This window comes from Callorhinus ursinus, unplaced genomic scaffold (genome assembly GCF_003265705.2).
Source record: "Callorhinus ursinus isolate GAN/ISIS: 27379988/994484 unplaced genomic scaffold, GSC_fseal_2.0 scaffold6, whole genome shotgun sequence".
NCBI lineage: Eukaryota > Metazoa > Chordata > Mammalia > Carnivora > Otariidae > Callorhinus > Callorhinus ursinus.
Window position 1 is genome coordinate 44,421,307 of NW_027397068.1, and position 117,533 is coordinate 44,538,839.

At 38.9% G+C, this 117,533-nt stretch overlaps 2 protein-coding genes across 7 annotated transcripts; both read right to left on the bottom strand.

Annotated features, from left to right (window-relative positions):
- Positions 1 to 22,510: 22,510 nt before the first annotated feature.
- On the bottom strand, positions 22,511 to 57,705 carry KIAA0408 (KIAA0408 ortholog). Of its 3 annotated transcripts, none has more exons than XM_025860895.2 (6): positions 57,574 to 57,705; positions 36,554 to 36,792; positions 32,229 to 32,591; positions 32,060 to 32,139; positions 28,951 to 30,280; positions 22,511 to 26,830 (listed from the first exon to the last, which is right to left on the bottom strand). In XM_025860895.2, exons 2-6 carry the CDS (start codon positions 36,686 to 36,688, stop codon positions 26,657 to 26,659), a joined length of 2,082 nt encoding a protein of 693 aa, XP_025716680.1. In that variant the 5' UTR covers positions 36,689 to 36,792; positions 57,574 to 57,705; the 3' UTR covers positions 22,511 to 26,656. The 3 variants fall into 3 exon arrangements, with proteins under 3 accessions (XP_025716680.1, XP_073750006.1, XP_073750007.1); XM_073893905.1 differs by having other exon boundaries at positions 36,554 to 36,806; XM_073893906.1 differs by lacking the exon at positions 57,574 to 57,705 and adding an exon at positions 42,870 to 43,203 and having other exon boundaries at positions 36,554 to 36,806.
- A 42-nt stretch (positions 57,706 to 57,747) lies between these two features.
- MTCL3 (MTCL family member 3) lies at positions 57,748 to 102,516 on the bottom strand. 4 transcript variants are annotated; one of them, XM_025860886.2, is made up of 7 exons: positions 101,817 to 102,516; positions 98,701 to 99,809; positions 98,025 to 98,249; positions 96,024 to 96,182; positions 66,568 to 66,639; positions 59,328 to 60,503; positions 57,748 to 57,880 (listed from the first exon to the last, which is right to left on the bottom strand). In XM_025860886.2, the coding sequence occupies exons 2-7, from the start codon at positions 99,790 to 99,792 to the stop codon at positions 57,770 to 57,772; spliced, it is 2,835 nt and encodes a 944-aa protein (XP_025716671.1). In that variant the 5' UTR covers positions 99,793 to 99,809; positions 101,817 to 102,516; the 3' UTR covers positions 57,748 to 57,769. The 4 variants fall into 4 exon arrangements, with proteins under 4 accessions (XP_025716671.1, XP_073750003.1, XP_073750005.1 ...); XM_073893902.1 differs by having other exon boundaries at positions 98,701 to 99,887; XM_073893903.1 differs by having other exon boundaries at positions 57,749 to 57,880; positions 59,337 to 60,503.
- Between the last annotated feature and the right edge of the window lie 15,017 nt (positions 102,517 to 117,533).

A 117,533-nucleotide genomic window follows, 5' to 3' on the forward strand; every position in this document is an offset into this window, starting at 1 on the left:
AGGGAGAAGCAGGCTCCCAAGGAGCAGGGAGCCCGATGCGGAACTCGATCCCAGGACCCTGGGATCATGACCCGAGCCGAAGGCAGACGCCCAACCATCTGAGCCACCCAGGCGCCCCAGCCCCTGACCAATAATCTTAAGGAGTCTGTGGACTAGAGCTTTTACAGCACTTTGTATTTTAACAGGCCTCTTCCCACCCTTCCCCCCCCCCCTTTTTTTTCTTTCTTTAGTTTCAGGAGATTGAGGGCAGTGTTTTAGTTTGCTCCTGGGATGTTTACATTTCGAAGACTTGTGAGTTTTCTCTAGGAGTCTTAGTGCCTCTGGGTTGGTTTCGGCAGTCCCTATAAAATTAATAGTGCTGCCCTGTAATTAGGAACAGTCTGTGAAAACAGTTTTCTAGGCTCATGGTCAGATGGGGTCTTTTTGGAGTTGGAAATGAAGAATGTGTCCTTTGGGTCACTGTGGTCATGGAAATGTGCCATTGGATTGTGCCAATTTTGTGCCACAAGAGATGGCTCTCATCTTAATGTCTTCCATGCATTGTGAGCCTTAGCAGTGACTGTGATAGGATGGGCACAGTGCTAGGCATTAAATATCCAAGTTAGGAAAGAGTGGGGGGGGCTGGTACAAATATTGCCCTAGGGCCCTTTGCCTTTCCATTTCCTTCTTCTCACCTGGAGATCCTCAATAATCCTGTCAGCTTTTCCCTTGGTGGCTGGGACACTTCTTGAAGCACAGATAAAGGTCTCCCATCCTCCTTAAAAGTAATCCTTTCCTTGTGCCTTTAGCCCAGAGCCTTTTCATCGGTGGTGACACCAGACTAGCAATCCAGTCTACCCTCCTTAGCTGTCCTTGGCTTTGAAGCATGGAAGACTCTCATGCACATTAATCATCAATTAAAGCTTTTCTAATTAGTGGTCTAATAGTCTCATTAGACCATGTAGCATAGATCACACTGCTCTGGGGGAAATTGCTGGGTTACTATGGCCATCAACCCTTTGAGCAGACAATACAACAAAGGCAACATGCCAAAGTGCATAGCAGCATGACAGGCTCCCAGCAAGAGGTGGTCCTTTCCCAGATGGTGATCCCCACTTGAGTTAGGTGGTTAGTAAGCAACCTGCAGGTAAAGGACCTTCCCCTCAGTTAACTGCAAGGGCAAGCACGCAGTCCTGCTGACTGTGCCAACTGTTTTGTGCTAGGTTCAGCCTAATAATAAACTATGTTCTGGCTGGACCAGTCCTGTGATTCTCATCATGACTGCAAAACCCTTTCAGCAATAACCATCAGGAAACTTTGAAAAAGAAATCAGGACTTGCAAGTCCTGAAAAATACATGGCACACCTTGGGTTATACAGTGAGGGAGAGGGAGAGAAGATATACGGGATGGGCCTGGGATTCTGGGTGGAGGCCTAGAGTTTCACAAGTTCACTCTTTATTTGGTGAATTTAAAACATAAGAGTGGGAATTTAAAGCATGGGAAGTGAAAAAAAAACAAGTGGCCCAAGTGGTTAGTTATTGAGATCAACCAAGGTCTCTAAAATAAAGGAGGCTCAGGGCAGGTAGGTGGCCTGACTTATTATCTATTGTATGGTTAGCAATGTGTTTATTTGGGATAGCCATCTTTGAAGTGGATATATGTTTCAAGTGGGTGCCTCAGCTAACAAAGCTTAAACCAGGCACCTGCATTACAAAAAGAAAGAAAAAATACCCAACTGTCAAGGTTTACACTACCCCAGTTTGGCTCTAGAATACATCCTTCGATCAAATAGCTTTGGCTATTGTGACAATTATATTTTCTACAGATATGGCCCTTATGAGTCCTGCCTTCCTAAGGTAGAAGCCAGAAAACTCACACCCACAAATTTCTTTGTATCTACAATACAGGCATAAGAAACGGGTTTGACCAATTAGATTTATGCCTTATATATATTAATAACAGAAACTTTAGAAACTTCTACAGCATCAATTATTCCTTGTTGAAAGAGATGTCAGGGCGCCTGGGTGGCTCAGTCGTTGGACGTCTGCCTTCGGCTCAGGTCATAATCCCGGAGTCCTGGGATCGAGTCCCACGTCGGGCTCTCTGCTCGGCGGGAGGCCTGCTTCTCCCTCTCCCACTCCCCCTGCTTGTGTTCCCTCTCTCGCTGTGTCTCTCTCTGTCAAATAAATAAAATCTTAAAAAAAAAAAAGAAAAAAGAGATGTCAGATCTCACTGTGGTGTCAGATCTATACTGTGTCATTTATTTACGTCTCCAAGAGCTTTCTATTCCCTTCATTCCCTTCAGATTAATACACAGTGTTGTTACATGGTCACACTCTAAGGGCTACTAGTCTGTATAGTGTGACATTGCATCAGTCCCGTTACCTAAAAGAAAGGAGCTATTAGCTTGCATATAATACTCACATTTTATTTTATTTTAAAGATTTTATTTATTTGAGAAAGAGAGAGAGAGAGCAAGCATGAGCCAGGGGAGGGTCAGAGGGAGAGGGAGAGAAGCAGACTCCCTGCTGAGCGTGGAGCCCATTGTGGGGCTCACACTGGGCTTCATCCCAGGACCCTGAGACAATGACCTGAGCCGAAGTCAGCCACTTAACTGACTGAGCCACCCAGGCTTCCCTGTAATGCTCACATTTTAAGCAACATCTCAAGATACAACATTCAGAGGCAAGCAACATTTTCAACTTTTTTACCCTTGTTAAATTAAATATAAATATTTACCTTGGCTTGTTAGTATGCCCTATTCCATGGGTACAAATTAACTATGATTTGGCAGAAAACTGTGAAATGATCGTGCTTCCATATATGTTTTATATCACATATAGATATTTTTGGATTTATAGATTTTTATTTTCTATGCCCATTCAATGGATATAAATACATTTTAAAGAGAATTTACTTAAGAGTGAGTTAGAGCTCCCCCTGTTGTTCAGAAAGTGATCAGAGAGTTCAGGAGTGAATTGTGAAGTCCTACAGAGAGGTCTTGCTTCCTGCATTGACTCGATGAATTACCACAACAGCCAGCCTGCCTTGTTCTCCCAATTACATCAAGAAAAGTGGTTACAAAACAAAACAAAACAAAACAAAAAGAATAATGGTAAGAGCAGAAAGAGTAGTAATAGTCTCTCTTCCTATTGCTATCTCCATTCTGTTGGGATGCTCAGGACTACTCTTTCCTTGTAGAGCTGAGTGTATCTGTTTGGACAAACAACACATGTTTCATATTCTACATTCTCCAGGTCAAAGATAAATTGAGGGCAAATTTGTACAAAGAATATATTGTGTGGAAGGCTGAATGGATAGATTTTGAAACACATTCTTACTTATTAAGGTAATTAAGTATTAAGAAATTGGTTTTACCGAGCTCTTGGCCAGAAACCAGAATAACAACAACTTTGCAAGGAAAACCTCTGATAATTTTCCCAGTTAGAGGGATTCTAACCATCTCTCATTCCCCTTATTGTACAGCTACTTATCAGGCCTGTGCAAGTATGAGAAGCCCCAGGTTCAATTCCATTTGTGAACTGGTACAGAGGCAGTTCTCAACAGAATGGTGACCCAATATGCCCTAGGGTCAACTTCTTGGCACCCTGCTCCAAACCAGTTTCTTTTGTGAAATACTTTGGAACTCAGTGAAATAATGGGTAAAGCCTAACTTTATTATTCTACTGGATGTTAGAAATTAAAAGGGATAAAAATATTTCTTTTGACAAAATCTAAGGCTACTAAGAAGAAAAAGGAGGGATAGACATTTACTGATGTTTAGTCTGTGGCTCACTGTGTTAGAAGCTTGACAGTTTATTACATTAAATCTTCAAAAAGATATTATCCATACAAAATATTTCCATATTTCAAAATTTCAAAGAAACCGAGTTTCCTAAAAGTGAAATAATGAAATAATCCTTCCCATTCCTAGTAAAGAGCAAACTTAGAATTCAAAGCCAGAGATATCTGATTTTAAAAATCATGCTCTTTCTACATGTGCCTTTCTTTAGTTTTGGTTTTAGGTTCTTTTTTAATTTTATTATTATTATTATTTGTAAGTAAGCTCTATACTCAGTGTGGGGCTTGAACTCATGACCCACAAGGTCAAGAGTCAAATGCTCTACTGATTGAGCCATCCAGGAACACTGTTTTTGGTTTCTTTTAAAAACTTAAAAGCTCACTTAAAATTAATTCTCAGGGTTTGTAAATTACCAATTAACTAGGAATTTCCCGTATGAAGCAAGGGAAAATGAATAAAGCAATATTTCTAAAAGCTGCATTCTAATGTCATCAGTGGCATCCATTATTGAAAATGGAGAGGAAACTTGAACTGCCAGTTTTTTAAGATGTTGGAGAAAAACATATACAGCAGAAAACACATTCCTAACTTATTTAATATTTCCATTATAGACAAGTGTCCTAACAACATCTCTCTTAGAATTTAATTCACCACATCAGACAGATTTTGATGTTCTGTTCTCCACTAGAATTAATAAGATAAATTGCTTGAAATACCTTTTGTGAAAAGAGGACAGAGACAAGCCAAAAATTGTCTTTGAATGAGAACACACACTTTATAGAGCCAAGAAATCTCTGGACATTTTAATGTGACTGAATAAGGAATATAAGGCACTAACTATAGTGTGGGGTGGGGAGTGTCACACATTTTTGCAATGCTGTAGTTATTTCCATGACCAAGAATGTGAAGTCTTGGAGCCATCGCACAGCCAGGAACCCCTCATTCATAGACTAATCGGCAGGACCAGTGCGTGCTGCATCACAGTGACTGCATGCTAACAAGTTTTAGGTGGAAACTTCCTAGCAGGAGGGGAAGGACAGTCCAACCCCTCACACAGACAACTGGTTCACCACCCCATCTCCCAAAGCTCATAATTACTTACTAGTGGTTCATCTCTGACGAAGCCTGAGACCACATGTGTGTAATGTCAATAATGCTCCCTGTCGATGTGCAACGTTCTGTCAAATAGATAGCTATTTTGCCTGTTTAACATCAAGCTGATAGGCATTCATTCATTTTCCCATTCATTTATCACATAAAGTTTTCTTATTTGGATGCTTGATGTCCTTTAAATATGATCCATAACTTAGTCAGAAGTGAAAAATGCTCCTTTCTTATACAGCTCAAATTGTCAGCATGATATCACCACCACCTGGCTATACATAATGGGCCTATCAATTATCCTGCTGCTTCCCTCACACAAGGCGGATGACAAACTCCTACCCCTTTTCTACGGAGGAAGATCTAATCCACAGTGTTCTTCTATTTTTAGATCTACAAAAACTGAGTCAGGAGACACAGGAGCTATTTAGGATATTTTGGTTCTGTTGGCCATGTTGACTCAAGGACATCTGAGAGGCCTAGTCTCCAGCACTCAAGCTGGGCTCACTGCTTGTTTCTGACACAGCTGTCTACTGAATCCAGGTGGCTCACTAGGAGCATGGCTTCTCTCAGCTCAACCACTATAAAAGTCATCTTGAGTCATTATGTCACTCTAATCTCAGAGACCTTCACCCATAGTACAGACCAGTGATTTTTAGCTGACAACTCACCAGCTAACACGTGTTATCGGCATAACCTGATATTACCATTATTAATATTAGAATCACAGACTTTTAGAGCTAGAAAGAAACTTCTGGATCATTGGCATTCCTCTCCCTTATTTTAGATAGGAGGAGAAAGGGACCCAATTAGGTGTTGGTGGAGATACAAGGCTCTCCCATGAACCAAGGTGAAGCTGTAGATTCTTATACAGAATAAGGCCATGAAATTCTTTGGTATATGACTCAGAGTGGTAAGCAAGGAATGATAAAAGACAGAGACAGGTTGTCTGCACCATAAAAATGTATGAAAACTAAGAATTGTCATTGGCCAAAAGGCAGCTCACAGTGAGTTGCTGAGCCAGAGGGGTGTCATCTTTGCGAGGAAGGCCCTTCCTACCAGGACCTGGCTGGCTGGCTTCACTTGGTAAAATCAAGCTCATGGTAACTCTGATAGGGAAAAATCAGGGCACAGCAAGAAAAAGGTAGACTTTTACTGATTTAGGCGTCCCGCTCCTCAGCCAGATTCCTGACCTCCAGCACTCGCACCTGACATATTCTTCTTATGTCTGTTCAAGAAAAAGACTGAAGGAGCAATGACAGAATATTCTATCATCTTCCCTGTCTCAGAAAAAAAATGAAAAAGGGAGTTATCTCGTATTAGCTGTAGACTGCTTAGTACCTAGTTTTATCTAAAATATGTGAAAGTAAATGCGAGTTATATATATTTTAAAAATTTCACTAATGTTTTATTTAATCCAGTATGTTCCAAAATCAGTAAGTAATCAATGCCAAAATTATTAATGAGATATTTTATGTTCTTTTTTGTAACAAATCTTCAAATTTTGTGTATATTCTCTGTGCACATCATTAGTGGTTTTGTCAAAATGAAGGCAATAAAAGTAAGTGTAATGGAAAGTATGATAATTTGTTAATTGGTGTTTGTATTTTATCACTCATCACAAGACCGGTCTATAAGCAGAACACTACACATGTGAAACTGTCTTGTAATTGAATTAAGCCAACTTTAGTATTTTTCATCATTCAAGTTGTTTAAAAAAACCATAGTTATAGGGGCGCCTGGGTGACTCAGTCCATTAAGCATCTGACTCTTGATTTTGGCTCAGGTCATGATCTCAGGGTTCTGAGGTTGAGTGTGCACACACACTTATGCTCTGTCTCTCTCTCTTAGAAAGAAAAAAAACATAGTTATACACATATTTTATAATTTTATTGTTATGAAGGTATGGAACATGTGGAATATGGGCCTCCATTTGTGCTCTTGGTCCAAGCCCATAAATGTTAAGGGTGGGATTGATTACTTTCTCTCCACCATATGACCAGGTACAGTGAAAACAGGAGAATCTATGAGTAGTCATAGACCCCCCTCTGTGATAGCACTTACCAACCACTGTACTTCTTATTCCTAAATACCTTCCCACATTCCCTATATTCCCCCCAACCTTTCCCTTTCAATAAAATAAATATTTATTGACTACATAAATTAATGTGGTGTTTTGCAATCTGTAAGGACTTTCACATACATTGTCCAGTTGGTGTACAATATACTCTGTGAGGTAGGTAATAACAGATAAGGAAACAGGTTGAGAAAGTTTAAGTGGTGTCACCGAAGTTTAACAACTACTCACCCGGGGCTTCTCATTTTAAGTTCTTGATCTTTCCACTTCATTTTGTTGCTTCCTTTTGGATCTTTTAGGAACCAGGAGAAAGGGGAGTTCTGGAAGCATTTTAGGTAGAGCAAACAGCACAAGCAAAGAAACAGAAAATAGCTGCTCAGTGTGGCTAAAGCTCACTGTCCATGTTCAGGAAAAATAGAAAATATGGGAAAGAAGAGCGCTGTAGATGAAGCCTTGGATGTCAGGTTTGGGATTTGAAGATCTTGTGTTTTACTCTGATGAGTATGTGCTATAGATTTTTTTAAGTAAGCTCTATGCCCAATGTGGGGCTTGAACTCATGACCCTGGGATCTAGAGTTGCTGAATATGTGTTATATTTTTTAAAGAAAGTAATTGAAGTAAAAAAGTCTTACTTTTTTATTAATAAAAATACTGTTTACTTGCTGTTGAGAGCAAGCTGACTTTCATCTTAATAGGAGTGGGAGGAGAAATAAGCAGTGCAATTTGCATCTGCCAATAATAAGTTCCTGAGGCCCACATCTTCCTTTCATTCTCCAGTGTGGGAAGGAAGCACATAATCCCAACCAGCTGGTTCCTCAGTGTGTATAACCGGTCACAAGGGTACCAAAGTTAGAGAGGATGGATGGATCAGTTTCAATTTCGCCACCATTTTTTAGCCACATCCCTAAATGAGGATGAATCAGCCACATCTTTGTATGAAGGACAACACATTTTCTTTTTCAATTCATATGTAATACTTTTAAGAATTATATGTTTAGACTTTTAATTCTCAACACAGCACTCAGAGCACTCCCTTTGAAACATGTGTAAGATCAGATTATTCTTTTGCTTAAAACCCTGTAATAGCTTTCTGTTCTACTTGGAATGAAAGCATAATTCTTTAAAACATTTCAGAGGGCCTTAAAAAATCTGGTTCCCCATTAACCTTCTAGTCTACTTTCTCTTTCCCTCTGTCTCCTCCTTACTCTTCTCTAGCCACATTGGCCTGTTTGGTGTGCCTTCAACACACTAGACACACTGTTGTCTCAGGACATTTGCTCTTGCTATTCCCTCTGCCTAGACAACTCTTCCTCCAGATGCCTACAAGTTCACTTTGTCACCTTTGCTCAAAATCCTCTTCCCAGTGGGGCCTCCCTAGTCACTCTATTTAAATAGAGTCCCCTTTCCATCACACCCTTTCCTCTTTCTCTTTTATTTTTCAACATATTTCTTATCACCACCTATGCCTTTTATTTATGGATTTGTTTCTGGTCTCTCTTCAGCCACTAGACTGTTAGCGCCAAGGGAAGAAATTTGATCAGTTTTGCTCATGGTTATATTTTCCAAGACCTATAACAGTGCCTGACACATACATGTGCTCAACAGATATTCTTGAATGAAAAACTGAGGTCTTTTATTCTCTGGTGATTGAGCATAGAATTTCTTTGAATCTTTTAGTTTGTTAAAGAAACTATTAATCTTCTGATGAATTTCTACAAATCTAGATAAATCTCTTCTTCCCGCTAAGTATTTGGGGTTACAGTGATAGAGGCTTCATTTTTTTTTCCCCCTTTTCAGGATTGACAATGTCAGCAGGGTTTTAGTCTGACTGAACAAAATAACCTATTTCTTCTAGGTCATAGAATGGGCTTGTCAAAGCCTAAGACTTTGAAAAAATCTCCATCTGCTGAGTGGGACGTGGGCACCATCTGTGGTCAGAGGAAATATTATTCCCCAATCTGTCTAGTTTGTTATTTTTCTCTGATTCTATTTTATATGTATGCATTTAATTTGTGCTATTACAATTTTGTTTTATGCTCACTGATGGCTAACTTTGGAAATGCTTCAAAATATGTATGTTTTTCTTTATAACCAAGTTTTAATACTTGGGGGTGAAGGACCAGGTTTCTATGATGTCTAAAATGGTGGTGTGCACAGAAGTTCAATAAATATAGGTTGACTTGGTATAGTAATGACAATCTTTTAATTATGAGAATCAAATAATGCCATAGAAATTATAATCATAGCCCATGCATATCAATTATACCAAGTTTTTCAAGATCCGTATCACAAACAAATCGTGTATGTTCTTAAAATATCATATGAGAAATCAGAGAATGGAAGAAAAGGAATAAATGAAAGGATAACTTTCTATTATATTGTTTCAGTGCTTCTCTTCAATTATTTAAGCAATGAGAGCATCTTTAGAATGTTCACTAATTTTATTCATCCTGGTATGTCTTGCTTCCATATGTTGTTATAAAATTAATTGATATAGCATTCATAAGAACAATATTAGTGAATCCCTAAAACCCATAGATTCTCCCCATGCTTCACCAATAGAGAACTTTGTAAGAAGGGCAGAGTTCTCCTGGAGAAAGTACCAGTGGTGTGGGCCTAATTATTTTGTTGCCTCAGCAAAATGGAAGCTAACTGTTCAGCTCTGATCTGGAAGGGAAAGACAAAGAAGCAATGTTCCCTAACCCTAGATCTGAATCTTTTCTTAGGTCTTGAAACTTCACTCCACAGACTCCAAACCAGTGTCGCTGTTATGCCATTCACTTCCTCTCTGCCATGCCTCTGAGTTTCTAGGGAATCTCAAGGCTTTTGAGAAATGACACTGTACCTCAGAAAATGTTCAAAGTCTTTGAAACAAAGGCTGTTTATTAGAGGTGATGACCCCAGTTACTTATTCAAAAAATGATTCTTGGAATTTCTGGGCATTGTAACAAAGAAACAGTTGACATAAATGAATATCCTTTAGCTACTATCAAACAGAATGGAAGCATCTGTGAAAGGATTTTGACAGCTCAGTGATATCTGTAAAGTTTTTGCCAAGGTTAGTGGTTTGAAAATGATTCTGTCATAGTATGGCAGTCCTGAGTTCATAGAAATAATTAAGGATTAATTGATTAATTAATCATTTATATTAATAATTAATTATAATAATTTTTTATTTGAAAGATCTTCAGACTCATGTACCTTATTGAAAGCTATTGTCATTTTCTTCAGAGATATAAAGTTACTCCCTTGTTCTAAAATTCTCATTTTCATTAGTTACCCACTGGTATACCTAAGAAAGTATGAACACTTTAGCCTTACCAGTCCAGCCTTACCTGAAGCCTCCCCTCCAAGCAAGCTGCTTTACTTACTGTTCAAATTCCAATGGAGGCCCCTAGAATTCCTATTGCCAGACCTTTGCAACAAACTTGTTTTGCATTTAATATGACCTATGAGCTTAGGTCCAGTCAAATCCAGCATCTATCATGAATGCTCCCCTGATAGGGCCATGCTCTAATTTTGATCTTGTAGACATTTAATTGCCTGGAATACTCAGAATTATGAATTTGATGTTAGACTTTATTCGTTATTACAAGTGGAATAATGGGCAACTGCATGTCTCCCTAAATCCCAGTTTCTTCATCTGTTGAATGGTAATAACACCACATTCACAGAATCATTGTGAAGATTAAATTTTGTAAACCCTAAAAAGTTATGGAAATATTAGGTATATCATAATTTCTGTTCAATATCATGTATCGTTTTTTGTTATCATTTTATGTGTAAATATCTTATTTCTCCATCTACATCCTGAATCACTGAAACTATTGTATAGTTTTTATACTTTGTCTCCTAAATATGCCTGGCCAAATATCCTTTTTATTCTACATGAACAAAAACATTTGTCTATTGATTGCCTGGATTTGACACAGTGATCAAATGTTTCCATGGTATCTCACATTTGATATCTTATTTATTATATAGTGCCTAATTCATTTTTGTTGTCATTAATTATAGTGGATTTGGGATAATTTAAAATAATCAATGTGACAAAGAAGAGCTATGTTGTACATGTTAAAAAAATTATGTACCCCTCCTTTTTGTCTCTACTAGAAACCAATGCTGAATTTGGTCAAATGCCACCTGTTATTCACTGTCTTAGCTTTAAAAGTCAAGACATGGGCGCCTGGGTGGCTCAGATGGTTAGGCGTCTGCCTTCGGCTCAGGTCATGATCCCGGGGTCCTGGGATCGAGTTCCGCATCGGGCTCCCTGCTCCTTGGGAACCTGTTTCTCCCTCTGCCTCTGCCTCTCTCTCTCTCTCTCTCTCTCATGAATAAATAAATAAATAAAATCTTTAAAAAAATAAAAATAAAAGTCAAGACACAGCCTTGATCTCTGTAGAATGAGTTGTAATTTAGCCTATTGGGGACTGGCTGTGTATCAAAACATGGTGGCTTTAATTAGAGCTTTCAAACAGCTAATAAAAGTGGAAAAGCTTGGGGCGCCTGGGTGGCTCAGTCGTTAAGCATCTGCCTTCGGCTCAGGTCATGATCCCAGGGTCCTGGGATGGAGCCCCGCATCCAGCCCCTGCTCGGCAGGAAGCCAGCTTCTTCCTCTCCCACTCCCCCTACTTATGTTTCCTCTCTTGCTTTCTCTCTCTCTGTCAAAAAAATAAATAAAATCTTTAAAAAAAGAAAGAAAAAAGTGGAAAAGTTTGAGGTGGGGTGGAACAAAAGAGAAAAGATGCTTTGTTTTAGGGACTTTTTTTTTTCCTTTTTTAATCCAATGATCACAGGAGATCAGAGGCTGCTTCAGAGACTCAGGTAAGTGGAGTTGCCAGGGTGTAGTTTCACAGGTCCCTAGGGCAAATATGACACGCTGGAGCAGAGCAAGAAAAAAATGTAACACAGCCAAATATATTACTTAAAAGGCCACCATTTGGTTATTAATATAAAATTAGGCAACTTGTTTATATGAGCATAACATTATCACAAGCATTCGTTAAGGCTTTAAAGTTGAAGAAGGCAACCTTGGATTCACCAAGTATTCTTTCTCCTCTTTGATAGCTGCTACTAGCTTGAATTTATTTTTGTGTCTCACTGTGCTTCCAATGGGGGCAAAGAGGGTTGGGCTCTCCCTAAAAGGAGGGTGAAAAATAACAGGGATATTCTTTCTCATGACTCCCAATGATTTTGAATGTTTTAGAGTATTTAATCAGGACAAGAAGAAAGAATTTTAAAAGTCACTTAAAAAAATCATAGGAACCTACAATTGCTTGAAGAACAAGGGGAAGATGAACTATTAGATAAAACATATTGTGCTATTTAGAAAAATAACTTTTAACAATTCAGCAACATCAAAACTTAAAATATTCATTCTTATTTACTTACAAATGCTATTCCTGGTAATCTTTCAAAAGGAAATGTGAAAGAATATGAAAGAATAAAAGCTTTATTCACCAAGATATTACATAACATAAATTAACTATAATGCAACTATTAAAATACTGCTATTAAATGTGATATTTATAAGAACATGCAATAATGTTAAGAGAAAAAGTTAGACATAAACTTATGTTTATATTGTATGATTAAAGCTTTAGAAAACAAACAAAATGAGATATAAAATACTATAAGAAAATACACCAAAATGCTAATGGGGTTATATCTAGGTATAGACCATATCAAAGTTAGCTCCTTTACTTTATTCTGTATTATGTAAGGACAAAGACAATTTAAAAATCAGAAGCTTAATTACTCCTATTGAAATTAAGGGAAGAGATTTCTCTCCCTTCCTTTATCTTAGAAGATTTACTTTAGAACACTTGTAATTGCAAATACTTTCTCTTCTCTTCAAAATAGATGTAATTCCTTCTGAAGGCTAGATAGGATTTTGTCAGCTTTATGACACAGGAAGTCTTTCTCAAAGATCTGAGAACCATCTCTGGAACTGGAGGAGATTGTGCTAAGTGAAATAAGTCAAGCAGAGAAAGTCAATTATCATATGGTTTCATTTATTTGTGGTACATAAGGAATAGCATGGAGGACATTAGGAGAAGGAAGGGAAAAATGAAGGGGGGGAAATCGGAGGGAGAGATGAACCATGAGAGACTATGGACTCTGGGAAACAAACTGAGGGTTTTAGAGGGGAGGGGGTGGGGGGATGGGTTACCCAGTGATGGGTATTAAGGAGGGCACGTACTGCATGGAGCACTGGGTGTTGTACGAAAACATGAATCGTGGATCACTGCCTCGAAAATTGGTGATGTACGGTATGGTGACTAACATAACATAATAAAATAAAATAAAATAAAATAAATGAAATGCAAACATCAAACCTTTCCACCGTGTGAGGACACAGTGAGAATGAACATGCTTGTCTATGGACTAGGAAGTGGGCTCTCACCAGACACAGAATCTGCCAGATTCCTTGATCTTGGACTTCCCAGTCTCTACTCCAGAACTGTGAGAAATAAATGTTTGTTGTTTTAACCACACCTCCCTCCCCACCCCAAAAGAAAATGTAAACATCAAAGTAGATAGGTGGGAGGGCAGGAACCTAACTAGTTGGGCACCTTGTTCCAAGTTGCAAAACTACCTTCTATTATAAAAATATAAGTTTGCTTTTCCTGTGGATAAGGCCAGTTACCTAGCACAGATGGCCGTTTCAATTACCAGGTGAATTCAGGGTGAACTATGACAAAGGGTACTGTCCAGTCCTCTTAGTAAGGACTAGTTATTGTCATCTTGAAAACATCTATGTAATGGGTTGAATCAGCTTGGCTATATAAAAGGGTGAGATTCCTTTCTGTGTCTGAAATCTCTTAGCAGATTTCTGTGATGTGTGGTTCAAGGCTTATTCCGTAACAAAAGTACTTTCATTCTCCATTGCTGTTTTGGGCCGGGCAAACATTGTGTTTTAATTATATCTCTTCAACAATGCCAAATTTTATATAATGAGCTTTATAATGCTTCTGATGGAAAAATATTTTACTTTATAATTAGCCTTTATTTTCCTAAATGATGACTTCTTTATCTTTTTTTTTATTAGTTTATAACTGTTTTGTTGGTTTACCCTACTCTAAGCTGTAAGTTCCTCTCGGGTCCAAAATCTTTTGACTTGGACACTGTTCCATTTTTTTCTGAGCTGCAGGTTGTAGAGTTTTAAGCCTGGAAAATACGTATCAGTACCATCTTACTACAACTAGGAGCTCCATCAGTTTCCCATGGACATCAACTTAAAACCTTCCCTGCTTTCCAAAGCATCCATTGTTGACTCTTGCCACTCCTTTTCACCATTGTACTGGATGATATCCAAGTTAATTAGTGAAGAAAAGGAAATAAAAGACATCCAGATTAGAAAAGAAGTATAACTATGTCTATTTGTAGACATAGACCCCTACCTCACACCAAATACAAAAATTAATGAAAAATGAATAATAAACCTAAATGTAAGAGCTAAACCAACAACACATTTATAAGGAAATATAGAAGTAAATCTTTATGACCTGGTATTAGGCAATGTTTTTTAGATATGACACCAAACATAAATGTCAAAAGAAAAAAAAATCTTAGTGGACTTCATCAAAACTAAGAACTTCTGTGCTTCAAAGTACACCATTAAGAAAATAAAAAGACAACACACAGAATAAGAGAAAATATTTGTAAATCATATATCTGATGAGGCACTTGTATCCAGAATATGTAAAGAATTCTTACAAGTCAACAATAAAAGCACAATTAAATGTTGGGAGAGGATTTGAACAGACAGTTCCCCAGTGAATACATACAAATAGCCAATAAACCCATAAAAAGATGCTCAATTTCATTAGTCATTAGGGACATGCAAATCAAAACCACAATGAGATACCACTTCACATCCAATGATGTGAATTCAAAAAAGATTGCTAAAATAAAAAAGCCTGACAATAACTAGTGTTGCCAAGCATGTGAAGCAATTTTAATCCTTGTACATTGCTGGTGGGATTGTAAAATGGTGAAGACACTTTGGAAAAATATTTGGCAGCTCCTCAAAATGTTAAACATAGCCTTACCATATGACCCAGAAATTCCACTTCTAGGTATCTATTCAAGAGAAATGAAACACATATTTTCATGAAATCTGTATTTGAATGTTCTTAGCAGCATTATTTATAAAAGCCCCAAAATAGAAACAACCCAAAAGTATATCAACCAATAAGTGGAAAAAATGTATACCCATACAGTGAAATATTATTTGGCAATAAAAAGAAGTACTGATACATGTTACAATGTGAATGAACTTTGAAAACATCATGCAAAGTAAAAAAAAAAAAGCCAGTTAAAAAAGCCATATAACATATGACTCCATTTCTATGAAGTCTCCAGAATAGCTCAATCTCTAAAGACAGAAAATAGATTAGTAGTTGCCAGGGTGTGTGTGTTTGTGTGTGTTGGGGGTGAGGTGGAGACTAACTGCTATCAGTGTAAGATTTCTCTTTGGGTTGATGAAAATGTTCTAAAATTAAATAGTGGTTATGGTGGTACAACTCTGTTAATAGACTAAAAACCATTGAATTGTACATTTTAAAAGGACAAATTGTATGGCATATGAATTACATGTCAATAAAGCCGCTATAAAATAAAAAAAAATTATTTGGGGGAAGACAGCTTGTTCTGGCTAAGCTGAAATAGCCCAATCTTTCTCAGGTCCTTCTTCCTTAAAAACCCTGGACATATCATTATAAACAAATACCAGAAGTCTCTGAAAGCTGGGGTGAAGACAAAAAAGTGACCAGTTACCCCAGGATGTGAGGCATGATATAGGGTTGCATTCCCTGGATTTTCCTTTTGCCTTCCATCTATCCCAGACAGGGCACTGGGGAAGCCTGCAACCTGAACCACTGATAGGTGCAAACCCAAAGAACTCCAAGAAAAGCCTATTCATCCTGGTCAAAGAACCAGGAAAAAGACAACCTAACAGAAGAGAAAAGCTTTTTGACAATACCTACCACTACTCGAGCAAAAAATACCAATACGATATTCAATCCTCTGTCCACCTCAGCCACAGCACGCATGCCATGGGTTTGGCAGACATGAGGGAGGAGCCAATTCTACCTCCTACTCGATGGTTACAGGCTGCAGTGGTCTGATATTCCTGCCAGGGTAGTGTTAGTGGGGTCCTGCTGGGAGCTAGCCTCCATCCCAACCTGGCATCGATGAAGTAGAATGAGGAAGAGCAAGTTGTGCTGGTCTTCACTCTGTATTCTCACCCATCCCATTGTCATCAGGACCCAGAGAGAAGCGGAGCCTCCCCCTTGCCTGGCATTAAGGTGGACCAAGGTGGGCTGAGGTGGGCTGGGCTGGGCACTCTGGTTCCTCCACTCTGGTGCAGCAGGGCAATGTAAATTAGAACCACAATGGGATATCATTACATGCCTATTAGACCATCTAAAATAAAAAACACTGGGAAGCCTGGGTGGCTCAGAAGGTTAAAGGTCTGCCTTCGGCTCAGGTCACGATCCCAGTGTCCTTGGATCGAGGCCCACTTCGGGCTCCTGGCTCACTGGTGAGCCTGTTTCTCCCTCTGCCGCTCCCCCTGCTTGTGCTCTCTCTCTCTCTCTCTGTATCTCTGTGTCTCAAATGAATAGATAAAATCTTTAAAAAAAATAAAATAAAATGAAAAACATCAATTATAAGTATTAGTGAGGATGGGGAGAAACTGGATTTCTCACACATAGCTGTGGGGAATATAAAATGGCACAGCCACTCTGGAAAATAGTCTTCCAGATTTTACAAAACTAAATTATGCACTTACCCTATGACCCAGCAATTGTACTCTTTTGGGGCATTTACCCCAGAGAAAATTTATGTTCACACAAAACTTGTACAAGAATGTTCAAAGTGATTTATATAGTAAAATACTGGAAACTACTCAAGGGTCTTTAAAGGGCTGTATGGTTGGACAAACTCTAGGACATCCATACAATGGAAAACCACTCAGCAATAAAAACTAATGAAATAATGATATATGCAAATAACTGGATGGACCTCAAAGACATTATGTTTAGTGAAAAAAAGTTAATTTCACAATGTTATATTGTGATGATTCCATTCATATAACATCCTCAAAATGATAAAACTACAGAGATAGACAGATGAGTGGTTGCCAGTGCTCAGGACAGGGGGAATATGGGAGATGGACAAAAATAGAAGGAGGTTACACAAGGGAGTTCTTTTGTGGTAATAGAAAATCTCTGTCTTGATTGTAGTGGCAATTATATAAATTTGTACATGGCAAAATGCATAGAATTATACACACACACACACACACACACACACAAATGAATGCAAGTTTTAAAACAGTCATGTACCAACGTCAATGACTTTATGCTACAGCTTCGTAAGATGTCATCATCAGGGGGCACTAGGTAAAATGTGCATGGGACTCATTCTATTTTCTCAGCTTCCCGTGAAACTATTAATATTTCAAGATAAAAAGCATAAAAAACTGTGATTTATATCTGCCAACAAAATGAAAATTTAGAAGTCTACATTTTTTTTTTTTTGGATGGAAGTTTTGTTGATTTTGTGTAATCCCAGAAAGCATAAGGTTTTCATGCACAATTGTTGATTGAAAAATTTGGTAACTCTGTGCTGGGGGGAATAAAGTACAGTCAATATTGCAGTTCCAAGAAATTAATCTGGACATGCTACTAGGAGAATAAAATGTTCTAAGGTTGCTCATGAGACTGCTGGAGTGGAAAAGCTTAAAAGTGTGATTTCTTCATGTGTCATCAGGGACTTGCACAGCCATTTTTTTGAGAAATTATTTTGTTATTGTAGCAATCAGTGGTTTTTTTAAAGCCTTTATTTATTTATTTGTCAGAGAGAGAGCACACAAGCAGGGGGAGTGGCGGGCAGAGGGAGAAGGAGGCTCCCTGCTGAGCAGGGAGCCTGATGCGGGACTCCATCCCAGGACCCTGGGACCATGACCTGAGCCTAAGGCAGATGCCTAGCCGGCTGAATCACTGAGGCGTCCCAATCGGTGTTTTCTTTTTAAACTTTAGATTATACCAACGCACCTCCACCCTCAGCCGGGCAAGCCATTGATTCCAAAATAGAGCTTAAGGATTTCTAACAATTATTCTCATTATATATTTTGTTTGCAAGTGCTTGATTTCTTTTAGTTCTACTTTCTACCAGTAGCAAATTAGTATTCCAAAAGTCTGTACTTGTGTGTGTGATGTTACCACATTGATCACCAGGGTTGATTTGGCTGATCTGGCTGGGTAGGTGGTGTCCCCTTCCTCCCTCACCTCTCCCTGTGGGTCCCTCCTGAAGCTGCATGCTCGGTGGAACTTGCACTATACGGGAGGACCCGTCTTCAGTCAAGGGTATAAGAGTAGCTGCACTCTGAAACCCCCAACAAGCTCTCAAGGTCCATTTGTAGGAGAACACAGGGTAGTCAAGCGTCCAAGATTCCAGACACATCCAAATAAGACGTTGCATGTGGCAGTCTGCCTTTTCAAAAAAAAAAAAGAAAGAAAAGGCCCTTCAACTATCTTCCCCTTAAGACAATAAAAGAGACATCCTTACAATATTTTCTGACATGTCACTTGACTTTTCAGCTAAAAGATACTTAAAATTTTCACCAGCAAGCATCTCTTACCTTACTATGCTTATAAAGTTTGCCCAACGATGAGAAAAACTATTTTGATTTGTATGCACATTTTTAAATGGATTCATGGTCTCAAAATACAATGACACTATGTCAAGAAGAGAAATTACTATACATGTAAATTCAGATTGCCTCAATTCTATAAAATAAGCACATTACCAGTTGTGATTAAATCAGGAAGCAGAGAGGAAAACCTTTTGCTTTCCCTGATAGCAAACGATTAAAGCATTTAAGATTTGCATTAATTTATTCAACAAATATTTATTGAGCCTACTATTTGCTGACACTTTACTAAGTGCTTGGCACAATCAGCAAATAAAGCAGAAAATATCCTTGTTTAAGAGCTGAAAAATGTTCAAGTTACAACCCTCCAAAATTCAAGAATTATAGACACCATCCCAGACCTTGGGATACCTATTTATTTTCTCTATTAGAGAACTTCCTGACACGTCAAAGAAACACTGGTCTAGATGCTCTTTTACTTCTGTAAATACCTAGGTAGTTAATTTGAGATTCAAAAGGCTGCTTGAATGCAAGTGGGAAAAGTGAGCTGTTGGAATTGGTTGACCTTGAGGGCTGTCTGTGTGGTACAAATCAGTCTAGGGGGACCTACCCCTCCCAAGACAGAATAGAATAGGCCACAGCCAGGAATTTCATCTTTTCAGACTCTGGCCTTTTCCACTAGATGGCAGTGGAATACTAAATATTCTTGCACTCGGGCTACTTTTCTTTGGCTCCAGGCAGCCCATCTCCTTTCCATTCAGACAGTGCTCAGAGTAGCTGATTAAGTTTTGCCTTTAGTTATAAACGCATTGCATTTCTTTTTCCTTGAGACAAAATTCTATTCTCAGATGCAGTTTGGGGGTTCCTTATGCTCACCCATGTCATACATACAGACAATTTTGTGTGATTTTCTAAGTTCTAAAAATGGGCTTCCTCTTTGATTACGTGCCTGTTTTATCTCATTTTTTTTCCAGTGGTTGGTTCAATTTTTTTTAAATTTTATTATGTTATGTTAATCACCATACATTACATCATTAGTCTTTGATTTAATGCTCCATGATTCACTGTTTGCATATAACACCCAGTGCTCCATTCAATACTTGCCCTCTTTAATATCCATCATCAGGCTAACCCATCCCTCATGCCCCTCCCCTCTAGAACCCTCAGTTTGTTTCTCAGAGTCCATAGTCTTTCATGGTTCGTCTCCCTCTCCGATTCCCCCCCCTTCATTTTACCCTTCCTACTATCTTCTTCTTTTTTTTAACATATAATAATTATTTGTTTCAGAGGTACAGGTCTGTGATTCAACAGTCTTACACAATTCACAGGGCTCACCATAGCACATACCCTCCCCAATGTCTATCACCCAGCCACCCCATCCCTCCCACCCCCCCCACCACTCCAGCAACCTCCAGTTTGTTTCCTGAGATTAAGAATTCCTCATATCAGTGAGATCATATGATACATGTCCTTCTCTGATTGACTTATTTCGCTCAGCATACTTACCTGGCAGGGGAGATACCATGATCACGTGCCTGTTTTATATTACTAGTGGAGAAGAACATCACTTTCCATTTCTGGGATACTTCATTTTGCTCTCATGGTCTATTATATGAAGGTGTGGGTGGCTTATTTTACGAGGCTCTCTGGATGAGGTTTTTAGATTCTGTTGATATAGTCACAAGAAAACAATCAAGCAAAGGTGGAGAGCAAAGAATATCCTTCTACATGTCATCTTTACCTGTCTTTTTAAGTTCCTCACAGAGAAGTCTTCTGATGGCCTCCTATCAATTCTAGCTCCTCAAAATATTCCAGTTGAGAGCTCAAGCTGTACTGACCCTCCATGTGTTTCAGCCTTGTGGTGGTTACACTGCTGGTTGCCTGCTAGAAATTAGTGCGTCCCTTACTTGCTGTCCAAGTCTGCTCAGCTCCCAACATCAGTAAAGATTTGGTGTGCTGGTGAAGACCTCTCCGTTCTTATTCCCGATGGAAATGTTCCAGGCCACCTTGAGCTGTATCTCTTAACCTCCCTACACGTTGGTCCCCAGGACAAGGCGTCTTGATCTAGTATCTCGCTTTTGACAATTTCCTTTCCTGATCACTTCATTCCTACCCTGGCCCTGGCCTCAGTTTCAGGTCCTTAGCTGTCTTATGAAGAATCTCCTTAAAGATCCCCACTTGCCTGAATCCTAAGCATGGTGCCCCCTTGAGTCTTTGCTGTTGGGTCTTCCCCAGGCCCTCAATTTGCCTGGGAAAACCTAGTGCTTGCTTTTGTTGAACTGAGTTTAAGTCATGAATTCATGTAGTTTTGGCTCCCTGGGCTATGCCCCCACCAGCTTCCTTTTTAACAAGGTGGCATGCTTGGTCTCAGCTCCTCTCTCCTTGCCTGGGATCTCCTAGGAAGAATCTTTATTCCCAATAATTTACCTCCTGAATTTTAGCATATAGAAACTATTGCTCCCTTTTACTCCAACATGTAACTTCTTTAAAAATAATGTAAATGGTTCTCTGGAGTTCATTGTGGATTAACTATTTCACTCCAGATATCATTAATTCAGAGCATCTTTTAACTGGGTTAACTATAACACAAAATTTCATGCAAAGTTTAAAATATATAATTCAGGTTAGATAATTTAGCATTATTTTGAGGCTGAACGGCATTATATAGAAAGAAAAATCTGCAGATCCCAAACAGCTACATTGAATTTGTTTAATGATTTTTATAAAATTACATTAAGTAAATAATTTAATTGGAGAATAAAGCCTCAAAAAGAAATTGACATATACAATTTATTTTGGAGTAAGATTATAAATTGGAAATAACTGCAAGCTCCAAGGGAAATGTTCTCATTTATTCTGGAGTACATTTAAGCCATATAGTATGAAAATTTTGTGTGATTCTTTTGAAGGGTGAAGAGATTAGGATTCACTCGGTATTACAGATGAGGATTGCTTTGGCTACTTACTAGTTTACCTTCAAGATTTTGGCCCACATACAAAATTTATACAATATCAGAGCATAGGCACCAAAAAATGAAACATATTTTGATAAAGTGAGCCTTCCTCATGACTTATTTAATACTATCTTTTGAAACCACATAAATCATGATGAACGTTGGTTAAGAAGATTGAAAACCAAAATTAAGAGAAACTTTTTTTTTTAACATATATGGGTGGGTTAGCCTGGTGATGGGTATTAAGGAGGGCATGTTCTCCATGGAGCACTGGGTGTTATACGCAAACAATGAATCATGGAACACTACATCAAAAACTAATGATGTAATGTATGGTGATTAACTTAACATAATAAAAAAAAAGCATAGAACCTTTAAAAAGTTCTTGCTACATATGCCAATTACACCATCACCTGTGATGGTCATGAATTTATATTTCAACATTGTGAATTTTCATTAATAAAAAACTGCTAATTTAATAGACAAAAAAAGAGAAACTCAACGAAATCAAAATAAACAACTGGTCATGCATAAAGTGTAAGTGAAAAAGAATTGTTCACTCTTTGCTTCCTCTTCCTCTTTTTTGGAAAAGAACCAGAATGAGGAGTCTGTAGAACCACCTATTTCTCAGTATTCTCTTGAGAAATATTTATTATCTTGGTTATTTAATTTTTCCATCTGTAATTAGAAATCACAAAGTCTGCCTTGAAGTTTGTTGGAAGAAGTCAACAAGTCAAGGAATAGAAGTGTGCATTGCAAACCATCAAATCTTAGATGCACACAGGCATACAGGGAGGCAAGACAGTGGTGTTGGAGCCTACCGTGGTGCCCATCCTTGTAAACCTGGCAGTCTTACACACCTCTGAGTTTCAGGTTTCTCTCCTCTCCATGAGATTGTTCTGCATGACTTTTATGGTCCTTCCTATTCTAGACTCTTCTCTATTTCTAGACTCCATCATAACTTCATATAAGCAGAATATTTTTTTCCAGAATTTGCCAATCGTACATGTCAGATTCAAAAGATCATTGTAATATGTATCAGATTTTAAGACTTTTGACTTTTTCCCACTGGAATGAAAAATATTTTCTATGATAAGAAAAATTCCTACAGTAAAAATTGTTGAGTAGACACTTGCTTGAAAGCTGCCCACCCCAACTTTTGTTTTTTGTTTGTTTTAATTTTTTACTAAATGAAGCGCATTTTTTGAAAGAGCATATTCCGGGCTATATTAAACAAGTAAGTTATAGTTGTACATTCTAATAAAGATACTTGCTACTTAAGAAGAAACATGCAGAATATGAAGCTAAATAATATTATAATAGAAATCTGAACCTACCTAAAATAATTACACTCACTTCACATATAAAGGCAAATTTCAGAGGAGTATCCTTTTTTCAAACAAAAATTAATCAGATTCAATAAACGGTTTAAGTGGGCAGAGTGGTTATCAGGGTATGAGAAGCTATTTGGCGTTATGTGTGGCTGGGTGCAAGAATTCATGCAGGCTTTTAGATTTTATTATGTAGAGATATTTTAGGAGAAGCTAGGCCGAACTGTGGACATATTTGAGTTTAGATTTCATAAAACTTTCAGCTTTCCTGGAGATCGCTATAGAAAAGGAGGAAAATCAGAATATTCTCAATGCACACACATGCCACAGCAGGTGTCTCCACACCTATTTTATTCGGTAACTTCCAATCACTGAAGGAGATTCTAATATCAAGTAGTTATTTGTCAGCAAATATGTCTAAAAATAATTTTAAAAATCTCTGCAGGGAAGCAGATTCTCTATCTTAGGTCCAGATATTTTCTCAGGATGACATGGAGTCTGACTACATTCTCTCTGTAGAGGTAAATCATGCATGATAGTATCTAATCATCTTCATTGTCTATGTAAAAACAAATGAAAGTTAAGGTTAATTTTTGATAAGTGAATTATGCAAACATAACTTATATTTGGCTTTGGTGATAAGGCAACATAGAGAACTCGTGCAAGTGTTGTGTGCGCACACACGCACAAAAACTCAAGCACTTTTTCTGCCTTGTTCTTATTCCTTTCTGAGATCAGACTCCTCAGTTGAAATAATATAGGAGTTTTCCCCCAAAAAGTCTGCTCAGCAAAACTTCTATTAATACAAGTGTTTCTAATCAAATATTTCTGAAATGTTTACAAATGTCTTAAATCCAGCAATGATGGCATAATAAAGGGTATGTTGTTGGGAAGAAAATAGCCATCCAAAGTAGAAAAACTACCAGTTAAAAATCACAATACATAAAAAAATATCTTTGAAGGATAATTTCCATTTACCTGATAGGTTTTCCCATAAAAAATTATAAAATATTTTAAAAGAGAAAACAGAATATTTCAATAACCTTTGTTTTAGTTTCCTCGTCTTTACAATCAAGTAGTTGGACTAGGTACTAAGTTTCTTTTCAACTCTAATATTCTATGATTTTAATCAACATAGGAAGAAGTTAAAATGTGTCCCATAAAATGTGTCCCACTGTTTCATTCAAGTAGTAATAGAAAAGGTGACTTAAAAATTGTATGCCTGATAATATAACCCTTTTCTTTTACAGGTAACAAAAGCAAGTCCCAGGGAAGTAACATGACTACCCAATGGTGCCCAACTATTTGAGTATCAATCAATGTCACTGCTTCCAAATCTCTCTAATCATCAAATATTTTGCTTTCTTTTTGTTGTTGTTATTGTTTTATTAGACTCCAGATCCCCCTCTGTACTCCTGGAAATTCTGCTTTAGTAATTATGGGATGAGGTCAGGAATCAAATTTTTGAAAAGAGATCCTCAATATTTTGACTTGTAGTTAAAGGTAGGAAGCATAGAGCCCCATCAGACTACCTGGGATATAGTGATGGAGGGGAGCAGGTATGTTGCCCAGTTCTTGGGCAGTCTCTCCAATGTAACATAGCAGCACCTTCCTAATGGGTCCATCACGGTTATGCCACAGACTACCACATAGCAGCATCTTCCTAACAGGACCATCATTGTATGCCACAGGCTACCACTTCCCTTTCCTCCCCAACCTTCTAGATGAAAAGCATATAATATAAGTGACATGACTTGGTGTCTAGGTTACTTTTCTCTGATAGGTTTCCTATGGAAAAGGATATTCCTGAAAGAAACAAGAATTAAAAGAGTGGATCTAAACACCACAGAAATAGAAACAATTATAAGAGAATATTATGAAAAACTATATGCCAACAAACTGGACAATCTAGAAGAAAGGGACAAATTCCCAGAAACATATAACCTACCAAAACTGAAATAGGAAGAAATAGAAAATTTGAACAGACCAATTACCAGCAAAAAAATTGAATCAGTAACCAGAAAACTCCCAACAAACAGAAGTCCAGGACCAGATGGCTTCACTGGCAAATTCTACCAAATATCTAAAGAGTTTATACCTATTCTCCTCAACCTATTCCAGAAAAGAGTGGATCTCTAGCCCTTCCTTATCATTTGCTCCAACTTCATATTCTAGAAGTTTAATTCATCTCAACTCCTATAAACTTTCCTTATTGGGAAGCATGAATCTGTCTATCACCATACAACAAACAGTCTCGAGCCTTTTAAGGCAGTCTGGGATTTGGAAATTATTTACTTTACCTCAGGTCATGATGTATAATGCAATGAATTTTTCTTAATTGTTAGAATATATCATAAGAAGAAGGTCTTTGAATACTTATGTCACTAGACTTTTTTAACCTTTCTGGTAGTAAAAGAAAAACTTAAATAGAATTCATATCTAATACCAAAGTTGGTTTTATAGAGAGACAATGGAGAGCAAAGTTGCTTCTAAGATCTTCCATGTAAAATTCCAAGCACCTCAACATTCATACTTCCTTCAGTCTCAACATAGATCTTATGTGTTCACTGGATGCAAACTGTGGCCAAAATACACATTTCTGTTCCTTATGCTACTCATGGATGCCAAAGTTTAGTTTAAGGCTTTTTTTATGTAGCACACTATAAGAAATATATTATAATTCAGCTCTCAAATATCATTCCTAATCTTTCTTGTTAATAAAAAAAGTGAATCAATTTTTTACCTACTAATTTTAGGGAAAAGTTAGAAAAAAGAAAAAGGAAATGACTTACCGCTAAATATGACTTCAAATAAAGGAGCTTAACTAAAATCTATACAATTTAACAAAAAAGTAGAATTCAACATAACTGAATTTCTTTTCATATCCTATTTAAGGATTCCAAGTAAGTTCATTTTTAAGTCCTGTTGTTTCTAAGGCAGTCTCACGATATGGCTCTGGGGATCAAGTACTCAGTTAAAGCCATAATAGACTACCGAATGATATACAAAAGATTTTGTGAACATTTTATGTTTGCTTTACAAGCCTGAACTATTAAACCTGTGACAATTTTATTTATTTAAGAGAGTAAACAAGGAGATTAATGATATTAGTCCATCCTTACATCGGTTAAGAAACTATGAGTGGTATTTAGAAATCTACCAAATGTTATTAATGTGTACAATTCTTATTTTTCAATGTAGTTGGGGTCAAGAAAGTGGTTAGTTAATATATGTACCTCAAATGCCTTAAGTGGATACCTATTAAAAGGTATACAAAATATAAATAGTACTGTATATTTTCAAAAATTTTAAATAAACAGAAAGATACATAGGTTTACATGTTATAATTTCAAAGTCAACACTAGCACATACGTTTTTCTTATCTAAATACATACTAGGATACTTCCTATTTCAACACATGCATCTACAAACACATGGCCATGCACATAACCTTGCTTTCTGCCACTTGCAAGAAAGTTAGAATATACAATATAGTACACTGTTTCAACTTAAATCATATTGGCAAATTAATGAGGATGGCATTAAGAAATTCTGATCTAAGAAATCAAAATACAGGAAGATAATTATTCCATAGATTAAAAACACTGAAGACTGATGAGAAGTTAAGATTTAAATTGTTTGTCCCAGTGATCTTGAAAGACAGAGAAGAGACAGGATTGGCTGTAAACACTCCGAATGCTCTGTTTGGCAATTAGGACTTTTGTCATCTTGCAATCCAGGCCAGGGACTCAGACCATCGACGCTGCAGATCGCAGAGAAATGGTATAGCTGGGGGCAGTTCTCCGCAAGGCAGGGGGTGCTGATGGAGATCTCGAGGCCCATCTAGATGGGAGACGGCGATTTGCTGGTCTAGCAGGTCGGGAAAACCCTTTTCCATGTGAGGATTTCACTGCCATGGCTTCCTAAGAGACAAAGGAAGACATCCATTTCACTATACAGGCACCAACAATGGGCTGAATATATATTACGGATCCCACCTACAAGGTTAATGTATTAGCATATTTACAAGCAAGTAGAAGCATGGATAACTGAAGAAGGTAATTGTCTAATATTTGTGGTCTTGAATCAAAAGCAACTCACTTTTAATAAGGAATATGGCATTTGATAATCGTGTAGATCTTTTCACAGTGCCAAATTTTAATACAACTGATCTCTTTTTACAACTAATTATGAGTTCAGGATTCAAAAGTTTCTGTTAGATAACTTTAATGATGGAATTATAGATGTTTCTTAGTGGGATACTAGGATGTATAATAGATACAAAAGATACAAAAAGATAATAATTTATAAAAGAAACCATGCTCATTTATGTCAAGTTATTGGCACTTTCAGAGGTCATAAGCAAAAGGCACACAGATCACCAAATGATTTGTCTGATGCTATCTTTTTTCCCCACCAAGAACCACTATAACTATTTCTCAAAAGTTTCAAAATTATCACTAAAATACTTCAAAATATAACTTCATTGTAATTACTAATACAGAATCATTATCTATATTGGGCATCATCGGATGACTTAAAACCTTTTCCTTCCTGTCCCTTCCTTTTCTTTCATGTCTTCTTTCTTTTCTTTCTTTCTGTTTTAATGGAAGAAAAACATTCTTAGACACTTGCAGTTAAAAAAAAAATTAAAAAGTTTCCGCCACACATTTTACACCAGTATTATTATTGACTTTCTTAACAAAGCCTATGCTCTTTCATCCCAGATGGGTAGTAAGATGGCCTCTATTTCTATGACTATAACCTGCAATTTATTTTTCTCGCTTTGGAATCTTACTTTTTTAGATTTGCTCTGGCAGCAGGTTGGGGGAGGGGATGAAGAACTACTCTTAAAAATCTACCATAGAGGGCCCCTCCCAAACCCCCAACCAATGCAAAAAATGTAGCTGATGAATATTTAACTGGTTATTTTATACATTTCCATTTGCCATCCGAAGCTTACAGGGCTCCCCACGTATTTATGGACTCAACTAAAAAATGGAGAAATACAAAACCAGGGTAATTATTTGTACCTTGTCCAAACAGGCAAGGTTTCTGGTAAAATGGATAAAAACTGGTATTTTTATGGGGTTGAAAGCCACATAAAAATAATTTTTACACCAGAAGGAGGCAACCTCCTGCATAGCTTAAAACTACACTGCAAACACACTGCATTTTGCAAAAGTATGATTTTTTGAAATATTAGCTAATTATAACAATCTGTCACCATGTAACTTTTTGTAAATTATGCATAAAAAGGGATTGTTGGATAGTTTTTGTTGTAAATACCAATCTCTTCAACATCTTTTCCTCCTATAGCTAAAGAAAACTATATTCTTTTGCAAACAGACTGGAACAAAAAAAGAATAACAGTTTATTTTTTGGGGGGGACAACTTTCATGTTAGGAATTTACACAAATAAGAATGACCTTAAACATTTTTAGGCTATAATATCATTTTATTTCCATGTACTGCCTTTCTGCTCCACAAATAAGAGACCTCTATGAGGCATTATTTTATGATGTGTTAGACCCATAGTCACATCCATGTGACTAATCCCATGAGAAAAAATATGAATCAAATGCTGGGAATGACTGAACCAATCATAGCCAACAACTGAAAAGTGCAAGAAATTATTTTTAAAATATTTCCAATACTCTTTTTAAAATATAAACACTAAAAGAATAAAACTCTATAAACCAATAAATGTGCATTTGGAATGTTTTTTCAAGAAAGAAACTTACAGCAAACATTGGACCTTCTTGAGGTTCTTGAGTCCATTTATTTTATTTGTGTTGTCCCATTTCAGAATTTTAAAGAAGTTATAATGTACTATTCCCAATCTTAAAAAACTGTATTTTAAGAAGTTCATATTGAGTTACAATCCTAAGGTTTACACTTAGTCACAAATAAAGGGTCGAGAAGTTAAGAAGATGCCAAAATATGTGCCTCCATTCTATTTACATATGGGCAATCGACTGAACTCTGAGCCACTGCTACGTATGGATGTAGTTCTCCCAACATACATTAATCACTTTCTCACCTCTGTTATCTTTCTCCAATCTACTCCTCGCTTTACTTGCTGTGCTCCACACATAGCTGGCTTTTGCTGAAACTCTTGTTCTAACTGAAGTCTTTCTAACTGCTGACTTAATGTGGGTCCACTGCTGACATCAGAATTACATCTGGTCCAGTTATCCTGGAAGCATTTAGAATTTTGCAATGCAGACCCTGTTGATGTCTCATAGGTTTTCAGCAGCTTTTCCACAACACCATAATTTGACCTAGGATCCGCTGATCTTGGCCGGCCAGACAAATTACTGGGTCTCCAGTCATGCTCTTGGAGCATACTCCGGTAACTGCTGGGGCTCATGTGTTCCTGCATTTGTCTGACTAGGCCTGTTGTGGGTATTTTGGTGGGATTGTCAGGTACATTTTCTCTGGGCACAGGCACGTGGGCACTGGTTTTCAGAATGTCAGACACATTATCATTTTCTGATATGTTATCTGCATGAGTAGTTAAGGTCTCACAGGGTTTACAATCTTCAGATGATTCTGAGTAGCTCTGATTTTGCTGTATTGCCTGACAATTTCTATCTGTTCTAAATACGATTCTGTTAAATTCATCAGTCTTTGCTGCCAGTTTTTCATTCCTAGTTGTCCTCTTAAAACCACAACTGAAACTTTTAAGTGGGCCATTGCTCTCTGTCACCGAGGAGCTATAGTCACTGCTTATATGAAGATCAGGATGAGATTTAGTAGGGTGATCTGGAATCATCTTTTCACACTGTGGCTTATTGGGAGTCGAGCAGGTTTTCTGAAACCACAATGGAGAGGGACTATTTTTTGCACTGATCCCAGTGTCATACGACCACATGCTAAGTCCAACATTTTCATTACATGGAGGCTTGTTATCTATTTTGGCTTTGGGTGCCAAAGAAGGAAACGTGATACCATCTTTCAAAGTCTTCCCTTCACCTAGACACAGCATAGGCATCTCATTGTGCCTCCAAAGGAAATCAGGACTGCAGTTCCTTTCCGCTTGACCCTCCTGGGCCACCTGGCTATTGTGGTCTAAACTTCCCTTCAAACTTTCATGAGCTTGTTCAGAATATAAGCTGGGAAAACTTCGAGATGTGCTTCTTGGAGGTGGAAGTGGTGGAATTTCATTTCTTTGCAGATTAATTGTATCAAGTTCACATGTTTTCCTAGAGTTGCTTTGGAGCACAGTGGTGCTTAGATTCCTTCTATTTTTCTGCTTTTCTTTTTCTAAATCGATGGGAAGAATGCCCTGGCCATGGTTGATCATGCGGTCTCTGTGAGGCATATTCATTACATTTGGCATTTCCTGAAGAAAAGAATCTGACTTCATCCTAAACAGTTATAAAACATGATATATTAGTGATAATTTTATTTAGGACAAGTTCTCAAAAGAAACCATGGCTTAAGCAATGAATGTCTGCAATAAGAAAAGGACTCCCAACTTCCTCAAACAGCATTTTCCTATAAGTTCTCTAGTCAAAACCTCCAAGTCCTTTTTCCTGTAGGATAAAGCTCACTTCTCAGTGGTACATTCATGGTCTACATGCTCTGACCCAAGCTATCTTTCCATTATATTCCCAAACTGTCTCTTCCACTCAGACTAGACTGTGTAGTCTCTTGGGTGTCTGCCACTGGCATTCCCATTTCTCCAAGTTCTCTCCTACCATTGCCTTCACCTCTGCTCTACCTACTGAACGCCTAGTCATTATGTCATGTGAGCTCAACTTCCTTCTCTTGAATTTGAAATGACATTCTAAGCTAAGAAGTATGACAAAAATCTGAATACAAGCTCAGTGAAACATGAGTAATACCAAATGGAATGTGCCATTTGGGCTTGAAACAAAAGTAAGAATTTTTTGGATGAGTAAAGGGCATATAGGCAAAGTGAGCCACAATAAAAATAGTGGGCTCTTCAAGGAATAGAGAGTACTTTGGTATCGCTGGATCATAAAGCAGAGTGGGAATGATGAAAGAAACATTAGGTTAAATTGTAATGTATTTGAATTACAAACTAAGGATTTTGAACTTTTTTCTAAAGTGTATGGAATAACAAGGAGAACTTTATACCAGCTGTGGTTTGTAAAAGAAAATTGGCAAGTGAGTCTTTTCTAAGTTCAATCAAAACAAAAAAACCTAAATAAAGCAACAATATAAATTCACAAATTAAATTGATCATACTGATAAATATAAATCATATTTATATATCTCTTCAGCTTGTAAAATGTTACAAGATAGAATGCAATAAAGTGTAGATAATCATTCTCAATAATAGAGAATGGTAGGCAAAAGCAAAATGGGCAGGTAGAGGGTAAAGTTACATATAAAATATAGTTGAATAAAAAAGTCTATTGGAAGTCAATACAAAAATTCTTTCAGAGCCTCCTAAGAGCTAAAGAGCGATAAGGGTACACACTGCTACTGATTCTAAGAGGGACACACCCCTCATTAGGAGAAATATCTTGATCCTAGAACAATCCATTTTTACTTACCTTGCAGAGAATTCCAATTTATTTTTTAATTTGGTGAAAACTTACTTTTACAGTTATATAGGTGCTTCTAAACGGAAACAGCATTTTTTAAATATCATTGTATATGTGTGTATACATATTTAGAATATTTTGTTCTAAGAATTATGTATGCTTCCATTAAATACATAATAAATGTAGAGAAATAAATGACTCTTAGGTATAAATTACTTCAGTAGAACATCATTATATAATTAAAACTCCACATTGTTAAATCTTAAGATATATTTAACTGGATTAGCCTTGCTGTGTACTCGTCCACTGGCCACTCAAAATTAAAAAGAACTACATTTAGAAGGTACTTGTTACTTTGTTCTGGAAAGTGTTCCTTAACCAAACACCAAAAGAGTGCAGTATTCCTCACAGTCAAATTATGGAGAGAATGAGAAGATTTGGCTTAGGAATTAGCAAACAGAGAAATATTCAATTAAAGTCTTTATCCCCTATCTAAGATAACAGATTTTAATAACTCATTGTTAATTCACACTAACCAAATATAAAGAGGAGGCAGTTTGGATTCATTCACTGAAAACAATATTTCTCTTGATTTTCTGATATAAAATAATCATAGATATACCAGCCCACCTTCTGTGGTTAGACCGCTTTCGGATTTCCTCTTGAAAGCTGCATAATTCTTCACTAACTTTGGCAAGTTCTTCAAGAGCCTTTATACATATAAGCAATAGTATGTTAGCGCTTTGAAATGTAAATATTTCTGTAGAAACAGTTCTAGGCCAATCACAATCTTACTTACCAAGTTGAGGGCCCCAGAGCAGCTCCTGCCCTCTTCCCTCAAAGTCCTCAGACCAGGGCACGCCTCACATTCTCTTTGGTTATCTGTGGCCAAAGGATCCATAAACCCTACTTTTGATTTTTTTGTTGCTTTTTGTTCCTTACACATTTCATTTCCTTCACAGAGTAAGCGCTGCTCTGTTTTATTTTCTTTTTCCAGACCATCCCGGTAATTCATCCTTGTAAATTCACATCGTCCTGAACTGGGGTAATTTGGAGAAGATTCCAGCACTTGATCTTGAATTGCTTTCTCACGATCATGACTGATGATCTTAGCACGTTCATTCACGTTGATTTTCCTCCGAAGCTTTACTTCATGGCAAAGCTGCAAAGAAAATGAAGAGAAAACTTTTTCTCCCCCTAATTTACTTTGTCAACATTTTGAATACGAAGCACACTATTTTGAGTTCTCTTTGCCATATCATGATATACTAAGTACCCTGGGGTATTAACGCTCATGCCTCTAAAATCTGATCAGCCAGAACAACTCTGATGAACCATAAGGACTACTCTTAGTAGGTCAAACTATGGAGGGTAATTTTTATACCTCTATGTAGAAATCAAACTCATTCAAAAATAAACCTCCTCCTATAGAAACATGTCATAATGATGCAGAAGCACTGTTACAAAGTTGGAACGTCCTGAATCAATTACTGGTCATGCTCTCTAATTGCTTTCAGAGAAAAGCAAGAGTTTAACTGATATTAAAGTGATGTTTTAAAAATATGTGATTCCACTTGCATGCCAACATTCAAGTGTCTAAATAGTTGACAGTATCATATAGTATGCTAGTTCATTCCATTCCCCCAGTGGACATTGTGCAACCAAAGGATGTTTCCTTTGGAAGTTATGCTGGTGTTACTGACGTATTGCTAGGTATTACTGAGATTTATTTTTAAAAAGAGATTTTTTTTTTCAAAAAAGATTTCTCATCCTGATTAAAACACATGTGACCCTGTCCTATGTGGTATTAGAACTCTAAGGCTTCCATCATGTATTAGTCTATGTTAAAGTGGATCCCAAATTATTTCTTGATGAGAGTTTAGTTTTACCTCCAGGCACTCACACAACTCACCCCTAAATAGAGGAAGTAAGTGGCCTTTCTCTTTAGGCTTGAGCTGTGGGAAAGCTTGGCAAATTTCAAAGGAGTCTGTCGGATAACTATTTAAGCAAATGACTACATTTTACGGCCACAACATATATCTACACCACATCTATTATTCAAGGAGTATAACAACAGATTTATTGTCGTTCAATATTTGCCCAAATCTCAGAGAGAAGCACTAGGCATAGTTGGTGCCTGAAGTTTACACAGTACATATATTTCCATAGATACTTACACATCTATCATTGGATGATCTCAGGATAGCATCAAATTACAGCCATGGAGCAATCATGTTGGCCCTCATAAAATTACTTGTTATGAGCTATTGTGGGCATTATGATTTGGGCTGACATTGAGAGATATTATACCCTCAAAAGTTCATGTTAAACCTAAGGATGCTTATGGTGACATTGTCCTCTTTTTAAGGAGCTATAGGTGAAAACAAAATTGCCTTATTTTCAAAGTCAGGGACAAAAGTACTATTCCTGGGAAACAGGTTTGCCTTTGTCTTCTGAATATTGAAAAATATGCATCTGCTAATTTTTATGTTAGTTACTAGAAAGATAGACTTGCTGCATGCAATTCACATAAGATCCTTCCTCCTGTCTTTATCTCAACATTTTTTTTTGTTGTGAAATACTTTACCTTATGTAAAATTTTATATACATCTTAAATTCTCTTGGGATTTAAGTGAGGTATGGATAAGCAAATAATATGCTATTGATAGAAAACAAATTATTTTGTACAAGAAAATCTGTGTTACTTCATACCCAGCACTTGTTTATGGTTCTCTGATCATTTGAACAAAACAAGCAGAAAAGATTGCAGTGTGATAAAAAAAAAAAAAAAAAGAATTCCCAGAAACCTAAGAACTCTATCTAGGGTTTCTATCTGGATTACCCCAGTTTTCAAATACATCTGGGTTTTGCAATAGCATATACACCTGGGTTTTGCAATAGCAAATGCAATGATTGTGGATAGTGGCTGAGCAAAGAATCATTAGCATCTTAACACTCAACACTGGATCCTTTCACTGGAAGATATCTCTTGGAACCAAGTCACATGTGCACATTTGTGAATCCACAATTCTTTTACATGGCTTAATAACTTGTGCCTGAGTTAATACATACAACTTAGTGATATATGTTAAACAAATACAGTCTATTATGCTTGCAGCATGTTATAATTTTTTGGAGTGTTGATGTTTAATTTTAGTTTAAAAAATGTCTTGATTCTCTGTGACATGTGAGAACACTTTTCTCCTATTTTCCTCAAATTTTCCTACCCTCGTTTGTAGCCTATAAGACGGATGTATTAAAGGTACATTCCTATAGGCTACAGAGCTGAGAGTGGAAAAGAAATATGTATTAGTATGATAGAGGGAGCACAATGCTAGTATTCAGGTATGAAAGAGCATCATCTATGGGTATTCTGGGTAAGCACATTATTCAAACGTATTCCCAGTAATGGAGCTGTCTATGTCAGGCAGCAAGACATAAATAGCACCATGGCTACTATCCAAGATGAAGAAAATGTATTGCAGCCCTCTATCTCCTTGATGCAGAAAGAACAGTATTTCTGTAAACTATCATCCTATGTTTAAAATACATTTAAGGCCTGCTCATTGAGAAGGCTAATATTTACCATAGACGGAATCTACAGAGTTGTCAGAATAATTATTTGACAATAAAATATCTAACCTGACAGCAGATTATTTTAGCCACATGGCTTAAACAATTGGCTAGACTAATCCTGACTCCTTTAATTTTTTTTGCTTGGATGCTAGAATGTTTTTTAAAAGATTTTATTTATTTATTTGACAAAGAGAGACACAGCGAGAGAGGGAACACAAGCAGGGGGAGTGGGAGAGGGAGAAGGAGGCTCCCCACTGAGCAGGGAGCCCGATGCAGGGCTGGATCCCAGGACCCTGGGATCATGACCTGAGCCAAAGGCAGATGCTTAATGACTGAGCCATCCAGGCGCCCCACTTGGATGCTAGAATTATCTGGTCTTCCAAATCTTTGGGAAACAATGACCCATGAATTCAGGTTTCTGTCTGGAGTTTTGGATTCTGATTTGACTTAGACATCTCCTTGTTGATCCACCCTTAGTCTCTGGATAAAGAGGAGTTAAGAGAATAAGCAAAACACATTTTCCAACTACAGAGGTATGAGCGGTGGATTCTTGTTTCAGTCGAATCATACACTACATGCCTGCCTTCTCAGTTCTGTTATAGGAACAGTTTAATAGTTACTCTTTTAAATTTTTCCTCGTAGCGTGCTGATTTATATTTTATTCACAACCAATTACATGGGTGTTAATAAGAAAAATATTTACACTATAAACACATAAAGCACCAGTTTTTACTGCCTATGAATAAAGGCCAAGGAGTCTGTTAAAAGAATCACTTTGGCAATGTGCACAAACCACATGACAAGATGGATGTCACTAGAAGAATGCAAGATAAGTAGAAATAATTTTCAGTTGAAACCAGCTCAAAAATACATCAATGTAAATACTTAAAGGAAATATTCCAGGGCCAGAGATAGTTTAATGGGGATAAAATGACTATTTGTATCAGAGTCATGGCACGTTGTTTTTCATAACCCCTTTCCTAACAAATGTGCCAATAAATGTGGCACATTCTGCCAGAATAAATATCATGTCCACTGCCATGTTGATATAAGGACACTCCTTTTGATTATACTGAATTATCTAATATGTAATTTCGTTTAGTAGACATGATTCATAAATCATTTCAGGAAAGATCTGTATTTTAATGCCCAATTGTAATTTTGCTAATATATGTTCCACCAATTATGTTTTTCTTATATTCTCCTCCTGGACCTTGTGTTTGAAAACTCATGCAAAAACAAACAAACAAACAAAGAAAAACAACTCACTTTTGATACCAAGGCACTTTAGGCACAAAATAATAAATTGATACACTTTAGAATGACGTTTTAAGTTCTTAATTTTCATGCAGGGCTATAAAAAAAAAAAGCTTAGTCCCTTCAATACAACTGGATAAGGTTCTGCTATTTTTGGTCTAGTAAATGTCATTTAGACATGCATCTCTTAGGTAGAATAAGGAAAACAGAATCAGCTTTCAATACAACACAAATTTCAAAGAGAATTTTCATTCTGAGCTTTCAGTGTATTCAAAACAAATCAGTTTGTACCTCTTCTATCTTCTTCTGCATGATTTTCCATTGACTCTCCCATTCCTTCCTTTCATTGTCAAACTGGTCCAGTAATTCCATCTTTTCCTTGTGCCAGTTAGCTTCTGTGTTCTCCCACTGCTTATGCAGGTCCATGGCAACCGTGTGAGTGTTAGTGAAGGGGTATTTCTGCTTGTCTCTGCCTTCTTAACTGTTTCTTGGAAGCTTGGAGTTGTTTTATTTGAAGCAGTCTCACTTGCCTTTAAAATAAAGCCTAATATAAACATAAGGAGAAAGAGTTCCAAATCCGTTTGCTTTTTGGAAACATGTTATCATTTTGTTAAGAGCCATCGACATAAACAAACTATAGGAAAACTGTACTTAAAAGAAGAGAGGAGATGATTAACAATCTGCTTAAGAAGAACTAACAAAGTTGGGACACCTGGGTGGTTCAGTTGATTAAGTCACACTGACTTTTGATCTCTTCTCGGGTCTTGATCTCAGGGTGTTGAGTTTAAGCCCTGCATGGGGCTCCATGTGGGGCATGGAGCCTACTTAATTAAAAAAAGGGGAAAAAAGAACTAACACAGTCAAAACATATTATTGTCCAAAGGGATTTTTTCTCCCTTTCTCAAATGGGTTCTTCCCCCTTTCTGAAATCAGTCAGCAAAATTATAGCTAAATGCATATGTGAGATGGAAGCATTCATTTCACCAAGCACCTAATCTAAAGATGGAATTTTTGGGACTAAGAGTAGAAGTATGAAATTCCACTGTATGGTCGTAGCTATATGACCGCGGTAGATTCTGCTGCAACAGAATTACTCCCGTTTTGAAGCAACCAGATCGTGTTTCTGTGAACTGAAGTCCTGAAGCAGTACAGGACCACGGTCTCCATTTTATATTCAGAGTTGCAAGCCCAGGCCAAACGTGATGACTGTATTAATAAGACCCCTGAGTTGGTTGTCAGTCTGGGACGGATGTAGCTGCAAAAAAACCAAACTACATAATAAAAATATTTTCATTATTTTAGTTCATCAAGTAAAACGTAAAATCAGCAAAGCCATCCATTCTCTCTTTTGCTTCTAATGGACCATATACCAGAATCTGTTTAGGCTATGGAATACAGAACACTGAAGAAAACACTTTGCTCGTTTGCAAGAATATCCTTGATCACAGTAAGCAGTGGCTGAAATATTTAGATTTCTAGCACTCAGAGTATGTGTATTTAGGGTTTGAAGAGGCAATTTATTTATTTAGTATTTATTTATTTATTTAGATGGCGCATGCGTGCAGTTGGCAGGGGCAGAGGGAGAGAGAGAATTTTAAGCAGGCCCCACGCCCAGCACAGAGCCCCACACGGGGCTCCATCTCAGGACCCTGAGATCATGACCTGAGCTGAAATCAAGAGTTGGACGCTCAATCGACGGAGCCACCCAGGCGCCCCTGAAGATGCAACGTAAAATATCAGATTGGTAACTGTTATAAGTCATCTAAAATTTCTGAGACTTAGTTTATTTACATTAAAATGAGGCTATTTAAAGGGTTGTTACAAAGATTAAATGACATAGGGTATGCAAAATAGTTTGAGAAATTTAAACATTTTCCCTAGTTTTTCCTTTAAAAAATCTTGGTCTGACTTCTACTAAAAATGTATATATATATATATATTCTTTAAGATTTTATTTATTTGACAGAGAGAGACACAGCAAGAGAGGGACCACAAGCAGGGGGAGTAGGAGAGGGAGAGGCAGGCATCCCGTGGAGCTGGGAGCCTGATGTGGGGCTCGATCCCAGGACCCTGGGATCATGACCTGAGCCGAAGGCAGATGCTTAACGACTGAGCCACCCAGGCGCCCCTCTACTAAAAATAATTTTTATTAAGAAGGTCATATGGGGCACCTAGCTGGCGTGGTCAGGGGAGTGTGTGACTCTTGATCTCGGGGTCGTGAGTTCAAGCCCCATGTTGGGTGTAAAGCCTACTTTAAAAAAAAAGAAATTAAAAAAAGACAGACTGATATTTTTTAGTGGGTGGAAAAGAATATTTAAAATGTTTGAATCACCATCAAAGATAATTGTCTATTAGAAGTCTAGCTCTTCAGTTTTCTAGGCCGTGACTGGAATGTGTTACACTACCAGGTGGCGGCTACTGCTAATTATGAGCACAGTGCCCCCAGAGTCAATAGCTGCTTGGGTGCTGGAGCTGTGGGAGGAAGCCGACATAACTACGCAGCAAGCCCCATTTAGTAGCAGCAGAAGATGGCCACGTATTTCGAGTCCCAAATATAAGATAAACATTGAAGACTAATTTATTATTTTTATCAGACTGTTCTGAACATGCATATCCAAGGGGTAAACAGCTCCAAACATATTTTTTTGAGTTGCAATCTATCAATGAATTATAATAGACTAATAAGGATAAAAAAATGTCAGTGCTATATGCAGGGCTCTACCTTCAAAAACAGCCTATAAATATTGCTATCTGCATTGTTATTCTCTTAAAACAATTTGCTACAGACGCTTCGTCATTTTTACCTACTTCTTTGACAGTCATAATCCTGTGACTAATTCAGTCAAGAAAAGAAGTTAATTTCAGATTTGAGATGCTCCCATGTCTCCTTTTATCCACTTAGCCGTGCTCTTTTTCTAGTCTCATTTTCCCTCTTCTCCGTCCATCTTTCTGCCCTTTTGCTACCTTTCACACCTGTGAGCCGGAGACTGGTGACCACAGAACCTGCCATAGCCAAAGCAAACTGCCTCAGATACATACATCGATGAAGACCTAACAAAATGAAGATAGTGAAGAATATACACAATTTTTTTTATTTCAGTGAATCTGCCATTAATCTTGATTACCTAGTAATCTTTTGAAGTTCATCTAATAACTGTTCACAGGAAATGCAGATGGTGCCTGTTGTTTGACTGGCAGACTGCTTTAAAACTCTATGTAATTAACTGTGAGCTGAAACTCTTGCTTACTAACAGGTACCTAACACTGGGACTTCTTAGGGAGAGTGGAGTAGTTTAAGACCTCACGATGTAGTTGCAAAGGGAACCAAGAAAATTATAGAAAGGCAGCAGACTAATTTCAAGCTACCTGGATAAGAGGTGCTATGACACTCCATGTTTTGTCCTGTTTCTAAGCACTGGAAATAGTCAGAAATCATCATAAAGTTTCTCCTACAATTACACAGCAAATGGCTCCTGTCTTTCCTTCTTTTTCTTTTTTCTTTCTTTCTTTCCTTCTTTCTCTCTTTCTCTCTCTCTTTCTTTTTCTTTCTTTCTCTCTCTTTCTCTCTCTCTTTTTTTTTTTAGATTTTATTTATCTGAGAGAGAGAAAACAGGAGTAGGGGCAGGGGAGAGGGAGAAGCAGGCTCCCTGCTGAGATCCTAAGACCCTGAGATCATGACTTGAGCCCAAGGCAGACGCTTAACCAACTGAGCCATCCAGGCACCCCTCCAGTTTTTCTTTCTATTGCTCTTTTTGAACCACTTCCAGACCAAGGTTAAAAGGCATCAGATTATTCCTTTAAAAAAAAAAACAAAAAAAAAACCTACCTGAAGATCATCCAGGAAAACTCTAACTCAGGCTTGTTCCTTGTAACAGCAGTATACATGAACCCAGGTAATGTTCCCAAAGCAGACAGAATCCTGCTCTTAACTGCAAAGAGCCAAACTCATCACTTACTATGGATCGGAGCCAATCTACAGAGCTTCCCGTTTCCAGGGCCAGAGCAAAGTCCAGTGCCAGGAAATGTAATGGTTATGGATCAAAAACAGGCTTTTGAAAGAAAATTCCTATAGAGTAGTATCTGTGCCAATTTTTGTGGGAGGATTTATGTGGCCTTCCTAGCATCTATGTCATGTCATAAATGTCAAACTTAATATGACTGAATTTATTGCTTTCTCCTCAAGAAATAAAATGGGGTCCATAGAGTAGTAGTGAGGATTACACGAACAAAAGAGAGAGAATGCTTAATAGAAGTGCCTCACATGGTTCTGAATCATAATGGGTGCTCAATAAATGCCTGTTTCTTGTTTTCTTCCTTCTGTCCTTCCCTCGTTTCCTTTTCTTCTCTCCCCCCCTCCTTCCTTGCCTTCATTTTCCCTTCTTTATGTTTTTTTCCTCTGGAATAAAACTGATGAGTTTCACCTTTATTTAATTAGAAAATTAATAGAAACAAATCTAATTTTGCAAACTCTCATATTTTCAATGACTTTCTTGTGCCCTCAGTATTTTTCAAGTATTTTAAGAATACATGGCATATTGAATATTTAGGCAATTTTTTATAAATAAAAATTGGAATAGACAAATCTTACATAAAACTGCTTTTATTATAATTCTCCTTAAATATTTTTAAAAATACAATTACTGGGGCCACTTTGTAGGGACATAATGTCCTATAATGAAAAGTTATGGAGTAAAGTGGTTCAGCAGATTCTAAAACTCAATTTCAGTGCTCTCTACTGAGGCAGATACAAACGTTCTCTTTGTTCCTAGTTGTCACTCTTCTTGCCCACAGATATTGGCATCTATGTGGGAGAGAAGGAAGGGTTTCTGCGATCTGCATCCCTCCCTGTCTCCAACTCTGTATCATTTCACTTCACGCAGAATTTCATTCAGAATACAAATTTATCAGAGCAAATGTAAAAGGACCAAGGGAACTGCATTACTTAGTCATGCACGCGTTCCTTCAACAACGCTAAGGTAACATTACATAACCCATGTAACCTACTTCTGCGTCCCTGAGGCCGAAGCAGGAAGCCAGAATTGTTGGGTTGCGAGTGGGTAGCCTAAGCCTGGTGATGGGAGGGAACTAGTTCTACTTATCTTCTGCCCTCCTAGCAAGCAGCATTTAAGAACAACTCAGGAGTCTCACAATAAACTAATGTCCCAAATCAGCCTGAGTTTGGTCATGGTAACACTTCTTTGTCTGAGGAATGCTCCGTTCTTCCTACACTTTGGTCATTACCATTTTAACCACCATCCCCCCCATTGGAAACTGGACATCAGCCAAACAAAGGAGACAGTGTTACGGTAGCTGACTCTATGGTTGCTTCTCTCTTCTGAGATCTTTGTTCTGAGTATTTGTTTCTTGCTTTCCTAGTTCCTTTTTCTAAACATGCTACTTTTCCATATAATCAAAGATTTTTCGTTTGTAGGAGGTTGCAAAGGCATGTAAGAATGCTACACACAGTAGGTACAGTTAATCTCACAATTCCTAGAAGCAATTGTGGAACTGGCCCTACAGATGCTTTGCTTCTCTGTAACCTTGAGGGATGGGGAACTCCCATGCCCACACCCATCATGCACCATTGGCCTCCAAGACCCTCTAGCCCTTTCTCCAGGCTGTTACAAATCACTTGCATCATTTCCACTAACTAACAGACCTTATTCCTCCCCTACTGTTTCACCAGCAAGTGCGTCTTTCAGACAACCATGATTTGATTTCGTGCAGGGCAAAAAGGAGTATTTTTTCATTGCTACTTCTAGTTATTTCACCATGTTCCTCATGTTCCAAAAAGGCCAAAGCAATACTACTATATGCAATTCTGAAGAAATCCTTCTTGCCTTCTCATTTGATTATCTTCTCCTTCCTCGTTTTTCTCTAGTTATATACTCACACTAGAAAACATCCAAGATCAAAAGAAAAGAAGAAAGAAAACTTCCGAGATAGAGACGCACTGATTTTACTTCTCTTAACTTAGAAAACCTTTGAAAGAAACATTTGGCTTGGGTAAATAAGTATCTAAAATTAATCAACTTAAACAACAGAAGATGTCGTAGTAAGGTTCCCCGCTAACTGCAGATTAACCGGTTATGAATGTCACGCACTTCCACTCAAATGACAGAAACACTAGTCACGGAGTGAGCAAACCATCAGCCTGAATGAACTACATTTATTTTTCATTGTAATTTTCAAATACCAACAGTCTCAAGGGGGGTGAACTTTCCTCTATAAATGTAAACAGTTTTCATCCTGGTGAAAAATAGCATTCTAATAAATACGTTTAGTGAAATCCCACAGCAGACAAAGTGCTGCTCGAAGTACTGAGAAGCAGTGTTTGAAAAACAGTTTCGGAGGGTGGATGTCACTGTCAGTCCAGAGTTGAGAAACCCACTCACAGCAGCTGAACGCTCTCTTCCCCGGGAGTCAGTAAAATCCGCTATGCAGCCCGCCCACTGTTTTTAAGCCCAGACACAGACACTGAAAGAGGCAGATGTTGAACCAACCCTCTGCTTCAACAGTGCCCAGAGTTCAAACCACGTCAGCAGCAGCCCCTCTCTATTTTGCCACAATGAGTCCCTTGATTTCAAACTGCTAGAAAGAAACATACCTTTTTGCTCTGGGGAGAAATCCTATGGATGTTCCACCATTGGTCAATCTAGCAGTAGAAGAATAGCTAGTTTTTTTTTTAAAAGACGAAAGTCTCAGCTCGGTGAATCTTGCTTCTTTGCAAGAAATGGGAATGCAAAATCCCTCCAACCATTCAAGAGAGCGGTGGTCCTGACAAGTCCCTTTGAAACCTTCACCCCTTTCACAAATCAAAAAGCTGTTCAGCTCAGTGTCACCGCAGCAGCTGAGACTACTGTGACGTCAGTTACTTGGAGGCGGCCTTCAAGCCACTCTTCCAACCAGGGCTCTGTAACTTTAGACCAGCTCATACTCTGGGTAAACAACTCCAGGTCCAGGACATTTTTAGCTTTTATAATGGAGCCCAGTATTTTCAAGCTTGCCAAAAGAGCTGGTGTTAATATCACACAATGACAATGGCCAATTTTAGATTTTATTTGGAAAAGTAAACTCATTTTTTACAGGCAAGAATTATCTCCTTGCACACCTCCCTCTTTCCCCTTTTTAGCTAGAGTCAGAAAGCACTCTTCAGTGCCTTGACAAGTAGGTGTCTGGATGTGGCAGAACAACACAGGTAGCTGTCTCCAGAGATTTCTGAAAACATATCAAACCTCTGTCTTTAAATAAAGAAGAAGTGGGACATAGAGAAAGACCAACCTCATATGCCTTGCGTTTCTAAGACAGCTTGTGGTCTGTATCTACAGTGATAGCTGATGTCTTTCTGCCAGAGGAAATCAGAGACCATGGGAAAGAATGATATTTATTATGGAAGGAAAAAACAACAACAATGAGAAACCCATGTGCTTGCTTTCAATTGAGGTGTACCAGAGCCCAAGAATATGGAGAGGCTCCCTAGATCGTGGCCAAATCAATCTATCCTGGAAATGCTGGGAGAGATGCCTCCCCAGCAACATTTCCAGGTTGTGCATGAGCTTGAACATGCATGTCTCTGCTCACGTTCAGTTTAACTGAGTTATAAGAAAGTGTCTAAGACAATTTTGTGCGTGTATTTCAGCAACTAAGCCAGTTAAAGGTTTAAATACCTTTACCCTCCTGCCAATTTACTGAATTCCTGTATGAGTTCTAGCAGTTTTGGGGTGGTATTTTGGTTTTTCCACATAAAGTATCATATCATCTGCAAAGAGTGAGAGTCTGACTTCTTTGCTGATTCAGATGCTTTTTATTTCTTTTTGTTGTCTGATTGCTGAGACTAGGACTTCTAGTACTATGTTGAATAGCAGTGGTGATAGTGGACATCCCTGCCATGTTCCTGACCTTAGGGGAAAGCTCTCAGTTTTTCCCCATTGAGAATGATATTCACTGTGGGTTTTTCATAAATGGCTTTTATGATATTGAGGTATGTACCTTCTATCACTGTACTCTGAAGAGCTTTAATCAAGAAAGGATGCTGTACTTTGTTAAATGCTTTTTCTGCATCTATTGAGAGGACCATATAGTTCTTGTTCTTTCTTTTATTAATGTATTGTATCACATTGATTGATTTGCTGATGTTGAACCAAACTTGCAGTGCAGGAATAAATCCCACTTGGTCGTGGTGAATAATCCTTCTAATGTACTGTTGGATCCTATTGGCTAGTATTTTGGTGAGAATTTTTGCATCCATATTCATCAGGGATATTGGTCTGTAATTCTCCTTTTTGATGGGGTCTTTGTCTGATTTTGGGATCAAGGTAATGCTGGCCTCAGAAAATGAGTTTGGAGGTTTTCCTTCCATTTCTATTTTTTGGAACAGTTTCAGAAGAATAGGTATTAATTCTTCTTTAAATGTTTGGTAGAGGTGTGCCTGGGTAGCTCAGTCGTTAAGCGTCTGCCTTCGGCTCAGGTCGTGATCCCAGGATCCTGGGATCGAGCCCCGCATCGGGCTCCCTGCTCGGTGGGAAGCCTGCTTCTCCCTCTCCCACTCCCTCTGCTTGTGTTCCCTCTCTTGCTGTGTCTCTTTCTGTCAAATAAATAAGTAAAATCTTAAAAAAAAATAAATGTTTGGTAGAATTCCCCTTGGAATCCATCTGGCCGTGGGCTCGTTTGTTGGGAGATTTTTGATGACTGCTTCAATTTCCTTAGTGGTTATAGGTCTGTTCAGGTTTTCTGTTTCTTCCTGGTTCAGTTTTGGTAGTTTATACATCTCTAGGAATGCATCCATTTCTTCCAGATTATTTAATTTGCTGGCATATAGTTGCTCATAATATGTTCTTATAATTGTTTGTATTCCTTTGGTGTCGGTTGTGATCTCTCCTCTTTCATTCATGATTTTATTTATTTGGGTCGTTTCTCTTTTCTTTTTGATAAGTCTGGCCAGGGGTTTATCAATCTTATTAATTCTTTCCAAGAACCAGCTCCTAGTTTCATTGATCTGTTCTACTGTTCTTTTGGTTTCTATTTCATTGATTTCTATCTGATCTTTATTATTTCTCTTCTCCTGCTGGGTTTAGGCTTTATTTGCTGTCCTTTCTCCAGCTCCTTTAGGTGTAGGGTTAGGTTGTGTATTTGAGACCTTTCTTGTTTCTTGAGAAAGGCTTGTATTGCTATATACTTTCCTCTTAGGACCGCCTTTGCTGTATCCCAAAGATTTTGGACAGTTATGTTTTCATCTTCACTTGTTTCCATGAATTTTTTTAATTCTTCTTTAATTTCCTGGTTGACCCATTCATTCTTTAGTAGGATGCTCTTTGGCCTCCATGTATTGGAGTTCTTTCCGACTTTCCTCTTGTGATTGCTTTCTAGTTTCAAAGCATTGTGGTCTGGAAATATGCAGGGAATGATCTCAATCTTTTGGTACCGGTTGAGACCTGATTTGTGACCTAGGATGTGATCTATTCTGACGAATGTTCCATGGGCACTGGAGAAGAATGTGTATTCTATTGCTTTGGGATGGAATGTTCTGAATACATCTGTGAAGTCCATTTGGTCCAGTGTGTCATTTAAAGTCTTTATTTCCTTGTTGATCTTTTGCTTAGATGATCTGTCCATTTCAGTCAGGGGGGTTTAAAGTCTCCTAATAGTATTGTATTGTTGTCAATGTGTTTCTTTGATTTTGTTATCAGTAAAGTGGCAGGATATAAAATCAATGCACAGAAATCAGTGGCATTTCTATACACCAACAAGACAGAAGAATGAGAAATTAAGGAGTCGATCCCATTTACAATTGCACCCAAAACCATAAGATACCTAGGAATAAATCTAACCAAAGAGGCAAAGAATCTGTACTCAGAAAACTATAAATACTCATGAAAGAAACTGAAGAAGACAAAAAGAAATGGAAAAACATTCTATGCTCATGGATTGGAAGAACAAATATTGTGCAGATGTCAATGCTACCTAGAGCAGACTACACATTTAATGCTATCCCTATCAAAATACTATCCACTTTTTTCAAAGAAATGGAACAAATAATCCAAAAATTTGTATAGAACCAGAAAAGACCCCAAACAGCCAGAGGAATGTTGAAAAAGAAAAGCAAAGCTGGTGGCATCACAATTCCGGACTTCAACCTCTATTATAAAGCTATCATCATCAAGACAGTATGGTACTGGCACAAAAACAGACACATTGATCAATGGAACAGAATAAAGGGCCCAAAATTAGACCCTTAACTCTATGGTCAACTCATCCTCGACAAAACAGGAAAGAATGTCCAATGGAAAAAAGACAGTCTCTTTAACAAATGGTGCTGGGAAAATTGGACAGCCACATGCAGAAGAATGAAACTGGACCATTTCCTTACACCACACACAAAAATAGACTCAAAATGGCTGAAAGACCTCAGTGTGAGACAGGAGTCCATCAAAATCCTAGAGAAGAACACAGGCAGCAACCTCTTCTACCTCAGCCGCAGCAGCTTCTTCCTAGAAACATTGCCAAAGGCAAGGGAAGCAAGGGCAAAAATGAACTATTGGGACTTCATCAAGATAAAAGGCTTCTGCACAGCAAAGGAAACAGCCAACAAAACCAAAAGACAACCGACAGAATGGGAGAAGATATTTGCAAATGACTTATCAGATAAAGGGCTAGTATCCAAAATCTATAAAGAATTTATCAAACTCAACACCCAAAGAACAAATGATCCAATCAAGAAATGGGCAGAAGACATGAACAGATATTTTTCCAAAGAAGACATCCAAATGGCCAATAGACACATGAAAAAGTGCTCAACATCGTTCGGCTTCAGGGAAATCCAAATCAAAACCTCAATGAGATACCACCTCACACCAGTCAGAATGGCTAAAATTAACAAGTCAGGAAACAACAGATGTTGGCAAGGATGCAGAGAAAGGGGAACCCCCCTACACTGTTGGTGGGAATGCAAGCTGGTGCAACCACTCTGGTAAACAGTATGGAGGTTCCTCAAAAAGTTGAAAATAGAGCTACCATATGATCCAGGAATTGCACTACTGGGTATTTACCCCAAAGATACAAATGTAGTGATCCGAAGGGGATGTGCACCCCAATGTTTATAGCAGCAATGTCCACAATAGCCAAACTGTGGAAAGAGCCAAGATGTCCACCGACAGATGAATGGATAAAGAAGATGCGGTATATAGATATACAATGGAATATTATGCAGCCATCAAAAAAACCCCCCAAAATCTTGCCATTTGCAATGACGTGGATGGAATTAGAGGGTATTATGCTACGCGAAATAAGTCAATCAGAGAAAGACATGTATCATGTGACCTCACTGATATGAGGAATTCTTAATCTCAGGAAACAAACTGAGGGTTGCTGGAGTGGTGGGTGGGAGGGATGGGGTGGCTGGCTGATAGACATTGGGGAGGGTATGTGCTATGGTGAGCGCTGTGAACTGTGTAAGACTGATGAATCACAGACCTGTACCTCTGAAACAAATAATACATTATATGTAAAAAAAAAAAAAAAAGAGAGAAGATAGTAGGAAGGGAAAAATGAAGGGGGGGACATCGGAGGGGGAGACGAACCATGACAGACGATGGACTCTGAGAAACAAACTGAGGGTTCTGGAGGGGAGGGGGTTGGGGGGATGGGTTAGCCTGGTGATGGGTATTAAAGAGGGCACGTTCTGCATGGAGCACTGGGTGTTATATGCAAACAATGAATCATGGAACACTACATCAAACACTAATGATGTACTGTATGGTGATTAACATAACAATAAAATAAAATAAAATAAATACCTTTACCCTCAAGTCTGAAGAATTTTCTGTGTGGTCATTAAAACATTACATATTCATTTTCACATGATTTTTTGCCAGCTTCCAGACGAGTATTTCTTGGGGAGCTCAAAAGTTTAGTAATAGGAACCTGCTCATGGTAGCACTTTTGTACCTATACTATAGTACAGTTGAAGGAAATCATGCTGTGTTTTGAATGATTGGCATCGTGACTTCAAAAGCAATAACAATATAATAGTTATAGCAATAATAGTGATTACTCATGGAGAGACAGTTCTCTGCAAAGCTCTGCACTAAGTACTTGGAATATATCTTCATCCTTGTTCACCCTCATAGCAAATGTATCTGTTGATATTATTAACCCAGTCTTCCTGATAAAACCCTGAGATATAACGTATCTTGCCAAAATTCATAGAAAGATGCCCATGTGGAGAAGTAGGGCTTGAAACTGTTTCTCTAACTGGAGGCCAGGGAATTTTGTCACGGAAATCTTGTTTTCCGTTCTACTGCCCCCACTTATCAGTGTGAACTTTGGAGTGTTTCTTCTGTAAAGGGATAATTATATTTACTTCATGAGGTTGTTGTCAGAGTATGAGGGGATACTTTTAGTGCCAGGCACCCAAGAAATGGTAGCTTATTTCTGCCTCTATCCTTACCAGGACCGGAGGAGAATCTTGGGGTGGGGAAAGGGATTGCCCCAAAGCACCTACGCAGAAAAATCTGGTAACATCCCACCGCCCCAACACTCTCTTCCACTCCAAATCTCTTCACTTCCATGGGTCCTTTGTAAATAAAATTAAGACTGTTCTCTAAATCCTATCAGAACTTCAGATAATATGTGGCTAAGTTATGGGAGAAATGATGTTGGGCTATCCTCTATAGTATCACTTAATAGGATCTACTCCAATGCTCTCTTCATGGAAATCCTAGTAATTATTTACCACAGGTGCTTCATCTGCTTCTTGTCATGGTGAAGCGCACCTGAAATTAGGCAGAACCAAAAACTAGGAAAAGACTTTGACAATTTCACCCGTCTATCACTTTTTCTAGTGTTTACCAATTCTTTTTGTTGAATAATTTTTATATGTATTAGCTTCAATTTCCATGCCATATATATATATATACATATATACATATATATATATATGTATATATATATCCAGAAGATGAAAGCATAGGAAGGCAATAAATACTCAGCACAGGTGCTTTTGAATCTTTCCACTAAAATTGTTTAAGAAAATTTTCTACTGTTATGTACATAAAAAGACTGATGCTGGTGTACTCAGCCCTTCAGAGATATTCAGATATCTTGAAATGCCTGACATTCTCAGGCAGATGTCAGGATGGCCAAAAACCTTATGGCCAAAATGCAATTTGTGATATAATCTAGATTGCTCTGAAACCATTTGAATATTTATGCCTTCCAATATGAAATTGCCCCAAATCATTGCTCTGTGTATTGGAGAGAATTTGGAAGAATCGTGCATATCTGGTGCCATACTAATCCTATCTTAATGTAGAACTAATATGTAAGGACATGAATAAAATAATACTTCATGTAAAGTAAATATAGCCACACCAGTTAGGTGAAGAGAAACAAAAAAGAAAATCCTGAAAAGGATTTGAAAAGGTCTATGTGCATAATAATCCTAGGCCAGGGACTAAAACATTTTGGAAAGGGTGAAAGAAGAACACTGAGTGCATAAATGTCATAGCGGGTGTTTCTAGATGTAGAGAATTTTAGAGCCAGAGAGGACCTCTGAAATCATCTAGCCAACCCTCTCATTTTACAGCTGAGGAAAGAAGCCCTGATGCTACATCATCTGCTCAAGGTCACAGAGCCACTTACTAGCAATGCCGGGAATAGAATCCTGGTCTTCTCATTCTTGGTGGAGTGCCTTGAAGTTTAAAATTCCAAGGAGTTCAAGGGAAGGGAAGAGAACCCAGGGAAAAGGATTTGGGGCATGAGGGATTGATTTCTGGCCTTGTCAACTTCTAAATTCAATCTTCTTCTAAGTCCATATGAGGGAGATGATACGCCATCTTCTGAGTATAACATAGGAATCAAATAGCAGAGTATTTATCTTGATGACTTACTATCTAAAGAGGCCTGTGGCCTGAGATAATCTACATCTTGGTCTAAATGCAAAGAGAAAAGGATTTTTAATTTAGTGGTTGAAGAAAATCTGCGGATAAACGTTCCAACTTTGCCTTTAGCAGGCGGTACACATTTAATTTATAGTTTTCATCTGGATGATGATCTCGAAGCCTTGCAAAGCAGTCATTTATTTAATCTCTTTATGCTATGACAACTCTGACTGTGTATGAGGCTGGATGGCTTCTGACTTCTGGTTTGTATAGTTTTTTTTTCTGTCCCTTTTCTTCTACTCTTCAAACATATTTACCAGTAGAAAGGGTATTGTATTTCTATTTTCCTTGGCAAGGAAATAGAAACAGTTGGAAAGGTGATGACTTTGAAAAACTGAACTCATTCCTACACATACTAAAACTTAGAGACTATTACAGGGGACATATTTAAAATAATCCTTCTTTCTAGAATAGTGTCTTTTGCAATTTTCAAAATACTTTATGATACATGGTCTCAGTTGCTTAGTAGAACTCTTCTTGACTCTTAAATTATCTTCCATTCTTTAGGGAAAGGTCTTGGGCTCTCCAGTTAATGTTCCATTTAACAAATATTTGTGAGCACCCACTCTGTACCAGGTATACTGATGGATCCTAAGGCCCAGAAGAAGAATAAGACAAATCCTTATTCACAACAAGCTTGGTCAACGCTGACGATTCCTGAAGTGTAACCTGTGGCATGACTGCCCACATCCTGAGTAGTCTACTACCCAAAAATAAACTTACAAACCAATGTGAAGAGCCTCTCCTCCTAGTCCCCACAGCATCCCATCAAGGGGACCATAATTTAGTGTTAACTCCCAGCCTTGTTGTACCCTGCAATCACTCAGAGAATTATAAAAAACAACAACAACAACAACAAAAACAAACATGAAAGCTGGAACCTTCCCCCAGACTTTGGAATCAGGTGATGAGGCCAGAGTTTCTTAATTTTTACAAAGTTCCACAGCTAGTTCTGTCAAATTGGGTCCTGTGTTGTTTTAGTCCAAGAATGACAGGGTTTGGATTCTGTCTTAGCAAAAGCAATATAATTTTGATACTTACAAGAATCTGTTTTGGGTTATAAGATTACGAGAGTCAAACACAGAGTATTAGATTGTCACACATTTAGATTGTTGTGTTTCAGCGAATGTGCTCTTTTCCCAGTGCTGGATGTTTTCCCCCTAGAATCATGGGACGCTGGCTCTCTCTTCTATTCTGTGGGCTGGTGGCATGTCAGCAGAGCTTTTTGCCAAGCAGATCTGTCATGGGGCTTACATACAGGCATTTCCAGATGACAGAAATATTCAAAAGAAACAGTCTTTAACTGTTCTTTTTAAGTACCGGTCTGTGTTCTGAAGAAATAAAACAATAAAACATTTTAGGAGTATGGGTTATTTAAAATTAGAGATAGATCTTGCTTACTGTTCTCAAATTAGTTTTTGGCATCTCATTATATTATTTCCAGATTCTTGACTTGGGAGCTTTGGATAATGATGACAAGAATATCGAAATAACAGGACCGACCGATTGTTCTGGAGCTACCACTTATTCCAGAAAAGGACCTCAGGAATGACAGTCCACCACAAGAGGGCCACCCTGAGTCACAAGAGGGCCACCCTGAGTCATTTCTCCCTGGGAGGAAGTTCGAGCAGTAAAAAAACAGGGCTGAGAGAGAGACAGAGAGAGAAACCCTTTAGCGGTATAATTTGAGGACAGAGCGATAAGTCCCCACTCCTTTCCTGACCCGCCTTCCTTGGGAGTTGCCAGCCCACCTGTATCTTCAACCAGAAATGTTAGATTTATTATCATCATTAGGTATTTCCAGTTTGTAATTGTCTAATAACATTTCATTGACAGAGGAAGCAGTTACTGGCTAGTCCCACCTTGGTACATAATAGAAGAGTTAGCACACAGAAGGAACTGGGAGGAACAAATAAATATAGGTAAGCTTTGATTGGAGCTTGGGAAAAGAATCCGTTCCATGGGACATGGAGTGGGGAGAGAGAGGGGAGGAGACGAGAATGGGAGACCGTCTGGGTGGCTGCTGACTGTATGGGTTGGTGCCGGGGTGAAAAGAAAGGCAGCACCATGACGTGGGAAGACTACGGTAAAGAATCTAAAGATGCAGGTACAGACAGCGAGGCCCAAAGCCACAGTTCCAGGCAGCTCTGTGAACACTGTGATCAGAGCACTCTGCAGAGTCAGCCAGACCCATGGCCCACACCGAGGTCTCTCGGGAAAGTCCACATGAGACAAGAACACAATACCCCAATGGCTGTCCTCGGCCCTCACACCATATTCTTTTGTTGATGTCGTCATTGAAATATTTTGCACAGGAAGAGTCCCGCGATTTCATTCTTTCTTACCTATTTTGAGTTTACCTTGTTTTTCTGAATCCATCTAGTTTCTACAAATATCAGGACTTCGAACAAAGAGCTTTTGATGTACAAGGCTGGGGGATCCTAACTTTCCATCAGCTACCTCCTTTGGCTACTTCACAGTGGGTATTTTCACTATATGGAGCCTGAGCAGTTAGATTAAGGCTACACCCTCCCCCATGCAGTGGCTCTGGTACCTCAGCAGATAGGCATTCTTTTTTTCTTCCAGGTAAAGGAGCTCAGATTCCTAAGAGTCACCTAAAATCCAGAATAAACTAATTCTGCTGACTTGTTATGTTACATTCCGCCTCTGAAGTTCTAAGTGACTGATTTAGGCTGACACATAGGTTGTTCTATTTAAAAAGTCGAGCTCTGTTTTATCTGTCCAGGAACTCATGATACAGCGGAAATGACATGGATTGTGCAAAAGCTGCACATATTCATGAAAAAGAAGAAAGGAAATTATAAACTAGATGCTAAACTGAGTTTTCTGACTTTAAGAAATAACAGACTCTATAAGGTATTTAAAAAAAAAAAAAAGCTCTTAAATTCTCTTCCATTACTAAGCCATTTGAGCATTTGAGGCCAGTGGGCAAACTGATGAGGTTCTCTCTGCCCCTCACACCCTCTTAATTTTCAAACGCATAGGTTAAGAAGGTACTTTCAACATGAATTTAAAGAGCTGAAGTGCTGACTTTCACAGTACATTATGTTGGACCACCTCAGAAAGGGACAAATGTTATTTGCTAGCCTTTGATAATCATGTAGCGAGTCTTGTTTGTTAACACAGATACATAGCAGCTCAACTCAAACACTCAGCAGAGACTACAGAAAATCAACATTGTAGGACAGCTTTTCTCACTTTCTGATATCATCCTCCACCACCTTCACTTTAATCCTTACCTTCGGTTAGAGCATCTGACCCAAAGCATGACAACCAGATGAAAGTGGGCTGGCGTTCTACAGCAATAGAGCTACAAGCAGTGCATGAATATTTGGAGTTAGGGCTTCACTACCAAATTGACATACCAAACTTCACTGGCAGCTGATTAAATAACCGTGTCGCAACTCTACCACACGGATTGAAATGAAGGTTGCAGAATGCAGGCCAATACACATTCCAGGCTCAGCACTGAATTTTCCTTTGTTTTATGAGTTTGAGTCAGTTATGCTTAAAAATAGCCAACTAAATTTTTTTTCTTAAATCCAGGCCAAATTACCAAAGACACTCCCTACGCCCAAGAATGTGCATGCAAGGGAATTTTCTACAATAAGGTTTTTTTTTCCTTTTATTTCTCTTCAGTGTCATGTTTAAATAGCACAGCTTCAAAGGTACAAATAGGAGAAAATTCCTTGTCTCAGTAATTGGGAGACTTTGTTCTCTCAATGAACAAAGAAACCTGGGTGTTCCTCTTTTAGAACTAGCTTCGTACAACGAAGATAAAGCAAGTAACAGGATCAAAGGGGAGGGGAAGAAGATACAGGGGACGCTCTTTCTGAGGTCTTGGGTACCATCTTTGTTAACTTCTGTTCCCACATCTGTAGTCTGTGATGTAAGGGAGAAATGAACCACAAACTGCGGGTACCCATAGAACAGCTTGAAGTTCCAGGGAGAAGGCAGCAAGCGGCAAGGTTGCTTTGTGCTTCCTGGCAGTTTGCTAAGACCACCTCCCAAATACTGGCCCCTCAGCAGTCCCATGAGATAGAGGCAGGTCTGAACTCCTTGATTCTGGATGCATGTCTCACTGTACACAACAGTGTGGGAGAGGTGTGTGCTTACATGCAGGCACAAACCGGAAAGTGGGCTATGCAGTGGGTAGGGTAGAGTTGGAAAGAGTCTCCCTGGAATTCAACCATATGGTAAAGTTGCCTAACTTCAGAGAAGCTGTCAGAGTGACCCCAACTCCCCCAGAAGCTGGGAGCAGTAGGCAAGTCAGTCCTGTTTCCCCTCCTCAATTTCTTCCTGGGGTTCCATATATGGAGTGCCTGGATGGAAGTTCAAGATTCTTATGAATTCTTCTCTAAAACCAATGCCTTAGAAGTTCATAGGTAAGATTAATATCCCTGTCGCCAGGATGACTTTAATTACTAACAAGAGATCTAAAGAGGGGGCCGGTGTTTTGATCAGCCCAGACTTCCCTTGGTTAGCCTCTCCTTTCTTATTCAGGCCACAGGATATTGTTGAGGTATAAGCAGCACCCCTGTATTTATTTATTTATTTATGGTATCATTCCATGCAAGAATGTCTTGGGATTTTATTGTTTTCTTAGGCAAATCCAACATGCTATCAGGTGTTCAATAAAAATAAATTGCAACCACGAGCCTTTTTGTTTGTTTGTTTTTACACTTCGGTAAGAGTATCTCCTAGAGTTAGCTGTTTACATGCCCATCCGGGTCAATCAACCAACTGAACGTGCTAAAAAGAGTAAACACCGAAATTCATTTTGTCTGCACCTAACAGCCACCACATTACAATGTTTGTTAAATGCACAGGGATCCATGCTCTGTATTTCTGCTGCATTCTCACACCTCTTGTATATGCCTTCTCATCTCGGTTTGGACAGCAGAGTCAGCCGGCACCCATCATTCCCAGAGGATTTGTGGCACACCACATGGAAAGCTTTGTGGCATCAATAACTGTATACATACCCACAAAATGTGGATTGCCAGGGTGTGTGTGTGTGTGTGTGTGTGTGTGTGTGTGTGTGTGTGTGTGGTCATCTTGAGGCTCTAACTGAGGGTGTGCATGTGCCTACACCTGCAGGTGTGTGCATGACCCTGCACCCATGCACTTTTCATCTTGGTCCTCCTTTCTGTCATGTATTATTCCTATTTGTCGTCTCTGCTTTTGTTGGTTTAGAGAACCTGTATTAATGAAAGGAGAGTTTTCTAACATTGCACCACTGTGGAATTAGAACTGCTTTGTCATTAGAGGCAAAGGCCGAATAACAAAGATGGAAATGCTCTAGAGAGGTTGTGGACATCCAGTGAACGGTGGAAACTTTAAGGTCTACTGAAACCTAGGTGGCTCAGGATTCTATACAGCTGGCCTCACATAGCTTGCTGCAGCCTTGGCACAGGCTGCATATACATATTTTAGACAACTCAAACATCTAAAGAAATGGTTCTTGGGAGTTTAAGAAAATACAAATGCCTGGATTCAAAAATTCACTTGGTGAGGTAGGGGCTCAATTCTAGAAACATCTCAGGAATTCTGGTGTGCAGCTAGGATTGAAAACCACTGAGAAAGATACTGAGTTCTTGATTTTTTTCATGATAAAGAAAGTTAACAATTCTGAAGCCTGTTTCTTAGAGCCACACAGGGTGGTGAATATCCATGATACTTCTGAAGTGAACAGGTGCACTGCATCCCATGCTTCATCAGAGGGACAATATTAACCATTTTGGTGGGACAATTATTTGAGATTTTGACTCCTTTCCTCTTACTGCCATTAGGGCTTCCCAGTCATTTTGACCACCTACAACACCTCCATAAACCACCAAATGTTCCACAGGTAGCTGAGAAACATTGCTTAGGTGGGTGTATGTGGCTTCAATGGCAATAAACATTTCAGGTAAACTTCAGCCATCAGACACTGACTTTCAGTTCTGTTACCAAAATGGTCCCCTAAGATGGCGGTCTGGAGGCTTAACCAAGGATCTAACAGACAGACTTTGATTTTTAAAGTGGTTGCTCTCCCTGAGATAATTTTTTTTAAAAAAGTAAAAAGTGGAACAATTGATTAAATACAGCACTTAGATGATTTAATTTCTTTTTGTCATAAAGTGCTACCTAGCCTTTTGAATCTCTAAGACGAAAAGCCAAGTAGATAGTGACAGATTCCAACAGTTGGCTAACAGTTTCTCACTTCTGGTCTCTCCTCCCTCCAGAACAAAACAAAACAACCCCCCCCAAACATGTAAATAACAACATGGAGACGAAGAACAGTTATTTTAAACTGAATTCTCAACAATTGTGAAGGGTTATCTTTTCTTTTTTAAAAAATTACTACTCAAAGGGAAAAATGGAGGTACTGGGGGAGGAGGGCTCAAGAGATTGTTTCCAGAACCAACTTTCATAGTAGAGCAAAGTTTTTCCACATATTATTCTTGATGCTGAGGCACAAGATACCTCACTTTACCACAGATTTTCATATCCACCAGCCAACCAGCAAAGCATTTCTGAGTGCATGACTTCCATGAGTGTTGGTATTTCTGAATCTTGATGGCAGTGGTGCATTCCAGTTTTCCACTGGGTAAATTGTCAACAAGATGGACAGAATAGGACATTTTGGGTACATGGAACCTATCCACGCCACTTTAGGGATGAGGAGAAAGGGAGATGCTCAGGTTCACCAAAGTGAGTTTATACCTAGAGAGCAACTCCCAGTGGAATGATGCCACTGGCCTCAGATTGTGACTTAATGAAATTCTAGAGAATGACTACTTTTTCCCTACTCTGGAAGCAGTTCTGTGTGATAATCTATTAGAGGACAGAACTCCAGGCAACAAATTTTATCAGCAACAAATATCCAGGTATAGTAGGTAAATGCAGAAATGGCTCTTTTGCTTAGAGCTGGTCAAATGCAGTAGGAGAGATATAATCACTTTCTCAATGAACTAAGGCCTAATCCACTCTCTAGCTCCCAAACACATTTTTTTAAACAGAATACCAACAGCAAGCATCACAACGAGTTGCTTACTTTCCATGATGGTCACATTTCATTCATTCACCATAATTTTTGCTAACATTTACTGGATTTCAAAACTATCTTGTTAGTCTGATGCAACCTAGCAAAGATCTTTATAAGTCCATCTATCTATATTTTGAAATGTGACCATCTTGTGAATGTCCAGCTTTTCAGTTATCATAATAGTCAACTACTGAGAAATAATTGAAAGATTTAGTCAATTTTTACAGTCATAATTATTTATCAAGAAGAGTGCAGATTAAGATGTAAAAGAAAGAAGCAAAAATTAAAAAGATTTATATAAAAAGTCACAATTACTTGCTTACCTGAAATATTTTAATGCTTGGGCTTCTTATTGAATTTGGTAGTGGTAAGATGTGTCTTTTTAAAGAAATAAGCAGTCTTCAGTGTTTTTATAGCATTGATTATTACAGAAATTATACTTCTTTTACTTCTTGTCTTGAAGGGTGAACAAAATAAACAAACTGAAAATACTACAATGAATGGTAAATGATGAAAGATTTACAGTACAAAAAATAGTGTAAAAAGGAAGACAAGTTTAAATATTGTTGTGTAAGAAAGTGATGAAAATAATACAAGAATGAGAATAAGTAAAATGATAGGCTGGAACATCTGGGAAGGTAAATGCAGAGACAAAGAGAAGAGTTAATTAATAATAATTTTTAAAACTTAAATTTATATTAACTAATCTAAGCATCCAATCAATTTAAGATGAAGAAGAACCCTCCCTTAAGCCTGTATTTACAAAATCTGTTTATTTTATTAGAGATAGATAATAGATAATAATCTATTATTATACACAGTGCTTTCTCTCACTCTGATTCCTATTTTTTTCCCTGATGGTATAACTGAAAACCCACAAGCTTCAAATATTCAAAAATCTGCTACAAGGAAACTAAAAACCAACCATTTGACATAATTAGAGAAACAATAAGCTTTAACATTTCAAAATTCAACAAGTTTTATCATAAACCTTTTTTTTTTATAGCAAAGCAGAGCAACATGCAATGTAAATAAGCAAAAGGGTTGCAATTTTCTAGTTGTGACTAACAGGCAGTTAATTTAATGTCATGCTTCTGCGTCTACACTGATTTTTAAGTTTAAATCTCTTGTGTGTCTTAAAAGCCATGCATGCTGTTGTACTTCCGTGGGTTCTCCAATCGATACAGGACAGGAGGTTTGCCAGAGAGGTAGCGCTGCCCATTATGTTCTACAAATTCTCTCTTATGTGGTTAATTCTGACAAAATGCATGGGTCTTTGGCCACCATACCTGGCTAGAGCAGCTCAGTCCAATTCATCAGTTGTGCCTCTACAAATTAGGATGAAGGAAAAAATGCTGGTTTTCCCTGTTCGGGAATAGTTATTACTATTTCTCTGAATCAGTGTTGCATTAAAGTTAAAGTATTAACACTCCTTCCCCAGTCCTGAGAGTCTCCACTAGAGAGTCGGCAGTGATTATTTTTTTTCTAGAAATAATGATTCTGTTATTTCCACTTGTGGTAAAGGAGTGACTTCCATTTGTTCCTTTTGGTAGGGCCCTAGACACAATATCCTCTCTCTTGACTGCTGGTTTGTGCATTTGTCAGTAGTTATACAATAATCCTGGATATTTAAAACATTTAAAAAAATTTTAAACTCAATTTCAATCTTGGTTTAAAACCTGCAAATACATAATTAAAGATTCCCATCTGGGATCTTCTTGCAGCTTGATCCATTAGACTCAGTAAAGTAATACGGAACATATTGACAAATAAATAATGTATCTTAAAGATCCTTTAATCTTTACACAAAAACTGAGCGGGTGGTGTGTGTGTGTCAATTTCCTTTTTAAACAAAACAGAGGGGAGGGAGTTCCTAAGTGGGTTACGAAAACCTGAGGCCTGAAGGAGAGCGTGAGAGAACAGGTGTGCTCTGGGGCTCCGAAGCCCAGTGAGGCTCTGACCGGGGACTTCCCTAAAGCGGGGCGTGGAGGTCGGTGCGCGGAGACGCCCCATCAGGGACCACGAATCCGCGGACCAGCCTCGCCATCGCCGTGGCTCGCAATAGGCAGAACTGTACCTGACTCACGGATATGGGCTCCTCGGCGCCGCGGTCGTCCGCAGACTTGGGCACCTCGAGGCGGTCGATGAAGGTCTGCAGCTCCTTGCGGAAGGCTTTCATCTGCGCGTTGATGCGGTAGAGCAGCTCGTGCTCGCGGATGCGGCTGCCGTCATCCTCCTCATCCATCAGTCCGAACAGGTCCCCGTTGGCCACGTAGATGCGCGCCTCTGTGATGATGGTGCTAGTGTCGGCGATGAGCCGGTCGATGGTCTTGCCCAGCCGCTCGGCCTCCGAGCGGATGTCCTTCATCTGCTGCCTGTCGGAGAAGCTCTTCGGCCAGGGCCCGGGCGCCGGGTAGAAGGAGCGGGTGGGTGTCAGGCAGCGGATGTTGCGCACCTCCTCCGAGTCGCTCTCGCCGCCGATGGGCCCTTCGCGCTTGCGGTGAGGCGGCCGCGAGTCGTCGTCGCTCTCCTTCTTGCCCGCGTCGCTCTCGGCGTCGCTGTCGCGGGGGCTGCCGCGGATGCCCAGGTGCGAGGCCAGGTCGTAGCGCTGCATGTTGGACATAAGCACGCGGTTCTCGTACTGCAGCTGCATGACCTTGCCGCTGAGCTCGTTGATCTGCAGGCGTGCCGCCTTCAGCTCCTCCTGCAGGGCCTCGGTCTTGGCGCTGTCGTGGTGTCGCGCGCTCTCGTGGCCGCCGGACTTGTACTTGTACTTGTTGAGCTCCGCCGTGATGCGCTTGTTCTGCTCCTCCAGGTCGGCCACGTTCCGCCGCAGCAGCTCCGTCTCGTCTTCCACCAGCTGCAGGTGCTGCCGCAGCTCCGACAGGGATTCGCTCTGCTCCCTCATGAGGGGGTTGGCCGAGCCGTTGAAGTCGTCCCCCCTCAGGTCGTCGAGTTCTGCCTTCAGGCCTCTGTTCTCTACCTCCAGTTCCACGATCTTCCTGCCCAGGATGTTGGCTTCTTCCTCCACCAGCCTCAGCCGCAGCTTGAGCTCAGCCTCCCTGGTGCTGGGAGGCCCCCCGGCTTCTCCTTTGGGCAAAGGACTGTCCAGATCTCCATAAAAGGATCTGTACTTCTGAAGCTCGTGTTCGAATCTGTCCTTTTCTTTATCAATCTTGGCCATTTTCTTTCTCATCAAAGCAGCTTCTTCCTTCACGAACTGCAGCTGGCATTTCAGATCCTCATTATCCTCCTCATTTGGGAAAAAGAGGGTAAGAGGGTAAGAGATCATTTTTATGTAAATCAAGAAAACAAAAAAAGTACACCTGCAAAAATAATTGCTTTTTCTTGTAATTAAGATTCAATGAGACCCAGAGAGAGAGAGAGAGCAGTAGATGCTGTATATTTTCTACAAATTGTTTAAATTACTTGGCAGATAAAAGATGAAGACAATATCACATCCTGGAAACAGAGAGAGAAAGAAATATAAAAAGAGAAACACTATGGTCATCACTATCCAGAGACCATTATGTGTTGTAACTGAGCACAACCGTGGGGCTGTCATTTCAACAATGTTCCTTTTGTATGTTTTGTTTTTTACATGATTTGAATTCCCCTGACTGTAATAAATGTGAAACCTGTTCCCTGGAAGGAACACGCTGCCATTTATCGAGCACCTATTCTCAGCCAACTTCTGTAAAGTTCTTTACACGTACGACCTAATTTAATGTTTAGAGTAAACTTAGTAACAGATATTAAAATACCTGGTTTAAAGCTACTCCATAACTTTTTCAAGGTTACAGAGCTATTAAGTGGCAAAAGACAAAGGTGAAATTTGAATTCAGTTCTGTCTGACTCTAAGGCTCATAATAGCTCCGAAAGAGGCGAAAGAGCAAAGAAAGCAATCTCTTCATCTGTATTCAAGGCAGAATGGCTTATTTAAAGGCCTTATTTAAAGTAAGGAAAATTTAACACTGGAATGGCCCATCCAAGGAGAAACTGGCAAGTGTTTCATCCGGATCGCTTTAAAAAAAAAAAAAAAGATACATTCCCAACAGTCTGAAATGAATAAAGTTGGTTCTGCCCGGTAAATGGATGATGGAGTAGATCCTATAGAAGCTCTTTTCACAATTCTTAGGACATCCTGCAAACACTAATCATTGACTAAGTTGAAAAGTACAAACAAAAACTGGAAATCAACTTGCTGAGAGCTAACTAATATCAAACTACATTATTATGCCCAAGGACACATTTCCTGAGGACAATTTCCCCAAATTCTCTTTTAAGTATGTACTTTGAGTCAACGGTGTAACTTCTATGGATTTTGGTTTCCTCATTTTAAATATTTTTTTTAAAGATTTTATTTATTTATCTGAGACAGAGAGAGCACATGAGCAGGCGGAGGGGGGTGGGGAACAGGGGGACAGAGGCAGAGGGAGAAGCAGACTCCCTGCTGAGCAGGGAGCCATATAGGGGACCTGATCCCAGCACCCTGAAATCATGACCTGAGCTGAAGGCAAACGCTTAACCGACTGAGCCACCCAGGCGCCCCTCCTCATTTTTTAAATGGAAATAAAAATGCCTTCCTTGCCCAGCAATGAGTCAGCTATGTTTGAGATGAATTGTAGTAAAGTAGCAGCAACCACTGGTAGTGAAAATAATGAGCTTCTTCCAGGGTTGCTCATTAAATATGGCCCAGAGCCTTTGAGATGGAAGATGTGGAGAGCAGGGCACAGGTCTCCCGTCCTCCTTTCTGCTAATGAGAATTAGTATGGAAGGGTTGAGAGCTGCTGAGCGCACAGAGCCTGACTGTCACATTCTTTATATCATTATACCCTGACATGAGCCCTGTGAGGAAGGTGATCTAGGTCTACTTTATAGATAAGGCAGATGAGCGTCAGAAAGGTTGATTAACTTGGTAGAGCACAAGTTAATAAGTGACAGAGCACATCCGGATCCAGACCGATTCTAAAACTTATTCTTTCTACTGTATGTGTTCCTTCTAGAAAAGCAGCAGAAGAGAAGGAAAGTAGGGCAATGGGGTAAAATAAAAGAAATTGGATGTGTTGGCTAGTATACTTTCCTCTAGAAGGGGTTTAGAAGAAAGGACAGAAGCAGAGAGAAGAGATGAGAGAATTCCCAGGAGCACAGTGAGAGAGAAGAAGGAGAATGTATCTTACAGAAAGATTTGGCATGAAAATCCATTTCACAAGGGAAGAGAGAAGCTGCTCTACAAGAGACTATGTGCTGGGCCCTCAAACTAATTCAGTGAGTATGAAACTAAGGACACATAACAATATTTAATATCACATCAGCGGAAGACTCAAAGATAACCCTGATGTTTCCAGCTTAGGCGTCTTGATGGATGGGGCTGCTAATGACAGGGATAGAGAATGAACAAAGAAGATGGGTCTAAGTGTATTAAAATACTGTCTTTGAGGTGTGTCAGTGGAGGGGATATTTAGTGGAAACATCTATCAACAGGCAGGTGGAATCTTAGGCCCACGATTACAAAGATTACACCTCTGACTCTGTAGACAGTTCAGGTCCTTAGGACACGAGAATGAGATATATAGAGGTGACGGTTGAAAAAAAAAAATAGAGGTGATGGTTGATGTCATAGCAGTGGTTTTGAAAGCAACTGAAGAGAAGAAGAAAAGAAAGAGAGACACATAAGAAATGGTTAAAGTTGTGGAAGGGCAGGAGAGTCAAATATCATGCAGGACTTAGAAACATTGTTTGAATAGAAAGGTGACCAGCAATAAGCAAGTCCAGTATGCTTTTCCATAAACTAGTTTTTGTTAGGAAGTAAGAGTAGGGGAGACTGGGAAGTTAGGTTGGGCTACGTGTATGGTAGAACTCCTTGATTGCAAGGCTAGGCCTTTATTTGCTAGTAAAAAAAAAGTTAGTAAAATGTTGCAGTGTGAATCTAACCAAAATAGCACTGGATGTGGTCTAAGTCACAGACTGGAGCAGAATCACACCTCACTAGGCTATGTGAAGCAAACATAAAAGAGAAGGCTACCTGATTTGTGTATATGTAAACTCTCCTGTCTTAAAGGCATGAAAACATAAACCTTATTTTAAGACGTGGACATATACTACATGTAAGAAAGTCACTATGAAGGAGAATGATGGGCACCATAGTAATTATTTTGTATTTGTTTAAAAAGAAATCTTTTCAATATACAAAGTGTGATAGTTTCTATAACACCAGGAACTTAAGAACCCCCTAGGCAATGCGCCCTGCATACACAGCCTGAAACCTAAGGATTATAGCTGCATTTGCAACTGAGCATGGAAATACTGAATATAAACGCTAAAAACGTTAAATCGAGATGGTATGGAAAGTGCCTGGTTGACAATGACTGGGCAGTACCTGCTTGCTCCTATTTTCTACAGCGAATGCTAGGAAAGAAACATTACAATGCTTCCAGATGTGAAGCAAGTTGTCTCTTATTTTTGTGTATGTTAAAGACTCACTCTTAAGAAGATACGAATGACATGTGATGAAGGGAAACATAAAGATGATGAGGGGCTAAAAGAAGTAAGCTGAGCCCAGCTTTGATTTAGCCACTACTAGATGCTAAATTGCACTCCTAATGAATTGCATGCATTAAACTCATTTAATAAATACAACAACTCTCTATTATGATCCCGTTTTACAGACGAGGAAACAAAGGCATGGAAAGGATAAGTAAGTCACGTAAGGCCATACAGCTGGCACTGAGTATCACACTGCTCTTAAATGCTGTGTGACACCATTTCGCAGTAAATAAAGTCACTGTGCTTCTGAAGGAACATGTAAATAATACATCAAAGAAGCTAAACCAAATAAAAATGAAGTACGAAGCCGAACAGATAACAGTAGGTGGAACCATATGGAACTGCCATTTGCATAGGTCAAAATCACAGCATGTTGGCAGTTTCATGTGGCTCAACCTAGATAAAGGAAACACGGCAGTATTCAAAAGTGCATACTGAACATGTTGCAGTATCAGACACTAGACCACGGACAAGTCAAAGCTGAGTAACATGACCCATGATGACAATCTGCCCTGACCAAGTATGGGAGATGAATATGTAAACAATAGAAGGGGAGGCTTGCCGTAATCTAAGAATCAATGGTCCTCAACCTTGATTGAGCGATAAAATCATCTGCAGACTACTTTATAATTGAGATCTCCCATCCAAGACAGTCCCGGTCAAACTGCTGGGGTGGGTTTTTTAAAAACTACAGGTAATAATCTCTGAAAATAAATGAACTGGAAACACTAGCAGGGACCCCCATGGCCACAAGAGCACACTTATAAATTTCCCAGACATTTGGGCCATGAAATAAAAACTGATGGACTGCACTGTTTCTTGACTGTTGTAGGGTCCCAGGTCCCGCTAGGAAACTGATGAAGGCTTGCAGAGAGGTGCCCCCATGCACATAGAGTGGGAGGGTCATAGAGCTAGAAACAAACTCTTAAACATTCCTGGATAAGAGCTTATTGCTGCAAAAATAAATAAACTTTAACATGGGAAGTGTAAGAATAGGCCAAACGTGAGTTTTAAAAGGAAAAAACTGCTGATTAAAGCTGACTTAGGATTTTAGAACAGTGAGCATATAGCCCCTTCTCCATCAATGAGGTGGAGAAAAGAACTGATGGCAACATGTGAAATGATCCACAGCAAAATATGTACAGAAGGTGGTGAAAGCTACGGCAAAGGCAGAGTGAGAAAGCTGTAGTGACAAAGCCTCTTTGAACTTGGTAAGAGAACGATGAGAAAAATAAAAAAATGGAGTAATGATCTTGCTCTGAGACTCTCTGGGATTTTTGAACTGCTGACGCTTCTTGATGTCCTTGTGCCAGTACCAGGAGAAAAGTTAACCAAGAACAAAGCAGAAAGAGAGAGGAAAAGGGAAGATAAGCAGTCAAGATGTTGTTTTATGGGGTGCTTGGGTGGCTCATTCGGTTGAGGCATCCGACTCTTGGTTTCAGCTCTGGTCATGATCTCCTGGGTGGTGGGATGGAGCCCCGCTGCTCTCTGCACTCAGCAGGGAGCCTGCTTGAGATTCTCGCTCTCTGCCCCTCCCCCCACTTGTATGCTCTCTCTCTAAAATGAATAAATAAATCTTCAAAAAAACCCATTTAATATGTTGTGTTTTTAAAAAAATTGACACCAACTTTTCCAAATTTTGGATATTTCAATATTGCTTTAGTTAAAATTATTATTTAATGAGAAAACAACTTGTAAGAATAAAAAAAGGTATGCTATAGTATGAGATTCCAAATGATGCATGCAAAAGTCAATAACTAGCCAGGTGTTCTTGGAGAGCCATAATGTCACTTGCCACAATGCCCCCCAAATATTTCCTCTTCTGCCTTAAATTCTCCCTCATTACATGCATCAGCACCTTCTGCTCATCCTGAAAGCAGAGCTAGTCTTTACTGCGGCTGTGTTTCTAAAGTTCATAACAAGCCCAGGTTGAATATATCTTTTTCTTTTTTTTTAAGATTTTATTTTTAAGGAATCTCTACACCTAATTTGGGGTTCAAACCCACAACCCCGAGATCAAGAGTCACACGCTCCACTGACTGAGCCAGCCAGGCATCCCTTAGTACATGCTTTAAGTTTTATTTTTATTTGTTTCCTTGCTTTTGCTTCCCCAATCACTGGCATAGAGAATTACTTCTTCTAGGGCCTTCTCATCACAAGCCTCTTGCTTCCCTCACCATCCCTTCCTACAGCATTCCTTTCTCTACTCACTCCTGATCCTATAGGAACAGCCATTCTATTGACCTTATTCATTATGAGTGAAGAAGATTAGCACTATGCATACAGTTGTCAAACATAGCAACACATAAGGTACTAATGGCATTTTGCCGTGTGCTCACACCACAAAAGCAATAATAGGGGTGTTAGTGTTAGCTTTATAAACAAAGACACTGAATGCTTTAGGGGCGCCTGGGTGGCTCAGATGGCTGAGTGTCTGCCTTCGGCTCAGGTCATGATCCCAGGGTCCTGGGATCGAGCCCCACATCGGGCTCCCTGCTCCGCGGGAAGCCTGCTTCTCCCTCTCCCACTCCCCCTGCTTGTGTTCCCTCTCTCGCTGTGTCTCTCTCTGTCAAATAAATCAATAAAATCTTAAAAAAAAAAAGACAATGAATGCTTTATACTGCCTGTATCTACAGCTACAGAAGAATATGCATAATTAAACATTTTTTACATGAGTGCATCTGGCTACTATGTCCACTTACAGATGTAGCTTATTATTAAATACATTTAGAGGCGTTTGATGTACTAGTTGAAATTTTATTTCCACATACCTCTGTGGGAGTCTGTTGAGTCTTTTTTTCAGATTTTGGCAAATCTTTGCTTCCTCTTCTTTTTAAGGATAGCTGAAACAAAGCATAAACATATTTAGTTTGGTAAACTATCATTTTAACTCAATTTTATGGTTTTTAAAAGTGTCTAATGTCATATGACAAAACCAAACCAAATAAATTGTGTTAGTTCAATAATCATAAAGGAGGGAAAAAAAATCCAAACCGGATAGATTTTTATGTATTTTTACTTTGGCCTGGGATACACTTCTCAGTAGAAGAGTAACTGGCAATCGTCTAAATAATTTGAGGAAGACAGGAGACCCACTATGAAACTGCAGAGAACACCTTGGATAAAATTTAGACTGATGACCCAATATATTACATGTTCCAAACAAAAGCCAATCCTTGTTAGCATTCCTCTCTAAAGAAGAAAAAAAAGGAATAGGGTATTTCCAGTTGAAGGCAGGTTTTCATAAGCTTGTAAATACAAACTTTCAGTGGATTTACGTAGAATCTGAAGAATTTTGCTCTTTCGTCACCAAACATCTATGCAAACAAATACAATACCATATCCACATACACACATGTAATACAGTAGGAAATTGTTACAGTGAACTGAAGAGGACAGGCTCCATCTAAGGAGCAGGCTGAGTGGGAATGAGCTGCAGCTGATTGGTGCAATACAGAAACGTGGGTTTTTTCTAAAGAAGCTAGAAATCTGGATTGTTATGTATTGGTTGGCCCTAATTGAAATTCAGACAAACAACACTTTGTAAGTAAAAAAAAAAAAAAAAAAAAAATCTAGCACCAGATCTTTTCACGGACCAGCAATACATGATCTCCAGCACTCTGTTCTATTTCTCAGCACCAATATAATAAGGAGTCCCTCTGTATAAAAACTAATCCATATGTATGAATACCTACCACATACCTGATATTGAACTGGATATCCAAAGATCAATTAAACAGTGCACTCACCATCAGGAAGTGCACAATATACCGTGGGAGACAGAGAATCAAACAATTATTGTACCAGTTGGTAAATGCCATGCTTTAGGTTCTGTGAAGCAGGGGCTTTGTCTTAGTGTGGTATCACCATCATCAGAATAGTATTTGGCACAGAGCAGATATTGGAAAAAAATATTTGCTGAACTAACGAAACATATTCATAATGAATGTATTCATAAAATATGAGGTTCTGAGGTCAAACAGGAGGATGGGGGTATAGGCTGAATGTAGAAGCAGGAAAGCCTTCCCAAAAAAGGAGGCTTCATGAATTTGCAAAGAACCCCAAATTACATTTTCCCCGTGTTAGTTTCTAACCCATATCCAGTGTTAAATGCAAGCATATGTTCAGGCCCAGAAGGCAGGGAAATACATTGCTGCAACTGCTTTCATTCAGTATGAAATTCAGACTGCAGAGCCAAATGAATGGCCCGTGTGCTTATCTATTTCTACTTCTTTACAGAAAGATGTTCTCTATGTTGCTTGTTATATCTTAGAAACAAAGGCTGTGAGGACTGATTCACCATAACCAAAGGTGGTGTGGGAACCGATCAACAAAAGCAATCCCAAGAAAACCCAAAAATACAGCAAGCTGAACTAGGGAATCCTGGAACAGTCTGGGTAGGAACTACCTGCAAAAGAAGCAGCCAAATTCACTTCATTAAATATTTATTGAATGCTTTTTTTTTAGGGTATTTTATTATATGTTCATTTAGTGCTAACCAATGTACTTTATAGGACTCCTGTGATACAACAATAATAAAACCGGCAGAGTCACTGCTCATTATGAGTTTCCTAGTTTACTTGGCAATCGTTCTATTCGGTCTGCAATTTAAAACAGTGTGATGAAAGCAATGATAATGTAAAAACAATAGTAACTGGTGATAATTGAGCACTAATTCATGTCAAACACTTTACATATATTATCTCAATTAATTCTTAAAACACCGCTCCCCCCTTTTTATAAAGATTTTATTTATTCATTTGAGAGAGAGAGACTGAGAGACAGCAGGAGCAGGGGGAAGAGGCGGAGAGAGAGGGAGAAGCAGACTCCCTGCTGAGCCAGGAGCCCGACACGGGGACTGATCCCAGGACCTGGAGATATGACCTGAGCCAAAGGCAGACGCTTAATCATCTGAGCCACCCAGGCGCCCCTAAAACACCCCTTTGATTTAACAAGCTCTCCAGGTGATTCTGATGCATGATAAAGTTTGAGAGGAGCTGGTCTAAAATCACTGCTCAATAGGTAGCAAAATCAGGTTTTGACCCAAATCTTTTTTATCTTTATTACACTAGATCATAAGGGAGAAAGGCTTAAGCCAGTCTGGGGCTGGAGATGGTGTGGGGAGCTAGGGACAATCTCTAGAAAGAAGTAACCTCTTATCCTGAATCTGGGAGGGAAGAGTCAGCCAGTAGAAGACGAAGAGGGAAAAGGGAAGAACAAAGCATTCCATGTAGAAAGACCATTTCTGGGACACAATTCAGTCTGTCTGTAACAAAATGTGAGGACAGCAAATGATGCTGATGGCATGAGTCCGATCTTGAAGGATACTGAATAAGGTTGTTGCAAGCAAAAAGTATCCATAGTCAGACTGTCGTAGAAGAAATACATAGACACAAAAGTAGAAGTCCAAATGTCCATGAGGTAAAGGGACATCATGCAAGGGAAATGAGGGAAAGTATGCTCTAAGATTCTGAGAGCTTTTCTGAGTGGGTCTTTATTTTTCATTCATTCCATAGATATTTGTTGAGTTCTGGCATATATATGATACTATACGGTTATACAAATGCGACTGAGGAACATTTTACTCTTTGCCCCACAAGGAGCTAAATGTTTACAATGGTTAAAAGGATGCAGATAATTAGCTAAAACAGTAGACAGAATTAAGGAAGGGCAATGAATGAAGAACAAACAAAATATTGAGAGGACAAAGAAGCAACAATGATTCCAGATCTGAAGAGATCAGAGGAAATCATCTGAGATGGCTGATCTTTGAAGAATGTACAAAATTTCAACAAAAATAAAACCAAATTTAAAAATCAGCAAATACTCAGGGGAATAGGTGTGCCTTTATAGACTCACTGACTTCAGACAAGAAGTAATGGGGGTAGAGACTACAGAGCTGAGGCAGAAGGAGACGCTTTTAAAGCACTGAGGTCAGCTTGCGGAGCTGAGAAATTTAGACTTTATCCTGTGGGCAATGTTAAAATGAGCCCTCTAAATTAATATTGGAGAAAAGCTGAAACCAGGCCATCCTTTCCTAAGAGGCATTTTCTATTTTACTTTTATTTGAATATTACTCAAGTGGGGTGTCAAACCCAAAGCTCTGAAAAGAGATTTCTCCTTGAATAAAGGTAAACTGCCTGTAAGGCACTTCTAAGACAAGTACCTTCAAGGATCACATTTAAATTTTCAATAAATATTTAATCATCTTTTCATATTCCAGTAAGTTTTTATTAACTTTCTGACTCCAATAAAACAAAAGATAGGACTCACTTGTGTAGAGAAAGTTGGAGAACTAACGTAAGTCCAGTCTCTTTCTTGTGAGTGTAACTTTCCATCACCAACTCCCCCCCCTTCCCCCCCCCCCCCCCCCACCATCATCCTGCCCCACCTGCACGCACAAATCCAGGAATCTCCTCAGGGAAGCAATCTGGGACTCCAGAACTAAATCTCACATTTTCATCTTTGTTCTCAAAGTAGGCTCTTCAGATGGTTCTCCAGATAGATCAATGTGTTCAAAGCATGTCCTGTCCACATCTTAATTCTTTTCCTTCCCAGCCTCAACTAGTCCAAAAGAGGCTGCTATTCTTTTTCATCCATGTAAAGGCCAGGAATTAAAGGGTTTTTCAAAAAAATACATGCTTGCACAGCAATTATAGAAAATGGATTGTTCGTGTTCTAAAAATATGTTGAGACTACCTTTTTTTCCTCATATGAAATTTGGTCCATTTCTTAATATATAGCATCTTTATGTTTTCAGCAATTAAACAGAGGAAAGCCTGTCTAAAATGGCACTGAAAGACATGATAATGTATAATAGTCTCCTGTGTTTTTGCTAAAATTAAAGAGACCCATTTGTTCAGTGATGAAATCACGAAGGAAACTAAAGCTGTATTAATAGCTAGGATTTACTGAGCACTGTGTGTCATGCACATTCTAATCACTTAATATGTAACTACTCATTTGATCTCACAAGAGATTTAGGTTGACACCATTACCTGAAGCACACAAAGGATAAATCACTCAGCTAGTAAGTGTTAGAATCAGGGTGTAAGTTATCTAGCTTCAGGGTTCTTGTTCTGAATAATTTTGTTACAATGTTACTCCAAAGGAAGAAAAGTATAGGGTTGGATTATTTCTGATGGAGTTCTCTCTCCTGTTACACCACTGCTGCATGCTTGGGGCCCTAGTTTACATATATTACACAGGAGAAATATGTTTTTCTATTTCAACATAGGGCTCACCAGCAGTGAACACACACTCATAGTCATCCTCTAAATTTAGGGGAACATTGGGAAAGAGGCATGGGGATTTCTGATGGAAGTCTGGAGGAAAACAGAGAGGCAGGAACTCTTGCTCTGCTGCAGTCTTAATGTTTATGTCTCCCCCTTTCCACCCCCCAAATTCGTATGTTGAAATCCTAATGTCCAATGTGATGGTATTTGGAGGTGGGCGCCTTTGGGAGGTGCTTAGGTCATAAGAGTGGAGCCCTCATGGATGGGATTAGTGCCCCTACCAAAAGAGACCCAGAGAGCTCCCCAGCCCTTTCTGCCTGGTGAGTATAGAAGCCTGCAACCCAGAAGAGGGCCTTCACCTGGCCATGAAGGCACAAGTCTGATCTCAGACTTCCAGGCTCCAGAACTGTGAGAAGTAAATTTCTGTTGTTTATAAGCTACCCAGTATGTGTTTTGTGATAGCAGCTCGAATGGACTAAGACAGGCTTCAACCCATTTTGAAGGGAAACTGGAGAGGTTCTAGAAGTCTTCCTCCTTCCCTCCTACTACATCCTTGACACCTACCAGAGAGCGTGGCAGAGAAGGGGCCAGCAAGGGCACCCAGAGATTTCACTCACGACCACGTTCTCCACTCTCTCCCTTAAAAGGGGGGAAGGAGGATCCCGAGCTTTATACTAAGACATGATCTTGGGAGCCAAAGGGAATGTGGGGGAAGGAGGCAGACTAGGATAATCAGGTCATGGCGTTCTGTGCAAAACTGTCCAGCAGTTTTGGTCTCACTCAGAATCAGAGCCACACTTTACGAAGGCCTAGGAGACCTTGATCACACACTGGATTTGTCCCGGTAATGTTTTCCAAAGACTTCACCAGGCTTTAACCCAGACCAGTTAAAATAGATTCTGGGGTTAGGCCTAGGCATTTTTTCAGAGTTTGCAGGGTGAGTACCAGGCGCTCTGAGAATCACCGCTCTGCTGCCTGTGGTCAGTCGGCCCCCCACCCCGAACAAGCTCTTGCACCTCACCTGCCACCACACCCACCCCTGCTTTCCTTGAGCTCATGTGACAGGCATCCTTGTGGCCCCTCAAACATGCCAAGCATGCTCCAGATAGGGGCCTTTCCTCTGCCCACAACACTCTTCCTTCCTATGCTCCCATACCCACCCCTGCAACTCCTTCAGGGTCCTTAACCGGAGACCTTCCCCAACCATTTCATATAAGGTAACAAGTAACACCATAAAATACCTCCTCTACTCTTGTTCGGTGCACTGCTTCTTCTCACCCCGCTTTATTTTTCTCCATAGCTCTCTCACCCTCTGACCTGTGTATTTGATTCATGGTTAATCCTCATTCTGGAACATGAGCTCTACCCACACTGGAACTTTGTATTCTTTGTTAGAGGTCCACCGGCTACCAGGTCATTGCTCAGACAATACCAACTGAATGAAGAAATGACTACTTTGACCTTACGTCTTATATAGATTTGTTTTCTGAAGCATTCTAACCCAAGCTGGTAGAAGGTCAAAACAAACACATAAATAAAAGTCCATTTAAGCTAAAATTAACAAGTCAGGAAACAACAAAAATAAATAAATAAATAAAAGTCCATTTAAAGCTTGTAAAAATAAAAATGTCTCATTGTTTTCTACAGAAAAAGTCTGAAGCAAATAATGTATGAGCTGAAGAGTATTTACGATGGGACATATGATATACCGTCACTGTGCTTGAGTCCTTTTCTTGATTTTTTACCAATCCCATTTTCCCCAGTGTCAAAAATTAAGATTCTGGGGGCGCCTGGGTGGCTCAGTCATTAAGCGTCTTCCTTCGGCTCAGGTCGTGATCCCGGGGTCCTGGGATCGAGCCCCGCGTCGGGCTCCCTGCTCTGCGGGAAGCCTGCTTCTCCCTCTCCCACTCCTCCTGCTTCTGTTCCCTCTCTTGCTGTGTCTCTCTGTGTCAGATAAATAAATAAAATCTTTAAAAAAAATTAAGATTCTGGGTCTCAGAATCATTTTGTAAAAGATATCTGGTACCAACACTCTTTGATGGGCTGTCGGCTTTTGCGCTTCCACTCATCGGCTCCTCTCACACAGTTTCTCTTCTGTCCCTGGCCCTCAAAGTCTCCAGAACCTGGGCTTCTCTTCCTGCCTTCAAGCCCAGGTCACGGGGACTCTTCTCTGAGTTGTTTTCTAAAAGTGCCCTCTCTTTGGGACGCCTGGGTGGCTCAGTAGGTTAAGGGTCTGTCTTAAGCTCAGGTCATGATCCCAGGATCCCCGGACCGAGTCTCACCATCGGGCTCCTTGCTCGGCGGGGAGTCTGTTACTCCCTCTGCCTGCCACTCCCCCTGCTTGTGCTCTCTCTTTCTCTCTCTGACAAATAAATAAATTCTTAAAAGAAAGTGGGGGCTCTCTCTCTGCTCTCAGTCATGAAGGGACCAAGTCGGTAACCCTCCCGACTCTTTCACTTTCCCTAGCCTTGGAGAAACATCAATGTGATTACTCTGATGTAAACTGAGTCATTTTCCATATCATATCACTCATCAAAGGCCTATAAAAAATACTCTGGAAATCATGGGCATAAAGGCAACTAAGCTTTGGGCTCCAACCACTGTCTGTTATACATTAGACTTAAGATTTTTTTACTGATGAAAGCTTTCCACAGTAAGACTCTTTACAAAACTGGTTGTATTTTTCCCCTCCCAATAGGCAGTCCATTTGCAATGGGCCCCATTAGAGGCAGAGTCTATTTCTGTGCCTCTTCAAACAGGGCTGGCCCTTTGACTTGCTTTCAGCAATAAAATCTGGTGGGAGTAAGATGTGGTAGGAGAGGTGACATGCTAGTTCTGATGCTACCCTCAAGGGATCTGGCACACTTCTGCTGACTCACTCTTGGACACATGCTGCCCCATATGACAGGTCTAGAATAGCCTAGAAAGAGTCACATCGCCTAGTTACTCCCATTGTCCTAGACAATAGCCAACAAACTTTCAGATGCAGAGCCTTGATTGTCAGCTGTCAGCTGGCCAAAAATAAATGCAGGGACCCAATTAAGACCAAAATAATCTATATAGAGGACCACAGAATTAAGTAAATAAACAATTATTGTTTTAAGCCACTAAATTTTGGGATGGTTTGTTACACAGCAAAAGCTGATACATTTACCAAATATTTTTCACCATTGGAATTGAAAAAGCCCTGGTTGACATTTATGAAAAAAAAAAAATCCCCTATTCAAAATTCCAAAAAAGCAAAAGACTCACGTAAAAGGTCAAGAAAAAGAGTTGAAGGCGGTTCTCAAACACAGGAAAAAATAAAGCTCAAAGTACTTTCCTTGTCTTATTTTTCTCCTGCCTTTGTCAATATTTTTGATTAATTTTTTAATAAAACTGAACTTTAAACAAATTATTATAAAGGCTCACCTTTCAGTTCCAGATGCAGATGCTTCTTTTTCATAAAAGTAGGTGTTCAATTAGCACCAAAGGTGTGATATGAGTTAAAAGCTAATAAAGCTCATCCTAACAGTCGGGCTGATTACAGGGTCTGGCTCAGCACATTTTTGAAGTTCACACATTTGAACTTAGCTTTTATTCTTCCTTTTCAGGAAGAAGTGATATATACACATTTTTGGTGTTTCCCTAGATCTAGGTTTCTTATTTATATGTCAGTTCTATCTTTAGTTTATCAAATTTTGATTGTGCTTTTGTTTCTATAATTTCCCAGGCAGAGGAAAAAAAATAACTTTAATTTTACAAGACTTTCTACTTAAGTCAATTCACAGAATTGAAAAGTTCTTTACAGAACTTAAAGGCAGTTGTACCCAGAAAATCCTCAACTGTAATGTAAGGATTAGATTTTTCAAATTTCTACTGATGGTTAGTTAAGAAGACCCAACTTTGGAAAAGAACAGAACTGAGAACAGAGGAAAAGAAAGTCACCCTTAATTCATCTACTCCAAGAAACAATCTTGGAAGATTCAGGAAAGGAACTGACCAACAGTTTAAATCTGGGATTTAGCAGAAAATACTAATAAATAAAAAAACTGTGAACTTTTCATTCTTAGGAAAGATAGGGATGCCCTTCTGGATATTGACACAGAGGTGCACGTCACAGATGTGGAGAGGTAGACCTGGTGTACAGAAGTGTGTGTCATGGAGGTGGAGTCCCACATGTGCAGGAATGAGTCAACCTTCTTCTGCCAGAAGGTCATCTTCTTTTCTGTCCTACAAGCCCGGACCCCATTCCTGTCTTCTGAGTTATCAGGCTTCCATACCTTTTTTTTTCTTTCTTTTTTTTTTTTTTTTTTACCTCAAGTGAATGCCTAAATAAAAACTTTTAAAAGCTGGTAAAGCTGCTTTTCTTGTTGTTAAGCCTCAAACCATTCCTATTTTTTCTTATTTTATTTTTAGATAAAAGAATCCAATAAATTTTCCTTTTCTTGACTTCTCCATCCTTCTCCCTTTGTGCTGAGATAGATAGCTACAGCAGAGGTCAGGTTGACTATAGAGTTGTATAAATTCTTTATTGCTAAGGAATATTAATGAGTGAAATTTGTAGAGCATGCTATCAAATTAGGCCACTGATGAAAGAGAAAACATGAATCTTTTTGCCTTTTTAAGAATCAGGATTATCTCAAGGCCACATGGCTTTGAATGGCTCTAGATTTGCATAGTATCTTTCCTTTATGAAAGTCGGTTTGGTACCAGTAATTACTTTGGAACTCTTCTGCTCTTTTCCTAGCATATTGCTTGCTAATAGTGCGTAAGTGTTTTTATGCTGGAACTCACTTTCCATGATTAGTACAGTGAAATTCAGGTAAGCCAGAAACTTAAAGAGCAAAATATTGAACTTCACCCCAGAAAATCAAAGAGATCTTAAAGACCATGGGATATCAGAGAGAAAAAATAAAAAAGAAAGAAAAAGAAAAAGAAAAAAAGAAATGGAAGTTTCTCTCATTAATGGGATGTGTTTATAATATAGAACCAGAGGAAGTGAAATTGTGAGGAAGCAGGAGTTGAAATTGTAATAGTTAGGTCTTACATAAAATATCCCTTTTAAAAGTTAGGACCCAATAAGGAGCACCTGGCTGGCTTAGTTGGTAGAGCATTCAACCCTTAATCTCACGGTTGGGAGTTCAAGCCCCGCATTGGGCATGAAACCAATAACTGCATGCTTTCCATTGTGTGCTTCATACCAACCATATGATCAAAACAACTCCTCGGTCCTTTGGGAGAAACAGTCTCTGTATTCTCTAAACTACTCCAAGGACCCTCAAGGGGCTCAAGGTTTCTAATACAAGAAACTCTCACGTCATTGTAGAAACCCTCCTCTGGAGCAGGGTATAGGTTGTTAGTGGGTTTTCCAAATTACTGATAATAAACGGATCCCAAGGAAGACCATCTTGCTTTTAAAAAGCAAAGACAACATAATAGGTGCTTCTCTGTCATTCGTGTCATATGTTACACCAGATAGGAACCGTGCAAACGCCTCAGAAAGTTTCACACAAGCAAGAGATTTAGAACAGGAAGCTCTCTCAGTTGAACTTATTTCTTTAAATCTGAAAACCTGGTTAATGACTTTTGAAATAATAATTGTTAAAAAAATTATTTTATGCCTTAGACCCTTGATCCACAGTAAATATATACTTACTCAGCTATGAATGTTATCAGCAAATGCAGAGCTTTATATTCCCTTCTAATTTGCTCTAGTCAATGAATTGAGCTCTATGCACCATTGCATTTAGCAACTAAAATGCATTTAGAAAATTATGGCTGGGGGGCGCCTGGGTGGCTCAGTTGGTTAAGCGACTGCCTTCGGCTCAGGTCATGATCCCAGGGTCCTGGGATCGAGCCCCGCATCGGGCTCCCTGCTCGGCAGGAAGCCTGCTTCTCCCTCTCCCACTCCCCCTGCTTGTGTTCCCTCTCTCGCTGTCTCTCTCTGTCAAATAAATAAATAAATAAAATCTTAAAAAAAAAAAAGAAAATTATGGCTGGGCAGTGATAGCAGGGCCTTATGGCCTTTTTCTATACTGAGCCAAAGGAGAAAAACTACACTGCAGCCAGCATTTATAAGCTGAAATGGTGATTTGTCCAGTCTTTTTTATATTGTGTCTCAACCGGGCTTCTACCTTATTAATACAGAAGTTTTTGTATCAAGTTCAGAATCTTGTAAGAAATATGCTTAAAGTGCCACTGCAGTGGCAGGATGCTAAGGAGTGGTACCTAGGTACTTTAAAATGATTCTTTATACAATTACACATTTAAGATATTTTGTGATAAAATTTTAAAAGTCAGAGTATTCAATTAATTTCTGAAATGTACTGAAAAAGAATAGTTGTAAGTTTCTGGAATAATTCCTAGGTTAGGTCAAAAAGTGACAGCCCACAGTTGTGCTTTAAAATTATTGGAATTAGTTGCCAATTTTTTGAAATGTGTGGGTGCCTGAGTGGCTCAGTTGGTTAAGTGACTGCCTTCGGCTCAGGTCATGATCCCAAGATCCTGGGATCAAGCCCTGCCTCAGGCTCCCTGCTCAGCAGGGAGTCTGCTTCTCCCTCTCCCTCTGCCTGCCGCTCCCCCTGCTTGTGCTCTCTCTCTCTCTGTCAAATAAATAAATAAAATCTTTAAGAAAAATAAAATAAAATGTGGACAATTTACATTCTAAAAATCAAGATTTCCAGCTTTGCTTGAAAAATGGGAAGATCTGGCAAAGTTAGGTCCTGATTATGGCATGACATCCTTGGGTTGGAACTAAATATTGAGACATACAATATCCAGTTTGCCCCATCAGTCTTAACACAAACAGCGTCACTCATTTATAAAACCTGCTTGGCCCCTAGTGACACTGAAATGTTCAAACTCTGCCTTGGACTGCTAAGGTCATGTATGTGGAAGGTGCCGAAGAAACCTCCCCAGTTTTTTTAAACGTTCATCATATGACATGGTCTCATATCTAGCTTTTGATCAACTAAACTCCCTAAGCCTCTTTTTGTGTAAATAGCTATAAATATACTTCTATCCTTTTGTATTTGTGTACATCTTTAAAAATCACATCATAGGACATCACATTTATTCATATTAAATTTCCTCATTAATGAGGGTTTAGCAGTCTATGTTATCATTTGATTTTTTGTCCTGATTTTGCCTGTTATCTTTTTAAGATTTTATTTATTTATTTGACAGAGAGAGAGAGACAGCTAGAGAGGGAACACAAGCAGGAGGAGAGGGAGAGGGAGAAGCAGGCTTCCCGCTGAGCAGGAAGCCCAATGCAGGACTCGATCCCACGACCCCGGGATCATGACCTCAGCCGAAGGCAGACGCTTAACAACTGAGTCACCCAGATGCCCTGCCTGTTATCTTTCTTGATTGCTACTAAGGAGGATTCTGCTTAATTTTTGTTTTGTTTTGTTTTTTTGCTTAGATATTCTTTAGAGTTTAATAGGTATTTACTAGAGACATAGTTGAAATTATTTGAAAACCAATGGCATAAGAAGACTGAGTTAACATCCTGTAAGGAATTTATGAAAACATTTATGAAAAAAGCATGACAATCACAATCTTTATAGTTTCTATCACATACCAAGTAAGTAAAAATCATGAATAAAGTATGATTACAGAATATTTTCTCTGCAAATCTTAAGAGGACTGAAAAAAAATCTTGTTTCTATGGTTTAATTCAGTAATAATCAACTATTCCTGAGAAACTGGTCCCCCTTTTTTTTTAAGGATAGAGAAAGTAGGGGAAGAAGTCATTGGTTTAATAAAAAAAAAAAATCACATAGCATATTTAAAAAGGCAAAGAACTAAACCCAAGCTTTCAAAATGAAATAACACATCTATGGAGTGTGTTTTGTTTGTATGCGTATGTTCACATTCACAGAGCAAATGAGTGTGAGTCTGTGTGCATGTCTGTGTGCATGTGTGAACATATATATGTGTGTTAGGTCCTGGAAGGAATTTCAGCATATCTTAAACACTGCTCAGTAAATTCTAAAACACAAGGACAAACAGAATCTCCATAACCTCTATCTATATACCAAACACATAATCTGAAATCTATTATAGATATCACTAGAGAACAAGGGCTCCTTGAAATCTTAAAATCTGATTTTACTTCATATTAAGAGGTATTGTAATGTCCTTTGGAAGTGTATTGTATTTGACCAAATTAGTCAGTTCATTTCTAAGTAATTTTGGAATAAATGGACAATCACTAAATTTCTGAAATTTTAATTTGAACAAAAACAAGTACCATATTCTAGGCTAAGTAAATTTACTTAGGCCCTTGATATAATGCTCAAGAACATACACATGTGAACACGCATCTTTTTGCGACATGAGAGCAACTTAACAGCTACACATATAGTAGTGCCTTTATAAATAATAAATAATAAATAATAAATAAGTCCCCAGGGGAATACATGCATGAATATAAGAGCATGAGATAGAAATGGAATAAAAATAAAATATTCCATATATTAAGAAGTTATGGAAAGCAATCACAGGTGAATCGGATTCATTTCCTAAGGTATTATATTTTAAAGAAAATTTACTGTTTACATTGTTAGTCAAATAGAATTTGGGGCTAATAAAATATGGAAGCTATCACTTTCTCCTTATTAAAATATACTTGAAGGCAAAGATAAAAACACAGATGCAGTAACATTGGGAGCTAAAGTTAACAGTCAAGCATTTTCCAGAATCTGAAAAAAATTTCCCTTAATAGCAGTATCAGTGGAATTCAATGAAGAAACATAATGTATCTTAAACATAACCTTTACTGTCTAAAACAGAAAAGAAATGGAAATGCAGACCAATAAAACCAGACATCCCTAAATCTTAAAAGTTTAAACACAAATTTACCATATGACTCAGCAATTCCATTTTTAGGTATATCCAAGAGGAATGAAAACCTATATTCACATAAGGATTTACACAAAAATATTCTTAGAAGCATTATTCCTAATAGCTCAAAATTGGGAACAACCCAAATGTTCATCTACTGGTGAATGCATAAATATGGATAAATAAAATATGGTATCCATACAATACTATACTATTCAGCAATTTAAAAAAGAAGGAATGAACTACTGATACATGATATGACATGGCTGAGCCTTGAAAACATTATGTTAAGTGAAAGAAGCCAGACATAATAGACACATACTATATGAGTCCATTTATATGAAATGTCCAGCAAAGGCAAATCAATAGGTAGAGGAAGTAGATTAGTGGTTGCCTGGAGTACCAAGAGGGAGGGAAGGAATGGGGATTAGCAGTAAGTAGGCATGAGAGATCTTATAAGGTAATGAAAATGTTCTAAAACGAATTTATTGTAGTAATTGCACACCTTGGAAAATTTACTTAGAGATCACTGATTTGTATAGTTGGAATGGGTTAATTATATGACATGTAAAACATGGCTCAATAAAGTTATTAAAAAGCAAATCACTAGGCAGCCAATACTTCTACGTCCCAGCCCTACTTTCTCTACTACATACATAAATATCACACAGATACTGCTTTATCGTGTATCTGGAGAAAGGGCCTGGCTGATTTGCAATCAGCAGCTCTCAGGTTATGTAAACTCCAATGCTCCAATACAAGTAGGAGCCAAGCAGGGAAGGAGTTAGATGATGAATTTGTTAAATGAATCATTAAATAGGTTCTTTTCCTATCCAAGGCTTCATGGGTAGAACCACAGGGAGAAAAACCTTGGGAACACCCAAATTGGGGTTTGTTGGTTTTCACATACCACTGGTAAAAAAAAGAACATTTTTCTAAGATTCAAGTTTTCCCCATATTCAGCATGCCTGAGTGCTCCAGTAATAGACTTTCTCATATTCCTTCCGAACAGGCCAGAATTAGATAAATGTCTACCAGCCATCAGATGTTGGATTGGAGCTGTGTGTATCAAGTTGTGCGATAGCTTTGAATCTGAGAGCAAGCAGTGAGAGGGACTATGAACTAGTGACACAGTGAGTGTGGCTTGAGGAAAGTCTGACATTCGATGATATTTTTAAAAAAGAAAAAAAGTAGAAAAAAATAAAAGTGCATTGGACAAAGGCATTTCAGTGGGGAAAGGATAGTCTTTTCAAGGAATGGTGCTGGGGCCGTTGGAGATCCATATGCAAAAAGATAAATTTAGATGCCTAACTCACACCATACACAAAAATTAACTCAAAATGGATCATAGGCCTGAACGTAACCGCTAAAACTCATAAAACTCTTAGAAAAACAGTAGAGTGATTTTCCTGTAGGTTAGGCAGAGATTTCTTAGAAGTGACATCAAAAGCATATGTGATAAAAGAAAAACATTCATAAATTGGACTTCACCAAAATCAAAAACTTCTGCACTGCAGAAGACATCATAAAGAAAGTGAAAAGGCAAGGAACACAGAAAACATTACAAACCATACATCTAATAAAAAAAAGTGTATCCAGAATATATATAGTTTATATATTATTTTTTTTAAGAGTTTAAGCTCAATGTAGAGATTGAACTCACCACCCTGAGCTCAAGGCCCTGAGATCAAGAGTTGGACACTTAACCAACTGAGCCACCCAGGCACTCCCAGAATAAAGAGTTTAAATTAGAACTTAAGAATAAGTAGACAAATAATCCAATTTAAATGAACAAAAAATTGAATAGATATTACACGAAAGAAGATACATGAATGGAATATAAGCACAGGAAAAGATGTTCAACATTATTAGGGAAAAACAAATTTAAGCCACAATGACATACCACTTAATGCTCAATAGAATAGCTGTAATAAAAAAGATAGGCAATAAAGTTGGCAAGGATGTTGATAAATTGAACCCTCTTTTGCTGGTAGAATGTAAAATGGTACAGGGGCTACCAGGGTGGCTCAGTTGGTTAAGCATCTGAATCTTAGCTCAGGTCTTGATCTCAGGGTTGTGATTTCAAGCCTGGTGCTGGGCACCACACAAGGCATGGAGCCTACTTAAGAGAAAAAAAAAAAGAAGACAATCAAATGGTACCTTACCAATTAAAAAAAAAAAATGGTGCGGCCACTCTGGAAAACAGTTTGGTAATTTCTTTAAAAAGTTAAACATAAATTCATCATATATCCATAAATTTCTCTTAGATATTTACCCAAGAGAAATCAAACATAGGTCCACACAAAAACTTGCATGTGAATGTTCATAGTAGCATTATTCATAAAAATGGAAAAAACTAATATCCATCAACTGAAGAATGGATAAACAAAATATGATATATATATATATATACTTTTTTGCATATATATACTTTTTTACATATATATGTATATATACACATAATCAAATATTATTTGGAAATGAAAAGGAATGACGTATTGATAAAAAACATTAGGCTCAGTGAAAGAAGCCAGATGCAAAAGGCCAAAAATTGTATGATTATAATTATGTGTATTCACAAAATACAAAGCTATAGATTTAGAAAACGGATTAGTGCTTGACTGGGGTTAGGAGTGAGAACAGGAGGTGACTACAGGTGAGCACGATAGATAAATGTTTTAAAATTGTATTGTGGGGATGGTTGCACAACTCTGTATACTTACTAAAAGTCATTAAATTGTATACTTAAAATGAATTGACAGTATGTAAATTATACCTCACTAAAAGCTGTATTCAATAAAATGTACTGGGTAAACCAAGAAAAATGTATTCAGTTGAAGAGAAAGGAAAAAAACAAAAATATATGTTTGAAAACTATTTACTCTAGAAAACAGAAGGCAGCTTTAAAAATATTGTACTCTTAATAAGATAATGAACATGGCCTCTATGAACTAAAAATAGAAGGTCATGGAGGAGATTAAGATCTGAAGACTAGGAAGCTACTGGGAATAAGAAAACTCACAGAGGACACTAAACTTCAATGCAAGAATTAGGGAGTCCCTGGGTACCTCCATTTGCTAAGCATCTGCCTTTGGCTCAAGTCATGATCCCAGCATCCTGGGATCAAGCCTGGCATCTAGCTCCCTGCTCAGTGGAGAGCCTGCTTCTCCCTCTCCCTCTATCCACCCGCCCGCGCCCCCACCCCCAGCATGTGCTCTCTCTCAAATAAAAAAATGAAATACTTTTTAAAAAAGAATACTTGTATGTGTTTGAGAATATAACCTTGAATTCAATGTAAGAATTAAATTTTGCCCTGGAGTCTTCAAAGAACACGACTGACATAGCAGAAAAAGAACTCAATGATACTGAGAACAAACTTGAGAATTTGTCCGAGGACACAGGTGAAAAGGACAAAAAAAAAAAAGGTGAAAGGATGAGAAGTAGTCGGGGGTACGAAGTGAACAAAATAGAGCCTGTGGGATTGTCAAGCCTATACTACAAGAAAGCTTCTCTGAGATAATTAATAAATAAGTGTTTATTTTCAGATCGAAGAGTCGACATGTTCTGGACGTATAAACAAAGACCATCACCTAAATATGTCCTGGCGATATTTTTGAACTGGCTATTCTCCTTAGCTATCCAGACTCATCCTTGCCCCTTCTCTGTCCTGCTCTGTGCTTCAGGGGGCTGACCTGGCATACTTTTTTACCTATGCTCCCTTCCCCGCCAGTCACCTTCTAGTGGGGTTTGGCCAATAGAAGGCATGGGCAGAAATGCTGAGGGATGGAGGGTAGGAGGAGAGAGAGTCTAGGCTATTTCTCCTCACTCCCTCACTTTTTCTTTTTTCTTTTCTTTTCTTTGTTCTTTACTTTTAACTGTGCTTTTACTTTTTTAAAGTATTTTTTATTAACATATATTGTATTATTGGTTTCAGAGGTACAGGCCTGTCATTCATCAGTCTTATATATAATATAATATATATATTTTATATGTTCTTCTTATATAATACCCAGTGCTCATTACATCACATGCCCTCCTTAATGTCCATCACCCAGTTACAGCCCCTCCCCTGCAGCAACCCTCAGTACTCCCTCACTTTTTCAACATCATATCTTAGCAGTAGCTAAGACACAGCCAGATGACAGCTCCCATGGGGTGGACCCTCCTCCACAGTTCCAGCTTTCACCGGCCCCTGGAACACCATTTCCTCAGCAACGTCTTTATATCTAGAGGAGGTGATGATTTCCAAGTGTTACCAGTCTTCTCTGAATGCCTGACCAGCCCAAATTAAGAGTATGTTCTCTGAATCCTGCCCACACCACCGTGAGTAATCCTATATATATGATCCATCTAGGGTGACTTTCCTACTGGAGGACTGTGACTGATACAAAGGGTAAAGAAAAATATCCATAACTATGTAGAGAGAACACATTCTGACCTACAAAGGAATCAAAGTCAGACCAATCTCCTATTTCTCCACTGAAAAACAAATGCCAGAAGACAATGGAACAGAATATATAACGTGGAAAGGAAAAATTTTCACTCGCTAACGCCATTCTGCCATTTCTGTGTGAAGTCAGCCACATATTATTTTCAAAAGTACAAAGGGTCAGAAAGTATAACATCTACAAACTTTTCCTGTAAAAAAGAAAAAAAGTCAAGATCATTATCTAATCAAATTAAAGATTATTTAAAACTGAGGTTCAAAAATGTAGTTGTGGTTTAAAATCACTGATAGTAAGTATTGAAATTGGATGTATATTGTTTGAATTACATATGAAGCAAAAGATATTCTTTAAATTGAAACTATAAACTATAACAGTAAGTAATAGTAGCAATTGGAGTTTATAATACTATGTTAAATTAACAAAGACCAAACAGTAATCCAAGAAAGAAAAAGAATTCTTCCTTGTTTTACTCTTGACTTTGGTAATTGGGAAAATTGAGGATCATACATGTATTACAAAAAAAAAAATACCTTAAAGTTAATACTAATAGAATTAAAAGTAGAATAACTACCTTCCAAATCATTGCAGAACATAATTATTCTATTTTAAATCTAGCTATACCTCTAAAAGAAATAATCTGATAGCTATATTTTATCCTCAAAAAACAATACTTTCCATAAAACAGATCCTCCTAAATACATACAGATGGCTACCATTTGATAAAGTTCTATGAAAATCTTTTCTTCCGTATGCAAGGAAGCAGTAGATACAACCACATACCGACATTAGTCACTCTTTATGCACGTGAATACAATAATCAATTGGGCTAATTATTTCTTCTATTATTCAAGGTTCCTGGCCAATATAATGGTAAGAACGTTTACTTTGTGAAGGAAAGAAAAAATAATGTAGTTAATTTTATTAACCACTTACCAACATGATTAATTGGTTAGACAAATTGGAAATAACTGAGCTAGCCAGCAGATGAATATAGAATACTTTGAATTTTTAATTTTAAGCGCTTCTGAGTTGAATCGCACTGAATATAAATGGCCCCATTAAGTGAAATATAGAAGTATAAAATGGAAAATGTCAGGAGAGAAGCTAAATGACATCTTTAAATGTCACCTTCAAATGTCATTTACCATCTGGATAAAGATCAGTTTAACTGACCCTGAAATGTAAAAATGGAGTAAGAATGGAGACATCAAATAAATGATTTTATTTCCATTATAAATGCAATGAAGTCTAAAATCTTCAGGATATAACTGAATTTTCAATTTAGAAAATACTTCCTAATATACAGTGAAATTGCATGTTATATTTGCTCAAATGTAAAACAAGTATTGGAAAACAAAGGAAGTGAGTAAATTCTAATTTAAGAGCTAAAGATGAGCTCCTCTGACAGCAATCACATCTTCCGAAACACCTCTTCTCTTGCCCAAGCATTTACAGTTTTTGTATATCTAACAGTCTCTCCGTGTGAATTAAATAGAAATATACTTCTTAAATTTGGAGAGCACAGAATTATCTATGGAGTCACTAAAAGGCATGAAACAATCTAAAGTATCTTGTGCTTGAATACAATAGCCCTCCTCTCTCTGCTAAGATGTTTCTCTTTAAGAAAAATTATTTTTAGAGCAGCAAAGGTAGGAGAGACATTTATCCAGACAAATCGGTGGTCAGCCCTGTTGGGGGGTGCAGGGGCGGACAGTCTAGCTGCACTGTCCCTTCAAACCTCTGCAGATGTGAGGTGCTGGATGGTGAAGCGGTCAGGTCTAAGGACATGCCTCGTGGAAGAAGTCAGAATGGCTTTACAGTGAAGGTACCTATAAAGAGGAACTTCACTGTCATAGACACTCCTGGGGAAAGAGAAAGCAGAAGTGTTTCAAAGCCCTGTGTAAAAGAGTTGGAGTCCTGGGTACATCTAAAATTTCACTCTCATGGATGCAAACATTCTTTCTAAGAGTAAAGTCTTAATCAGCGAATCTAGAACTATGTGATAATGACAAGAGCATCTGATGTCTATACCACCTTATGGTTTATAAGGCACACCACACATACTCTCTTCTGTTGTCCTTGCGAATGGACTGAAGAGGGAAAATTGTTATTTTCCTTTAAGAGGTGATTAAGTCGAGAGTCAGCTATTAGTGATTTATCTGAAATAACACAGGTATGAAATCTGTAAAAAGAAGAGATGGCATCAACAGACCTGAAAACACGTTTTTTAGCCCTATGTTTCCAGCTTCTTTCTTTCTTTCTCTCTCTTTCTTTTTCTTTCTTTTCTTTTTTCTTCCTTCCTTCCTTCTTTTTTTTTCTTTTTTCTTCCTTCCTTCCTTCTTTCCTTTTCCTTTTTCTTTTTTTTTTTCTGCAAGGATTTCCTTTCTGTGAGATAAAACAGTTTTCCTTTGGACACCCTGAAAGTATTCTCTCTATACTTGCTTAGTGCATTTTCTAAATGTGTGCTAGAGGCGCAGAACTTGGGAGATTGTAGAACTGAGGTCCCTAAAGAGGGCGAGTCATTTGTGGGTCCAGAAGATAGAGGTGCTTGTGAAGGGGTACCCTGAGTCCCAACAGTGCAGTTGGGCAGCATTGGCCAGTGGAGACTATGGGCTTGGAGGCAGGCAGACCAGTGTGGACCCTGCCTGCTTACTAGTGATATTAACCTTAGTGAGCCTTGAGTGTTTATCTCTAAAATGAAACTATTTTTTAAAAAGATTTATCTGAGAGAGAATGGGGAGAGGGGAAAAGGGAGAAAAATCTCCAGCAGACTCCCTGCTGAGCACAGAGCCAGACGTGGAGCTTGATCCCAGGACCCATGAGATCATGACCTGAGGTGAAACCAGGAGTTGAACTCTTAACTGACTGAGCCACCCAGGCGCCCCTAGAATGAAACTATTAACATCATTATACATAAAGTCTCTGGCACAGTGACTGGCTTATAATTAGCACTCAGTGCTGGTAGCTATTGAGTAGCTGCAGCCCTGGGGTAATTTTCCTTATCAGTCCAGCCAAATCAACTGCTGAACTGACTATCCCAAACATCGAAGATTTAAAGCAAATAGTTGGATAGTCTTTGAGAGTGACAAGATCTGCAGTCTTCTCTCATTCTCCAAACCTGCATTTCGTATTGTCTCACCAAAGGATGTAGAAGTCAAACGCAGAGCTGATGTGTAAGGTATCAGGGCTGTCCTCTTGTTTTCGAGCTCCAGTCCTCATTCCCCCCTCCCAGGAAGCCTATGAGACCTTATTCCAGGGAAGACTTGTTGCTTCTGGAGAATAAGAGGTTTGAGAAAAGCAAGGTAGAGGACTAGAAGTTTCTAGGGGATAGCAAAGTCTCAAGTGATCTCTAATTCTGGAAGCAAGGAAAGGCTGGATTTCCTCATCCATTTCCCTCTCTCTTGTTTGTATTACAATAGACACCACGGAAAGAGCCCTGTTTCTGAATCATATTTCTTGTTCTCTCTACAAAATAGGGCCTGAAACACCTCTCCTAATTTCCATACATTCTCTCACTCAAAATTATTTATTGTTTGTGGCCTTTATGTCAACAATTTCTGGTTGTTGCGGACACGATGATGAGTAAGACAAAATTCCGTTCTTACTCCCAGGAGGTTTACAGTCTAGTGTGGGAAAAAGATATATACAAATTAAATATGGAATAAACAGTTACTATATTACAGAAGAACATGGTCTAATTGATTAAATGCCAGGCACTGAACTGGATGTTGAGGATGCTACAGCGATCAAAGCAAGTATCAGCCTCTTCCTCTTAAGTTTTCCATTCTGAGATAATGAACATTGAAGTAGTCAGTATAGTAATGCACATGTGTAAATATTGTCAAAGTGCAACTTCTACAAAGCTGTCTTTTCTATCAGAGAGTAATTAACTTGAGGTCAGAGACTACCCTCATGGTTACACTAACTGTTATCTTGTTATATACACTTATATATATGCTCAATAAACATTTGCTAAATCAAAGTCAGATCAATGTTTTTGGTTTTTAGCCTTGAGAAAAATCCTGGGGCAGAGAGATGCTATTTTCTGCACCACTCGAAGCAGGGCCCTTCTCAGGCAGTCGAGGGTAGAGGGGAGTGGTGGAAAATAATGTTGTGCCCTCTTTAATACCCATCACTGGGCTCTACTGCATGGAGCACTGGGTGTTATATGAAAACAATGAATCGTTGGGCGCCTGGGTGGCTCAGTTGGTTAAGCGACTGCCTTCGCCTCAGGTCATGATCCTGGAGTCCCGGGATCGAGTCCCGCATCGGGCTCCCTGCTCAGCGGGGAGTCTGCTTCTCCCTCTGACCCTCTCCCCTCTCATGCTCTCTCTCTATCTCATTCTCTCTCTCAAATAAATAAATAAAATCTTTAAAAAAAAACAATGAATCGTGGACCACTACATCAAAAAATCATGATCTATTGTATGGTGACTAACATAACATAATAAAATTAAATTAAAAAAAAAAGAATGTTGTGAATTACAGCCCCAAAACCTAAAGGCACCACAGGGACTAGCTGGGTCACAGCTATACCCATCGGAGTCCCTTAAGGAAAAGACTAGGTTGTTTAATGGAGGTCAGTTCTATGTGAGGTTTTTCTCTGTCACACACACACAAAAGCCTAGTGACCTCAAAGAGATTTTTATTATATTCTTGGAAACATAGAGACTTAAACCTTCAGAAAATGTCAGAGAAGTCATATCATCTCAATAATAGCAAAATTAAAATGTTTGATGTTTAGCTGATGACTGCCCTCATTTAGTAGAAACTCTGAGTTTAATGCAACACCCTGATCTCTGTGTCTTTGCATCCTCTGTGGCTTCTATATGTCCATACTACAGTAGGCAATAAATTTACTAGTCAATAAATATCTGTTGATTAAATGAATGAAAAAAATAATCACAGTATAATAATAATAATAGTAGTGAAACACACTGGCATACCTGACTATAAATAAAACTTCAGGGGAGAATAGAGATGAATAATAAAGTAGAAAATGGCATTTTTATAGGAACCTTTGAGAGTATTTAGGTTAACTTCTACATTTATGAATAAAGACTATGCATTTCAAGTTATTTGCTCAAAAGTCACAGGGAATGAGAGGCGGGCCTCAAAGTCAGCTTCTAGACACCATGACATGTGAACTTTCTAATAAACTGCACTCAAATTCACAGCTAATGACAAAATGTCTAAACGTTATTTTCTGCAAAAGTGTAAATTCTTGATTTATTGATTGTATAGATGAGAACTGACAGGTGTTACGAAGGCTCAGCCATCCACTGGTTGTCATGTGAGCCATCCACTGATTGTCTGTTTATAATTGTGAACATTTTCCTGTACTAGGATGAATTTTCTTCATGGTTGCTCTGAAGGCCTGCTCTAAAACTTGGTATTGCCTCCACATCCAGTCACAGTTAGGAAGTAATTTCTCTCAATTTTTCTCTCCCTGCCTTGATTGCTACTGAGCTCAGAGTTGTTTCACAACAATGCACATCCCTTGGATTAAGTTTTCTTTCCTCTTCCCAGAATTCTTACTTGACCAAAGTTTTAAACCCTTCTTTCTTTTTTTTTTTTTTTTAAGATTTTATTTATTTATTTGACAGAGAGAGACACAGCGAGAGAGGGAACACAAGCAGGGGGAGCAGGAGAGGGAGAAGCGGGCTTCCCGCCGAGCAGGAAGCCCGATGCGGGGCTCGAGCCCAGGACCCTGGGATCATGACCTGAGCCGAAGGCAGACGCTTAACGACTGAGCCACCCAGGTGCCCCTAAACCCTTATTTCAAGGGTTATGATTTAATGAGAACCGTTTCAAATTCCTTTTTAAGGTAGGTTAGAGAAAGAAGTTGGAGAAGTAAACAACTCTATAATACCTGTGTGGGTAAAGTACTTCCACGGAGATATTTAAACATATATAAGCTGCCCATCTCTCATACACAGATCACTAAGTTCAGCCTAGAGCCCCAGGACCTCTGTTAAACTGGCAGAGTCCACGGTTGGAGACTCAGTTCCCATCAATATGGTTTACCAGCAAATAAAACAAACATTTCAACATACTTTTTTTTTTTTTTTAAGTAGGATCCATGCCCAGCGTGGAGCCCAACGTGGGGCTTGAACTCATGACCCTGAGATCAAGACCTAAGCTGAGATCAAGAGCCAGATGCTTAACCAACTGAGCCACCCAGGTGTCCCTCAACATACATTTATTGAACAACTTCTATGAAGCCATGCCATTGCAAACATCAGAATTAATAGATATTTGAAATGGGAACTGAATACATAACCAAAAGGAGATGCTTAATTAGGTAAAATTCATATTTATACAGTGCCTTACTGCTTTAAGAATATAAAGTTCAAAATTCCAGCCAAGACACAACCTGGCTATAGGAAGAATCTGTACTTTCAAAGCTTTAAAACACTTGTGCTCTTCATTTAAATAAACAGACATCTGACGTTTACAGTGAAAGTTCAATATGTTTCACAAAATACTCTACCAACAGGGATTGTCTTACCAACAGGGATTTGCTTTTGCTGGGGGCTTGGCATCCAGGTAAAAGAAAAAAGCCACTAATACAGGACTGAGTCTTGGGAATCACTTCAGAGTGCATACAACTGCATATGTAATTTCATGAAAAAAAATCCAATGCAGTTTATAATTTCTAAATAAATACCTCTTTGAAAATACATTCACAACATACGGTAATCTGGAAAACAAGTTTTCCTGTTTACCAAGCACATTGTTTTCTGCTTTTAATTTAGTCCATACTATTCCTGCCTAAGTTACTCAACAAACTCTGAGAAGATGAGACTAAAGTAATAGTGTTTAATTGATGCATTTAGAAATATTTATGGCAATTTCATTTAAAAATATCAGTGACTGCTCTTCTATTTTTCAAATTACAACTACCAGAACCAGGGGGGAAAATACTTGAATGCCAAAGAAATTCCCCCTTAAAACTGTCTCTTGGGATGCTGCTTCGCTGATTTATCACTCAGCATTTCGTTTTTGCACTTAAGAACTTAAACACACCCTATCAAATCCAAGTAAAGTTACACTCATTTCTTATCAAAAAATAAATGGGCAATAGTAAACACGCAGGAGAAACATTTGTTTATTAAAGTTTTCTGTCTGTAAAGAGAGTCTGAGTAAACAGATATATTCCTTATGTACTTAAAAAAAAAAAGACACTACTGTTAAAATTTGTAGTACTAATTATTTTTGTGTTCTAGAATGAGAGTTCACTGTAATTGACAGGATATATTAACCAAGTGCACAGAAAATAAAAGTCCCAAGATAGTGCTATTACAGTAGGCAAGTTAAGAACCCCCCTAGGGCAAAGACCAGGAAAAGTTAAGAAAATTATTTTAAGAGTCTTGCATGAGGTTAAGGGATGAAACAACACAAAGAGGATAGATTCTGAAATAAAAAGGATCAAGTAAACATTTATCGTCATCATCTCAATTACTCTTTCTTCCTTTCCATCTCCAAAGGTCCTCTGTTGGTTATTTCTTTCCTCAAATGTCTGTCATCAATGCTTCTCCCAGTGTCAGATCTTAAAGGTGACATGAGAAGACCCCTCCCTTGTGAAAAGCACAAGGGTTTCAAAGCTCTCAAAGTAAAGTTTCTTCCTACAGCAGCAGGACTTCCTACAGCAGCAGGACTTCCAGAAGTGACCTTCTGTTAACTGTAGCAGAGACTCATCCCTCACAGAGCCCCCTCCATATCCTCACTTTGTGCTATTTGTGCACTAACCTGTTTTGGCATTCATGCTACGAGCTAGTTGTAGTTTCCATGAAATAACTTTTGCAAAAATCTGTCTCTGATTGCTTGTGATGCTGACAGACCATCATTTTCCCTGGGTTACATAAAAGTAAAGGCATTTTTCTACTGCAAGAAAGCATAGTGGTGGTAGCAATCAATGTTTTGTAATCGGATGAAAAAACCATTAAGATTCTAAGAGGTCCCTCTTGTTTGCAACTGGCAGAATACCAACTGTTTGAATACAAGCCATGAGTTGCAATAGACTCAACTAATTATCTCTATTCTGCCTCTACTCAACTCTTCTTACCCCAGTGTCTACTCCGTACTCTCAGAGGAAGAAGATAAGCAGATGGATGGGAGCAGGTGCATAGGACCTTGCGCAGCCACTAGCCTTGAGAGCAATTGGTCAACACCCTTGAAGCCAATTAAACTCTTAGTAAATGGTTTCCAAACACCAGCAGATGGCCTATTGGTCCCAGTTGTGCTGTTCAACATCTATATGACTCCATAATAAGAAACTAAAAACTGGGGAGTTAGAGGATTGCTTCTCTCTAGTATAGTCTACTTAACATTTTATGATTTTACTCCATAACTAGTGTCTTTTTTCATAATGGAAAGTTTGGCCTCGTTCTGTTTTCTCCACTGATTAGAATGCCACAAAGGGATGACAGTTGTGTGGTTAACACTCACCAAGGACTTGAATATGTTTTCATTTTACAACCAAGGAAGTAGATGATTAACTGAAGCTGTCACAGCTCCTACCCCACACAGTGAGACACTTATTATTGTAACTCAGTTTTAATATTGATCTTCTTGGAAGATAACAAAGTTACCATTACAAGAATCTCATTTTAATGAAACATTTCTGATTTTCAAATATATTTTTAAACTACCTTTTCTATTCCTGACACTTTTCTGAACACTATGCAGCTTAACCTCAAATGAATGATTTCAGAACTTTCCTGCCAGAATATTTTTCATTTTTCCATTATTACATTTAGAATCCCCCAGATCTTTCTCATCCTCTCTCTTGCTCTTCCTCTCTATTTCTATTTCTTTTCTCCACTGCCACCCACCTTCTCAAACTGAGAATGCTATTGTAGAGCCCATCTTTTTAATCAAAGGTTACTTTAGAAGCTGATATCCTGAATACATGCTCCTAAATTCCCTACACTTTTTTTTGTTGTTGTTGTAGTCTCTAATCAGGGACTGGAGTTTGGCTTTTAGAACTCCAAGGAGAATGTGAATTTCCTTTTTGGCATGAACATATACCTGCATTGCTTGATGTTACTAGAGTGTTTTCCCAAATCAGAGTCAGAGTCCTGAAGGAAGAATAGTTATAGGGAGGGGTGTAGGGAACAGAATCAAGGAAATACATCTCTACAGTGATTCTCCTGAGGATATTCTCAGGTTCTAGCCCTTCTTCCCGGTAGCCAGACTATTCTGGCTTTTATTTTACAATGGGAGCGGTCCCATCTATCTGGCTAATGGACAGTTAGTCTACAGGCATTTTCCCCTTTTCTGGACATAGAATGAAATCAGAAAGTTCTTATGCCATTCTTAAATCCAATTTTCAGATATTTACTTAAGAAACATTCACATGATACCAAATCACAAAGTATTTCTCTTTTATTCCTGGTAGGCAAATGAAGTTTGTTTTGACTTGAATGTTCTTAATTGCATAAACAAGGAATATGGGAGAAGGCAAGTGAGGTATGAACATGGAATGGAGCCCTAATGGAACTGACAATGAACTTTCTCTTTGCTTGCCTATAAGAAGGTGTTTAATTGCTATGGTTATAGGATGAATTGGGTCCCCTTGATTCACATGCTGAAGTTGTAACCCCAAGTATTACAGAATGTGACCTTTTTTGGAGATAGGGTCTTTACAGAGGCAGTCCATCTACAATGTACAACCTACAATTAGGTAGGTCCTAATCTACAATGACTGATATCTATAAAAGGGGAAATCTGGACATAGGCATCTATAGGGAGAATGTAATCTAAACATGGAGACAGCCATCTACAAGCCAAGGAGAGAGGCCTTGGAACAGATCCCGCCTTCACTGGGAGTAAGCCTGACTACACCTTGACTTTGGACTTCCAGCTGCCAGAACTGTGAGAAAATAAATGTCTATTATTTACACCACCCAGTTGCTGGTACTTTGTTATAACAGCCCTAGCAAACTAATAGAGCCGCCTATTTCATTGTTTTTCCCAGAAATTAAACTTTCATTTTTGACTTCAACTGTACATTATTGTTTAAGAAACATATATGTACATAATTTCATAGTTAATCTCTTAAACTTAGGGGAAAAATCTATGCTATTCTTTAAAGATAATGTCCTGGATTTCATGATAAAAGTCATGATAGCTGTGGGAGATGTTGAGAATCATAAAAACAACATTTTACAAGTGAATAAACTGAGGTAAGTTTGAAGCCTTTTAAGTCACCCAGTTAGTTACTGGTAAGGATGGTCACATGGCTCCCAGTTTCCATGTTTTCCTACTGTAGCACACAGCCATCCTTAGGTATTAGCCAAGAATTACATATCATGAAAATGGTTTTGCCCTAATTTGTCATGTTAAAAGATGTTTAAAAGGATAATATAACAATAAGTAGAAACTTAGATCACAAAATAGTTTACCACACTGAAACTATTTAATACAAATTCCTGACACATATTCCTAATCAGACTTGATATTTTCACTGTTACATAGTAATATATATTTTTATACCATTTTGAGATAAGCACAGCATTGAAACGTGAACTATCTCAGCCCACAGAAAGATTAGGATTTTCATTTAAATTCTGCATATTTAAGCAGAGGAAAATGTCCAGAGGATCATGCGTGCATTTGCTAATTCTCAATAATAGTTTTCACAAGGTGCATGTACATTCTCAGGCAGTTTTCAAAGATGAGTATTTTAATTCAATTGCTACTTATCACAAAGCTAATTACTTCTTGATAAATCTTTTCTGTTTCTTTTCTCCTCCAATTATTTTCTTTGATACTAATTTTGTTCTTTGAGACAATTTAGGGGAAACATGGTAGAAACTTCAAATACCTGATGGGGAAGAGGACTCTTGACTCTTCTACCCTAAAGGGTAGGAACTAAGATGAATTGGTCAAGGTTACAATGAAATAGATTTCAACTCAAAACAAAGCAAACCTTTAAACAGAGCTATGCTGTCACAGAATTGGCTAATGCAAATGATCTTAAAGGTCAGTCACTGGTGATGTTCTAACTATTCGATCATTTGGGGGTTTTGTCATAAAGAGGATTCAAACAGTTATTTGATTTGATTCAATTTGATTCGATTTGATTCAATTAAATGGTTTTTACGACCTTTTCATCCTAAAAGTCTGTGGTTCTATGAACTCAGCAGTAATCACAGGACTAGTTCTTCTTCTCAACACAAGGCTTAGTCCTTCATACTCTTGACATCCTTTGTGTTTGGTATAGCTGTGTAATTTCTTTAACATAAATTTATTTATTTATTTTTAAAGATGTATTTATTTATTTATTGGGGGTGGGTAGGGGCAGAGGGAGAGGTAGAAACCCAAGCAGACTCCAGGCTGAGTGCAGAGCCTGACACGGGGCTCAATCCCACAACCCTGAGATCACGACCCGAGCCTAAACCCACAGTCAGCAGCTCAACCAATTGCGCCACCCATGTGCCCCTCTTTAACATAAATTTAGAGGACAGGATGAAACCTCAGCCAGAGCTCATATATATCAAGTTAGAGATAGGGCTGACGTCAGTTTTTCTTTGCTACTTATTAATTTAGTATGAAGTCATGTGTCTGTTAGTATATTGGGTGAGAACAACAAACTGTTCTATAATCATTAAAAAATGGAATTATTTTAACAGTCATACTAGTCCTGGGGATTCTTTTCTAAAGAACTAAATGTATATGTAGCATACCATGAGATAATCAAATACTAACCTCCTTCATTTTTTCCAGTTCATTCTGTAAAGCTTGCTTTGCAATCTCAACTTCTATAAGCTGTTGCCTCAGTTTTTCATTTTCATCTTCTGTTGTTGTTCGCTTTTCTTCCACATTTTCCAATTCATGGTGAAGTCTCACAGATACATCCTTTGCAACCTAAATTGAAGTGTTTTAACAATAATATGTAATTGAAGACAATACAATAAGTTGGCTAAAGTTATATTCACATTGAAACTACTAAGAGCCAAAAATAAATAAATAAATAAAACTACTAAGAATCAATACACAAATTGTTTCTACCATATACCAGTAATCTTTCCAGATGCTTAATAAATAAGTCATTCACATACATAAGTTATTTAGCCCTCACAACAATCCCATGATATAGGGACTATTACTATTCCTACTTTATAAATGAGGAAAAGGAGTCTCAGAGATGTGAAGTAATATGCTCAAGGTCACACAGCGAACAAGTGGTCAGGTAGTCTGGCTCTCCACTCTGTTCCCTTAACCTCTACACTTGCCAAGGTAATAGATGTTCAACCGTGATTTGTCATGTGTAAAGAAATGTCACATATCTCCTAATTCTACAACAACACTAGATATTTCCTATATCACTCATTTTAAAGACTAGAAAACAAAGTTTTCACAGGTGAGGTGTGGGGCTTGAATTTTGATCCTATGATGTCAGGTGCTTACTTTCAGGAAACTATCAGTCCTTGAGATTAAGTTTGGTTTTGTTTTATAGTGTACATTTTTGCCTTTTGCTTTGAGATCATCTTGGACATTTTAGGGTTTGGAACAAAACCCTTTGGTATAGTATTATGTAGTGGCTCAGAACATAGACTGTAGTTTTATACTGGGTGGGCAGACAGCCTGGCCACCTATTAGCTGATTCCCAAGGCTGGTCGCTGGGCACTTTACCTCTGTAAAAGGTTCAGCTTCCATACAAGAAGATCAAGATGATGCTATTAATAATCCCAACCTCATAGGTGCTTTTTTTTTTTGTCTTGAGCTAACATTTAGGGAAATAATTCACTGTTAATATATATAAAAATGCTTGCCACAGTGCCTGGTGCATAGTGAGCACTGTTAGGAACAGAAAAAAAAATACAATGACTTTCACTAAGTGTTTTCTCACAGCTTTTTTAAAAACAAATAAAGGATAATTATACTTGATTTTCCATATCTTGAGGAAGTTAAAATAATTAAAATTATGTTTGGTTGTCCAAGGTTATGAAGATAACACTGGTTTGGCATTGTCAGTGAATCGGCCTACAGTCAAACTGAACTGAAGAGACCACACCTACTTAAAAAACATATTTCAAGGTTAAAATTTCTCCACTGGGGGAAATTCTAAAGGAACAGCTTCACATTAAGAATGAGGTTCTTTCATTTACTGCACTCGCTCTTTACTTCTCCAAAAGGGGCGGCAAGTTGGACAGATTTTCTTTCAGGGAGTTAGCAAAGTACAGAAAGGAAGGAGTCCTGGAAGAAGGAGGTTACGGGGACTTGCAGCGAGAAACCCTAACTCTAATATCTTCCCAGAGCTGTTCTTGTTCTGGCCTTCAATTCCTCTCCCTTCAGGAGTCTTCATCGCTCTGCTCTTGACTGCCTGATTTCACCTGGCCTTTACTTGGAAGACAGACTCTGGAGGCCCGATCAAGAAACCATCTGCGCACTGCCACGCCCGCGTTTGTGCCGCGGGAGGCGCTCTCCTCCCACTATCTCTGGAAGAGTCACCGTTACACCCAAGAAAGCCCACAGAGCTCGCTTTCCGCAAGGCCTTCCACGCACACTGGAATCTTCAAACCCCTCACTGGCCTCTTCTTCCCTTTCCCCTGCCCGGAACCTGATATTTCGTGGTTAGCGCTGCGAAACTCCGTGTCTTTGCTAATGACCAGTGAAGGCCTTTCCTCGCAAAGAGGTCCTACCTGCAGCCCCTGCCCCCCGCCCCCGCCCCGCGCCCCCGCTCCCCCCAGCGCCGGCGCCGCAGACCTTGAGGTCCTGCTCCAGGCTGCGCAACAGCTCCCCGTCGATTTCCCCAGTCTGTGCGTAGCGGAGCCTTTTGCGCTCGGCTTTGCGGAGGCGGTACTGCAGGATCCGGCAGTTTTTGTTGGCTCTCTCCAACTCGTGGCGCATTTCCTGCAGTTGACAGGCATCCTCCTCGAAGAAAGTGTCCCTCATCTCGTCCATTTCGGTCCTCAGCTCATCAATCTCGTTCTGAGGCGGTGACAGGCCGCGGGTCAAAATTAACCTCGCCCCCTGCCACCCGGACATGCACCGTATGCACCCCATTACAACTCCAAATTCTCAGTTTTATTGCCCCCTCTCCATGAGACAGGAGTGACAGAGCTGAATGAGGAAGAAACTAGAAAAACGGGCCTTCTTTGGGCCTTCTCGAACTCTCCTACTCCACCTCTCTCTATGAAAAAGTGGGACAAACCATGATAATTAGGGAAACGAAGGCCCAATTTTGGATTTATCCAGGTTACTAATCTTAGGCCGTTTCAAATCTAGAAAAGGCCTAGGAGCCCCTTCCTCTGGTTTCCTGTTCCCTTCCCTCTTTAAGGCTCCCTAACAGGTTAACAGCCGCTCACCCTCGCGGGACACGCCCTAATCCTCCGAGGCCCACACCGCCCCTCCCCCACTGGGTTCCCTCCACCCTTCTCACCTTGAGAGTCTCGTTTTCCTCTCTCAGCTTCTCCATCTCCTCCTGCATTTCTTCCTGCTCCTGGAGCTGCTGCGGGTGCGGCTGCGACGAAGGAGGCGCCGCCGCCTGCATGCTCCCTCCACTCGCGCTGCCCTCGGCGCTCTGCTGGGGGCCCTCCGCTGCCGCCGCCATTGGGGAGACGGAAGGGACTGCAAGAGGCTCGCAAATGGCAGGGGCGCCAGCGACCGGGGAGCTGCGGCTGCTGCTGCCGCCGTTCTTAGTGTGCATCTGAGCCGCGGCTGCCGCCGCTGCCGCCCGCTCCTTCTTGAGGTGGAACTGGATGAGCTCAGACTGCAGACATCCTTCCTTCCAGTAGCTCCCACCGCCACCGCTGCCGCCCCCCACAACACCGCTTCCGGAGTTTCTGCTGCCGGGGCCTGGGGTTTTGCCCGCAGAGGAGGATGGTGAAGGGGAGGCCCCCTCCCCGCCGCTGCCGCCCCTCTGCTGAGCGCGTACGCCTTTCCCTCGCCAGCCCCTGGGCGGCGGCGGCGGCTGCGGAGCGCCCCCCTCCCTTTCCCCGGAGCCGCCGCCGGCTCCTCCTCCTTCCCCACCCCCTCCTCCTCCTTCCCCGAGCGGAGGGGGTTCCCCGAGTTTGGCGGACACTGGCTCTAGCTCCCGGGATGGCTCTTCCGACGGGCCAGGCCTCTTGCCGCCCACCGGGGCCAGGGTCGCCGCGGGGGCCGCTTCAGCACCAGCCGCGAGATGGACAGCTCCCGGCGCGGCCCCTTTGGGCGCCAGGGGCGCAGCCTTCTCCGCGCCGCCTCCGCCTCCTCGGGCGCTGGTCGGCGGCACTGAGCGGCTCCCAGTCTTGCTGCCCTGCTGCTGCTGCAGCTGCTGCTGCCGAACAGAGTTCAATTTAGTGCCGGCCCCCACGGGGGACCGGGTGGTCGCGGTCGTCTGTCGGACCGAATTGTCCCTTAGTCTGGCAGGTGATTGAGCACGCTGCTGTTTTCTGCTGCTGCCCTCTGGGTGCAGTCGAGCCTCAGTGGCAGAGGCGGCCGCAGAAGCTGTGGCTGTGGCAGGGGCAGCGCCCCCCATCGGTGGCTGACTCATGGCGGTCTAGGAAGAATCTACCAGATGAGATTTAGAATGGTCCATCACCAGATCATTCTTTTCCCTCCTCAAATCCGCCAACCTCCCTTTCTAATCTGGGATAGAAACAGAAGGGAAGCACACAACATGTCTGCATTGTTACAGAGCAAAGGGTGATTTCCCCATAAAAGAGAAGCCCTAGAAAATCGTGACATTTGGAAAGCACTTAATAAAAGCCTTGAGTTTAGGAATAGGATGCAGAATAGTCAATTCTCATCTTGCCCAGAGAGGCACCATCTCCATTTCACACCATGATGATCTGAAAGCAGCTGAACCTAACATTCTCACAGTAGCAGGTTCTGGCAATGGTGAGATATGGGTCAAAAAGGAATTGATAGGAAGGGAGACTTAAAAGAAAAAAAAAAGGCGAGGGGATAAAGTCAGGAAGAAGCTTCGGAAGGAAAAGGAGATGTCCACATGCTAGAGTTGAATACCCTGCTTTTTTAACTTTGGTTTTCCTCCTTAGTCAATCCGAATTTTAAAACCCAGTTTAGTAGAGAACATTTTATTTAATTACTATTCCCAATTAGAGGAAAGGGGTTATGATGTAGGTTCCTAGAGGAAATTTGCTGTGGATACATGGTACTTGTCTCAGACAGCTCTGACTCTTAATGTTGTTCTTGGTTAGAGAAATGCACCCATTTTCCTTTAGACTAGAACTAAAATAAAAGTAATGAATGACTTTAAATCAACTTCAGTTTAAGAAAGTAATGGCATTCAGAATCATCTATATGGTTTAGTTATTAGTAACCCTAAAAGTATTCTTCTTTAAGCCTTGGTAAATAATTTTTAAAATAGTTTTGGAAAAGTTTATTGGTGGCTCTGCACAATTTCTTAAATTATAGGTGATGACTTCCACATTTATCCTAATTTTATAGTTCTTGTGAGTCATTTTAGTTTTAAGTGTAATTGCCAGATAGAAAATATTTTCATTTTTAAACATCTTATTACATGGTATATATCATAGGTAAAGTTTATATCATAGGTAAAGTTGTACTTTTAAAGTGCCTGGTTCCTCCTTTGGAGCCAAATTCTGAGACAGAATGACCCTGCACCCAAGAAACCTGGTGCATCCTCACTCATGGCGGCACCATAAACCTCTATTGTGTATTTTCTCCAAGATGAAACTATCACTAGCTTTTAAAATCTGGAAAATAGCAAGCCAATGCCTCCTGTGTTCTTCTCCCTAGTGATCCAGCTACCTGATCAGCTGTCAGTTTGGTGTTTTTTCCTTAGAGCTATCATCTCTCTTTAAAGCACTGAAAAGGGTGTGACTAGGCAGAAAGTTCTCCTTAAAAAAAAAAAATCCTCCTATTAGGAGAGGAGATGCTTCCCAGTTATTTTACTAGGATTATTACTGTTATTGTCCATTTTAAGTATCATAGCTTAAGAACGTGCAGCAATTCCTCATTTTATGAAGAAATATTACTGGAAGTTTCCTTCTGCACCTTTCTCTTTTTGGGATCTCCTTCCAACTGTTTAAAAAATCATTGCAAACAAAGAAGTCACTAAGGGGGGAAAAGTTATACACCAACTTATTTTCTACATGTTCTCCAGAGCCACATGCTCCTAGAATGTCTGGCCTAGTTCAACGACATGGGTCACAATAATGTGGACCACTTAAACAAGCTATATTGCCAATATATTGCCAATAATGCAACCTTACTTTTGTTTTGAATTAGGCATAATCACTCAGGAGCTGAGAGCCACCTGACAACGTTTAAATTCGGCCCCAGACAGCTCTAAACCAGGAGAAAGCTCAGGTTCCAGGAACTCGGCTCCCACAATCAAAGGTACCATGCTGTCACGTGATTCTCACAAAGTGACAAGATGCTGTGCCTCTTCAAGGCTTCCCCCGTGGAAATCGCCAACCAAGCAACCCCGGATGGGCACAAACCAACAATTTTCATCTCATATTTTATCTGCCCACTGACCCACCCCATCTCTCATCCCCATCCCTTTAGAAATCCAGAAGAACTGCTCACACCTCTGCAGACGCGATGTAAGTTGATGCAAATCAACAGCGCTTTCCTTCTGATCCTCCGGCGACCTCAGGGTTTATTTTGTTGTTGTTGTCTTTTAAAGACAAGGAAAGTTTAACTTCGTAGTATTATATGCGACTTTTTGGCTGAGCACGACTTTGGGCCCTCTCGCCCCAGTTCCACACCCACTCGATTTCTCCAAACAATGGCGTTAACGTGAAGGTTCGGCTGCCCCCAGGGCCGGTTACTTCCCGCGGGCCGCGAATCGGCTGGAGCTGCGGCTCCGGGCAGGCGAACGCGCGAGGTACCAAGCGGTGCCAGACGCTCCTCAGGAAGTGCACTGATATTCATGAGCTGACCTCACCGGACTGGGCAGGGGAGAGGGCGGGATCGCAAGGGAGGATAGGGTAGAAGTAACCAAAGAGAGGCTACTTTCAAGAGGAAAGAGACGAAGGCGGGGACGGGCCGGGGGGCGGGGGGGGGGGTGATAGGGGAGGTGGTAAGAAGACAAAAAGGCCGGAGCCACGCCCGAGATGGAAGATCCGTAGCCTCACTCAAAGTCCGTGCTGCGCTCCCGTATCCTGTACTTGGCAGGGGATTCCAAAACCACTCGAAATCGGATGCACTGGTTTTCTGCAAAGCTTTGTCCTGGGCGGATCAATCTCCATCAATTATTTACTTGAGCTCTTTTCTCTGGGAGGCGTATTCGAACAGCCTTCCGGGCGTGACTGACGTCTCCTGATGCAGCTGCGAGGAGCTGGCGGGCGGCTGCTGGGAGTTCTCTTTGTTCGCTCACTTTAATTCTCGTAGAGCTCTCCACGCGGTGCACCCTCCCCACCCCCAGCCCGGGCGGAGTCATCAGACGTCGCTTCCCCGAGTAGATAGATAATGGTTGCCAGACCCACCGTCCCAGAGACAAAGGGCTCTTGTGATACCACCACCAATTTAGTGCAAACCGAATAAATATCGGTTTACAGAGATCGTTTACAGCCGAGGTTGCCCTCGGTATATATTCTTTCCTTTATTAAGTTCTAGTTTCTACTGTGAATACAAGAAGCAATTGCTAGAATCCATAATCTTTATTGTAGTGCATATGGTTAACAGGAATCACCGAGTGTATTTATAAAATAGGAAATTAAAGGAAATTCAAGGAGGAAAAGAGGGAATTCAGAATATATGTCTTTACAATGCACACTAACGCATACTGTTCCACAGTAATGTTTTTTAAATCCGACTGGAAAATTCTTTTTCCTTCCAGTTTTTTTTGGGGGGGGGAAGAGGGTGTTAGTAGGAAGGTCTCCCTCATAACTCAAAGAATTCCTTGGTGAACTTGAAGATGAGAATAAAAGTAAACACTACTTTAGAAAGGGTATTTTTTGTTCCAAATTTTTCTCATGTTAATATGTGATTTTGTAAGTAAAAGGTCAATATATTATTTTTTATGCTAACATGAATTTTAGTGCAAGAGATTTTATTTTCTGAGTGTAACATCTTGCATTAAAAATGAAATAAAAACAACTTAAAAGTAGTTTGCATACAAGCAACATAATTACAGCAAAATAAAAAGATGTTTAAGCCCTGGTGATTAGTAGCTCCAGCGATCTATAAGACAAAAACATTCATGTATTCATCTGCTCTAGAATAGATAAGAGCCTATTTTATGCCTGGCACTGTCCAAGGTGCTAAGTATGCAAAGATAAAACAAATACTTCCTGTCTGGGAGGCTCAAGCATATTGAAAGGAATAGGGATAATTTCCATAAATCCTTTGTGTAGTTTTTAAAAGTCGAAATGTGGTATCTGTGACATCTATAAGGAATAGCTCAGACCTCGACTAGTCTACAAAACTAAGGGGGAAAAAAAGCAAAGTAAAATATAATCACAACTTATTTGGAATTTATATTAGACAACTTGTCATTATGTACCCAAACTTGAGTTGTAATTTCCTTAAGAAATACCAAGATCCACAGGTCTCTTTCAATCAAAGTGGATAAATTGGATAAAAATATTTTTTCAGATCTTTACAAATAAAATAATGATATTATAAACATAGTTTATGGACATAAATGTACCTGGTCCTGCTTCTCTAAGAACTTGTACTGTGTTCAGTTGTCTATATTTCAGTTTTTTTCCTAAGGTAGTATTATTTATTTCAGTATAATTAATAACTTAAAAAGTCTAATAAAACCAAGAATTTATTATCATGCCTGCTTAAATCAAGTAGTCACTGTGCTTAAATATGTCATTTCATAATTTAGTATTATGTAATTTCAAGGTTGAAGACTAATAAAGAATAAGAATAAGCAATATTAAGATGCTTCTCTACTCATGTAAATATGCCATAAGAACTTTTGAACCAGAAAATTATTCTTTTATTTGCTAGTTAAAATTATATTTACTCAATTAAGTAACCCCAAAGGTGATTATTCAAAGATTTGTCAGAATTTAGAAGAGCTTCAGTATTATTTTTACTGTGTTTCAGAAGTGGACAGGTCAACTGACTTTTTAATTCTGTAATAATGAATCATCTGCTCTGTTGCACAGCATGACGTGCATCTTCAATCAAGGGAAGAAGGCTAAAGTCTCAATTTCAAAGTCCTTAAATACATAGCTTAAAATACCTACCCTTTGATTCTCAAGACTTTAACTATATAAAGGTATCTTTATATAGCTTTACAGGTTGCAAGATCCTTTCACTTTGTATGCTTAAAATACTGTGAAGTAGATACTATTTTCTCCACTTAAAACATGGAGTAACTCAGTTTGAGATGTTAAGTGACTTATTTAAGTTAAATTTCACAATCAGAACTTGAACTTGGGTCCTCTCTTATATCAAGTCTGCTTTTTATATTCTTCCCACATGCCTCTTTTTCATACCAAGACAAAAAAAAAATCAAGGCTGATTGACCTTGACTTTTACTGATATATATATGCAGTCACAAGCTGCATTTGTTCTCTGGATTACATTTTAGATAATGATTTATGAATCATAGGCTCCTTGGGTTGTAAACATCATGGTTCATCTTTTTATGTCTATGCAGATTACCCAAACCATATTATATATTCTCTTTTGCCTAATTTCTATGCTACAATTTCTCAAAGTGAATGTACATATGTTGTGACCAAAAACTAGTCAATTCATATATTGGATTCACGCTGCTTTATGAATGGCAGAAATTTCTACTGTACTATGAATGCTTTCATTACTCATGCATTTGCTGTTATGTAAGTTTGCAGTTAGGTATTGCATAGTCAAAATTCTGTTGCATTACTTCTATAAATGCTCATGAATATTCACCCTTGGTAATTCAAGCCAATGTCTAGGCACTCACCATAGCCAAAATTCTGTCAGATATTTGATTTCAACTTAGTACAATTTTCAATCTTAATCTTAGTGGAAATTTTTAACAAGTCTGCTAGTTATTATGTAAATGCTATGTATACTTAAGATTACCATTAAATTTCCCCTAATATCAAAATGGTCGATTTTTTATAGCAGTGTTTTAATAACCCTTTATCTCACCTCTAAATCCTCTGTCATCGATAATTAAACTGACCTAATATAAGAATAGTAGGCTAATTCTCATTATGCCAGACCAATAAGAATGGCATCCTAAGTTACCATGTATTTTACCAGGAAATTTTAGCACAGGTTTTTAATTTCTGCCTCCTACCTTCCCCCACGCTGTCTTAAAAAAGTATCTAAGGGTCCCCCTCTGCATAGACATAATCAGGCAAAGATTCTACTAATGGTAAATGGATCTGCTCATTTTTTATATTATTGTATGCCTGAATATTTGTTAAATAAGAGGCAAAAGTAATATTTAATATTTAGTTGATCCAGTTAAATAAAAATAAGCAAAATGCCACCTATATTTTATATTCTATTATCCTGTTTTCTTGTTGTTCTTAAATATCAGTGAGGTTTTTACTCAATGTCTAATCACTAAAGTTTTGGATCCTATAATGTGCTATGCAAAGATCAGGGTGCTCTTTTTTTCTTTTAATATTTTATTTATTTATTTGAGAGAGAGAGAATGACAGTGGTGAGGGGCAGAGAGAAAGAATCTGAGCAGACTCTGCAATGAGCATGGAGCCCAATATGGGTCTCCTTCCTGACCTCAAGATCATGACCTGAATAGAAATTGAGAGGTGGGAGCTCAGCCAATGAGCCACCCAGGCGCCCCAGGGTACTCTTTTATCTGATGATCCTAGATTACTTTGACTTGATTTATTATTCACTCAATGATATTTATTGTACATAAATGTTCACTCAGACATACTCAATTTAAGATAATTTGAAGAGGATTTCTTTACAATGGGACTATTTATGAGATGTACATTGGATATAGGAAAGACCACAATGGATACTTCAATAACTTGGGGTTAAATACCAGGGAGGAGTTATCAGCACACTTTGTAGGAAAAAAAAAAAAGAGAGAGAGAGAGAGAGACACCATTGGCAATAGTATTAAAAAGAGAGGGGACAATGTGGTCATTGGAACCCAGAAAAATAAATTTGTGTAGAGCATGCCACTTGAGAACAGCAATTTTCTACTGGCTGACATAATTAGCTCAAGATGACCTCACTGTCTTCCCTGACTCTGGTCTCCTGCTGGGGGTCTCCTTTAGTTGATCTAACTAAATCCAGAGGCCTATGGAGGTATTTGATGTGATCCACTGAGGCCAACCTCCTGGTTGGAGAAGGAGTCAAATATAAGATATTCAGCACAGAGTGAAGTAAGTCAGACAGAGAAAGACACATACCATATAATTTCACTTGTATATAGAATCTAAAAAACAAAACAAACAAACAAAGCAGAATTGAGTCATAAATACAGAGAATGCTCTAGTGGTTGCCAGAGGGGAGAGGGTGGGGCTATAGGCAAAATAGGTGAAGGGGATTAAGAAGTATAAACTTCTAGTTGTAAAATAAATGAGTCAAGAGGATGAAAACAACAGCATTGGGAATATCGTCAATGATACTGTAATAATTTTGTATGGTAACAGATGGTAACTACACTTATCATGGTGAGCATTTTGTCACGTACATAATTGTTGAATCAATATGTTGTACACATGAAATGAATCTGATGCTATATGTCAGCTATACCTCAATTAAAATAAAAAAGATATTTATCACAATAAGCAACAATATGATCAATAACTCAGACTTTAAAATTACTATGTTTCTTACAAACTCATATTTTTCATCTATGATAGAGATCTTAAAATTTCTATTTTCAGAAAAAGCATATATTTTTGAGATATTTCTTTCAATACTAGTAATGAATTTTCTCTATGGGCATTTTCATTGGATTGCATATTAATCAATTGAAGGGTTTATCATTTTTATGATATGAATTTTACCTCTACATTAACATGGTATATCTTTTTATTCAATTAGATTGTCTTTCTGAACCTGAATAATCTTTTTTGTTTTCCCAAAGAGCTTACATATCCTTTGTTAGATTCATTCCTAAGTATTTGATATTTTATTTTATTTTTTTAAAGATTTTATTTATTTATTTGAGAGAGAGAATGAGATAGAGAGAGAGCATGAAAGGGGAGAGGGTCAGAGGGAGAAGCAGACTCCCCGCTGAGCAGGGAGCCCGATGCAGGACTCAATCCCGGGACTCCAGGATCATGACCTGAGCCGAAGGCAGTCGCTTAACCAACTGAGCCACCCAGGCGCCCACTATTTGATATTTTAATGCTGTTGTTAAAAGTGTCTTCTTTCAAGCACATTTTTAAAAGTTTTTATTTAAATTCCAGTTAACACACATTGTATTATTAGTTTCAGGTGTACAATATGGCGATTCAACACTTCCATACATAACTCGGTACTAATCACAAGAAGTGCTCCTTAATTCCCGTCACCTATTCTCAGCCCTCCACCCTCTTCCCTTCCGGTAACAGAAGATTCTCTCTCTCCCTCTCTCCTTCCCACTTCTCTATAGTTAGGAGTCTGTCTCTTGTTTTGCCTCTCTGTCTCTCTCTCTCTTTTTTTTATCTTTGCTCATTTGTTTTGTTTCTTAAATTCCACTAATGAGTGAAATCACATGGTATTTGTCTTTCTCTGATTGAATTATTTGGCTTAGCATAATACTCTCTAGTTCCATCTGTAAGCACATTTCTTAATTGCGTGTTGTTAATGTATAGAATAGCAATGGACTTGTGTATAATGACCTTATATGTATGCACACATCTTGCTTTTTTCTTCTATCATTTCCAACTTTTTTGTAGAATCATTTTGTAAGTAGATAATTATATCATGTAAAAATAATGATGTTAATTTTCTTCTTTCCAATTCTTTTGCCTTGAATTTATTTTTCTCATTTAATGATACTGGCTAGACCTTCTGGTACAATATAGAATAGAAATAGCGATAATGGAATATTACTATATTAAGAATAAAGGAGAACATTCTCATCTTGATATAGTGTACCTACAAAAATTATCTATAGCAAACAGCATACTTGATGATTTATTAAAAATGTTTCATTTGGGAAATTAGAAGACATGAAAGGCTACTATCACTATTTGTATTCAATATTGTCCTGGAGATTCCACAGAAACAGTAAAAGAAAAATTTAGTTTGAGAATTGCAATGGAAGGGTGCCTGGGTGGCTCAGTGGGTTGAGTGTCTGACTCCTGATTTTGACTCAGGCCATCATCTCAGGGGGGTGAGACTGAGCCCCACATCAGGCTCCACACTCGGCTCAGGTCTGCTTGAGATTCTCTCTCTCCCTCTCTCCTTCCCACTGCTCATGTTCTCTCTCTCTCTAAAATAAGTTAATAAATCTTAAAAAACAAACAAACAAAGAATTGTGGGCACCTGGGTAGCTCAGTCAGTTAAACATCTGCCTTCAGGTGAGGTCATGATCCCAGGGTCCTGGGATTGAGTCTCACATTGGGCTCTCTGCTCAGTGGGGAGTCTGCTTCTCCCTCTCACTCTCCCTTTGTGTTCTCCCCCTCTCTCTCAAATAAATAAAAAATCTTTAAAAAAAAGAATTGCAATGGAAGTAAAAATAATAATCACTTTAGATGATATGATTATTGATATTATTATTGACCCCCAAAATGTCCTAAAGAATGCAGATAAACTACTGATACTAGGGAGAGAGATAATTGTTTGTTGTGTAATAAAAGAATCAACTTATAATCCATGTCATTATACCAATAACATTATTTAAAGGGATATGTATTATCATAACTACAAAATAGATAATATGTGTATTAATAAATGAAATAAGAATGTGTAATACCTTTTTGAAGAAAATGATAAACTCTTATTCAGAAAAATTAAATAAGTCCTAAGTCAACTAATATACTGACATTAATAAATGTTGATAGGAGGACTCAGTATCCTAAACATTTTTTTCTAATTGATTAATAAAGAATTAATAGTTTATTATAGTTCAGAGATTGCCAATCAAAATCCCAAAATTTATTTTTTGGAACTTTAGCAACTTGATTCTTATATGTGAAGTGTCAGGGTCAAGAATAACCATGATACAATGAGTTAACATGCCCTATAGGATATTGATATTTAAACTTTATACTTAGTATGTTATTGGCTCAGGGATAGCGAAACTAGAGAAACAGAGTTGGTAAGTAACTGAGGTGGCATTAAAGTCAGCAGGAAAATGATGATTATTCAATGAATGGTACTAAGACAAATGACAAAGTCTATGGAAACAAAATAAATTAGATCACAATATTGACTCATAAACAGAAACCACCTGACAATGGATTTATGACTAAAATATGAAAGGCAAAACCTTTAAAAAGAAAGGTAAGGAGACTATAATTTTTTAGTCTGGGATGAAGAAGGATAAAAAAATAAGATTAAAAAGAGCATAACACAAATAGGAAGATTAGTATATTAGACTTTATTAAACATAAGAATTTCTGTTCATCAAAAGATAATGTGAAAAAAGTTAAAAGGTAAGTCATGAGAGTTTCAAATATATGACAACAAAAGATTAGCATCCAGAATATTTCAAGGTGTTCCTCCAAATCAATAAGAAAAAGTTTGACAGTGTAAAAGAAAAAAAATGGTCAAAAGACAAGAATAAGCAATTATAGAAGAACAACGTGAAGGATCCATAAACATAGAAAATACACTCAAATTTAGGAGTAAAAAAGGAAATATAAATAAACATACTTGGGTTACCATATCATGCCTGCCACTTTTTTAAATATTAAAAAGTCTTGAGGTGCCTGGGTGGCTTAGTCAGTTAAGTACCTGACTCTTGATTTCGGCTCAGGTCATTTCAGGGTCATGAGGTTGAGCCCTACATTGGGCTCCAAGCTCAGCGTGGAGTCTGCTTGAGATTCCCTCTCCCTCTGCCCCTCCCCCCTCAAATAAATAAATAAAATCTTGAGAAAAATGTCTGATGAAACCATTCAAATGGATGTGAAGCAACAGGAAGTTTTATATATGGCTGATGGGATTATAAATTGGTGTTATCATAGGGCACCTGGGTGGCTCAGTCATTTAAGCCTCTGACTCTTGATACTGGCTCAGGTCCTGATCTCACTCTCCTGAGATGGAGCCTCACATTGGGCTTCCCACTAGGTGTGGTGTCTGCTTAAAATTCTCTCTCTCCCTATCCCTCTGCCCCTCCCTCCGTTCTCTCTCTAAAAAATAATAATAATAATAAATAATAAATTGGTACAATCACTTTGAGAAATAGTGTAATCTTATGCAGAAATGTGGAAAGAATGCAGTTTCTACAATCTGGCACCTCCAGTCATAAGAGTAGAATCTCTTACATGTTTACCGGGATGTGTGTTCATAGAGATTTGTAACATTCACAATCTAGAAATTACACACCTTAAGTGTTGATATATTTATTCAGTGGGTTACTGTAGAGCAGTGAAGATATATTTATTCAATGGGTTACTGTAGAGCAGTGAAAATGCATGAACTATACTTACAAACAACATAGATGATTCTCAAAAATATGGAGATAAGCAAAAGAAGCAAATTATAAAATACATGCACAAAACATTTTAACACATGTAAGTTTAAAACATGTGAAACTGGGGGGGCGGAGCAAGATGGCGGAGGAGTAGGAGACTTGGATTTTGTCTGCTCCCAGGAATTCGGCGGGATAGGGATCAAACCATTCTGAACACCTATGAACTCAACAGGAGATTGAAGAAAAGAATAGCAACAACTCTCTGAACAGAAAAGCGACCACTTCTGGAAGGTAGGGCATGCAGAGAAGTGAATCCAAGGTGATATTCGGGAGGATAGATGGCGGGGGAGGGGGCCTCCGTCGCCCGCTTCTGGCAAGTGATAGAGCTGCGTGCGGAGCACAAAATCGGAACTTTTAGAAGTCTGCTCCGCTGAGGGACATCGCTCCAGTGGCTAAGCGGGGGGGTGGAACCCTCGCGGGACAGTGTGGTCTCAGGATCCTCAGGGTCACAGAAAGACCAGGGGTGCCTGAGTGAGGCAGAGCTCCCAGGGATCGGAGCGGGGAAGCCAGCTGCAGAGACGGAGCCGAGGAACAGGCTTTCAGCTCAGGGTTGCCCTAAACAATGATCCGTGGCACAGTCGGGTCACTGCTCTTCCAGCAGGAACCCAACAAGCAGCAGATCCAGGGAAACTCCCCTTCCTCCCCTGGGAGGAGCAGTGCAGGAGTGCACCGCAGGAATCTGCTGGGTTTGGAGACTCTACACGGGGTTGTGTGCCAGAGATAGAAATGCTCAGTCACAGGCCAGGTGAGCAGAGTGCGGCTGAAGACAAGGGAGACAGGAGAGATTGATGGCTTTTCTCTGGGGGCTCACTGAGGACTGGGGCCCCAAGTTCTCGGCTCCTCCAGGGCGGAGATTCGGAGGCCACCATTTTCACTCCCATCCTCCAAAGCTGTACGGAAAGCTTGCAGGGAACAAAAGCTCCCGAGAGCAAACCCGAGCAGATTACTTAGCACGGACCCACAAGGGCAGGGCAATTCTGCCTGTGGCAAAGACATTTGGGAACCATGGCAACAGACCCCTCCCCCAGAAGATCAGCAAGAACAGCCAGCCAGCCAAGACCAAGTTTACCGATCAATGAGAATGGCAGAACTCCAGAGCTAGGGGAATACTGCACATAGAATTCATGGTTTTTTTACCATGATTCTTTAGTCTTTCAAAGTTAATTTTTTTTAACTGTCTTTTTTTTTAATTTTTCTTTTTCCCTTTTTCTTTTTTTTTTTTTAAGATTTTATTTATTTATTCATGAGAGACAGAGAGAGAGAGAGGCAGAGGGAGAAGCAGGCTCCCAAGGAGCAGGGAGCCCGATGCGGAACTCGATCCCAAGACCCTGGGATCATGACCTGAGCCGAAGGCAGACGCTTAACCATCTGAGCCACCCAGGCGCCCTCTTTTTCCCTTTTTCAACCAACATCTTATCAATCCCATTTTTAAAAAACATTTTTATTTTTCATTTTTAGAAGCATATTCTATCCCTTCATAGTAGTTACCCTTATTTTTGGCATATATATATATATATAGTTCTCTCTTTAAAATTTTGAGATACAGTTTCTTCTAACAGATCAAAATATACCCTAAATCTCTAGTGTATGGCTTTGTTCTAGTCTCCTGCCTGATCACATTCTCTCGCTTTTTCTTTCTTTTTCTATAAAATCCTCTTCTTTCTTTTTTCAAACAAATTCTTATCAATTCCTTTTATAAAATTTTTTATTATTTTCATCTTTACAGTTGTATTCCATCCCTTCATCGTATTAACCTTTATTTTTGTACATATATAAATTTTTCTTTCTTTAAAATTTTGGGAGGCACTTTCTTCTAACAGACCAAAATACACCCAAAATCTAGTGTGTGGCACTGATAATTGCATCAGCCTGATCATATTTGATCATATTCTATTTTTTTTGTTTTGTTCTGTTTTTGTTTGTTTTTATCTTTTTTTTCTTTTTCTTTTTTCTTTCTTTCCCTTTCTTTTCCCCCGGTTTCAGGTCTTTTCTGATTTGTTTAGAGTATATTTTCTGGGGACGTTATTACCCTGTTAGCATTTTGTTCTCTCATTCATCTGTTCTCCTCTGGACAAAATGACAAGATGGAAAAAATCACCTCAACAAAAAGAACAAGAGGCAGTACCGACTGCCAGGGATCTACTCAATATGGACATTAGTACGATGTCGGAACTAGAGTTCAAAATCATGATTTTAAAGATACTAGCTGGGCTTGAGAAAAGCATGGAATTTATTAGAGAAACCCGTTCTGGAGAAATAAAAGAACTAAAAATCTAAACAAGTTGAAATCAAAAAGGCTATTAATGAGGTGCAATCAAAAATGGGGGCTCTAACTGCTAGGATAAATGAGGCAGAAGAGAGAATTAGTGATATAGAAGACCAAATGATGGAAAATAAAGAAGCTGAGAAAAAGAGAGTTAAACGACTACTGGATAATGAGGGCAGAATTCGAGAGATAAGTGATACCATAAGACAAAACAACATTAGAATAATTGGGATCCCAGAAGAAGAAGAAAGAGAGAGAGGGGCAGAAGGTATATTGGAGCAAATTAAAGGAGAGTACTTCCCTAATTTGGGGAAGAAAACAGGCATCAAAATCCAGGAGGCACAGAGAACCCCCCTCAAAATCAATAAAAATAGGTCAACACCCCAACATCTAATTGTAAAACTTACGAGTCTCAGAGACAAAGAGAAAATCCTGAAAGCAGCTCGGGAGAAGAGGTATGTAACCTACAATGGTAGAAACATCAGATTGGCAACAGACTTATCCACAGAGACCTGGCAGGCCACAAAGGACTGGCATGATATATTCAGAGCACTAAATGAGAAAAATATGCAGCCAAGAATACTATATCCAGCTAGGCTGTCATTGAAAATAGAAGGAGAGATAAAAAGACTTCCAGGACAAACAAAAACTAAAGGAATTTGCAAACATGAAACCAGCCCTACAAGAAATATTGAATGGGGTCCTCTAAGCAAAGAGAGCCTAAAAGCAGCATAGACCAGAAAGGAACACAGACAATATACAGTAACAGTCACCTTACAGACAATACAATGGCACTTAATTCATATCTTTTAATAGTTACCCTGAATGTAAATGGGCTAAATGCCCCAATCAAAAGACACAGGCTATCAGATTGGATTAAAAAACAAGACCCACCGATATGCTGTCTGCAAGAGACTCATTTTAGACCCAACGACACCCCCAGATTGAAAGTGAGGGGGTGGAAAACCATTTACCATGCTAATGGACACCAAAAGAAAGCTGGGGTGACAATCCTTATATCAGACAAATTAGATTTTAAACCAAAGACTGTATAAGAGAGGAGGAAGGACACTATATCCTATTAAAGGGTCTATCCAATAAGAAGATTTAACAATTGTAAATATCTATACCCCTAACATGGGAGCAGCCAATTATATAAGCCAAATAATAACAAAAGCAAAGAAACATATCGACAACAATACAATAATAGTGGGGGACTTTAACACCCCCCTCACTGAAATGGACAGATCATCTAAGCAAAAGATCAACAAGGAAATAAAGACTTTCAATGACACACTGGACCAAATGGACTTCACAGATATATTCAGAACATTCCATCCCAAAACAACAGAATACACATTCCTCTCTAGTGCCCATGGAACATTCTCCAGAATAGATCACAACCTAGGTCACAAATCAGGTCTCAACCAGTACCAAAAGATTAGGATCATTCCCTGCGTATTTTTGGACCATAATGCTTTGAAACTAGAACTCAATCACAAGAGGAAAGTTGGAAAGAATTCAAATACCTGGAGGCCAAAGAGCATCCTACTAAAGAATGAATGGGTCAACCAGGAAATTAAAGAAGAATTAAACAAATTCATGAAAACCAATGAAAATGAAAACACAACTGTCCAAAATCTTTGGGATACAGCAAAGGCAGTCCTAAGAGGAAAGTATATAGCAATACAAGCCTTTCTCAAGAAACAAGAAAGGTCTCAAATACACAACCTAACCCTACACCTAAAGGAGCTGGAGAAAGGACAGCAAATAAAGCCTAAACCCAGCAGGAGAAGAGAAATAATAAAGATCAGATAGAAATCAATGAAATAGAAACCAAAAGAACAGTAGAACAGATCAATGAAACTAGGAGCTGGTTCTTGGAAAGAATTAATAAGATTGATAAACCCCTGGCCAGACTTATCAAAAAGAAAAGAGAAACGACCCAAATAAATAAAATCATGAATGAAAGAGGAGAGATCACAACCGACACCAAAGGAATACAAACAATTACAAGAACATATTATGAGCAACTATATGCCAGCAAATTAAATAATCTGGAAGAAATGGATGCATTCCTAGAGATGTATAAACTACCAAAACTGAACCAGGAAGATACAGAAAACCTGAAAAGACCTATAACCACTAAGGAAATTGAAGCAGTCATCAAAAATACCCAACAAACAAAAGCCCAGGGCCAGATGACTTCCCAGGGGAATTCTACCAAACATTTAAAGAAGAATTAATACCTATTCTTCTGAAACTGTTCCAAAAAATAGAAATGGAAGGAAAACTTCCAAACTCGTTTTATGAGGCCAGCATTACCTTGATCCTCAAACCAGACAAAGACCCCATCAAAAAGGAGAATTACAGACCAATATCCTTGATGAACATGGATGCAAAAATTCTCATCAAAATACTAGCCAATAGGATCTAACAGTACATTAAAAGGATTATTCATCACGACCAAGTGGGATTTATCTCTGGGCTGCAAGTTTGGTTCAACATCTGCAAACCAATCAACGTGATACAATACATTAACAAAAAAAAAAGAACAGAAATCATATGATCCTCTCAATAGATGCAGAAAAAGCATTTGCAAAGTACAGCATCCTTTCTTGACAAAACTCTTCAGAGTATAGGGATACTTTGAAGGGGTACATATCTCAACATCATAAAAGCCATATATGAAAAACCCACAGCAAATATCTTTCTCAATGGGGAAAAACTGAGAGCTTTCCCCTAAAGTCAGGAACGCGGCAGGGATGTCCACTATCACCACTGCTATGCAACATAGTATTAGAAGTCCTAGCCACAGCAATCAGACAACAAGAAGAAATAAAAGGCATCCTAATTGGCAAAGAAGAAGTCAAACTCTCACTCTTTGCAGATGATATGATACTTTATGTGGAAAACCCAATAGACTCCACCCCAAAACTGCTAGAACTCATACAGGAATTCAGTAAGTGGGAGGATATAAAATCAATGCACAGAAATCAGTGGCATTTCTATACACCAACAACAAGACAGAAGAATGAGAAATTAAGGAATTGATCCCATTTACAGTTGCACTCAAAACCATAAGATACCTAGGAATAAATCTAACCAAAGAGGCAAAGAATCTGTACTCAGAAAAGTATAAAATACTCATGAAAGAAATTGAAGAAGACACAAAGAAATGGAAAAACGTTCCATGCTCATGGATTGGAAGAACAAACATTGTGAAGATGTCAATGCTACCTAGAGCAATCTACACATTCAATGCAATCCCCATCAAAATACCATCCACTTTTTTCAAAGAAATGGAACAAATAATCCAAAAATTTGTATGGAACCAGAAAAGACCCTGAATAGCCAGAGGAATGTTGAAAAAGAAAAGCAAAGCTGGTGGCATCACAATTCCGGACTTCCAGCTCTATTACAAAGCTGTCATCATCAAGACAGTATGGTACTGGCACAAAAACAGACACATCGATCAATGGAACAGAATAGAGAGCCCAGAAATGGACCCTTAACTCTATGGTCAACTAATCTTCAACAAAGCAGGAAAGAATGTCCAATGGAAAAAAGACAGTCTCTTCAACAAATGGTGTTGGAAAAATTGGACAGCCACATGCAGAAGAATGAAATTGGACCATTTCCTTACACCACACACAAAAATAGACTCCAAATGGCTGAAAGACCTCAGTGTGAGACAGGAGTCCATCCAAATCCTAAAGGAGAACACAGGCAGCAATCCCTTCGATCTCAGCCGCAGCAACTTCTTCCTAGAAACATCACCAAAGGCAAGGGAAGCAAGGGCAAAAATGAACTATTGGGACTTCCTCAAGATAAAAAGCTTTTGCACAGCAAAAGAAACAGTCAACAAAACCAAAAGACAACCGACAAAATGGGAGAAGATATTTGCAAATGACTTATCAGATAAAGGGCTAGTATCCAAAATCTATAAAGAACTTATCAAACTCAACACCCAAAGAACAAATGATCCAATCAAGAAATGGGCAGAAGAGATGAACAGACGTTTTTCCAAAGAAGATATCCAAATGGGCAATAGATACATGAAAAAGTGCTCAACATCACTTGGCATCAGGGAAATCCAAATCAAAACCTCAATGAGATATCACCTCACACCAGTCAGAATGGTTAAAATTAACAAGTCAGGAAATGACAGATGCTGGCAGGGATGCAGAAAAAGGGGAACCCTTCTACACTGTTGGTAGGAATGCAAGCTGGTGCAACCACTCTGGAAAATAGTATGGAGGTTCCCTAAAAAGTTGAAAATAGAGCTACCATACGATCCAGCAATTGCTCTACTGGGTATTTACCCAAAAAATTCAAATGTAGGGATCAGAAGAGGTACGTGCACCCTGATGTTTATAGCAGCAATGTCCACAATAGCCAAACTGTGGAAAGAGCCAAGATGTCCATCGACAGATGAATGGATAAAGAAGAAGTGGTATATATA

Coding starts and splice junctions, on each gene's coding strand:
- KIAA0408 (XM_025860895.2), bottom strand. CDS start 36,688: ATGGACCTGCATAAGCAGTGGGAGAACACAGAAGCTAACTGGCACAAG. Junction 32,592..36,553: donor TGCAGAAGAAGATAGAAGAG/GTACAAACTGAT, acceptor TTTTCTTTGCAG/CTTTGCCATGAAGTAAAGCT. Junction 30,281..32,059: donor AAGCGGTCTAACCACAGAAG/GTGGGCTGGTAT, acceptor ATAACTGTTTAG/GATGAAGTCAGATTCTTTTC.
- MTCL3 (XM_025860886.2), bottom strand. CDS start 99,792: ATGAGTCAGCCACCGATGGGGGGCGCTGCCCCTGCCACAGCCACAGCT. Junction 96,183..98,024: donor GCCTGGAGCAGGACCTCAAG/GTCTGCGGCGCC, acceptor ACTTCAATTTAG/GTTGCAAAGGATGTATCTGT. Junction 57,881..59,327: donor AGCCCATATCCGTGAGTCAG/GTACAGTTCTGC, acceptor TTACCTTCCCAG/ATGTTCCAGCCTATCATTTT.